The sequence below is a fragment of the Nycticebus coucang genome, chromosome 19 (genome assembly GCF_027406575.1).
Source record: "Nycticebus coucang isolate mNycCou1 chromosome 19, mNycCou1.pri, whole genome shotgun sequence".
NCBI classification, from domain to species: Eukaryota; Metazoa; Chordata; class Mammalia; order Primates; family Lorisidae; genus Nycticebus; species Nycticebus coucang.
In genome coordinates this window covers 71,950,556-72,072,451 of record NC_069798.1, presented here as the reverse complement: position 1 = coordinate 72,072,451, position 121,896 = coordinate 71,950,556, and the positions used below count along the sequence as shown (strand labels likewise).

At 49.0% G+C, this 121,896-nt stretch overlaps 1 protein-coding gene across 3 annotated transcripts; it reads right to left on the bottom strand.

Moving 5' to 3' along the window:
* Positions 1-10,609: 10,609 nt before the first annotated feature.
* CTDP1 (CTD phosphatase subunit 1) lies at positions 10,610-71,131 on the bottom strand. Of its 3 annotated transcripts, XM_053571461.1 has the most exons (13): positions 70,743-71,131; positions 59,209-59,292; positions 58,047-58,140; positions 56,603-56,731; positions 50,098-50,248; positions 47,334-47,424; positions 45,437-45,603; positions 43,310-44,293; positions 41,195-41,336; positions 40,189-40,398; positions 30,520-30,679; positions 20,492-20,664; positions 10,615-11,678 (listed from the first exon to the last, which is right to left on the bottom strand). In XM_053571461.1, the coding sequence occupies exons 1-13, from the start codon at positions 71,054-71,056 to the stop codon at positions 11,543-11,545; spliced, it is 2,835 nt and encodes a 944-aa protein (XP_053427436.1). In that variant the 5' UTR covers positions 71,057-71,131; the 3' UTR covers positions 10,615-11,542. The 3 variants fall into 3 exon arrangements, with proteins under 3 accessions (XP_053427437.1, XP_053427436.1, XP_053427438.1); XM_053571462.1 differs by lacking the exon at positions 30,520-30,679 and having other exon boundaries at positions 10,610-11,678; XM_053571463.1 differs by lacking the exon at positions 20,492-20,664 and having other exon boundaries at positions 11,537-11,678.
* Positions 71,132-121,896: the final 50,765 nt, after the last annotated feature.

Below are 121,896 nucleotides of genomic sequence, written 5' to 3'. Positions count from 1 at the left end.
GTGTTGCCCCTCCTGACAGTGGGTGTGGGCATCAGGCTGAGGGCAGGGGAAGCCAGGTCTTTTCTTCAGAGTGAGAAGTTGGCCCTTGGCACCCCTCCCACAGCCGGCTTTTTGTGGGGCACAGGCAGGAGTGCCCATCTGCAGCCCCTACGGGTGAGGCCTCCACACCTGGGTCCAAAGCACCGACCACGCTCCATGGATCAGCGGCCCCCAGCACAACTCTGGCATGTTGGGCTGTCCATACTGGGCTCTATCCTGACCCACCTGCCCCCTGCTCTCAGCACACTGTTCCCGTGGGCAGATTGACCTGAAGCTTGGACATGATGACCTGCATCCCGTGGACCCTCTGATGGCTCCATGGAGGCTGGACTTCTGCATCCTTGTTAGATTGACAAGGTTGTCAAATTATGCCCCAAACTGTGGCTGAGACACTCTTATTAAAGCAAAAGCAGGTGGTCATGGCAGGACGGGAGTTGTCACACACCATGTTCTTGGGAAATATTTTGGAAATGCCACAAACTAATCAGGTTAAACAGACATACACCACACCTGGAATCCCACCTGGGAGCCTAAAGGTCATCTGGTCAAGGCCTGTTGCTTGCGGCCCAGGCACCTCCCAGCCTTTATAACCAAACTCCCCATCCTGTCCCTCCATTGTGCTTCTGCACAGCTGGTGGTATTGGTCTTCTGTTCCCCCGATGGACATCCAGGGGGAGTGGTGTCCGCCATGGAGCCTTGGCAGTGCCATCCACCCGGCCACTCACGGGCATCTTGGACATGGGTGCAGTTGGGGAGAGTTGGTTGTTGCCGTGCATTGCTGGGTGCTCTCTGAAGGCATGTAGGCTCAGCCCACCCACAGTGAGATTCTGCAGAGTTAGAGGAATTTCCATTGAGAATTCAAAGTTAAGCCTCATGGAGACTCTTTGAGCTAGAAACCTGCCCAGCTGCTTGCATGGCCCAAAGGCTGGTAGGACAGCTGAGGATGTGTATTGATTATTGATATGCTCTTCAAAGCCACAGTACATGTAGATTGATTAGCAGATGCTGTATAAGGCTGGGACCAAGGATAATTTTTCTCCAAAATGCACTTATGTATTTATAGCATAATATATGCAAATAAAACTAAAGTTCATATGCATGTGGGTTTCATATCTGCTCCTCTTTCTGTTGCTAATATGGAAAACCACAGCTAAATGCACACATCTCTGTCCTTGGCATATACGCTTTTTAACACCTGAGCTGTTTAATATACTTGGTATAGCATGTTTTTTTTTAAGGGCACACAAAAGGGCATGGACCCCTTACTGCTGCTCTTGAGGATGGGGGCTGCCCAAGTTGGGTATTTTGGGCCACAGCCTGTGCATGAAGCCGCTCTGCCGCCTCCCTGGGAGTACACTGAGCCACCAAGGGGTGAGCACTAAAGGGAAGTGCCCATAGGGCCTCTTTAAATGAGACCAAGGAGCATAGGCTCAGCATCAGGGTTGTCAGCCGAATGTCCCCAACATTGTCCCTACAGAAAACAGAAACACTGACATGGCTTCTTGACATTAGTGAAGCTGGGACCCGGCTGTAACAGGGGAGCCAAGGCAGGCTAGGCACTTGGGCAGGACAGGGCTTCAGTCCCTCTGACCACATGGACTCAAATCGCCTTCCAAGGCAAAGAAACAAGAGACCTGACTGGGAGGAAGAGCTCAGCAGCACCCACTTGCCTGTGAGCGATCTGGAGCTGCCTACCTGCCTGTCAGGTCTTTATTTGCTTGGATCGTTTTTCTGTGGACCTCCTTGGGGAGGGGACTAAATGCTTCCTCTTGCCCTTGCCCAGCTGTGGCCTGATGACTTGTCCTTAGACCTCTCCCCCATGGCCCATCTGCCACTCTCCGAATCCACCATCTAGGTACAGAGGCCACCAGAGCATGGAGGCCACTATTATGGTGGAGTGGGAGGACCCCTCAAATCACTGCCTGATACCTTTCCCACTGCCCCAGCCCCTTCCCCCCTCCCTAAGCGGTCTCTTCTGTTTCTTCAAAGGACAAAAACTGAGCAGCTGTAAAGTACAGCACATCCGAACTCTCACCTTAGTCCATTTGCTTTAAGGAGCAGAAGGAGGTCCTGGGCCCCCAGGGAGGATCAGCCCTGCATGGCACACTTGGATCCAGGCACTAGAACCCTGGATTCACATAGCACATAGCACAGAGGAGACACAGGGCCCAGAGGGACATGCTCAGCCCAGGTTCTGTCCTGGGGACATCATTGCCCTGTAAATAAAAATGAAAGGACAAGAATCTAAGATACAAAGGCCTGGGGCACGCAGCAGCAGAACTCTCCCAGGGCCGGTGCTCATACCTATACATGCACTTTGGGAGGCCCCAATGGGGAGCTTGCTGGAACTGGGCTGATGTCACTGTATTCCAGCCTGGGTGACAGTGTGAGACCAGAAAAAAAAAAAAAAAGTACAGGGAAAAGAGTGTTAATTAAAACTGAAAATGGAGTTGCTTTCTGGATCAATTGCAGGCTGCCAGCAGGATGGCAGGAGAGTGCTTCACAGAAAGTGGGAGGGGCTGGTCTCTGTCCCATCCTGCCTCAGTTGCACACTTTCTTGTCACTACACAGGTTCTAACCCTAAGACTGGAAAAATCACTGAAAGGATGGAAACTACACAATTTTGAATCCAGCACTTTTCGCCCAGAGGAGAGAATGTGAATCTAGGAGGACACCCTGGAGGTGTGGGTATTGAGGGCAGCACTTGGGCAGGCAGGATGCACACGGTGTGGCAGGTGATGCCCCGGCCCTGCCTGGTCCACCACATGGGTTGTGCCCTGCAAGCTGGGAAGACTGACACCTAGCGCTGAAGGCCCTTTGCACGCTAGTCTCTCCCAGCTCTGTGAATGAGAGGCTGTTGTCTTTGCCTCGACAACACCCTCGGGAGCCACTGAGAACCACCTGGGTGGTCTGGAGGAAGGGTTGCTCCTCTGCCCTCAAGGACAGGCAGCAAGGGGGATCACTCTGGTGTGAGGAGAGTGGGTGATGATGGCTCCTTCCCTGGGGCACTGACTGTTCCTGCTGGTAGGACCTGTGAGGCGCCTTGCCCTCTGCCCCTGCACTCCATCTGGGCATAGTTCTGCAAACCTGGGTTAGCAGGTGCCCCTGCCTGGGCGAGTATAGGGTAGCTCAGCCTCTGGGAAGGGGAGCTCCTGCCTGGGGGTCTCTGGGACACCCCTCCTTACAACTTTCCACCTCCCTCCCAGCCAAACATGCTCCTGGATACTGGTCTGGCAGTGGCATCTCTATGCCCCACACAAATACGATAGGACAGGACCTGGGCTGAGCATGTCCCTCTAGGCCCTGTGCCTCCTCTGTGCTGTGTCTCCTCTGGAGCGTGTGCCTCCCTCTGGGTCCTGTGTCTCCTCTAGGCCGTGTGCATCCTCCAGGCTGTGTGCCTCCTCTGGGCTGTGTGTCTCCTCTGGGCCGAGTATCTCCTCTGGGCCCTGTGCTTCCCTCTGGGCCGTGTGTCTCCTCTGGCCCGTGTGCATCCTCTGGGCCATGTGCCTCCTCTGGGATGTGTGTCTCCCCTGGACCGTGTGTCTTCCTCTGGGCTGTGTGTCTCCCTCTGGGCCGTGTGCCTCCTCTGGGCCATGTGCCTCCTCTGGGCTGTGTGTCTCCTCTGGGCTGTGTGTCTCCTCTGGGATGTGTGTCTCTTCTAGGCCATGTGCCTCCTCTGGGCCATATGCCTCCTCAGGGCAGTGTCTCTCCTCTGGGCCGTGTGTCTCCCTCTGGGATGTGTGTCTCCCTTTGGGCCCTGTATCTCCTCTGGGCCGTGTGCGTCCTCTGGGCTATGTGCATCTGCTGGGCTGTGTGTCTCCTCTGGGCCATGTGCCTCCTCTGGGCAGTGTGTCTCCCTCTGGGATGTGTGTCTCCCTCTGGGCCGTGTCCCTCCTCTGGGATGTGTGTCTCCCTTTGGGCCATGTGCCTCCTCTGGGCCGTGTGTCTTCCTCTGGGATGTGTGTCTCCCTTTGGGCCGTGTGTGTCTGGGCCCTGTATCTCCTCTGGGCCGTGTGCATCTGCTGGGCTGTGTGTCTCCTCTGGGCAGCGTGTCTTCCTCTGGGATGTGTGTCTCCCTTTGGGCCTTGTGCCTCCTCTGGGCCGTGTGCCTCCCTCTGGGCCGTGTGCCTCCTCTGGGCCGTGTGCCTCCCTCTGGGCCGTGTGCCTCCTCTGGGCCGTGTGCCTCCTCTAGGATGTGTCTCCTCCTCTGGGCCTTGTGCCTCCTCTGGGATGTGTGTCTCCCTTTGGGCCGTGTGCCTCCTCTGGGCCGTGTATTTTCCTCTGGGCTGCAAGTTTTCCTCTGGGCCCTGTGCCTCCTCTGGGCTGTGTGTCTCCCTCTGGGATGTGTACCTCCTCTGGGCCATGTGCGTCCTCTAGGCAGTGTGTCTTCCTTTGGGATGTGTGTCTCCCTGTGTGCCTGGGCAGGGGGAGTATCCCCCATGCCCTGTGCCTGGTGCCTGGTGAACTAAGTAATGGTGGATCTGTCCTAACGGGCAGATTTGGGATTGAGACCATCTGCAGAGAAGATGAGGAGGCAGATGAGCTCTAGTGCTGAGAGGGCAGCAGCCCCAGCCCATGCCGGCTACATATGGCTGGTCCTGCCCCCACTCCCACTCACCCCCCATCTGCTGAGAGCAGGTGCCAGGTCAGAGCATACGCTAAACAATGGGTGCCTGGGCTTCCTGAGGGTAACAGATCTTCAAAACCTCCCTCTGTGCCTATCAGGCTTCAGTGTTGGGGGAGGAGACAGCTGCCTTGGTAGAGGTTCCCCTGAGCTCCCTGTCCAATGTGGCATGAGTAAGATCAGTCTGGACCTGAGCACCCGGTTACCTGCCCTATCTGCAGCACAAGCCAGAAGCTGCATCTTCCAATTTCTGAGTTTCCTGATTTCAAATCTGGACTTTTTCTGGAATACACGGTCATCTCTGGGGAGATAGGTCGCAGCTGTCCTAGAAAAATTTTCAGGAACTCATTCTAAACTTGTCCCAAGTGACATGTGCCTTTATGCCACTGACTTGGGAGCCTACGGCTTAAATTCACATCATGGGGTGTAGCTCAGAGCTAAAGGCCATGCCCTAGAGGACTTTTGTATCCACACAAATCATTCCACTCTGGGTTGGTGCAGATGAGTGCTTGGGGAGGGGAGAGGTTAGCAGCTTCAGGAAACCTCTCATGTGAGGTGAGGAAGCAGCCAGCTCCAGGATGTGTGTGTGTCTGTAAGGGTCACTCCAGCCATCTTCAGGCCTGAACAAATATTCACATCATGTCAGTATGGCCCATAAGACTAAAGGCCATCGGGGACCTGGCTCTGACCTCAGGTGTGGGCTTCTATGTGGGACTTGCCCAGTGAGCTGGGAGCACCTGCTTGGAACGGACGGGAAACTGAGAAACAGTAAGCTTGTCTTCCCCAAGCCTGCCACTAGGAGCTCAGGGACTTTGCATTTCTCCCTTTGGGGGGAGGACAGTTATAATTACTCTATTTTACATATTTCACGTCTATCCTTGGAAGTTCTAACCTAAGATGGAGAATACAACGTGACGAATCCAAGTGGTATGCTGCTGGGTTCCAGAAACAATATCCCACCAATGTTTTCCAGATGAGAAGTGTAGAGATGTTTGCATTTGAAGTCAAATGACCTCAGTGGGTAGGATTCGGGAAGCTGACAGGCAGACCCAGAGCGGCACCTGCTCACCCAGCAGCCCAGCTGCAACTCGAGGCAGAAGCGACCCTGGCTTATGTACTTCCCAGACCTAGCCTGCGCTCACCCTCCCTGCCCCATGCCTCCATGCTCTAGGCCAGCGTTCTTAACCTGTAGGTTGTGACCTACAAGAACTGTAGGGCCATGGCATAGGAAGGTTGAGAACAACTGCTCTAGGCTCATCCTGGCCAGGTGAGGGCAGACGTCCCAGACAGCTGCTGGGGCTCCCCAGAGGATGCTGCTGGGAGGACAGCCCCAGCTCCACGCTGCCAGGTGTGAAGGCAAGTCCAGGAGGGCTTTTGCCCTTGTGAGCCAAAATAAACTCAGCTATGGGCCCCACCCAACGCAGGAGACCCCAGAGAAACTATAAATGTTCCCAGCCATGAGGGGATGGGCTAGGGCACTATAACACGTGCGCATAGTTTCCCTTTCTTATGAGTATCCATGACACCACCTCCTACAGCCTGTTGAATGTATTTGCCCCCAACCCCTCGCCTGTGGTAAAATCCTCTTCCTTGGTTCCTTCCTGAGAGTGTGAGTGCCTGTGGGAACAGATGCCCAGCTCTAAGACAGAAGCCGTCCTGTTCCCAAGTATGTTCCCAAGTATCAGGCTCATTAGCACCCTTCTGTTTATTTTATTTTTTTGAGACAGTTTCACTTTGTCACCCTCCGTAGAGTGCCATGGTGTCATAGCTCATAGTAACCTCAAACTCTTGGGCCCAGTCTTCTGAGTAGGTAGGACTACAGGTGCCCGCCATAACATCTGCCTATTTTTAGAGATGGGGTCTCGATCTTGCTCAGGCTGGTCTTGAACTTGTGAGCTCAGGTGATCTGCCCGCCTCAGACTCCCAGAGTGCTGGGATTATAGGCGTGAACTTCTGCACCTAGCCAATACCCTTCTGTTTAGACAGTTTAGTGAGACAAAGAGTAGAGGGCAGCCTGGCGGACTAGGTGCTGCTGACCTGTGACCCAGTCACCAAAGCTGAAGATGGCATGTGAACAAAGAACAGATGTCACCCCACAGTGAAGGGTTTTCTCCCCCCATCTATGTGTGCAGGATCCCAGCCTGTGTTCTGGGTGGCCCAGGCTGCTAAGGAACTGATGAGGAGAGATTCTGCGGAAGCTGCGGTAGACTTGAAAGGCCCTCAGCTACTACAGCAGGTAGGAGGGACCTTGGTGCCCAAGCATGCCATCTCATGAGGGCCAGGAAATGTGGCTGGTCCTGAGGACACAGCTGGCTCAGGGCCTGGCTCGGTTCAGCAGTTCCCATTAGGATGGTGGCTGCATTCCTCCACTGTGCTTTGGGAGACAGTTTGATGGCTTCTCACCAAGCTCAAACCTGAGTGTGGTGCAGTTCACCACTTGCTCCTTGGCATTCACCCAGAGTTGAAAAGGTACGTCTCTACCAAAACCTGCCATGGATGTGGATACCAGCTTCTTCCGTAACCGCAAAAACTTGGAAATGGCCAACATGTCTTTCAGTAGGAAATGGATAAATGAACTGTGGTACATCTGGATAAGGGAATGGAGCCAGGAAGCCACAAAGAGACCTGGAGGAAACATAAACGCACTTGTTAAGGGGCAGAAGCCAGTCTATGCAGCTCCACTCTGCACGGTCCAACCACATGACATGTTGGGACAGGGGACGCTGTGGGAGGACACAGGGTGTAGCACAGAGGGTGCACAGGGCAGTGAGACCCTGGCAGCAATCGGACTGCCATCAGGCATTTTCAGAACCACGGAATGTCACACCCCTGGTCGAGTCCTGGATGTGCCCTGGGGAGCCCCCAGCCCTGACCTGCACGCTATTCCTGTATCCTGGTTGTCTTGAAAACACTATGAAAAACTCTCACTGGACATGAAACGCACTCATGATATTACATGAAATTGCAACATTCTGTTCCTCAAAAATTGAAAGGAGTAAAATTTTATTAAAATTCATTAGTTAACGGAGTTTTGAACATTTATAAAAAAAGTCTAAAATTTATTATTTACTTATGCAGAAGATTTCTTTTGGATGTCAGTAAGTTATCTCTTGGAATTCTCAATCATAGATTTCTCTATCATTTTGAGCATAAAGCCTGAAATAAAAATCTATGCTCAGGGAAGCAAGTTCAAGTTTCCTATTAAAAATTTATTAAAGAGGTTTTATTTGGAACAGCTGCATAAATTGTTGGCCACCAAGTCCCACAGAGATGTCCCTGCTTATTTTGTACAAATCACACACCACTGGTCTGTCCTGGCAGCCCTTCCTAGTACCATCTCCAAGGGGAGACCAGGAGCTGCTCCACCCAGGGCTCCCAGGACATAGGCTGGTTGGTAACCATGGAGTCCAGACCTGAGGCCAGGCCAGGTCCCTCAAGGGACCCACAGGGGCCCCTGGCTCCTGTGCAAAGGCGGCCAAGACAGTCAGGAGGGTCAAATTCTAAAGCCATCAGTATGATATGTCCTGGAGTGGGGATGTAGGGTCTCACTGCTCCACTAGGAGCTGGGGACCCCACTCCTCTGCCTCAGAGAGGAAGCCCCCACTGGTTCCTGACCTCCCTCAGGTGCTCTTCTCACTGAAGTTCCCTCAAAAGGTTCTGTAGGACACAAGAGGGTACTGTATTTTGACTTTACATTTAAGAGCCTCTGAATACAATTAAGTTTCCTGCCAAGTCAGAAGGGATTCAGCCAAGAGCGTAACAAGGGTCACCTACGTCTGCCTGGGACACGGCTTGTGGCTCACTGTAATGGCCAGACCTGCTAACTACAGATGTCTGTGGCTGGGGACACACTGCAAATGAGACAAAGCCCAAGCCCTCCAAGGAGGAAACCAGTGCTGAAAAGAAAACTGGAGATATTCCTCAGCCCTTCCCAGAAGACTTCACAAAAAATAAAACCCTTATGTGGCTCCCTCCTAAACAGCATACATTATGTCTCCTTGTATATTTTGTGTCCATATAAACTAAATTGCAGGGCACTTTTGTTATCTTCGGGATACCCACATGTGCATCTACTTTTATCATTCTGCCGAGTCTGGACGCAGCTCACATGCCTGCCTCCTTGCCCAGGCCTTGTCAGACTACGGATCTCAGGGGACCACGGGAGAGCAGGTGAGGAGACTGTCTGCTAACCGGCTCTGCAAATAACCTAGTGAGGACCAAGAATGGTATGTGGGGTGGGAGCTGCTGAATATCCACCTTCCAGTTTGTTCTTTCCAATCCCCTGGCTGTTGTTTTGCTGTAATTTGGCGGGAGCACCCAGGCCCTGAGGCTCCTGAATGAACCTGGTGGGGCCAAGCAGGAAGGGGCCCCATTCCACCAGAGCCTGAGCTTCGAGGCCTTGGTTGAGTTGTGCCCTGCTGAGCTCAGGGAAGGTCAAACTGGTATTAGAAGAGGACATGTCTGGTGGTGCTTGTGGCTCAAAGGAGGGCGCTAGCCTCATACGCCGGAGGTGGCGGGTTCAAAGCCAGCCCCGGCTAAAAACTGCAAAAAGAAAAAGAGGACATTTGCAGGACAAATGATTAAGGTGAGGAGGGTACAACCACATGTGCAGGACAAAGGATTAAGGTGGGGAGGGTACACGACCAGCAGCCAGACACCTGTGTTTCTTAGGGCCTCAGCAATCAGAAATAATCACTGAAAAAGAACTGAGAATAGCCTTGGTGCCTGTGGTTCAAGAGGCTAAGGCACCAGCCACATACACCTGAGTTGGCAGGTTCAAATCTAGCCCGGGCCCGCCAAACAATGATTGCTGCAACCAAAAAAATAGCTGGGCGTTGTGGTGGGCACCTGTAATCTCAGCTACTTGGGAGGTGGAGGCAGGAGAATCGCTTGAGCCCAGGAATTGGAGGTTGCTGTGAGCTGTGATACCATGGCATTCTACCCAGGGTGACAGCTTGAGGCTCTGTCTCAAAAAAAAAAAAAAAAACCAAAAAACCCTGAGAATAATAATGCAAGCAGATAATTCTTAACACTTACATGTTTTAAGAAGTATCAGCCTACAAGCGAGCCTGTTTCTTATGTTTGAAGCTGAAATCCTGAGATCATTTACATTCACGATTCGGCTGCTCCCATTTCTGCCTTTTTATGTAGACCCATCATTATGAATTTCTCCCCCTTTTGTTTCATAGAAAAAAATTGGGCTGGAAAACATGGATGTTAATTATTGCTGTTGTGGGCAATGTCCAGTTACTGGCCTCAGTGAGAAGGAGCCAAGGACTGATTGTGGCTCTAGGGTCCGTCTGCTTAAGCCCTGCTCTCTGGTCCACATAACTCAGGAGTGGGGTGGACTCTGACCATTTTAGCCACAATGTGGAAAAGGCTGACCTCAGGCTGAAGCCAATGGAGAAAGGCCAAATTACAGGAGGACTCACCCAGGACGTCTGAGCGTCTGGAGAGCACCTGGACCCCACAGGACCTGAAGCTCCATCCAGGACTTCTCAGAAGAGTCGAAACCTGGAGACAAGCCCACTGGGCTGATTCTGCCATTTACAGCTGAAAAGAGTGTAAATAATACATGCCTTAGCCTAACACTTAACTTTAATTTGGTAATTAGCCCAGAAAACAGAAGGTTTGCTGTGCTGATCTCAAGTTGGTTGGAGCAGGATTTCAGCAATGACATCTTCAAATCAAAACTTGCCCTGGCTCAAACCCAGGGGTCAGGTGCTCTCCACACAGCAGCACTGGGGCAGCAGCTGCCACACGCTGGACATGGCCTGACTCTGGGCTTCCCCCACCCACAGCCCATACTCAGTAGGGATCATGCTGTATAGGGCACATTCTGTCCAGAGACCTGAACACCAGACCAGGGGATGGGCTGAGACCTGGAACATCAGGTCTAGGGACAGGCTGAGACCTGAACACCAGACCAGGGGACGATGGGCTGAGACCTGGAACACCAGACAAGGGGATGGGCTGAAATCTGGAACATCTGGTCTAGGGACAGGCTGAGACCTACAACACCAGGCCTGGGGACAGGGTGCGCAGCTGCAGTGAGCTCTGGGGTTGGAGCTACCTCTGGGCCTTAGTGTCCCAGGTCTGATTTCATTATCTCATAATTAGAAACAGAGATCTTTTGTATTCTCAAAGTTTTGATTCAGTCTTTTAGAAAATGCCTCCCTGGTTATGACCGTCTTGGAGAATGAGCTGTCCGAGGAGGGGAGAGAAGGCTGAGCACTGGCGGCTATAGCACCCACAGAACTTACAAAAAGGACTTTTATTGAACGTTTGGTGGGTGGGATATAAAACAGACACACAGAAACTTTACATCAGATCCTCAAAGCAGTTAATGCTGCCCCAGAGACACCCCCTTTATGCCTGACACCCAGTGGGGGATGACCGATGGCAGCCAGGCTGCGTGTGTGGGCCCCACAGGTCATAGTCACTCTGAAACAGTGTGGCCCACCTGGCTGCATGTTCCGTGCACATGCGTGCTGCTCTGAGAGTACAAGAGTCATCTCAGACTCTGATGGCTTTGCTGTGACAGGCAGGACAAGAGCCCAGTTGTTGCCATAGGATGGTCTAGCCAGTCTTTGCCCACAGAAGATGCTGGTGCATAGGAGGCTCGCCTGCCGCCCACCCGCTCCAGGCCCTGTGGCACTGTGGCTCTTTGGCACAGCACCAACTCCCTGTGCACACTGTTGCTTACAAAAGTAGACTTTCCTGTAGTAAAACTTCTTAAAAACAACCCATTTCTCAGCAAAATAACGTGTTTCTGTATGTGGAGCTCTACAAAATATACACGTCTTTCTGGAGGAGAGGAAGCTGAGCAGAGGCTGGGCACGGCTGGTACATGGCTCCGGCCCAGCGGCTGGGATGGTGTCACATGAAATCATTCAGCTCCGCCTCAAGTGCGGCCGCCATCTCGTCTGCCTCTGAGCTGCTGGCCTCGTCCTCGTTGCTGGACTCCCTGCTGGACTCGCTGGCGTCATCCTCGTTCAGCTTCCTCTTATGGCCTCTGAGGAGAAGCAAACCTGGTGTGAGATGCGGGGGCTCAGACATGGGCGGGGGGGCTCAGACACGCCCTGAGAAATCCCCTTTAAAGGCAAACCCCAAGGTGAGAGCCGCCTATCAGGAACCAGCACGTGTTCCGCCAGTCACAGCAGCACACCCCGCAAAGCTAGCTAAGCACAGCCCCCCATCCCTCCCTCCCTCTGCATCTCTCCCCATGTGCTGGGACTCCCAGATCCGTGGGGTCATTTTATAAGAAGCTACGCATCCCACCAGTCCAAATTTTAAATGAATTCATCATTTTTATGCCAGCTGGAATAAATATTTTTCATAGAAGAAAAAGTTTACTTTTAATTGTTATACAAAAGTGAGGAGGTGGTTAGACTCAAAACTGATGAAAAAGCAGAATTTCTTAAATTAGTGTCTGAAAACAGACCGTAAAGGAATACAAGTAACAATGATGAAAATGGAGTTTAATTTCCCCACTAAGGCGACAGAGCAAAGAAGGCTCAGGGTTTTCCAGGAAATCACCAAACACTAGGATGAAGGGCCAGAGTCCACAGAATGAGCCTGTGAAGAGCTCAGGGGCACCTTCCCTTGGGCCATGTCTTGCCTATTTCTGACTGCACCCCAGAGGCAGTGAGTGCCAGGGACAGCGGCCAGGGCTCCAGTAGCCACCACTGTGTCCTGGTCTTCACCCTGGGAGGTCTGCAGTCAGCGTCTGCTCTCTGCCATGAGCCTCCAGCAGCTCACACACACAGACACACAAGTGAGCTGTAGATGGACCTTAACACAATATGGCTGCTGAACGAGGCTACTAAAGCCCTTCTGCTCCCCTTAGCACCTGTGGTGGGCTGGTTTGCCACGTATCTTCCTGGATCAAGGGTCTGTCGGAAATTTGGCCCACAGTTTTTAGGCTGTGACCTGCCCGTGCTCCCTTCAACAGCTCCGTTTCATCTCCTTTCAGAGATGTGCCGGGCACATTTCCTTCCAGCCTCTGGGTGTCTTTTCAAATTCTTTTAACAGTTTTCTTTTTGCAAAGCAGAAGTTGTTTTCTTTTATGGCTAGAATGTTTACGATTGTACTAAAAAATCATTGTGTCAAGCAGTCATGAAAATTCTATCTTCTGAAAGCTTCAGTTTTATACTTAGGTCTACAAAGAGATTTCAAAAAGTTTGTGGAAAATAGAATTAAAAGATAAAAATAAAAACAAACTTCATTTCTCAACATAAGCTCCATCAAAGTCAGGACACTCTGAAGTGATGACACCAGCCATTTACTCCCTCCCCGAACTGTGTGAGCTGAGCCAGGTGAGGCACTGAGGGTCTTGGCAACTTGATTGTGACTGCAGCCTCTTCCACGTTACTAACAGAAGAAAGATGCATCCTCTGCAGATGCACAGGAGGCGATGGTGTTGTAAGGCGCCAGGCAGTAAGAGGTATGGGTAATGAGTTTCGAGTCACAAGATTATTGATTAATAGTGTGTTATGTGCAGTATTGCCTACATAAGCTTTGGTAAAATAAAGAAATTTTGCTACATGCCTAAGAGAGCTGTAGTCTCCCTTATTCTCTGACATTACAGATGGCAGACTTAACCTCTGTGGCATTGCTTCATGCATACTTCACGCAACATGATGGCGTGTACCAGGTGACGCCTACGGACACTCACCAGCTGCCCTGTGATGGGAGGAGGGGCAGAGGGGCTGTGGGAGAGCAGGGCCCTCTGGTGAAGCTCTCCTGGCAATTCCTACCAGCACTTTGGCGAACTTTCCCAGACTCTCATGACCAGTAGATGCTACTGGCCCTCTGGACAGTCAACAGCAAAATGCCTCCAACATCCCCCAAATATCCTGCCATGACCTTGTTCTTGCTTGGCCCACTTTATTGCCAGACACGTCCATCTCTCAGCAGGTGCTGGCTCAAATGTCTTCAGGGTCCTTCTGGTAAAGCCACCTTCCATCTCCTGCTATGATTCCTCAGAGAAACGCTTCAGGCTACTGGTCCCACTTGTTCACAACTCCCACTCAAGCCCTGCTCTCACCTGACACCAAACTGTGTGAGCTGAGTCAGGTGAGCTGTCTGTGTTGACTCGAGAGTCTCTTCAATTAGAGCAGCACCAAGTGGACTGTCTCCTTGTACACTGGTGAGGATGGCCTGCAGTGGGCTTCCCCTCCACAGTGCTGTGGTGTTGGGACACATGCTGGTTTTCATCCACGGCCTCTAACTCCTAAGTCTCACAGTCAAAATGCTTGAGAGGTTTAGGCCTCAGGACACAGGTCTCCCTGATCTTCTCTTGTCCTCCCTTCACCTGCCCAAGGTAGGACTCTGGGACTGTGCCCCAAAGGCCCTTATCCCAGAGGGCTCTGACCACACCCAGAGGACACTGCAGAGTGGCCAGGGAGCGTGGTGCAGGTGGCGTTGCTGGCTCAGATCACACTGCTTTATATACCTGAGTCTACAGGGTGTCAGGCCTAGATAATTAAGTCTGCTGTACCCCTTTCCCAGACTGCTCCCCTCCCCCAATCTCTCTTTGTGATGCCTGTGGTAACACACTACAGAAGCCAGAGTGAGGTCTTTGAGCTCTGCCGCTCCAGCAAAAAAGTGGAGCCCAAAGAGAGTCACGGAAACCCCCATTTGAAGCCAGTTGGTCAGAAGCTCCAGAGGCCTGTAACCGAGACTGGTGGTAGGCAAGGGCATGTCTTGGGGACCCGACGCAGTCTCTGGGTAGACAGTGTCAGACCCAAAGCAGGGACGTCAGCTGCTTGTATGAGGAAGCCACATCTGGTCACGGGGTCTTCTGTGCTGGCTGCGGTGGTGTTCAGAGGAAAGCAGTTTCAAGAGTTTCCTAAAGCAGCCACCTTACCGAGTCGGCCTGTGAACTGCTCGCCTCTTCAGGGCTTTGACCTCTGTGCATGCCCATCTCAGACTGGTCAGATGGGCTGGCAGGAGTGCATGGACCTGGCATGGCTTCCACATGCTGGCTCCACTTGGGTCTTCTGTCAAGTGTCAACACCAACTTCCTGTCACTCAAATGCAGCAGTACCAGATTCTGATGACTATCCTGGAACTTTAAAATTCAGTCACAAACTGCCACTTAGTTTAGGAACCGACTCCCACGTTAATCTGAAACATCAACTGCAATGTGATGAGCTCCAACAGTCATCCCTCTCCATGATGGCACGCCATGCCCCTGCCACTCGAGTGCATGGCTGGAGCCTTGGCGGCCTCCCTCCCCAGTTGACAGCACAGCAGCTTGTCTCGGCTCCAAGTGTGGAGGCCTCCTGTTTTGTCAAGCATCCACTTTTACTAAAAACAGCTAAAGTGCCAGAAAAAGAGAAAGGAAAGTAAAAATACAGCATTTTTTGCTCCTATCCCTCACTTTGCTGAAGGTCGATCTGATTTTTTAACAGATAGTTCAGAGCTGTGTGGGCGGCATGAGGAATACTCAAACTTGGAATATTGTTTCATGCAGAAAACAGAGTCAGCTGAAAAACCACATTTCAAATAAACAAGAGAGCTGTTTCTTAAAACAGACACTTCAGTGATCTCAGGACATCTGAGACGTGGGTCCAACCTGCTGGTGCTGTGTGGCCCATGCTTGGGCAGGGCTCTGCCACAAGCAGGTCTCGCAGGAACCACAGTGGGGATGCTGTGCGAGGGCCAGAGGTGTGGAGTGCCCATTTCCTTCAGCATCCCTAAGAGACCTGTGAGGCGGGCGCTACCACTCCCATCTGACATCGAGGAGGCCAGTGTCTCACAACCAGGATCTGGACCCCATACAATCTGCTAATAGGCTCAGAAAAAGGGTTTTCACACATTTTAGAAATAAAGGGCCTTTGAGTCAGGCCCAGTGGCTCACACCTGTAGTCTCAGCACTCTGGGAGACTGAGGTGGGAGATCCCTTGAGTCCATGAGGGTGAGGCTACCGTGAGCTGTGATGTTGCCAAGGCACTCTACTCAGGGCAACAGATTGAGACTATCTCATGAAAAAAAAAATAGAAATAGAAATAAAGGACTTTTACTGAAATACAGGGGTGGACGTTTTGCATGAGGGCAAGGAGAAGCAGGGTTCTCCTTGCACTCCTCAGTCCTCCGAGGGCCCAGCCAGCCCTGTGGCCTAATGGCTCTGCAGTCAAGTGTGTTAAAGACAGTACTAGTGATGACTTGGACCCTTTACTCTTCATTAGACAGTGTTTAGAGCACGGTATTTTAAAACACAAATGAATAGTAGTAATTAAAAATTACCCCAAAAAATCAGAAGCAGCCACAAACCTTGGCTGGTAAATGTCAGCAAGTGACAGTGGCTTCACGCCCTCTTAGGATAACAGGACAGATATGTCTTTTGTCATTACAACCAGGTGTACAGCTCCTCAGATAAATATTAACACAATTAATTCTGGAAAAAGTTTTAGGCTCAACACCAGTAGCATAGTGGTTAAGAAGCCAACCATATACACTGAGGCTGACAGGTTCAAAATTGGCCCAGGCCAGCTAAACAATGACAACTGCAACAAAAAATAGCCGAGCATTCTGGCAGGTGCCTGTAGTCCCAGCTACTTGGGAGGCTGAGGCAAGAGAACCGCTTGAGCCCAAGAGTTTGAGGTTGCTGTGAGCTGGGACGCCACAACACTCTACTAAGGGTGAAAAAGTGAGACTGTGTCTCAAAAAAAAATTCTTTGTTTTAAGTTTAACGATGTATCTCAAACCCAACGTGGAATAAAGCAAGAACATGGATGTCACTAGTAGATATGTGAGCCCCAACTCCCTGTGCTGCACATACAGCAGTCATAGTGCGCAGCCTTTAGTCTGCTCCAGAAAGGCACACTCAGTATGCACAGCAGACACACAGACTAGTGTTCTATACCAGCACCAGCTTGAGGAGGATCAAACATTCCATGAAGGACACGTTTCAAGTTGTGGGTCACAACCGGGCTGGTCTGTCTGGTGAAAGGAGGGAACAGCAGGTATACACACAGCAAGGTCACTTGACTGAGTGACACTGCTAGGGTTGTGTGTGGCCTGTGTTGTAGGAAGAGCTGCAGGATGTGCTGTGCCAAGTGGCCTGCTTTTCAGACACGCTCCTGGGGTAAGGCGAGCGTGGGCACCGCGGGGCTCTCCCTGCTGTCGGCAGCAGGGAGAATCAATCGCAGGGGACCTGCTGGGTGCCACCTAAAATGTCCTTTACTTCTAGTGAAACTTTTGTTTTAAATTCTGTTTTCTCTGTTATTAGTTATCGATTTAGTTTTTCTGTGGTTGCTGTTTGATATATATATATATATATGTGTATACACATATATATATATATTTTGCAGTTTTTGGCCGGGGCTGGGTTTGAACCCACCACCTTGGTATATGGGGCCAGCACTCTACTCCTTTGAGCCACAGGCACCGCCCTGGTAAGTTTTTTAATCCCTTCAATCTATTTGTATCTTTGAATTGAAAGTGTGTTTCCTGTATATAGTACTTAGCTAGGTCGTGTTTCTTTAATCAGCCCACCGATTCCTACCTTTTGATGGGATTATTTAGCTGTTCACATTTAATATTGATGATATTTTTAACTTTATGTCTGCCATTTTACTTTTTGTTCTTTCTTTGTATTGTGCATTTTTTTTTTTTTTTTTTTTTTTTTTTTTTGTAGAGACAGAGTCTCACTGTACCGCCCTCGGGTAGAGTGCCGTGGCGTCACACGGCTCACAGCAACCTCTAACTCCTGGGCTTCCGCGATTCTCTTGCCTCAGCCTCCCTAGTAGCTGGGACTACAGGCGCCCGCCACAACGCCCGGCTATTTTTTTTTGTTGTTGCAGTTTGACCGGGGCTGGGTTTGAACCCGCCACCCTCGGCATGTGGGGCCGGCGCCCTACTCGCTGAGCCACAGGCGCCACCCTGTATTGTGCATTTTTTATTCACTGCTTTCTTTTTATACAGATGAATATCCCCTATGTAACATTTTAGTTTAGAGATTTTTTTTCCCACTACATATTTTTTGAGCTATTTCCTTAGTGGTTGCCCTAGGGCTTACCATAAATATCTTACGTGATCAGAATTACACTAGTTTAACTCCAGTTAGAGACAGAGCACCAGTTCTACAGAGCTCCATCTCGTCCCCAGTTCTGTGCTATTGCTGTTAGGATGTCACCTCTCTCCCTGCCACAGAGCCAGCACCACACTGCTGCAATCCTGAGTCTTCATCGTTCTCTGTCTACTAGAGAAGCTGAGGGAGGAAAGGGGAGCACACACTCAGCGCTGGTTACATCAACCTGCTCACTCACCCTTTCTGGCTCTCTTCATTCCTTCCTGCAGATTCATTCACCATCTGTTGTCATTCCCTTATCCAAGACAGCTCAATGCCCACCTACCTTCTCTGTGCTGTCATTGGCAAACATAACTGCATTTCTATACATTATGGGCCCAACAATGCAGCCGCACACAACCAGTTTTATGTCATAAAACCATATTTCTTTTTGTATCAGTCAAGAGAAGGGGAGAAACATGCATTCAAACTGTCCTGTGTAATTACACAATTACCAAGTACTCTTCATTTGTTCATGAGGACTCAGAGCTCCATCTGGGCCCCCATGTTTCAGCTTGACAAGGTTCCCCTACTGTTTTTGGTCAGGTAACTAGCAGTGAATTCTCAGTTTTTACCTGGGAAAGGCTTGCCTTCACTTTTGAGATAGTTTTGCTGGATACAGAAGTCTTTGTTGACAGTTTTTTCCAAGCCTTTGTATATGCATGTCCTCTCCTGCCAATGCCCACAGGTCCTGGTGAGCTCCACGGCACCTTCCTACACTGGCGGGGTCTCTCTTAGGCACACGGCCACTGGAGCCTGCTGGCCTCTTGATGTGATGAGTCTGTGTGTGGATCTTTATGCTCATCCTACCTGGAGTTTATTGAGCTTCTAGGACATACAAATTAATGTTCTCTATTCAACCTGATATGTTTTTAGCCATTATTTCTTCAAATATTTTTTCTGCTCCTTTTTCTCTCTCTGAAAGAGTACTTGCTTGGTTAATTACCAAAGATGAACAACTTCAATGTTAGCATCTGGAGCCTTACTGGGTAGTGTCAGTGTGTGCGTAAGCGTGGAAGCAGATTAATCTCCCAATTGAAAAGAGGCAGAACCCTGGGAAGAGCTGTGCTGTCCAAAGTCAGGGCAGGCTGACCATACATCTCATGAAGAGCTGGGTTCAGTAGCTGGGTGTTTGTGTCAGGAGGTTGAGCCTTTAAGGCCTAGTGTAACAGACAGGACAGGCTGTCTCTAATGTTCAGAGAATAGGCTTTGGCTGTCATCACTGTCAAAAAATGATGGACACTGCCACCTGCACCATCTTGACTCCAATGTGACAAGTCACCAGCAACCCTGTACTATGTCTTCTGGCAGTTAATTAAATGTTTCACTTCTCCACCAGCCTTACTTGACACGGAGAGTGGCCTTCTGTGAGCCACCTCAGCTCCAGTGTCACAGGTGAGAATAAGCCTTGCTGAGAAGCAGGTTGAGCACCAGACCTACATGGTGGTGACAGTGTGCTTATGGGTATCTTGAACATTTTGAAAAGATGTTGTTTGGGGAAACGCTTTTCAAATGCATACTTGATTTTTTATTTTAAAGATTTACCTTAAGGAATGGAAGTGCCCATAAAACTGCTGCACACATGCATACAGGATAAGATATAAGCAGACAGCCACACATCCCAAATACCTTGGTAAAGGAAGGAGTGAGGTCCCTAACCTTGAGTCACAGAAATTAACAGCTGACTAGAGTACATGAGCTGTGCACCCACACTGTCTACTACACACAGAAAAGTCCATATTAAAGCTCCTCTGAGAGTAGTGTGTGCCACAGGAAAGGAGTAGGGTCGGGTGGGCGGTTTATGGTGAGCCCCGACCAAAGATGCTGGTCCCGTGACCACAGAAGCCAGCTCTGTGCTGGGTCTTGGTAAAGCAAGGCTGAATCTGACAAAATCTTCTCATCTAAAATTCTAAAGCCACCAAGGTCAAACAAGCCCATAAAACACAGAATGACCAAAGTGAGGCTTCCTGGCCCTGACCCCAGAGTGGGTCAGCGCAGTGATGTGGTGCCCACCTGGGAAGGCCTGCTTCTGAGCTTCCTCCTGCCACCTGGGCAGCTATGAACACAATGGTTTGTAAGCGTTACATCATCTGTTATTTGATGAGAGTAAGCTTTGCCTTCTGCCTGTAGGCTTCTCTTCCCATTCTGTTTCCTATGAAAATGGTACATCCCAAATATTACTGGCACCAACCAAATGCAGAAGCCAGAACAAGAAGGCAGTGCCCATTTTGTTTATTGATGAGACCCAAGGCACACAGGTGGCCCTAAACATGCGTGTGAACTGCACGGGCACACCTACACATGGAATTTCTTCTGCGCCTGACCCCCAGATAGCAAGACCTAAAAGTAAACTACAAAACTAAAACATACCTTACCTACCCTGCTCCCCAGCCTACTGACACTGAGACCAGGATGGAGACTTTGTGAGGATCCACCTCCACATGATGACAGTAATCTTCCCTTCCTCATCTTAATGTTTTCTTATCCATTATTTTTCTTTTCTTTATTATACAACACACATAAAAGTATGTGTTAATTGACTATGTTACTGATGAGGCTTCTGGTCAACAACAGTGTATTGGTAATCAAGTTTTGGGGGCACTAAAAGTCACGCATTTCGACTACCAGGAAGTTGGTGCCCCCAACCTCTGCTTAAGTACTGAGAAATTCAGACCAGGCAGGGGTGCAGGCTGTCCGCCCCCACTCTTGGCCCCGCCCCACCCTCACCTGACCCTCTGGCCCTCTCTTACCTAGTCCCATGGGCTGAGTTCCTCTCGCTGGGGGAGGATGCCCCCGTTGCCAGCCCCTTTCGGGCCCCTGCTGTCCTGGCCTGCCGCCGGCCCTCCAGCTCCTCCTCCTGCTCTCCCGGCTGCTTCTTCTCACTGTCACTGTCGTCGCTGCCCTCGCCCAGGATGTCATCCACCTGCCAATGGGAGAACGGGGCTACAGACTCTGCTGACTTTCTGGGAACCCACCCATTGCACCTGCAGGCACCGGCCACAAGCTCAGTCCACGATCCTCAGACACGGAGAGGAATGAGGACACCAGGCTGGGGAACCACCTGGCCTGGCCCATCCCTCCAGCAGAGGCTGCTCTCCTGTACATAGTCGGGCTTTATGGTGAGTACCCAGGGTAGTCATTTAAAATTCACCTCAGTGAGGCTGGCAGGTTCCAGCCTGGCCCTGGCCTGCTAAACAACAATGACAATTGTGACCAAAAAACAAAACAAAACAAACAAACAAAAAACAAAGCCAGGCATTGTGGTGGGCACCTGTAGTCCCAGCTACAAGGGGGCTAAAGCAAGAAAATTGCTAAAGCCCAAGAGTTTGAGGTTGCTGTGACCTGCCATGGAGGGTGATATAGTGAGACTCTGTCTCAATAAATAAATAAATAAATAAAGTTCACTTCAGCGAGTCACCCCTTAACCTATTCACATGGATTTCCAGGAGGGAACCACAGTCCTCAGTCTCCTGGAACTTTGGAGGGGTGGAGGCCCCACAGAGCCCCAGGAGGGGCTGCACTGCTTGTTTTCCCCGGGGGAGGGAATGAGGACTAGACCACCACCCCCGCTCAAGGACCAGGACCCTGCCCTCAGGTGTGGGTGGAGCTTGAAAGCCCCCATAGCAGAGGCCAAGCCTGGCCCCAGCTGCTCCCTACTTGGTGCCCTGTGGATGGCTGTGAAGTCTCAGGGCTATCATGTGGCAGGCCAGCCAGTGGTCAGCCACACCCACTCAGGCAGGCGCTCTCTGGGGGTCCCCTCTCAGAGCACAGATGCAGGGAGGGCATGAGGGCCTGAGAAAGGCAGGACACCAGGGCCACTCTGGTCAGCCTCACAGTTAAAGCTGATGGCCACAGGGCAGCTGCAGTGACTTAACCACCCTGAAGGGGCCTCAACATGGTGGCCCCAGCATGGCCCCTGACCTGAAAATGGCCACAGATGTCCTTATCTGTGCACGCTCACCCTGCCGGAAGGTCTAGAGACGCACTTTGTACAGGCTGAGTCACAGGTATACGTCAAAATCTGAATGTATCTACACTGTGCTTACATTTTTTTCTCCCTCATTCTGCTTGACTCACAAAAACACAGTAAAAGCTCCACAGCTGAACAACTCTTTCACTGACCTGATTTTCATAGACTGAATGTGCGGCACACATGTATCAGTACAGTGGCCTCGCTCCTTCCAGAAACCACCTCTGTGAGTTGACAATTTGGTACAGTCCCTCAGGTGGTCAGCTTACAGAGGTTCTACCGTATTTCAGAATGACATGTATTTTTCCAGATGGTTCTTGTGTGAACAACGTCTACACTTTTTGAACAAGTTACCTGAACTACAGAAGCTCCTTTACTCATCACGGCTTGGTCCTGGGAGCTCATGGGCAAGGTGAAAATGCACCTCATGCAAGTGACCAACTGAACAGCACAGCCTTGCCTGCTTTGAATGTACTCAAAACATTTACATTACTCCACAGCTGGGCAAAATCATCTAGCACAAAGCCTATTATATAATGACATTACAAAAAGTTTTAAATTTGAAATACAGATACTACACTTTTACACCACTGTAGCATCACAACATTTTGGTGGCTCAGGCCTGTAATCCCAAGACTCTAGGATGAGGCAAGAGGACTGCTTGAGGTCAGGAGTTCTAGACACCATCTCTCCAAAAAACAAAAAAATTAGCCTGGCATTGTGGTGGGCACCTGTAGTTCTAGCCACTTGGGAGGCTGAGGCAGGAGGATCCCTTGAGCCAGAAGTTAGACGTCACTATGAGGTATGCTGATGCCATGGCATGCTAGCCTGGGATAGGGCGAGACCCTATCTCAAAACAAAACATAATAAAACACGGTCACCCCCCCGCCCCCCCCCCAAAAAAAAACTGCCCCAAAGAGCAACAAAAACCCTCTAAGCAGCACTTGACCTCTGTGTGAGAAAAAGGAGTTTGGGGCCGGGGATAAGAAGGGAGGAGAAGTGACTGAAGCAGCAAGGTTCAAAGGCCAAAATAAGTATGAAGAGCAAACGCAGCAGATGGTGACACTGATGGGGGCAGAGCAGACGCCAGCCCGAGAGGCTCTGGGAGCCAGACCACCTGGCCGGGGAGTGGCATGTCTGCAGGACCATAGCCCTGGTGGGATCCCAGCACTTTCTCCTCTTCACCTTCCCATTATCATGTGAAAACCTGGAAGAAGAGATCTGACAAACAGGGGTGCACAGTCCTGCCCTTGTAGAAATTAATGTTACAAAAATTAGTCACAATTAGAGATGGGTACACGTATGTATATGCAGAAATAGTCACGAATGAATTATTCTAAACCAGCTTCAGCAGATGGACAGATACGGACCCTCTACTGAAAAGCCATCATTCAAACCATCAATTACATGAATTAAGGTCTAGCCTCCAGGAACACATTTCTATTGAACCTAAATTACATCACATAAAAGGTATTTGGAGCCAACATAAATGTATTTCTCTCCTTGGCTCAAAGAACAAATGTCCCAGCCATTCTCTATGACATGCTCTATTTTTTGCTAATAAAATTGAAAGTATTTATAGGTACATTAAAATTAAATTTCTGCAAGGGTGTTTTCCAGTGATGTTGGAAACTGGGTCTACCCTCAGACTCAAGAGTGGGTGTCCCGGGTTCAGCTTGGTGGCTGGAACATGCACCTGGAGGTGGCAGGCAGTGCTCAGGCCTCCTGTGTGCTGCACACAGGACATTACTGGAGAGAGAAACTCTGGACACAGCTTGTGCTGGCCCTGGAGTCAGTCCGGGGGCACAGGAGAAAGCCAAGAGGGTGGGCATGCCAGTCCAGGAGAGGCCCCTATGTACCACGAAGGACCAGCTGCCTCCGTGCTTGGCCCAGGGTACAGCTCTCAGTAGGATGGGGGCAGCCTCAGTGTGAAGACCTGTGTCCTCCACTCACAGTGTGCCAGGAGGACTGAGCTCTGGGAAGGGACGGGACATGCTGGCCCAAGACCCTGTTCGGAAGACCCTGTTCCCTGTGCTCAGATTCCCAAAAACAGAAACAGTGAGCTGTTAAGTCTGTGGCAATGTGCTATGTGGCACTGAGGCTAATATGGTATTGTCTGAAAGGAATGATGTCAATTGAAAAGATATTTTTATGAACAGAACACTTCAAAGACTTTATAAAGAAAAATTTTAACGACATGTAAAGAAAAAAACCCCCAAAACTTGGAAAACAAACTTAAGACATTTAGAAATTACTTCTCACAGGAGCCAAACTTGAGTGGTGAGATCTAAAACACTTTACTCCAGACAAGGCTGCAGGCAGCACATATGTTCCAAAAATGACTTATGCAAATAACATGCTCTAGAATTTACCAAAAAAGTTCTCTATGTAGGAGAAAATCGTTACAAATCTTTTAGGAAACAGAAAATAAACATCTTCATAATTTGTGTTGATTTTCACATATAGTGAAACTTTAATTCACTAGCACTTGAATTACCAACACTTTCAAGAATATTTAGAGCACAAAGAGAAACAAGCACTCTTGCCGAACAGTTTTATCAGTTCAATAAAAGAAAGGTCAAACCAAGTCTAAATGCCCTATTGAAAAAGGAAGCTTTAACTATCTTAAGAATGACCTTATCTTTAGGCCTGGTTTTTTCTAAGGTTTTTTTCTTATTAATTATCAATAACTTTCATTGATTGCATAATAGAATTTACAAAAATAATTCATTTGCAAGGATTTTGGCCAACCAGGATATAAATTAAGATCAAGTAACAACTGAGGTTAAAAAGCACAAATCGGACACGGAGGAGAAAATTACTGCTGTTCAATAATAACAAAGTTCCTAAACATCCATCTGTGTATTTGGAACCTTCTAACTTAGAAGCCGCGAAGGTCATGTGTAGCCCTGGGGCTCCTGGGTTCTGACCAATCATCGCTTTTGCACAGAGGCCTTAACCATCAGCAGGTGCCCAGGCCCTACAGGGTCAATGTAAAACACAGTAATGAGCTTTGCTCTACCTTGTACGACTCACACTCATTCTGGAGGATCCTGGCTCCTGCCTGGCCTCCGGTCCGCCCTGTGCCATCTCCCTCCCTCAGGCAGGTGTTCAGATGAGCAGAGGTGACACAGGTAGGAGGGCAGGAATGCATGTTGCCTATGTGTCCCTATCTCACAACTACAGTAATAAAATACCATTTTCTGGAATTACCTTCAATTAAGTTATTTTTTAGGGCCAAAATTTGTTAATTACCTGAAAAGAACTAGAAAGTCCAGTCCAGGAATTCTAATCAGACTCCAAACAAAAGGCAGCATCATGTGAGGCACTCAGAACCCTCTGACTCGACTTTTCTTTGTAAACACAACTTGGGAGGGCTGCACACCCACTCGAGTCCGTGCTTCACTGACAATGCCCTCAGCTGAGCAGCAGCTGCAGCCCTGCCACTCAACCCTAACCTTAAATTGTAATTACAGAAGAAAGGTAGTTGCTGGCCACTTGACACGACGCAGGCCACATAGACAGAGCCACAATACAGAGAGTATGGCTGCCCGCAAACCGGCTGGAGACAGTGCACATGGAGAAGTTTCAAGTTGCCAGGAAAACAAAGTTAAAGTTTTGCAAATACTTACTGCTCACAAAATACTCAAAATACACCTAGCATTAGAAATTCCTATGCTCAGCTTCCAACGAGCACCTGGGTAACGTCCATGCTACCCCCCGCCCCCCACCCCCGTGCAGGCTACATACCAATGAGCACACATCCCCGTGACCGAGCCTCTGCCGTCTCTACACCAGAAATAAAGCCTCCACCCATCCCTCACGGCCCACTCAACTGAGGGACTTTACCTAACAAATGCAATCAGTGTAACTTGGTTTCTTGTACCCTCAATGAATCACCAATTAAAAAAAAAATGCACTACTAACAATCCCAACTATGTGAACATAAACTGAAATGCTGTCTGGCCATGCTGGAATTCCCACCTCCAACAGGTCCTCCAGCTTCTGAATCAACTTGCTTCCTTTCTCTCAGCAGTTTGAAGACCATGGAAAATGTGCTACATTATTCAGCATGTAATAATTACAGGGGGCTATTTGTCCCCTCCAAAGGGCACCCACTCTTAGCTTGTGTATGGCGATTTCCAAAGGAGCTGCCGCTGAGACTAGCTGCGAAACCCAGAGAGGAAAATCTGCAGAGGTGACAATATCATGTAAAGTTCTTCTGGGTTGCCAGGTGGTGTTGGAAGGTAAGATGCTAGAGACAGGCCCTCCCATGGGGTGGGCTGAGCCCACAGCTCCGAGGAGCCCAGGCCCAGCCTGGCTCCCAAACCAGTGTCAGACAGCCCAGAGTGCTCCAGCTACGTCCAGGCCCCTCGATTTAAGGAGTCAGCACAGCTCCATATGCGTTCAGCCTGCTCCTGGGATCCAGCATCATGCCTGCCCATCCTTGCTGCCCAGCGCCCCCACCCCCAGGCCTGAAGACCCAACACTAGGCCACTGGAAGTGTGGGAACCCCAGCGGCCCTCAGGACAGGCAGGTCCACAGCCACTCCAGCATCTTCACGGGAGGCCACAACTGCCCAAATGGCCTAACCACGGTTAATGGCATCAGCACAGGCATGATGTGAAAAGCCATAGGAGGATGCTTGGCCACAGCTGGGTTCCCCTTCTTCCACTGGGCTGTGCTGCTCCCATCCAGGGACGCTGGGAGCTGCAGCCTGGCTGCACCATCCTTTCTTTCCTCTCTCAGTATCCCAAGAAGTGAGGGTGGCTCCCGAGGGCTAGCTGGCACTGAATGAGGTTCTTGACCATGGCTGGATAGACACTGGCTTGCCTCTGGGAGGCACCACCAAGACAAGAGGGATGGCCTCGCATGTGGAGCCCACCAGTTTTGACAAATGCTCAAACATCAAGCTCATATTCTTTATAAGAGAGCTGAGAAGTTACTTTGCCTCAGAAGAAAGTCTTCACAGCTCTGCTGGCTGGACAGTCCAGCTGGTCAATGAGAAGTGCTGCTGGAGACAAGACTACCCCTCCAGGGCCCTGAGCCCCTGGTCCTGCGCAGAGCCAGGTCTGCAGGGCATGAGCCTTCCGTGGTGGCCTCTGTTCTTGTGGTATCTTACCAGTTCATCAAATTTGGTGATTTATATGAATATCCAAGGTGGAATTTAAAAATAGTTAAGATTAAAAAGTCCTCAACTTGCCCCTTGTGCCATGGTGATGTTGACAGGCTCTGGGGCTTTGGTGGATCTTTATTGAGATCTCCACTGCCCTGGATAGTTTTCTAGGCAGTGAGGAGCACTTGTGGTTCTTCAGCAGAGGACAACATCATTAGGATTGTGCCCTGGGGCCTTCCTCATTTACCTAGATGGCATCTTGGGCTTAGAGTAGGGGCAGGGGCAGGGTGGAGGGCAGAGAACCTGCCTAGGAAGGGACAATCTGTTGTTCTCCTGGCTGCTGCTGAGTGGAGGTGGCTGCAGAGGGCAAGGGGATTCCTGAGGCTGCTGGGCCCCACATGCCTGGGAGCAGGGTCAGGGTGGGGGGGTCTGTGGGGCTCTGCCTGTGGCCACCAATGTGGGCTGGGTGCCCCACAGAGTGAGGTGCTTGGCACACCTAGCACTAATACTGAGGTGACTGACTTTCTGCTAGCCTATTGGGGACATTGACTGTCTGTTCCAGGTGGCTTGGTGGCAAATACATTTACAAAGTAGAGACATTTCAAAGGAGGCTACAGAGAGTCTGGAGTTAATGAACTATTCTGAAGCTTCAAAACAGAAATGTTAGTATGACTAGTATATATTTACATTAAAATTGCCATCTGATGCAAAACAGACTGAAGTTTAGTTCTTTGAAGTACAACCTTTTTAATTCCACATACCTCAGATAACAAATGACAGCTATAATACATTTGTGTGTTTTCTGGGAAAAAAGAGAAACCTCTAAAGTTCTGAGTGAAGTCTGAACAGTGGGTTAAATGGTGGCCCCATCCCCTGGATGGCAGAAGTCCAGGCCTGTGGTACCTGCAGATGTAGCTTTATTTGGAAACATAGTCTCTGCAGATGTCATCAGTTCTGATGAGTAAAGTGACCCAGGTTGACCCTAATTCAATGCCTGGTGTCCTTGAAGACAGAGACGTGGCTGCCCAGGGCACTCAACGTGGATGTGAACAAGTAAGGTGCTCACTGGTTCTGGACTCACATGTCCTACATGGTTTGAAAGGTGAAGGCTGTGGGAATTCTTAGGTCTCGCAACACTGTTGCATCACCTGTCTCTGTGGCCTCCTCAAGTCAAGAGGCACACTCAGAGTCTACCCCCACCCGGTAGCTCTGTCTTACTGCATGCGGCCTTGCACCAAAGCCTCCACTGCGCCAGGCTGTGCAGAGAGATGACGGAGCCCCACAGAATGCTGCCTTCACATCAGGAAGGAGAATGAGGGTGGATATACCTGGCCCTAAGCACACAGTGGTCTTGGACCCACGGCGGAGGCCCCAATAGGCTCTCACATTATGTTTGGCAGGTTTGGGAAGCTCTGCTCAGGCCATCAGGTGCCACTGTTTTCTCTCCTGGACCAGGACTCCCTGGGAAACAGACTCTAAATATTCACTGTTCACAAAACACAGAACCCCCCCACTCTCACTGTCCCTTAGAAACCAGTGCCCCAGGAATCTGTGGAGTCCAAACGGGAAGGTTCTTTCTCTTCCTACACCATTTGTTCCTGAAGAGCCAAATTTGAGGTTTTAGGGTGAGTTTTTACTTTTGCAAGAAAGGACATGGTTTTATTGGAGAGATACAAGCACTGTGGACATTTGCCTTGTGTTAAGATTTCAATCCCCTTTGACAGAGAGTAAGAATGGAAGCTGTGGTCACTATCTGACAGACTGATGTGTGTCTGCGTGGAGGGGAGCAGCAGGGCCGGAACTGTCAGCGCCTGACCAGGAAACCAGGCCTGTCAGAAGCGGCCAGGTGGGAGAAGCAGGTGCTAACTAACCTTCTTCCTCCTACCCCAAGAATGGCAGACATTGTTTTTACAGAGAACCTTCTGTCATTCAAGTTAACAAGAGCCTGGGCTTAGGAGTAAAGAAGAAGTGGTTGAAAATTTGGTTGAAAATTTTTTAGAGAAAAGATTTTCATGAAACAAAAAATAGCTAATGTTTGAAAAGACAAAGATAGAAAATAGAAATTCAACACACCTGAAAAAGGGTTTAATTCTCATAAGATGAACTATTACCTTAGGAGGATAATTCGTGTTAGTAGAAGAGTCTGTCCTGAATACAACCACTTGCATTTTTCTGCTATTGCTAAAAATAAACAAAAACTGTTTTCTTTCTTAAACGCTCTCCACTGCACTTTTTTTTTTTTTTTTTTTTGAGACAGTCTCATTTTGTCATACTCAGCACAGTGCCGTGGTGTCACAGCTCACAGCAACCTACAACTCTTGCGCTTAAGTGATTCTCTTGCCTCTCCCGAGTAGTTGGGACTACAGGCACTTGCCATAAGGTCCTGCTATTTTTATTGTAATTCTTCTTGCTGTTTTAGCTGCCAGGGCTGCTATATGGGGCTGGCACCCTACCCACTGAGCCACAGGCGCTGCCCTCCACTGTACAGAATAGTTTCTCTCTTCCCAGGACAGCAGTAGCGCCTGAGGGATACATGGCTGGTGGCTGGCGGCTGGTACAGAAGGTGAAAACCAAGTGGACAGGGGTAGCCTCCTTCCGACTAACAAGGGGGTGGCTCCAGCAGGTGTGCTGGAAGGCCTGCAGAGGGACTGTTCTATGACAGTCCCTCTGAAAAGCTGAAGGGTGTTCACGTCATGAAGAGCAGTAATGGACACTGGAAACTAAAAAGGGGGAGGTGGAGAGGCATAAAACTTGCCTCCTGAGCACAGTGACACTATGCTAGTGGCTGGCACACTGCAAGTCCTGACTTCAACACGACACAATTTAGCCACATAATAAAAAAAAAACACTCGTACTCCCTAAATTTTCTAGGGGGCAGGGGAAGTCTGAATGCTGTGCTGCAGGGTGATGACTGAGTCACACCACACAATCCCAGTGGGGTCTGGCCTATGTATAAGCTCAGGGGCCCCAAGGGCTTAGGGGCCAGGCTGGGCTTACCACAAACACTGAAAACCAGGGTGGGTTCTGTCACATTTTAAAAGGTAAAACCAGGAAACAATAGTAACCCTGATTTATAAACTGACTTCTGGTTTGGTTCAGTCTAGGGTGCAAGGAGCCCCCACCATGTTCAATTCAAAATGGCTTTGGAGTCCTAGCAGCACTCCTATAATTAGGCATTTGAAAAAAACACAAACTCCACGGATGTTTCCTAAAACTACACAGCAGCATAATAATAAGACCCTACACAATCTGATGTGTTTCACAATCTTCTGGAATTGCAGCACCCAGTGTCCTCAGTGCACTGTGGCCTGGGAGGCAGGGACCTATGTTGTGTTGACTCAGCCCACTGGTGCCAGGAGCACCTTTGGGATGGCAGCCATAGTCATCTCAGGCACTCCCATGCCCATGGGCTGGAAGAGGGGACAGAGAGGGGATGTGGTGAGAACCACAGACATAACCCTAAAACCTGACTTTTAAAATACTCTTACTGTCAAAAACTGCGGATGCATCCATCCCTTCACGTACTAGAAATCTCATTTAGTAAGTTCTGGGGAAGCACGTGTGCCAACCCAAAGAGACACCACAGCTACACGAGTGCGTCTCCACCCAGGGATGCACTTCAGGAATCTACTCGCACACCAAGGCAACTGCTTGCAGGGGCATCTAGGTCGGCGGGGTGGGGAGTAGCTCACCTCTTTGTCCATACTCTCTAAATCCTCCTTACAAAGAGTGTACAGCGGCATTGTCTCTGACATACTGGGCTGTCGCTTCCTTCTAGAAGGGCCAGGCTGCTCTCCGTCCCGAGCATTGGGGAGCTCTTCACCAAACATCTGCTGCTGAGGCGGGACAGCTCTGAAATGAATTTTACAGGTCCCACATGAGGAAGGCAGTCGGCATTGCAGTTTTTAGAACGAATCAGATCCTGATTAGCACTAGGCAGATAAGCTACCCTACGCCCATAGGGAGTACGTATTTATGCGGAAACAACCATCCTGTCACTGCGGCTGCCACCTGGCTTTCTGCGAATGCTCAGTATGCAGCCTCTGCAGGATGGCACCTACCTTCGCTCTGTAGTCACCGCTGCTCCCGGAGCATATGCCCTGCTCTACTCCTCCCACAACACAGGACAAAATTCAGGGGACAATGCTTAGGAACCACCAGGAAGTGTTATTTACCCTCAAGATAAGTCTAGAGCCATAAAACAAACAAAAGCAACCTTCATACCCTATCCTGTTACAAAAGCACATGCACAAAATATAACGGTAAACTTATAAAACAGATTCAATGGACTGACATTGAAATAACTTGTTCACAAAGAACAGAAAAAGGAGATTTAGGACTCTGTATGGTTTTATTAAATTGTTAAGTATCAGTGTGATAAATCAACTACAAAGATCAAACTTCTGTTTCAAGGGCACGTGTCGTGTGACTGTTCTACTACACCAGAGTCACAGTTCCTGTACATCCCCATCTGTTTATGTGTGATCTAGGTACGTCGGCTCTTACAGAATGCATGTTTCTACCAGCTTGTGACTGTTGGGATTTGAGGCCAGCCTGAAATCTGGTGTGTCCTCCTCTAAGAGACGGCTGTGCCTGGGGCCGGCTCCTACCCTGGGGACCACAGCCAAAGGCTGGAAGCCTCTAGCATTGTGTGGCTAAAGTTGGACCACAGGTCCCCTCATGACAGACACTGAAGAAAGAAAACAAAAACCTTATTATTGTGAAGAAAAATGGGGTATTAAGCCAAAGTTGCAAAATTAACAAGAGGTAACTACTGAACTAACCAAGTTTTATCTAACAGAGGTAAGATTTCCTATACAAAAATCTAAACACTGAGAGCTTATTTGCAAGTTGAGACTTCATGGCCCCTCCTGGCCTTAGCCTACTCCTCACACAAGGCTCTGATCACAAATATGAAGAAATTTCAAGAATGGGAAGTACTTCTTCTCATCAAAACCAAATATATCACAGCCTCTTCAGAAAAGTTGTCTCCTAGTTTTAACCAAAAGTGAAAGGTAGTACCAAGAATATTCTATGAAAACTGACAGGAAGGGAGCCTGTCCTCTTCAACGGTGAGTGGGTGAGGTGACCACCAGACCCAGCATAGGCTCTCGAAGATGCCCCCCCGTGTCAACATGTCAATGGACTGTTTTGGGGCGCTGGCCACCAGGTGGGTATGTGCACACACACACAAATCTGTTTCTCTTTTGACTTATGAGATGTTATGGATCAGTCACCAAATCGAGGCTCTCTGAGACCGCTCCCCCACCCCACCCTGCCGCAGCAGGTGCTTCTTCCTCTGGAGACTCCTGGGGGAACCCAGGCCCTGAGTGAGTTTCTACCCAACACAGCACAGGGAACTGACTGCTCACTTGCAGAGAATTACAAACATGGAAAACATAGCCACTCTTCCCCAGATTTCTTTCCAACTTGGAAAATAGTTATTTTTATTTTAAAAAGGTTATTTATGTCAACATGTAATAGTCTGATACAGTTAGCCCTTGGGACCTGCAGGCGACAGGGTCTAGTAGCCCCTCAGGTGCCAAAGTCCACACAAGGGACCTGCACACGAGCAGATCCTACTTCCTGCCAAAACAGGAAGGAAGTGGTTGATTGAGTGGTTGAAAAAACTCTGTGGATAAGTGGCCTTCTACACTTTAAAACTGTGTTGTTAAACCTGCAATGCTATTTCAAGATGAATTAATAAATAAATATTCACAAATCTCTCAGACAGCAGCAACTCTGTTCCAGACAACTCATGCAATCCCAGAAAGATGGGGGGGTGCAGGGAGCCTGGCACCCACCCCCAGCAGCACTGAGGGGTAGTGGTGACCATGCAGGGAGCTGTCCAGAAGCACCAGGGATGATCCTGCCCCAATTCCAGGCATCTGGGCAACTGAGTGAGGACCAGACTGTCTACCTCTGCTGAGCAGTAAGGAGGTGGTGACTCCACCTCTGCCACCGCAGGGGTGTCAGAAAAAGTCAGGACAGGCTGTCATGGAATCATGTGAAAGTGCCAAGGTTTCAACCAAAAATCAGGTCTTAGCAAGACTGAGCTTTCCGACTGGATGAGCAAAGGACAGTGAACGGAGGCCAACCCAGTGGGCGCACAGACCCCACACACTCAGGCCACAGCTCCTGCTGGCAGTGGCACCTCAAGGAGCCCCAGAGTGGAGGAGTGGCCTCGCTGTGACTGGCTGAGACACTGAACCAGGGCAGTGAATGGACGCTGCCACCGACCACTAGTGTTCTCTGGCCTGCACACAGGTATCCAGGAGACCCCCCGCCACATCCACTGGGTCCTCCACATGAGCAGTACCCTGGCCCAGAACCACAAGTACCAAAGCAAGAGTGAGCAGAAACTCAGACCTCCAATGCCTCAGGTGAGAAGCAGCAGGTAGAGATGGAGACCTAACTGCCGCCGGCTGCCAGGTGCCCTGTCACAATGGGGTCAGCACAGGGTTCTGTGCACAGAACGGGTTGCACCACTGTTCCCAGGGGCGGGGGGGGGTCACCCTGTAGCATCTCAACAAGACGCAGGACCCTGGACAGACAGGGAAGAGGCCACACAGGTGCAGGAACCTTGACTGCTGTGCAGGGCCAGGAGAGAGCTGCCCTGCAGATGTGGGGAGTAGCTACTGGAGACCCCTCAGGATGACCCGCACCTGGCAGTGCCAGTGCCCACGTGTGCAGATGTGCACGGAAGACACGGATGTGGTTAGCATGTGAGATGGGCAGGCACAACATGACTCAAATAAATAGGGAAGGCTCTGGTTTAAATTAAAAGGAAACATTTCACACTCCGCCGCCAAGATAAAACTGTTGGTTTTCCTAATTCGACAAAGAGGAGGCAAAGAGCATGGCACCCCAAGTTATGGGCAGTAGCGGACCAGACACGTGACCAAATCCAGAGGCCCATCTCCTGTTGCAGCACAGAAAGCCCGCAGAGGACAGGACATGGTCCTAGGCCTCCAGTCCCTCACACATTAGTGCTATGTTTAGTTGGGAGAGGAGAAGATTAAAACAGGGATTCCTTTTTTCTTATATAAATTGGGTCATGTCATCAATTTTCAAAACAGAACTAGAACAAGTACCAACCCTTAGTAATCTCAGGTGAACACAGGTGTATAGTTTCCCAAATATACAGGCCAGGAGACAAACAAAATGTGATTTATTCAACACGACAAAGGTTGTCTCAAGGCCTCTGTGACAAACTAGACCCAACAACATGCTGATTGGATACGGCAGCACTACTCTCCACAACAGAACTCACGTGCTTCACACGTCATGCTGACACCCAGCTGTGTACCTACACAGGTCAGTAACAGCTAAAGACAGCTGATACAGCAGAACCTCCATAGCTGACCACCTCCTACAGGTGGCTTAACTTCCAGAGTGGACGTACAGCACGTGTGTGTGCCAGTACAGCAGCCTCGCTCCTTATGGTGACCAGTTTGTTACAGTCCCTTGGGGGGGGGTCAACTCAGAGGTTCTGCTGTATTTTGATGCAAACCACACTTCTAGATTAACCTTTTCCAGCCCAGTTTTTCTGCCACCTGCCTACTCCCCAGCTCTTTTTCAAAAAATAATTCAACCTTAATCTTATTTTTATTTCAGATTGATACAAGGGTACAGACAATACGGTTACGTCGTCTGCACTTGTCAAGTATAGCCCAAGTTGTAGCTGAGGGAGGTGTGCTGCATACCCTACACTGTGCTTGTCAGGTGGGAGCTTACCAGTCCCCCCGCCTCCTCCCTGACTATGGTTGTGTTTTTCTCTTGTGTGAGCATGTAGTTGTTAATCTCCAGCTGTTATTTATTTGGGGCAAGAAAGAGATTGGTAAATTACTTGTAATAATCCTATAGTTTTTAAAAGAGAAAACATAAATATGAACTCACCTGATGATTTTATTATTTATTTTAGGTTATGTCAGCGGTTCTCAACCTGTGGGTCACGACCCATAGGAACTATATTAAAGGGCCGTGGCATTAGGAAGGTTTTTGAAAACCACTGGGGTACGTAAATAAAAAAACTCATTGAAGAGGTTAAAGAGAAGAAAATTTCAACAAAAGTTAACTCGTTAGAATGAATTGCAGTCCAGGGTATGTATTTACCGCAGAAAATACAGGAATAGCTGCGACATTTGGTTCTTTACAGACTGTCACTTGAAACTTGCTGTTCACATACATAATACACGTTTCAGAACAAATACATTGTTATCTATTGCCGTATCATTAGTGTTACTCCAGTAAGTATTCAATTTCATTCAACCTCACTCCCCATCTGCATGGTCTGTTTTCAAATAACACTTAATTACTTCTTTTCCTCTACTTTGAAATTCCTAGTCTACAAGACACTACAAGCAAGTCTGAATAATTCAAAAACCAATTCTGTATCTAATTTTTAACTGTTCTATATAGTTTAAGACAATATGCTTTTGTTTTCTACATTTTAAGAAAAAAATAAGTCAAAGGTTTGTGATTTTATTTTCAATAGTATGAACAACAGATCCTAAAAAACAGGTATTGCTTATGTTAACTATAACCACAGTATTGATTTTGAGGCCACTTAATTTATGCAAGCATTATTGTAAAACTGCAATTCAGAAACTAAATCTCAGTATAGTATCATTTTAATGCACAGAGCTTTCTGACATGTCTCTACCATTTCATGTTTTAACACATCATAGAACACAACTTGCAGCAATAATTTGACCCACATAACCAGTAACACGTCTGTGAAATGCAGCCCCGTGAAAAGGGAAACTCCCAGTCACTGTCGACATCAGCTTGTTCTTTGTATTCCCTAGGTTGGAAGGCTACTGAGGTGTGTCCACTTGGCCAGAAGGCTGGCGTTGACTAAGTTGCATGAAGTCATATGCTAGCACTGACGGACCAGGCTCTGGCCTTCTAGAAAGACATCTGGTAGCTATTTCACACAGATCATACTGACAAACGTGACCTTCTCTCTGACCCATGAGCCTGTGCATTTGGGGCACAGTCTGGACCCAGTACATGAACAAAGCCAGCCCTATGCAGGGCTCGGAGAGAAAAGAACATCCTCCCTTACCTGTAACATCCTGCATCCAGCCATGCATTCTATATTCCAGGTGAGTAGAATGTGTCTGAACTTCCCTCTCTGGGAAGGGACAGTTAATGGGGCATGAGTCAGGTGGCAGCAGCATCCTCATCCCCTCAGGTGCATCAGAGGCCTGTTGAGCCTGACCCTCCTCATAGGACACCAGTGATCAAGCCAAATCCCCCCTGCTGGTGACATAACTCTCCTCCCCAACCCCTACTGTCTGGCAATGGCCTCTGTCCTGTCCTGGCACACTCTTGGCCTTTCTCTCTCCCGAGTGCAAAGTCCTCACCTCATACCTCTGCACTAAGCTTCCTGCCCTGTACCAGCACCTTGTGCCTGATATGCCATTCCCTATTGGTGGGGAGTCCCTCAGAGACCTAGTGACCCCAAGCCCGTGGCAGGTGCACAGGCACAGGAAGTGGCTCTCCCAGCACCAAAAGCCTGCTGCCTGCTCCCAACAGCTTCTGCAGGGGTTTTAGACATGGCCCTCCCCTCCTGGTCTTGGTCCTTCCAGACTCAGCCCACGTCCTCTCCCAGGCCCTCTGCTGTGCCTCTGACTCCCTCCAGGTGCATGCACCCCCAACCACTGGGCAGGCAACTTCTTATTGACTTATATGATCTCATTGTACATTAAGGATATTAGCCCCGCCACATTGTGGGAATAAAAAAAAAATCAAACTTGAGTTTTGCCATACAGAAACACTAACGATTTAAGAGGCACTGTCCCAGTGAGGGGGGAGGCTACTCACGACCAGCCAGGGAAATGCAGCATGACCCTGCCTCACACACACAGTGAACTCACCTAGTACACACTTACTTCTGCTGCTTGGAGGAGACTTACATTATTTAAAAGCAGTAACGTGGTCATTGTCAAGTTCACAGAGTACAGAGAAACCTGGTACCCACATGACCCTGCCAGGAGCTGCCCGGAGGCTCCCAGCTGGAAGAACACAACTGCACACAGGGTTAGGGTTAGGTCTGCTTCCCCATGGCCAACTATGGCCCCGTCATCGCCAGACAGACAACCTGTGCCCAGCCCAGGCTGCCTCGCTGGGGTGTGCCTCCCTCTCCCAACAATCTGCTCTTTAGCCTGAAGGGTCCTCCTTAAACTTCTAGTCCCGGTCACATCTCCTCAGGGTCCACCTGCGTGGTGCCCGGTCGACGGCCCCTCTCCCACCCTTCTCACGCGTCTGTGTCCTTCCTGTTTGAATACATGCTACTAACCCATCTCCCAGTTAATCTTAGGTTTCAGTACACTTTAGCTATAGGATGTCTACTTGTTTACAGGTTATAATTCTTCGTTGACATTTCCCATCTTCTCTATTTTACTCTTCTACTTCACTGAGCACATTACTCATTATCCTCTTTAAAGCCCTCCCCCACCCCACCCCCAGGTGTGAGTCTCACCACCCAGCAGGGTTCTGGAGCCACCAGGGCCTGCATGGCCTCCCTGCTGGCTCTGCTTTGGCCACGCGGTGGTCTGACAGCAGAAGCCCCCAAAGCCCTGGGCACCCTTCAACCCTGCCAGGCAGGATGCCCTCTTGCTTTCCGAGAATTCTGTGTATTATGTCCTCAGCTTTTGTGGTTATTTTCAGCAGAAAAGTAAATGCAAAAAGCTCCTCTACCAGGTCAGAGCCCAGAACCTCTAGGCAGTCGTGAACCCTCACAGGATGTTCCCAGATGCCCAGAGAGTGATGTGCGCCAAGGGTGCGTCCTCAGTAAGCGTTACCACAGCTTCCCCTAAGCAGTGTGCCCCTCAAGCAAAGTTAGTTTCCTTGGATTAAATGTCAACACTACAATGATCACTTTTTAAATTTTTGCCAGTTTAATGTGAGAAAATGGTTGACAGCAGGAGTCTGTACTCCCCTGGCTCCAAGGGGCCGAGTGTCCTCCCTGATCTGATGTCCCACCTGGTGCCTGTGGGGACTCTGTGCACCCTCCCAACCCCAGCTCAGTGCCTCAGCAGTCTTGGCTGTAGAATGCTGTAGGAAGTTTCTTTAAAACCTTCTACCCTGCTCCTGTCCTCCCGGGTCTGAGTGTGTGCCAGTGGCCCTGTGACACCACAGTGGACTTGGCTCCTGTGCTGCTTGGTCTACTGGAGTCACGTGAGCGCAGTGGCGAACCACTGAGGCATCTGTTCTCCTCGAGTGGTGGCGAGGCTGCCGAGAGCCCAGGACCAGTGCCCAATCTAGTGCCCCCCACCCCCAAACCTTGTCTGTGCTATGCACATCAGAATGTATGGAATTGGAGTGGGGTGGGGGGGGGGGCCATGCCTGAGGTGACCATGCCTACTCCCTTCAGGAGCTTGCCCCTAAATCCCTGCCCTAACACTGAAGGGATACCGCCATAAAGAACTTTCCAACAATAAAAGATGTTCAGATTCTACCCGGGAACGAGTGCACAGTCTACCAGGAACTTATACATAGTGCTACAAACCAAAGCTCCAAATGCCCCAAAGGAGCTCAACTGGGGTGACCTGAGGTTCAGAAGCGTTACACGTGTGGTCTAGATGTGCTGCTCACCTCAGCCCAACCTCCGAGGCACCAGCCTTTCACCCATGGGGTGCTTGACATGCTTTAAAACAGGCAGAACTGACTCAAAATAATATGAGATCACCACAGAATTTTAAAATGGCTGAGGGGTGTTCTGAATAAATCCACTGTGAGAAACATTCCAAGAAAAGTTTTATATTTGAGCCAAAGATGTTCACTGCAAAGAGAAATACTTAAGTCTCACACCATTCCAAAAGGGTAAAGTTCACTAGAACTTTGGAACAAGCCCATTTTAGTTGCTAATCTTAAGTTTAAACACTTCCCAGAGGGAGAATGCAAAAAATGTGAGGACTCAACAGAAGGGTGAACTAAGGCCACAAAGGAGCATTCGCTAGAGGGATGGCCAGAGGATGACCCAAGAGCTGAGGTCAAAGCCAAAATGAAGCAGCTGTGTGGCTAAGTGACAGATGTTCAGATGCATGTCCCAGGGACACTGGACCGTGAGCACCGTGTGTGCACGGCAGTATCCTATCCTCACAACAGGCAGTAAGGCAGACTGCGACAGACTGTGGGCAAAGTGATGGAGCTGTCCGTCAGTTATGGTGCACATGAGAGGAATGAGCAGCAGCACACAGGCACATCTAGCTGTGCACACAAAGAAATACTGTATGACTAGGAGAAAACATGTTTAACTAACAATGATGCTTTTAATTACAGATGACAAAATGCCAAATAATCTAAAGCCCACGTCAAACCACTGGAAATGAGGCATTTGTCAGCTCTCATCTGGAGATCCCTCTAACCTGGAAGGTGACACCTGCTGTCCCCTCTGCCTCCAGGGTCAGCTCCATTACAAGGCTGGCCAAGGGATGGTCCACGTCCAGGAGGGACCACCCTGCCAACCTCCAGCAAACGTCCTGGGCTCATCTGAAGACAGCAGAGGGAGCAGACTCAGGTATCACTGCCCTTCCCAAACCCAGTCTAGGAGAACCCTGCTGAGCAGCTGAGGCCTGGTAGGGCCCACTTGGTGGTAAGGGTGCGCCGAAGGCCACTCTGGCTTCTGCACTGCTCACTGTGGGGGAGTCAACTGCCTGGGGAGCCGGGGGCTCTCAGAAAGGAAAGGGGAGATGGACATGGGGTCACATGCTTGTCACAGGAACTTCAAAGCAATGGCCACAGTAGAAAAAACAGCCGAAGACTCCTCATTCAAACCTCCAGGAAAGTCCCACGGCCATTTACAAGGTGGTTTATAGGGTCCTTGACTTTGGGCTGCCTTCGAATTTACCCAAGCACAGAGAAACAGAGTAGCTCGCTCAGAAGTCCCTGTACAGCCAGAAACTCCCAATCTCCTCTAGGTGTGTGGACAGATCCAGAGGGCGGGGCAGGTAGGGTTAGAACTGACCCTTCATGGGCCTGTCCTCTGTGGACTACTGAGGATATAACCAACCACAGTGCATGTCCTTTCTATAAACAAAGCCAGCACGTGGCAGGCAGCACCAAGCAACCTGTGCAGGACATTCAGAAGCTAAATTGGGGGTTTGTTTCAGTTCTGGGTCCAAAGACAGAAAATAAACAAAAACGCCCAAGAATGCAGGAGGGAAGGTGCTCCCACAAGCTGGGAGCCAGTCTCCAGCCAGGCAGATGAGCAAAGCAGAGAGACAGCCTTTCCCATCACCTGTCTTCCCTGAGGTTGCCTGACCCCACCCTTAATGGAATTAAGCAACGGACTAAGAGAACCCCAGAGGCCAGCTCTTACTGGCAAAGCCGCTCTGACGGCTGCAATGTACCTGAAGGAGGAGGGCTCCTGGTGGACGGACAGGGCGCCAGGGGGCATGGGCCGCGGGCCCTGGGCACCCGTCCTGACCAGCTTCCCGGTGCTGGAGTCGTAGACCCGGACTTCCGGGCCTGGTGGGGCCTTGGGGTGCACAGGCGTTGGGTGAAACAGGGTAGCCTGGGGCACGCCCTCCCTGTCAGGAAAGGCTGCAGGGCCACTGTCCCTGTTGGGCAGAAAGAACAAAGGCCGTGAGCAGTGTTGCCACATGGTGTGTACAGGGTCGGGCACTCAGCTGGCCCTGCCCTTAGGTCCCGACTGAGTTGGTGCACGTGGAAGATGTGCCAGGCCTGCACAGTGCAGAGAAATCATGGGTTTCCCATCGCCAGCACCCACAAAGCCTTGGGCCTGTTGCAGGGCCGGAGCCCCCTTCCTGAGGAGCTGAAGAGCATGCACCCACCATGGGGCTCAGTCCTGCAACAAGATTCCCTGAGACCTATCAGAACTCTACTCCTAGCATAACACTTGGATTTCTGACACAGTGCAGAGCCTGTCTCAGCAGGGACACCATGCTCTGCCATGTCCCCCAGTGTCATTAGCTGGCCCTCTCTCTTACCCCAACCCACCACCTATAGGTGTTGCAGATAATTTTGCAAACTTGCCTCAAGACTCTGGACTGGCCGCTGCTTTTCTGTGGTCAACCCCTTTCCTGGGTCTGTCCTGAGATCCTGCCCATCTTTCCACATTCCTGTGCCTATTCCCCAGCCTTGAGGAAATGTGAACACCCCCAGCATGAGCACCATTAGACATCATATCACACTCAGGAAAGGCCAGGCCAGTCTTTCTTCAGTTGTTACTCGTTTCATGAGCAACTTAAGTTCACCTGAGTCTGCAGGTGGATCCGGGATGTGGACACAGGTCCCCGGAAACACTCAGCAGCATGCTCCTCCACTGCCATAAAGCCTCAGCCTTCCATAGTCAACCTGGGACGAGGGACCCTGCAGTGTGATGGGCATCCATACCTCTGTGAGCGGGCATCATCCTCCTTAAGTGGGAAGAGCTGCTCCTCCACTTTGTCCCAGCGCTCTAGGCAGCTCCACAGCCAGTCGGGGCTGACCACATGCAGGTGCCCACACCCCTGCGCCTGTAGGACCTTCTCTGTGCCTGTGGGGAACTACAAGGGTCAGGCAGGAAGTGCAGAGCAGCCAAGTAAGTGCCAGGGCTAGGACAGCCTCTGCACGAGTATGGTTGCCCCAACTCAGCAGGTTCTTCCAACAGGGCCTTGAGGCCTGGACCTCACCCAAGAATGTCTCCGACCCCACTCTGCAGCCACCACCCCACAGGGCCACCCTCTCCTGTGGGACCCCAGGAGGTTCCTGACTCCACTCCCACACCATGGAACCCAAGTCCTACTATATGTTGATTAAAGGCGGCCACTCAACCTGTCCCATACTCTTCCTCCCATCAGCTCCAGTCCCTCCTTCAGCCCGCCCCAAGCCTGGAACTCGCTCCCCACTGCCCAGCTCTGAGGGCAGCACTGCCCACTGACCCTGTGTGTCCGGTTGATGCTGGAGCTGTGACTACAATGCACAAAGACAGTGCAGGCTTCCCGGTGACCTGGCCGATGCCCAAGTCTAGAGGCCTCAATCCTGCCCAATACCACCCTACAGCACAAACCCAGGTGCTGTTCTGCCTGGTGGCTGCATCTCCAGCATCACCAGGAGTACTTCCGACCACCATCTTCCCTTAGAGGACTCTTACTCCCCCACTGGACCTTCAGGGTCCCAAATCCAGATCCATCCCTACGACTGTACCACCCCCACTCAGCTTGCAGTGGGGTCAAGGCCTTCCACCAAAGGCCAGAGTCCTGGAAGAAGTCAGGGTCCAGCAGGTGAGGGCACCAAACCCTGAGTGTAATGGGACCTGACTCAGCCTTCCTGCTGTGCTGTACCTCTGGGAGAGTTGCTTCTTCTCTGAGTTAGGAAAGCAAACAGGAAGGGTGAGCACAGGCTCCAGAGAAACAAGCTTCCGTGCTCAGGAGGTAGAACAAGGTGTCCGGGGCCGTGATGCTTGGGGGGGGCCTCACTGCTGCCAGGGGTGTGGCTTGATGTTCTTTTGGGAGAGAGGTTTCTTGGGGCCCTGCACAGCTGCCTCTGTGCCCCAGTGTCTCGGCAGCAAGTTGAACAGGTCCTGACCTGTCCTGCAGCTGCAAAGGTGAGTACAACCCCACCTAGCTCCAGATGGGCCAGGCCTCAGCTAAGGCCCTGGGCGCCTTGCACCCTAGAGGTGGCAGTGAGTATTTCAAAGTCCTGATTGAGTACTGAGGAGGAGAATCACGGAAGTTCCATCCTCTTCATATGGAAAAAAGCAAATGGCTTATGAGGAGCATTTCCAACAATTAGGTGTTTGCTTCTTTATGTAGCAGTGGCCTATGGCTGGCTATGCTTCTTTGTGGTGGGAGATACCATGAAAATAATGCATGGGTGGATTTTTTCTTGCTCATCAATTCTCATTAATTAGTGTATTTAGTGTGTGGCCCAAGATGGCCTTAGGTAAATCTTCAGAGCCTGCCGTGGCTGGTTGGATCCCTGACAGCTCCTTCAGCGCTGCCCAACCCCAGGGGTTCTGCTCATGTAGCCCAAGTCCCAGATCTGTCCTGGGTAGATGTTACCACAAGGACAGACCACCGACCATGGACACCCCACCTTTCCAACCACAGCAGCTTGCCCTGTGTACTATTTCAGATGAAATACTCATGCTGTTTTCCACTCACAGGGCTGGTCCGTCTCCTGCCCGACTCTGCTGTATCTGCCTGTAATTTCTCCTCTGCTCCTCTATTCTCGAATCTTCGCTCTCTACCACAGGCCCACCTGTACTCCCAGGAGAAGTTCCCAATTTTAACGGAGTACAAACAACTCAGGACACGTCTGATGTGTGTGCACGCAAGGGACACCCAGGCACTCGAATTGGGATGCCACCAAATACAGTTCTCACTCTGTTCGTAAAAGGTAACGGCTCTGGAAAACGGTCCCGAAGACGCGATGTGAAACAAAAAGCTACAGCAACTTAAATAGGCTGCCTCCCGCCTCTCAGGAACCCCATGTGTCCTGCCACCCCTCCCCGCCTGGCGCACTCACCGGCCCTCGCAGCAATCAGGTGGGTGGCTCTGCCAGGATCGTCCGGGTTCAGCACCAGCTGAGTAAGGATCTTCGCTCCAAGGGCTGTGGCGTGGTAATGCTCCCGGGTCTTCTCTATAGGGAAGTTGGTTGGGTGCAGCCCACTAAATATGATGGCCACGTCTGCCAACACTTTACTCTTGAGTTCGGGCACGATTTTCCGAATATCCGGAGCTTCCTCGATCTCCTTGTTGAGGTACCTGTCATACTTGGCATAATAGTCGGTGTGCACGCGCACCAGAATCTCCTCCAGATAGATGAGGTGGTCATCATCGTCCATGTCCTCCTCCTCCTCCTCCACGCTCTGGTCCAGGGACTCACCTGCGGTGATGCCCGACTGCTCGCTATTCTGCGACTCGGTTTCAGCCTCCTTCCTGTCTGCACAGCCATTGCCCAGGCCACACGGGCTATCACGCTCACTTTCCTCCGGCGTGCCCGGCTCAGGCCCTCTGTTCTGAGGATGGATGCTGGGCCCAGTCTCCCCGGGATGACTGGCCCCTGCAGGTCTCCCGCCGCCCGGGTCAGGGGGACCTCCCTGTGGCAGCACCTTTGGGCTGTTCTTTTCCTGGCTTTCTCCATCAGAGTTGGCAGAGGACTGTGACTTAGGTCCCTCTGACTCACTGGTGCTCTCGCTGTCGCTGGATAAGTCGAAATCCAAGTCCGTGCCCGGGGTGCCCTGTGCAGACTGCATCTTTGGGGAGGCCCGTACGCCCTGCCTGCAGGGCTCCTGGGGTTCCGGGGCTTGGGCCAGTGGCTGGACATCCCTCTCACCCACCTGCCCAGGCTGAGGTGAGTCCCCCTCGGGAGAAGCCTGGACGCCGTTGAGCTGCCTTGTGGGCGGCCCCAGGCCATCCCTCTGCTCAGGCCCAGGGGTCTGCTTTCCTTCCTCAGGGTCTCTGGCAGGTGGCGCCTGCTCTGCCGCGGCCCCTTTAGCAAAATGGTTCACTGAAAGTGCACAGAGGAAGGGTCAATGTCAGGGCACTAAGGGTCAGTCAAGCCATAGCAGCACAGCCCCCGACCACGAGCACATCCACCCTGCAGACCAGGCCTTGGCAAACTTCTTCTATAAAGAGCTAGATAAGGGCTGAGTGTCCCTTACCCAAAATGCTTGGGATAAAAATGCTTTGAATATTGATTCCCCCCCCCCAAATTTTGTAAAATATGCATTAAACTCATCAGTTCAACATCCTAAATCCAAAAATCCAAAACATTCCAACGAGCATGTCCCCTGAGCATCATGTGGGTGCTGTAAGGTTTCATATTTCAAGCACTTTGGCCTCTGGAATTAGGGCTACTCAGCCTGTAGTGATGAATGTTTGAGGTCTGTGGGCTGTATGTGCACAGTCCTTTTGTTTTTATAGCCCTTTAAAAATGTACAGCTTTGTATCGCTTCTCGGCCTTTTGGCTAAGATCAAGTGTAAAAACGTACAGCTTTGTGGTCGTTGAACCTGCACCAGTCTCCACTTGCTACAAGAAGGCCCTTCCTCTTCCTCTTGGCTCAATATTTAGGCTTTACTGCAGTGACCACAGCAGGGAATTATGACTCAAAATACTTCATTTAAAAATAAAGATCATCAGAAATACTGAAAACCAAAGTCATTTATATTTTCTTAGGACAGACTTTGGCTGCATGATCGCCAGACAGGTTCAGCTGCAGCGTCCTCTGAGATGCAGGCCAGGCCCAGTCTGAATCCATGCTGAGGATGGTTCTTGAAAGGGGACTACCACAGTCCAAGTTCTGCTTTTCCAAAGAAACCCCTGCCCAAACTTCCAGTGTCACATTTGAGGAAACAGAGATGAAAATCAGTATTCAAATGCATTAAGTTAAATAGCATCTCTGACCTTTTTTTCAACGGGGAAAATCTTTAGGTCAGTGCCCAAAATGAGATCACATAATATCCTGCTTTTCATTGCCACATTAATAAACCTCCAAACCTTTGTCACTGTATTGTGCACTGTATTGTATACTGAAATATACAAGAAAGTAAATCTTGAATTTATAGCTGCTAAAACAGAGATAAGAAATAAAGAGAAAAACAAGCAAATGCTAGTTTTTTTTCCTAAAGAACCAGGAAAGCAGACACCCACCTTTCTTTCTAGCTTGAGACTCCCGGGAGCCAGGGGGTGCATTCATGTCCCCTGTACCCGGGAAGTACACGTACTTCTTCACTGTGATCAGGTTGGGCGCGAACTTCCATACGTCTTCACGGTCATCAATGATGCACACCATTGAGTCTCCACAAGGAAAGAGGTTTCTACGTGTACAAATAGATAATTTATAAAAAATAACAATTAAGTTATTTGCTAAGTGTTAACAGCTTCAGACCCTGATCTCTAGTAAGCAGCAGACAGCAGATCAACCAGAGACTGAAACAGGCTCCGCTGAAGGGCTGAAGGATCACACTCCAGGGGAAGCAGTGTCACAGCAATTACACTTTGCCCTGTAGTTTCTCATTTTCCTTAAATCAGGAGTCAGCAAACTTCTTAAAGATCTTGAGCAACTGCTAGGCTTTGCGGACCACAGTTCTATGAAGAAGGTGTCTGCAGACCCACTGCCTGCTCAGACTTCTCTATGCCACCTACCACTGACTCTGTGCTGCCCCCACCTGTGCTGCCCCTCAACTGTGCTACCTCCACCTGTGTTGCCCCCCTGGTGCTGCCCTTACCACCTGTACTGGTCCTGGGAAAGGTCCTTGCTGATTTCGACATTTTCATTTGCAGGTAACTTTTGCCCCTCAAACCACTGACATCATCTCTCATTTTCTTTGACTCTGCCTGCTCACTCTAATGCTAGCAAAAGGGAGACCTGTTTTTGAAATTACTATCTTAGTATTCTCCTTAAATAATATTAACCTGTGCATGCCTCACAGTCTGTGTGAATCCCTAAGTCTAAAAAAGGAAATGCTTAGCTGAAGGTGGCCAGAAAGAGCCAAGAATACCGGCTGGAGCTGGTCTGTTTACTGCCCACGTCTTGTTAGGAACCGGGGACACAAACTGCACGTGACATAATGTTACAAAGGCAGGGAAAGCCCTTCTGGAAGAATGGGGAAATTTGTGGCACAAAGTGAGCAAGGAGAGTCAAAGAATGTAAAACAGGGAGGAGCCAGTCCTGCCGAGAAGGCCCAGAGATGACAGAAGCACAGCTGAAGGGACGGAAAGGGACAAATAACAATAGCAAAGGGTGCACTAAGGTGGTCTGACTCAGGGCTAAATGACGAGTAGGATTAACAACCTGGAAACTTAAATTTGGGATGCCGATGTCAAAAATCCCCTTTAGATAAGTGGCTCCCTACACAGAGGACCCTGCACGCCAGGTGACATGGTTTCCATCTGTGTCTCACCAGGAATACCCACAAATGCTCCTGTGCCCACAGACTGGTTTCTTGACTTTAATACCGGCTCAGCTATCTCCCATTTGCCTGCCCCTCCCTGTGCAGCTCCACCCTCCCGTGACCCTGGGTTCTCCAGCAGCTTCTACGCTGCCTTGTATATTCCAGGACAGAAAAGCAGTGACTTTGGAACTGGAATACTGTGGGGAATGTACATGTGCTTCCTGCCTCTGAAAAGGAAGGAAACCCTAGAGGTAGAGGGTTAGAACCCTCACACATGCCAGATTTGGTTAAGTAAAGAGACATAGAAAGCAGGAAAAAAAGAGTGAGTGGTGCATAGCTGAGACGCAGTATGCCGGCCAGTATGATGCCTGGCACAGGTGAGGGCTGCGCCTAGCTCCAGGGCATCTCCAGGTGGAGAGGAATACCTGGGCGGCCACACAAGGCCAGGGTCTACTAACCAAGATGATGGTGAGAGGATGGAGGGGTCTGGCTTGGAAAAGAACTTTGTAAGTACACTGAAAATTGTGGCAGGGAGAGGGTGGGGATTCCTAGAAAACTAATATAGAACCACCACTCCAATTCTCAGCACACAATTTTTAAACTGGAAACTGAATAGGAAGCTGTCTCTGTGAAGGACTTGGCCAAGTACATACCTAAGGTTTCCTGTTTTAGAAAACGGGTCAATACATTCATCCCTTGATAATATTCGATGAGAAAAAAGCTTCTTCTCAGGGTCTAAAAAGCCTTTAAAAAGAAAACAGGACAAAAATAGCACGTCTGAGATGCATTCACATCACATGTACCTCTGAATCAGCACCCAGCACCTCGCCCTTGTCAGGTAAGACTCTTCACTTAGGGCAACCTGTCTCTAATTGGAATTCTCAAAAACGATTCATGCTTCTAAGTGTCTACAGTTCTGTTAATTTGAAAAAAACTTGTACTGTAGTGGTGAGCTGCCAAATGACATCACAAGGACCTTCTCAAAAGCTGACTGCATCCTGATGGAGGCATCTCTACCTCCATTTCTTTCAGAAGCAGCAAAGGTTTCAAGCTCTTGTGATTGCTGACTTGTTAGCTGTTCATTAACAAAAAATACTTGCTCTTACAGAAGAAATTATGTATTTTTTTTACTGTATAAAGAATAGCCAGTTGCTAAACTTAAAATTTGTTAATACAATTATTAGAGTCTTTATAGGAAGATGAACAAAAAGCATTCCAAACTCTTAGCATGTGTATCCTCATCATGCTGACAGCACACATTGTGAAAATTCAAGGCTGATACAAAGAGGAAGCTAAGTGATGGCTTCTGTGAAGAACTGAGGCCAGGCTTCAGTCTGGGCCTCCATTTCTCACCAGTAATAACAAACTAGCCTACATTATCCCAGCTACAAAACGCTCTGATCTCCATGTTGGAGCGAAGTTCAAACTCCTTGAGGCCCAGCCGTCTGGGTTGGGAATGTGTGGCCTTCAGATTTCAAGATTGCTCTTTATTAAGCACCAAAAAAGGCACTTTTTGTGCTCTCCTTTGAGAGAAAAAGAAAAACTTCTCTTTTCTCTGCTGTACCTGATTTATTTATTTATTTATTTTTGGAGACAGAGTCTCATCATGTTACCCTCGGTAGAATGCTGTGACATCACAGCTCACAGCAACCTCAAATTCTTGGCTTAAGTGATTCTCTTGCCTCAGCTTCCCAATAGCTGGGACTACAGATGCCCGCCACAATGCCTGGCTATTTTTTTGTTGTAGTTGTCATTGTTGTTTAGCAGGCCTGGGCCGGTTTAGAACCCACCAGCCTCGATGTATGTGGCCAGCGCCCTAACCACTTAGCTATGGATGCCAAGACTGCTATACCCCTTTTAATAAAAGAATTTGTTTTGTAAAATTCAGATTCAGGCAAAAGGCCGCAGGCAAGGACCCAGGAGGCTGTGGCCCCCCACCGTTCCCTGGAAGGCTCACGTCCTCTCAGAGCCTTGACACCTGAGGTAGTGCTGGGGGTAGCCACCAGCCTCTGTGGGGCAACCCCTTCTGTGTGGATTTCTGCATCAACGTTCTGTAGTTTTACTGTGAGGTGTGTGTCTGGTTTTGACGAATATTCTTTGGACATATTGAAACACTGGGATTTTAAGTGGGAAGTACGGTCTGAAATGGAGAAGCCCCACATGGCCACCTGCTGCCTGGTCAAGCCCTCAGCAGTGGGCCTTACTCTTAGGAGGTTGGCCATGGCCCTGTAGCATGGGCACCGCCATGTGTAGGCTGTGGTGTACGCCACTGGCACAGGCATTCTGCTGAACCTTTCAACTACTGCCCTCCTAGCACTCGGGCTAGTGAAGACTCTCTCTAGCCTGCTCCATCTTCATTCCATTGGAGGTTTGTTGGTGTGAAATCAGTAAGAGTCCCACACATGCATGGCAGTGACTCATGGCAAGGGTACGGCCTGGATGAAACTTGGGGATCCTCCTCTGCTTTCAAACCCGACCTTCCCCAGCCCAGCATTTAGATACGCCTGAAAGCTTCCCAAAAGCTCATCCTCATGGGTCTATACGTACAGGCCAATAAACAACGGGACACCCACTAGCAAAGGATAATTCCAGGACATATCCTAAATGACCACAATTTTAAAAACGAGACCAAAAGAGTCCCCAAAGAAGAAACATGTGCCCTGCCACTAGATACAAGTACAAAAGACAAAAGAGTACAGGAAGAAAAACCACTGACAAACGTAATGGGACTACTCAGCCTCCCGAGGAACTAGATATGTGGGACCCCATGTGGGGCCAGATGCTCTCACGTCAGACCAAACCAGCCCTCACCAGATACGCAGCCAGTCTCTGGCTGACATGGCCTGAAGAGGACCAAGACCTGTGAATTTTAAAGTACTTAATTTAACAGTCTCTGCAAGGAACCCTGAGGAGCTGACTGTGCTCCCACACGGGATCCACATCCACTGCAGAGCAGGCGATCACCCTGCTGGTCTGGCCCCTCACTTAGTCCAGGCAGCACTGCCACCTGAGCACACAGAGGGGCCCACACAAGGACAGCAGAAGCAAACGTGGTGCGCTCAACCCTGAGGCTGCTCACTTCTCTGCAGGTGGAGCAGCAGCCTGCAAAGCCCTTTTAAATAATTAAAATAAAAGGATGTTAATTTCTACCTTTCTACTTTATCTGTGGTCCTAACAACCTTCCCAACCAGCCAGAGTGACAGAAGCTCCCCCTGCAGGCCCTGAGGCAGAATCCTCTTCCCTGACCCCTGCCCCACACTGCCAGCTTCTACCACTAAGCTGAGCTCCAGGAGAAGTCTTTTGCTTTTCTTTCTTTTTAAGAAAACATTATTGAAAATGGGAAAGAAACAAACTCACTGTGCACATATTAAAATGTTTATGATCACCACCCTGCCCAGTCCCGCTGTGCTGACTGACCTGCAATAGTGTGTGCGTACAGCCGGCTGCCGAAAGTGAAGACGTGCAGCTCGTACAGCTTGGCGATCTTCTCCAAGAAGTCCCTGCAGTGAGGACGCAGGCGGGTGTGCAGCATCGGCTCACCTCGGCCCAGCTGGAAGTGAAAGATGCCCTGGAAAGAGTGGCCAGATGGTCAGAGAAGGGCCTTAAAGGAGCTGCCTGGTCTGCAAGGATGCCGTCTAACCCATGTAACTTAATCTAACTCATGGATGGTTTTAAGGTACAGTATAATTAATTTACAAATACAACACAAAAGTTGAAATGGCATTCTAAATTATTCTTTAGTAGATAGATGAAATTAGTAACACCAACTGCTTACATATGATTAATGCACAAATAAGTTTGCTTTCCATAGCAAACTTTGATCCTTTTGATTCTATTATTTTCTCAGTAAAGACCATTTATTGTTTTTTTTTTTGCAGTTTTGGCGGGGCCAGGCTCGAACCCGCCACCCCTGGTATATGGGGCCGGCACCTTATTCTTAATAACTTAAAAAAAAAAAAAATGACTTACACCGGTTTAAATTTTTATTAGATCTAAAGTAATAACACCCCTCATGATGAAGCTGCTCTTTTAAAGGATGCAGAGTAGGCCTGGCGCCCACAGCACAGTGGTTATGGCATTGGCCACATGCACCAAGAGTGGTGGGTTTGAACCCGGCCCAGGCCAGCTAAACAACGACAACTGCAACAACAACAACGACAAAAAAAGCCGGGTATTGTGGTAGGCACCTGTAGTCCCAGCTATTTGGGAGGCTGAGGCAAGAGAATCACTTGAGCCCAAGATTTTGAGGTTGCTATGAGCTGTGACGCCACGGCACTCTACAAAGGGTGAAACAATGAGACTCTCTATTAAAAAAAAAAACAAACAAACAAGAAAGAAAGAAAAACCGAGGCAAGAGGATTGCTTAAGTCCAAGAGTTAGAGGTTTGTTGTGAGCTATGATGTCAAGGCACTCTACCCAGGACAACAGCTTGAGACTCTGTCTCCAAAAGAAAAAAGAGATGCAGAGTGACCCAAACCTGTGGAATACCTGCAAAAGCAGTCCCAAGAAGGAAATTCATTGCATTAGATGCCTATATCTGAAAAACAGAAAGACAGCACATCGAGAACCTAATGAATGGGGCAGTGCCTGTGGCTCAAGGAGTAGGGCACCAGCCCCATATCCGGAGGTGGCGGGTTCAAACTGGGCCCCAGCCAAAAAAACTGAAAAAAAAAAAAAAAAAAAAAAAAAAAAAAAAAAAATATATATATATATATATATATAATAACCTAATGAATCATCTCAAGGAAATGGAACAGTAATCCAATCTCTCTCTCTTTTTCCATGCTTCTCCATTCTTTATTTATTTATTTATTTATTTTTTATTAAATCATAGCTGTGTACATTGATATGATCATGGGGCATCATTCACTAGCTTTACAGACCATTTACCAAGTTTCACATATACCCTTGTAAGATGCACCACTGGTGTAATCCCACCAATCCCCTTCCCTCTACCCACGAGTAATCCAATCTCAAACCTAGCAGAAGAAAAGAAATAACCAAAATTAAATCAGAAATAAATGAATTGGAAACAAAAGAATCATCTAGAAAATTAATGAAACAAAAAGTTGGTTCTTTAAAAAGATAAATAAAACTGATAAACCATTGGCCAGATTAACCAGAAACAGAAAAGTAAAATTTCTAATAATGTTGATCAGAAACAAAAAAGGGGAAATGAGATTATTCCTAACTACTACAAGAAACTTTATGCCCAGAAATTTGACAGTGTGGAGGAAATAGACCAATACTTGGAATCACACCTTTTCTCTAGACTTAACCAGGAAGAAACAGATCTCTTGAACAGATCAACATCAAGCATGGAGATTGAAGAAACAATAAAAAAGCTTCCAACTTAAAAAAAAAATCCCTGGACCAAATGGCTTCACACAGAATTCTATCACATCTTCAAAGTTGAACTCATACCTATATTGCAGACACTATTCCAAAACATTGAGAAGGAAGGAACCTTCTCCAACATCTTCTATAAAGCAAACATCACCAACTAAAAAGAACCAAAGACCAATTTCACTAATGAATATTGATGCAAAAATGCTCAACAAAATCTTAACCAAAAGATCACAGCTATACATTAAAAAAATTATATATCATGATCAAGTAGGCTTCATCCCAGGGATGCGAGGCTGGTTTAACATATGCAAATCTATAAATATAATTCACCATATCAACAGAAGCGAAAAGAAAGACCATATGATTCTCTCAAAAGATGCAGAAAAACATTTGACAAAATTCAGCATCCTTTCTAACAAGAACACTTAAGAAAATAGGCATAGGGAGTACATTTTTTAAGCTGACTGAAGCCATCTGTGACAAACCCACAGCTAATCTCATACTGAACGGAGTAAAACTGAAAGCTTTACCACTTAGAACTGGAACAAGACAAGGTTGTCCACTATTGTCACATAGTTCTGCCAATGCAATCAGACAAGAGAAGGATATAAAGGGCATCAAAATGGGAGCAGAGGAAGTCAAACTCTCGTTCTTTGCTGATATGATTTTTTTGTTTTTTTAAGACAGAACCTCACTGTGTCACCCTCAGTAGAATACTGTGGTGTCACAGCTCACAGCAACATCAAACTTTTGGTCTTAAGCAATTCTCTTGCCTTAGCCTCCCAAGTAGCTGGAAGTACAGGTGTCCACCACAAAGCCTGGCTATTTTTGTTGTTGTTGTTACAGTTGTCATTGTTGTTTAGCTGGCTCAGGCTGAGTTCAAATCCATTAGCCTCAGTGTATGTGGCCAGCGCCCTAACCACTGAGGTAAGGGTGCTGAGTCTGATGATCTGATCTTATACTTAGAGAACCCCACAGACTCAACCACAAGATTCCTGGAAGTGATCAAGAAATACAGCAATGTCTCAGGATACAAAATCAGTGTCCACAAATCAATAGCCTTTGTATATGCCAGTAACAGCCGAGTTGAGAAGTTAATCAAGGACATAAATCCCTTCAGAGTAGCTTCAAGGAAAACGAAATACTTAAGAATATACCTAACAGAAAAGGTGAAGGATCTTTACAAAGAGAATTATGAAACCTTCAGAAAAGAAATAGCACACGACATTAACAAATGGATGAGCATACCATGCTCCTGGCAGGGAACAATCGACATTGTTAAAATGTCTATTTTACCCGAAGCAATCTACAGATTCAATGCAATTCTGTTAAAATACCAACATCATACTTTGAAGCACTGGACAAAATAGCACTTTGTTTTGTATGAAACTAGAAAAAAACCTGTATAGCTAAGGCTATTCTTAGCAATAGTAATGAAGCTGGAGACCATCACTCTACCTGACTTTAGGTTATATCACAAGTCCATAGTGATCAAAATAGCGTGGTACTGGCACAAAAATAGAGACATAGACATATGGAACAGAATAGAAAACCAAGAGTTGAAACCAGTCTCTTATGATTATCTGATCTTTGATAAACCAAACAAAAGCATACCGTGGGGAAAAGAATCCCTATTCAACAAATGGTTCTGAGAGAACTGGATAATCACATGTGAAAGACTGAAACTGGACATGCACATTTCACCACTTATAAAAACTGACTCAAGATGCATGAAAGACTGAAATCTAACACACAAAACAACAAAAATCCTAGAAGAAAGTGTGGAAAAATTCTTGATGATATTGGACTGGGGAAAGATTTTAAGAAGACTTTGGTTGCAACTGTAACAAACAAGAAAACAAACAAATGGGACTTATTTAAACTGAAAAGCTTCTGCATACCTAAGAACACAACAATCAGATAACCTTCAGAATGGGAAAATATTATTATGATATAATATTATGAATTGGACAAAGGCTTGATAAGTAAGATCTACAGAGAATGCAAATTAATCAACATAAAAAGAGCAAATGATCCCATCTATCACTGGGCAAGAGACATGAATAGAACCTTCTCTGAGGATGACAGACGAATGGCTAACGAACATATGAATAAATGCTCATGGTCCCTGATCATCAGAAAAATGCAAATCCAAATCACCCTGAGATTATCACCTAACCCCAGTGAGAATAGCCCACATCACCAAGTCCCAGAGTTGCAGATGCTGGCAAGGATGTGGAGAGACGGGAACACTTTCACACTGCTGGTGGGTGTAAACTAATACAACGTTTTTGGAAGAAGTATGGAGAACCCTCAAAGAACTCAAATTAGACCTTCCCTTTAACCTCACAATCCCACTACTAGGCATCTAGCTAGAAAAAAAAGAAAATAATTTTATCATAAAGACATTTGTACTTGCTTGTTTATCACAGCTCAATTTTTTTCTTTTTTAGAGACAGATTTTCACTTTGTCGCCCTCTTCTCTGCGCTGCACTGGAAGAAGAGCTGTCTCAGGCCACACATTAAATATGCAAACACTAACAAAAGCTGATTAGCAAAAAAAAAAGAAAGAAAAGAAAAAAAAGCATAATTTTCGTGATATCCACCACCACAGATAAGCAAAACAGTTTTCACACAATCTTTGTGTGGTCCAGGAGATGCAGGATGGACACCCCGACATGCACATGAGAAACACCCACATTACCACTAGTTCAAATTGTCTTGTACAAATTGTCTGAGCACAGGGCAGAAATAGGGGAGCAGCCATAGCACAAACAGTTTATAAAGGCTGCCATCTCATGTGGGTGTGGTTTGTGGGGGGGGCCTCAGAGTGACTGTCAGACCACCACAACAGACACCAATAAGGAAGGAGTCTGAAACACTGGGAGAATTATCGGAATATGACAGAGGCAGGAAGCAAGCATGTGATGCCTATGGCTCAGTCGGTAGGGCGCCGGCCCCATATACCTAGTGGTGGCGGGTTCAAACCCAGCCCCGGCCAAAGTGCAACCAAAAAATAGCCGGGCGTTGTGGCGGGCGCCTGTAGTTCCAGCTACTCCGGAGGCTGAGGCAAGAGAATCGCTTAAGCCCAGGAGTTGGAGGTTGCTGTAAGCTGTGTGAGGCCACAGCACTCTACCAAGGGCCATAAAGTGAGACTCTGTCTCTACAAAAAAAAAAGAAAAATGGCACAGAGAGACTTGCTTAATACAAGGTTGCCAGAAACATAATGAAACATAATGAAACATAAAAACCAGCACCTGCGGGGTGCAGCAAAGATGAACAAAACAGAGTCCACCATAAACTAACTTTTTAAGTCCCAGCTTCAAGGGACAGTGATGCAAGGACAACCAAGACAGTACAAACCCCGTTTATATTGCACAAAAGAATGTGACAAGTTTCCACAATATACAAAATGACTAAAAATACTAGAAATATTGACTGCGTTGCAAGTAACTGGACTGAATTCTGGTCATAAAAGAAACTCAGGTGCATCACAATTACTAAACTGCCACCACACCGTTGGTGTCTGTGCAGATGCATGTGTCCCTGACTGGCAAGCTCAGTTTAGACTGCCGGCCTGCCTTTAGATGAAGTCTGGACAAAGCTTCACCACGTACAGTTGTCAGGAAACTGTTCTCCCTAAGCCCCAACGTGCACTACTGCACCCTCCGGCCTCTGTGCTGGACCACCCAGCATGCATCTGGCCCTGTTGGAGAGCACTGAAGGCCCTGCTGGCACCTCCAGGTGCATCCAGCAGTTACCAGGAACCAGTAAGACCAGAAAGCACAAGCTCTGAACACCCAAGGTTTAAACCAAGAGCCGACATACATACACTTTATCTGCATGCAGCGAACACTTTTTAAAAAATACTAGCTCAGCTGGGCACGCTGGCTCAGGTCTATAGCTCCCTCACTCTGGAGGCTGAGGTGGGAGGATCCTTGAGCCTCGAGTTCGAGGCTGCTATGAGCTGTGATCAAGCCACTGCTCTCCAGCTTGGGTGACCCTGTCTCAAAATAAAATAAAATACAGTAAAATGCTATAGTATAGATAGTATAAGTTGATAGGAGCTTTGGGTGAGACACTTCTATGAGAACAGGCATGAAAAGTGTTCACATCCAGAAATCCACCTCCTCTGCTCCCTCCTAAAGGAAAAGCTGAACTACGGGCAGGTTCTATGTATGTGCATGTCGGGCCCTGGCCCTTCAATTCCCCTGACTCTCCCTGGAGAGTCCAGCCCAGGTTCTTGTGAGGACAGACCTGGACAGCCACCTACCCTTTAGACCCCCAAAGCAGCACCCTTCCGCACCCAGGCTGCTTACCCACTTATCCTCAGTCTGAACCCACATGCTGATTGCAGTTTAAGTGTGGGTCTGCACATAGGCCCCACACTCACAGGGGCAGCACACCAGACATGGAGGACATCTGCACCTCTCCTACAAGGCACAGCTAACAGCTCTATGACTGACTAGTCTGTTTCCCAAACCTATGCTGACCTATAAGAAAAAATAAACAGATGATGTACTTGTTAACTATAGTGACAGGAAGGTCATCCTGCACTGGTGCGGGCACTCACTTTGTTCGACATCTGTGGACAGTGCTGCTCTGTTGTGTGGATCAGTGTCTGGTCCAAGTCCACCATCAGCACCAGCTTCCTGTTCCGATGCAGTCGCTGCTGGTCTTCCCGTCCTAGCTCTTCAGCTTGCTACAGTTGAAAAGAAGAAATGAAAAATGACAAAGTGTACTGGGATCCAAAACAAGATACAGTTTTCTGAAGAAATACTGAAGGAAACAGATATGACCCTAACCAACCTCCATATAACCCAGAGCACTCAGGACACTAGCTGGCAACACACAGGTGTCCAGCACATACTGGCTCTCAAGGCCACACCCCAGCTGCCCTGTGTTCCATGTAACTGAGGCATCTCTGTGTGGTCCAAACCCATCCACAGCAGTCTGCCACATAACCGCAATTTAGTTAAATATGTAAACCAGCAAAAAGGAGAGTAAAAATTTCTATAAAAATTTATATGGGTGCTAAGAACTCATTCAAATTGAGCTACGGAATGGACAAGAAAAACAAGTCCTAAGAGAGTATGCAGAAGACAGCCATCCTGTCCTGGAGACAGCAAGTGGGGACACCACCATCTCCTCTATGCCAGGCTGCCTAGTTCTGTCTTTTACACACACATTTACACTTGTTAGAAGTTCACTAATTCAGAAAATCTAGATTGATGTTCTCTGACATTTTGTCTTTCCCACACACAAAAAAGAAAAAAGTTGGTACACATCATTTAAAAGCACATTATCTATAAAATCACAACACTGAAAATCTACTTTCAAATAGCCTTATGACTATGATAAAAAACTAGTTTTTCATGGTAAGTGTGGAAATGATCCCAGGGTCCCCACCCCAGGTGGTGAAGCCCAGTGGCGGAGGTTATCTGCCTCCTGTTCCTCACAGGGACCTCAACCTAGAAGAACATGAGGTGGGAAGCCTCTGACCAGCAGTGCCCTACATGGCTCTCGAAAATATGCAGACAAGACCTTCAGAGGTTGAGTCAGTTTCATTTTTAGCCCTGTGCACCGGTACCCACATCCCCTCGCTATTGTCGCTTGGGGTCCCTCCTTGGCCCCCCCCCGCCACAGCCTGAACACAGCTCCCCAGGCAGAAGCAGCAGTGGTGCCTGAATGCCACCCATGTGTCATCTCTGCCATACCCACCGTCCCATCTGAGTGCTTCCTTCCCACTTGCCTGGCCCATGCCTGTGGCAGTGCCATCACCTCTCAGCCCCATGGTCTTTAGTTGATCCTTTGCCCCCCCAGTTCAGAGGGCCCCAGTGTTCACATTGGCACTGGCAAGACTGGAGAGACCCAACACGCAGGTGTGGAGCCAAGGACTCCTCCTGAGAGACCCACACACCAGTTTTCTGTGCTCCTTGAAAGCAGCACTTGACTAACATCTGTGCCTGGTGATGACCACAGATGGGGTCCTCCCAGTGAGAGATGCCCCGACTCACCTCGGAGCTCACCATCAGCTCTGGCACGCTGTGCACCATCGACACAGTTGCTGTGGACAGAGGGACCTGTTGCTTCCCATTCTTACTCTGTAGCCTGGGGACACAAGGAAGGGCTCAAACACTCTCATCCCTATTAACTGTCAATTATGCATGACAGCATTTAATTTCTACTTTAATTGGCAAATTGACATCTCAATACAGAACTTCACCCTACTGGTAACTGTGAGAATGTCTTGCACTGTCTAAAGACAGGGAGATGGGTTAAAATGGATCTTGTGGTTATGGTCAGCTGCAGCTGTTCATGCACACTCACAAAGCATTCTGTGAAAATAACTGTAAGAGTCACATAGGAGGAAGCAGAAAAGATCCTCAAATGTGAAAATGCAAAGAAAAGAAAATCCAGTAACAACTCATGCCGCCCAGCAGGGAAATGAGAGTGAGCACTGTGTCAGAGGTAGGCAGACTGAGGGACAGGGCTCACAGGTGGGCAGACTGAGGGATGGGGCTCAGAAGTGGGCAGCCAAGGCACAGGGCTCAGAGGTGGGCAGCCCAGGCACAGGGCTCAGAGGTGGGCTTGAAGCATGGGGCTCAGAAGTGGGCAGCCCAGGCACAGGGCTAAGAGTTGGGCCTGAGGCATGGGGCTCAGAGGTGGGCCTGAGGCATGGGGCTTAAGAGGTGGGCAGCCCAGGCACAGGGCTCAGAGGTGGGTCTGAGGCACGGGGCTCAGAGGTGGGCAGCCCAGGCACGGGGCTCAGAGATGGGCAGCCTAGGCACAGGGCTCAGAGATGGGCAGCCCAGGCACAGGGCTCAGAGATGGGCAGCCCAGGCATAGGACTCAGAGGAAGACCTGAGGCATGGGGCTCAGAAGTGGGCAGCCTGAGGCACGGGGCTCAGAGGTGAGCCAGAAGAGCTTGGGATGGGGTTCTCCTGCAGAGGAAAGCTGCCTTCCAAGAGTGACCTGCATGTCCACAGCCCTCCAGCATATCCGCACCACACCTGAGAATGTGGCAGGCACAACTCGGTACCTCAGGAAGTAAGGAGTGAGTACACTAAGGACACAGCAGAGGGAGGTGGTGTCTACGCCTGCAGCTGACGCCCCACCCTGCACCCTAGAGGTCAGTTCACATCAAACACCAAGAGAACTCTCCCCCAAGGTACTTACTGGGTCAGGTCCTGGCCACACTCAGCACACAGGCCTTTCATGACAACAGGGTGGCTACATCCTTCCAATCTCACCAGAACCGTACTACAAAACACAAAAGGGACAGCATTTTACAATCTCTTAGTTTGTCACGATGTGCTGGAAAGAGTGCCTGCATAATAAAAGCGGGTGCTGTCTCTACACGGACCCTGCAGGCTGCAAGCGTCTGCATTACCCTCCACGGCCCCATTTTGTTCTTTCTGAATGAAGGGACTTCTCACCTGTGGGTCTTTCTCATGTAAAATAAAACCAAACCACCAACTCTTTGCTGTATAAAGGACAGTTGAAAACACTGAGGATGTCTAGTTGGGACAGAAGACTTAGGGATAACACAGAAATTGTCTCAAAATACATTAAATATTGATGTATGATCCTCTTACATTTGTGATAGAGAATTTATAAAAACTAAAACTTTGTAAATTAAATGCACTAAGCAATACATTGGTGTAATACCAAAAAACAATAAATTACCTCCCATATGTTATTCCAAGAATAGAAAATGTCCATGATTTGTCTTTATTTGTGACAGAACTATTATAATATTCCCAGCGTTCATGTAAACACGGACACTAACTATTTCTTTACACATCTGGACCCTGGTCAGTGGGTAGTAGTCTTGGAAGTGAGAGCCCAGCCAGTGTCCAGCAGGGAGGCCTGCCCAGGGCCTCTCTGCAGGAAACCAGCCTATGCAGCCAGCCCTCTGCCCTCAGCGAGGTCCTCGCCCTGAACACACACTCAACCCCGCCCCACTCATGCACCAACTATTCTGCTGACTCCCAGGACACAGCTGCCGACAGATGGAGCAGACGCCCAAAGCTGAGAAGGGATGAGGGCAGGGGGAAGCCAGGCCACAGGCGTCCCCGAGGACAGAGCAGGCCCATCTCCACACACCACACTGGGAGGCTGAGTGTAGACAGCACAGCTCCCCAGTCTGTATCCCTGAAACTGGGTGTGTTGGGCTGGGCAAAGCTCAGACCACCGCAGGAGGGTAGTACATGAGGGGCCTGCTCCTGGGGAAGAATGGTGGGCTCTTCCTGTAAGGAAACAGGATGGGCACTGATGGGTCACCCGGGGTGTGGAGGAAGGACAACGAGATTCCACAGGGTGCAGAGAGGGGCTGAGCTTCCCAACACCCCAGCAAGACCTCAGGAGCTCAGCAGCTGGGAGCAAGGGGAAGAAAAAGGGCTGCTGAAAAGTCAGTTTACAGGAAGCCTCTGTCCAAGACATGCTGGTCCCAAGCAGTTCAGATAAGGAATACACAACCTGCATCAAGTTTTTTATTGTTTTAAAAGCAGACAACACAGTAATGATATTGTTTGAATAAAACTGTTGAACTTTTTAAAGCAACAAGTATAATTTCTTTAATCTCATCAAATTACTTTACCATGAATGAGTATGGTTCTATAACTCATCTACCCATATGACCAGACTTAACACAAAAATCAGAGATTCTAGCAGAGGGTCAGAACTACCATATATTCTATGAACAAAAGGAGAAATATAAAAACACTCTGAAGACAAAACACAGAAACTTAACTAAGGGCACTAATGTCAGAATTCTAAAAAACATACTATCTACTGACTCTAGGGCACAGCAAACTCAAAGAGCCACTGCTGGTGCTGATGCCAGAGGGTTCTTTATGGCATTTCTCTGTGTCGCTACTCACCTCCTCACTTGCTTTCTAAGGTCAGCAGCAGCTGGACACAAAAACTAGAGACAGCACAACAGAGACAGAAAACCCCAGGGCTCTCTGTCTAGGACTCACAGTAATCCCGCAAATGGGGGAGCACCTTCTACGCTATGAAGGCATCTGTGAAAAGTCCCACAGCTGGCATCACATCCCCCAGACTGGGAGCAGGAGGAATGTCTGCTCCCAACACACTCACTCAACCATAGGTCCTAGCAGTGAGGGAGACAGACTGAGAAGAAGAAATGAAATCCCAAGGAATCTTCAAAATCAAAACTCTAATAAGAAGCTTGGCAAGGTTACAAGATCCAAAATCAACACACAAACTTAACAGCATTTCTGTATATGAACAATGAACATGTGAAAACCAAAATTTAAAAATAATATCACTTATCGTTCCACAGATAATGAAATACTTAGTTACGAGACCAGCAATCATATGCACATGCTGAGTATCTGAGACAGGATGCAAGAAATCAGGGGTCCCAGTAAGACATGGGCTGGGCATGGTGGCTAAAGCCTGCTATCCCAGCACCCCAGGAGGCCAAGGCAGGAGCATTGCTGGAGACCAGGAAGTCAAGATGAACCCAGGCAACATAACAAAACCTAACCCTACAAAAAATAAAGTAAAATAAATGAGACTTCATGTGTTCATGGACTAGAAGACTCAACACAGCGCAGATGTCAGTTCCCCAAACTGATTTGTGGGTTAACTATAGTTCCAATCAAAATCCCAGCAAGGCTTCTCCAGGCACAAACAAGCCTACTTGAAAACTTTCCCAACAGCTACAAAGGTGAAGAACGGAACAAAGGGAGTGGCTGTACCTGCCCTCAAGATGCACGATGGAGCTGCAGCGAGGGACATCCAAGGTCAGTGCCCCGAGTGCTCACCCAGTGACTTCTGATGTGAAATTGAACAGAGGAAGGACAGCCATCTTCTAAGTGGTGCTGGAGCACTAGACAGCATTTCACGCCTTACACTAAAAGTCAGACTTCAAAGTAAAGACATAAACCTTATTTAAAAAGGGGGAAGTCTTTGAGGTCTTTTTTTTTTCTTGGAGAAAGAGTCTCACCCTCGGTAGAGTGCCATGGCATCACAGCTCACAGCAACCTCAAACTCTCGGGCTTAAGCAATTCTTTTGCTTCAGCCTCCCAAGTAGCTGGGAATACAGGCGCCCGCCACGATGCCCGGCTATTTTTTGGTTGTAGTTGTTATTGTTGTTTGGCAGGCCTGGGCTGGATTTGAACCCGCCAGCTCTGGGGTATGTGGCTGGTACCCTAGCCGCTGAGCTACAGGCGCCGAGCCAGACTTTGAAGTCTAGAATGAGGCAGAGCTCTTAGCCTTGTCACCAAAGCCTGATCCAAAGTAGGTAACCGTGATGAAATACACCTCACCAATTAGAAACTAGTGTCCAGGAAATGCCCCGGGAGGACAAAGGATGAGCCACAGATGGGTGAGATCTCGGGCACTGACAGTGCCTGCCAAGGGGGCCACAGAGGCCTCCCCATCCCCATCTGTACTCAGCCTTTCACAGCCTGATTTTCAAAGAGCAATTTTAAAAATCTTGATGAAGTGTAATTTATCATGTTTGGGTTTTCTTATATCTTTATTAAGAAATCTTTGCCTTACCCAAGGTTAGTAAGATTTTCTTCTAAAGTTTAGCCAGTTTACAGGCCCGTGATCTATTTTGAGTCACTTTTTAATATGGTACAAGTAAAGGCCAAGGAATTTACATTTGCATAAATATTGTAACACAAGGTGTCACAATAAATTCACCTCTAAATTCACCATTCATAGGTAAAATGTGAAATTGTAGCTAAATGTACCTTTATGTACAAAATATTCTTTACAAATTTTTTTCCCAAGAAGCAAGACTTTTTGGAGAAATGGCTGATTACAAGTCTGCAGCCAGGAGAGCAGGAGCCTAAAACATCACACTATACCAAAAAAATAAGGCAGTGCCCTGAGACTCAGCCTGGCAGGGCTCCCACTGGCCAAATCTGGGATAATTTGAGCATCAAGACCAATAATTAACCCACTGAATGAAAGAACCTGTGAGCCCACACTGTTAAGTAGATACATTATTATTTGTTCTTCTAGTAGAATACCAACAGCAAATGGTAAAGGAATGCTGGAATGGAGAATGTCACCACTGCACAATCATCTCAGAAATAAAGAGATTTGGGCGGGAATCATAAACATGACAAAACAGTGTGTCAGAGGGTAGTTGGAATTTAAAGTGCTTACATAGTAATAAAGTACCTCTCATTAAATACTAAATACAACAGAGAAACTAGTAACTTTCTGCTACAGAAAGTTACCACCATAACCCACTGATCAACATTTAACATCACATGGCTGAGATCTCTGTCCTATGAGAAGGCTCCATTGCTGGGGACAGACCTACCCAAACGCTTAACCACAATCTAACCAAGCGCTGCTGTGCAGAACTCTGGCTAATAATGCCACGGGAAAGAGAAGACAGAACAGGCTCATGGTGGCCAGACATGCCACACAGGCCCATCTGCTTCCCTTAGGAAGGCATTGCTGGACTATCAGGAGACTCTGCAGAGCGGGACACAGGACTGCACTAACGCTAATTTCTCATTTTGAGAATGGTACCTTGGTTACCTAAGAGAAGGTCTTTGCTTTTAGAAAACTGAAGTATTTAGGATTGAAGTGACATCATATCTGCAACTTATTCTTCCAATCTTCAGAAAAACGTGTGCACCCTGGGAGAGAAAGATAAAGCAAGCATAACAAAAGTTAACAGTCAGGAGGTCTGGGTGAAGCTTCTGTGAGAGGTTTTGCACTTTTCTCTAACTCTGAAATTACACCCAAAGAGAGCCTTAAAGGAAACAGTGCTCGTTAGTGTCTCTGCAGGGACCGCTGCCGCTGCACCCACTCCTGGCTAGAGCGGGTTGGTGCCACAACGCACCAGGGGTAGTCCCTGGCTCAGGAGTCACCCAGGACCAAAACAGACCACCCTGCATACTGAGCTGGCCAGGCTCTGGTGACTCTGTGGCTGTAAAGGACAAAGTCTAGAGCACTCAGAGTAGTAGAAGTAAGTACAGGTTGCCCCAATTCCTGTCACCACTGTGCACTCTGCCCGGTGGTCCAGTGATTCATCTGAGAAAATGCTACTTTCCTACCATGTTCCAAAGGTGGAAGAATGGCAAACATCACACTGTCCAGACTCTCCTGCCCTCTCTGCGGGGGTGGGACAGACCTTCAGGAAAGCAGCTCACTGTCGTCCTCACAGAATTTCCACAGACCCCAGAGTGTCATACCTAAGTACTTCCAGCCTTTGAAAGCAATAATCATCCCCTTGTCTGCTCAAGACAAAAAGCCAAGGCTGTGGTGTGTACCAATTAGTCAAAGAAGAGTATTAACTGCCTCCATCATTCCCATCAATTTATAGCCAACACAAAAAACTCACCAAAATAGTATGAAACTAGCACTATTCACAATTTTATATGAAAACTGAAAATCTTTTAAAAGCTACTTCAAAAGATAATTATTTAATAAGTTAAATTTCAGTTCAATTCTGTCTTAAATATATACTGCTTAAAAATCCACTGAGATAGCTCTTCATAATCTTTGAAAACTGTATTTACCCTATAAAATACCACGTGAATACTTTGAAACTGGTTGTTTCCATTGCCTCTACATCAGTGCTTCTCAAAGGCCCTTTAATACAGTTCCTGTGGGTCGTGACCCACAGGTTGAGAACTGCTGCTTTAGATTCTCTCTCAGAAATACAAAAAGCACTTTTTCTGAGACAAACAACTTTCATTACTTGTTTTTAGCTTTGTTATCAACATTTGTGCATTGTTTTAAAGTACATTTAGAACTGAAGACTCATTCTACTCCTCTGTCCCCAGATACTTGATAATTTCACGATTTACTTTAAAATTAAAGAAAACATACAACTGAGATATGTCTAAAAACACAGAATTCTGAAAATGCTCACACTGCAAAGGCTTTTATCTAAAAAGTTAGACCAGACACCCAGTACCATGAGCGCACACAGAAGGAAAAAAAGGCCTAACAGTTTTATGGGTAAAAACAAAAATGGTCTTACGGGTAAAAAGCAAAGCAAAACCTCATCTGAAGTACAAATTAACCAAATGTTATGGGATGAATTAAACAAAGTGACAGCTTCCTAAGTTTCAGACACAAATGTCTTTTTAACAATCTTTTGAATAGTGCAGGTATCAATAGCAAATGATAAATTATTTAATTAAAAGAATCTACTAATTCATCAAGATTCTTGATATCAAGATGAAAAAGTTGTTTCTTTATTTCCAAGACAAGACTTCTGTAGACAAGCTATGTTGCATAATCGAGCTTGTTTAGAATTTTAAAACCCTCTCATCCGTAATTGTAGAACAATGAAATGAGGTACCAGTCTGAGGTTGTGTTCTAGTCTATTATAATTTTTCCAAGATTTTTGATTCTAAAATCTACAAAACAATACACACAGCAATCCTGCTGTTGTTGGGATAATTTCCACTTTATAGAAACTTCTTTCCTGCTTTTTAACAGCACTCTTGCTCCAAAGGCTGGTAATGCAAGTGTTCCTCCCGGGCACACACTGTCGAGGAGCAGGCGAGGTGTCACCCAGGATTAAATACCTGCACACAGGTCACCACACATTCCTGATATTTTATGTAGTTTCCCCTTTCTCTGGAGACTTCAATGCTTCCCTTTAAATGATGACAACAGACCAAAAGGAAAGCAAATCTTTAGGAAAAAAAGGAAATCGCCCTGTGGCTCAGTGAGTAGGGCGCCAGCCCCATATGCCGAGGGTGGCAGGTTCAAACCCAGCCCCGGCCAAACTGCAACCAAAAAATAGCCGGGCATTGTGGCGGGCACCTTGTAGTCCCAGCTGCTCGGGAGGCTGAGGCAAGAGAATTGCGTAAGCCCAAGAGTTAAGAGGTTGCTGTGAGCCATGTGACGCCACGGCACTCTACCTGAGGGCAGTACAGTGAGACTCTGTCTCTACAAAAAAAAAAAAAAAAAAAAAGATAAACTAATAATTCTAAGATTTAGTTTCAGAATGTTCAATTAAAATAATTTTAACCCACGCAAATATTATAAAAATAGATATTAAACTATCATTCTATCTACTTCCCCACACTGGGAACCTCTATGGACCTCTACCCAGACAGCAGCACAGGAGAGGCCACCTACATGCCCCTGAGCCACCGGACATCTCACAGCTCCCAAAGCCGTGCACATGCCGTAAGAGGTAGTCAAACCTTTTGGAACTTCAGTTTCAACTTCTCTACCTGATAGAACGCAATCCTGTTACAGACAAAATGACAATCTAGTGGTTATTTCGACTCCATCAAATGCAGTATTTTTAAGTCCCTAGAACTGTTCCTCTTCTGGGAATAACCATTGACGTGGCCAGGATGAACACTGCTGATGACAAGAGTGACAGCTACAGCCGCAGTGCCTGGCTTTGGTTAGTAATTTTCACATATTCAGTGACACCTGCTGTTTATGTTTGGAGGCTCTAGGGGCCCCAAGCTCCACCACCTCATTCTGAGGTGCTCTGCTTCACCACACTGCCCGAGGCTCACTCACACACTCCCAGATGGGATTCTCTGCTTTATCAACATGCCATGATACCAAGAATATTCCAGACTTAAGTTCTAAGCACCAGAAAAATAGGATCAGAGCTTATTCTCTGCTCCTCAGGCCCTGGTGAAAGTGTGCTGGCTGCACCAATCTGCTTCTCAGATTCTCACAGCTAAAAAGTCACCATCAAGTAGACTGTGTCCAGCAGGGTCAAGGGCTCCTCAGCCAGAGGGAGCACCTCAAAGTCAGAGCCTCAGGGTTAACAACATCACACTGTCACACAGGCCACTGCCTGTGTCTGTTCTTCAAAGGCTCCAGTAATGAGTTTAATGATATTTCTTCAAAGATACTTTGCTTCATTCCTTAAAAATAAGGATTTTTTACAAGCCCATGAAAAGATCAAGATGCAGGGCAACAACAGATAGGAAAGCCTCAGACACGAAGATGTCCTAGGCCAGGAGCCAGCACACAGCACCCCAGGACAGAAACAGCAAAGAGTCTGAGAGACACGGCCAGTCCTCTCTAGAAATTCTGTGCGATGTCACCAACAGTCTCCTGAACACCTGAGAAAATCTGAGCTCTGTTTCTCAAGACTTTCTCCAAAGGTCCATCAAGGAGTCAGTAATCACAGAAAGCAGAGTTCGATGAAGCCCTGAGGTACCAAGACCATGTGGTTCACAGGCCCAGAGCTTGGGGGTTTGGCTTCTGCCCCTGCTGGTCGGGTTACCTGCTTGTCCCGCAGGCAGCCTTCCAAGAATCCCATTTTTGACCAGCCAGTAGGGCAAGTGTCATGCTGTGATGGGAGCCTTAGCTCGCATTGGCATCAGGAGGGGTGGGTGTGGGGCGCTTCAGGACAGGCCCACGAACAGATCCCTCCCTATGTGTCCAGAGGAGCCAGAGGTAGGGCCAGATTCTTCTCCAAAACAGCTGTGATTTCACACCAACACTGGTCTACAGAAGCGCTATGCCATTTAAATAATCTAATTCTAAGCCTACAAGCATTTAAAGCAAATGGCAACCAAATGCTTGCTCTCCTATATAAAGATCTCAAGAACCTGTAACTTCAAGCAGATTTCTGGAGGTTGTCAAAATAAATTAGTTATAAAACAGCTTTAACTGGGACTTGCTGAGGAAAGTCAAATGCCTGGGCCGTCAGTGGGCAGAAGTACCAAGTCCCCAGCACAGCTCCACTTCCCTGCCAGCCTCCTCTTCCAGCCCAGCTGCTCTGAAGCCACTGACTAGACCTGTGGGGAGGCTGCAGGAAATGGCCACACCTACAGAAAAACACAGGAGAAACCTGTGTAAGGAAAGTCCTGTGGCTTAGGCTATTTGGAGGGGCTAAGACATTGTTTCACCAGCCCATGTCCAGAGTGTCACAGAGACAAGGGCTGAGGCTGGCAACAATCACCTTCCCACATCAGGATGGGACTAGAGCCAACATTCCCTCCTTGAAGGGCACACACAGCCCACCCATCTTAGGAAGCTTCCACACATGACCACCATTGTCCCTCAATAGCCACAGGTCCTGGGTTCCAGGACCCCTGTGGATATCTAAATGTGATACTCTCATACTCAAGCCCTACAACAGGCAACGTAGAACCCAGAGATGCCAAAAGGTGGCCTCTGTATAGGCAGGTTTTACATCCAGCAAATGCTGCTGGACATGGAACCCATGGGTGTGGAGAGCAGACTGTACTTACTGAGAAAAGGCTATGTGAAAGCAGCCCCCCAGTGCTGTTTGGGGTCATGTTTCAGAGGAAACCACTGCTGACGGGTTGTGAATAAAAACTATGGCAGGCTCCACCTGCAGCTCTTTGTGGAGAAATGCCAGGAAAGCCAGCAGGACACCGCAGCAACACACTAGTAAACTCTGTTTACAAAACCTGTCAATAAGTGACATAATCTAGTGATTTCCAAACTGTGTTCACAAAGGTGCAGCAGCCACTCTGGAGGAGGCCATCACCTGTGCACTCCAGACTGTGGCCCCCAAGAGGCAGGATAGTTCCAGCCGGACTGAACTGCAACAGCACCGTCAGCCACTCTGAATCCAATTCCAAGTACATCTGCAGAATTCAACTAGGCACAAAACTGATTCCAAACAAATGAGGACTGCCACACCAAACACAAACAGAGCTTTACACTAACATTTCTGCTGATGACTCCCTTCTATACCTGTCACACCCACGTCCCCACATGCATGCTCAGGGTATGCAGGAATACCCCTGGAAAGGTTAACTGTACGTTAACACAGCAGCACTCCCTGGAACATTCATAAAATGGAAGAGAAATGGAGAAGGAAGCATTTTCAAGTCAACATCCTATTGTTGTGACTTTCTTTAAAGCAGGGATTCAGCTGCCACCCATGGATTGGTGGCACAACAATCAGTGACCCTCTTGGAATTACAGGAATGCCTTTGGTGCCACCTAGATGCTTCATCAGAGGAGAAACGAAAACACATCAGTTTCTCAAAGAGCCCTGTGATGACGAACCATTGTTGTAAGGCACCCCAAGATCTAAAAAAAAAAAAAAAAGATGATGGTGAAGAACAAGGCTACAAACTTCTGGAAACTTGTCATCAAATTACCTGGCTGACTGATCCATGCACCAGGGTTGGTTGGATTCACTAGGTTAACTTACGTGAATATGGAATTTCTATACTGTAAGTAGCTATATAACCAAGTAACATACCTCTTTGACCCCAGTGGCTCTTTCTGTACAATCAGAGGCCCAGAATGAAAGCCCTGAAGAGCTCTTCCATTGAGTGAACACACCGACTCTGGGATTCACCTCTAAGACTATGGACTGACAGATTGAGCTCAAATCAGGGCCCAAGTGAAGGTCAGATAACCCCTTTGATTTCCAGCCACAGTGCCCACTGAGACCACAGCCCTGTCTGTCTGAAGAATCCATGCAGACAGCTCCTGCTTAGCATGCAGCCTGAACCTCTCATGCCCACTCATTAGCAATCAGTGGGCAGCATCAGGACCCAGGCTCCATCTCCAAACAATGTGCTGGGGCCACTTCTCCAGCTGGTGAGTGGAGCCAGGACATTGTGTGCTGCCATGAAAATACAGTCCTCACTTCTATGGAATCAGGCATCTAGCAGATACTCAACAAAGACAGGCTGGTATAAGCCACAGGGTGAGGGAGTGGGGCCCTGCAGAGAAGGCCAAGAGTGGCGCCCACAGGAAAGGTGATTTTTCTCTCCAGAGGGAAGCTCTGGCACCCAACCCATTCCAAGGAGGAGTGCTCACTTTTCACTGGAGTTTCTGTTCCTTAGAATCAGAACAGCCACAGCAACACACAGTGTGCTCATGTGTCAATCCAATCTCAGAACGTAACATAGGTAAATTTAGACATAATTTGGACACATATTCAAGCACTTCATGAAAGGAAGCATAGCCCCTTGTGAGACTGGAACATAGGTACTGACAGCCTCAGAGCCCTGCCACCTGGACCCAGCCTGTGAAGTCACCTGCTGTGTGGCCAACACTGCCTTGGCTGCAGGGTCTGGGTTCATGCGCTTTCCTTAACTATAAAGCACAACTACACCAAGTTTTATAATTGCGTTTCATAAAATTTACAGGAATGTGAAGACGTACACACACCAAGAGTTAATACTTCAATCACAAGTCTAAAGCCTGCCTAATAAGACCTGTACTCATAGTCGCCTGAGTTTTCCTGACTTGTAAAAGGGGAAGGAGGACCATTATTGCAGGACAAAAGGAATGAATGCATGTCCTTCCCCCAAAAGAGCAATTCCAGATCCCTAAGAAATTTTGTTGTAACTCAAAATGCCCCTTGGTTAGTAAAATCACAGCTGGCGCCTGTCCATCTGTTAAGTGCTTGGGTCCTCTTCCCCATGTTCTCATGGAGCGCAGCCCCTTGGGGCGCCCCTGCCCACCCCAATGCAGCTGTAGTGGAAGGTGGCCTGGAAGCACTTTCTAGTCAAGTGCCTGTCCTGGACACGCTTCTCGGGACCTGCTCCTGCTCCAGACCCAAGCCTGCTCCAGGACCCTCCCAGCACAGAACCTCCCTATCTCAAGACTCGTCTCCTTTCCCGGTGGCCCAAGACCCGGAAGCCCTCCTCCCCGGTCCAGGACCCAGGAGACCCATCCCTAGCCCAGGAGGCCTTCGCCCTGATATCCAAGACTCACCACCGCCATCCTCCCCTCCTAAGCCCTGGGACGTCGGCCTCCCAGCGCAGCGCACTCACCCAGGGGCCAACACCTGACCCGGCTGCACACACAGTTCCCGCACTACGCCGGCGTGCTCCGACCGGAGCCTGCGTTCGGCCCGTGCGGCGCGCACGCTGCCCCCAGAGGCGGCGCGGGACGGGGTGGGCCCGGAGGGCTGCGCGGAGGCGACGGCTTCGTACACAGCTAGCACGGAACCTATGCGTACTGCCGCGCCCGCCGCCACCTTCCACTCAAGCAGGCGCAGTGGCGCGGGGCCCGGGCAGCGCAACTCGGCCACGGCCACCTGAAGGGCGCCCTCGGAGGGAACGCGGCCCGTGGCCGGCGCCTCCATCGGGAACGCAGAGCAGGCGGCGGAGTTGTTTTGGCAGCTCCGCTCCAGCACCGGCTTCCACCCGCCGTCGGCCCGCGCCGGCTTCCTGGAGCGTGCTGACGTCACGACGGCCCGACGTGCGTCGCGTGCGTGCGTTGGTACGCTCAGGGCCGCTAGTAAATGAGGCGCTTACACGGGGCCAGAGGAACTGCTCCAGCGACGGGCCCGGAGTTGTTTTGGGACCAAGACTGTGCCATACACGGGAGCACGTTACTGCGGGCCGTAGACTGCGGCATTTCAGCCTTCAATGCGGGCTTTCCGAACCATCACATGCCGGCCCGACTTCTTACTACGAGTTCCGGCATGCAGCGCGAGCCCGCTCCTCGCCTCCCGTCGCGCACTGCGAGTCCCGATGTCGCGAGATTACGGATCCTGGCGTGATGCGCGTGAACCCTGATCGCCTAGTTATCGCGAAACTATGCTGTGTGCGCCGCGGTTCTGCTCAGCCGCGTGCTGCCCGGTGATGGGGCGCTGGTCATGATTTCCGCGGCAGGAGTTTCCAGGAATATCGCGGAGCGCTCCGAGCGGGGCGTGGAGTGGGGAGCAGTTAGCTCGTCAGCCTCGGGTGTATGGCAGGAGCCGGCCGTCAGCAGAGCCGGTGCGGCCCCGAGCGAGGCGGGCGCAGCGGAGGCTGTTGTTAGAAGGTCGTGAGCAGAGGCGGGGCGCTGTAACGGCGCAGGTAGTGGGCTGAGTGGTGTCGGTCTTTGGTCTCAAATCCCGGCTCTGGAAGGTGAAGGGCGGGGCGGCCCCCACTGCAGCCGGTCCGTGGGGGCCCTCTTGAATGTCCAGGCGCACCCCGAACCCGGTAAACTTTACTTTCCACCTAGCAGCTCAGACCACACGTTTCTTTTTCTCCATCGTGGTGAGCGTTGTAGGCCGAAAGTCCCATTCTAACACCATCCCCAGCTGCACCGGCCCCTGCTGGCTGGGAAAACCTTAAAACTGAGTTCCCAGCCAGGAAGTGGGGGATGCGCCTTCCTTTGGAGGTTAAACGCTGCCGCTACCGGGCGTCGCTGTTAAGGTGGAAATTGCCGCCCGGCGAGGGCTCACGCCTGTAACCTTCGTACTGGGAGGCCGGGTCTGGAAACCCCTGGAATTTAGACGTTGAGGCTGCTGTGAACTAGGCTAATGCCACTGCACTTGGTTGTTAAGCCGACAAAACACGCTGTAGAAATAAGGCACTAAATTATCAACACAAATAGGACCTAAGGCCTGCAGGGCCAGGAGTGAGTCAGCCTGCGAGCCTGAGCCTTCGGTTTGCTTATCGAGTCTGTGTGTTGTGGGTTGTCTGTGATGAGCAGACTTCTTATCTCAACTTAAAACATTCCTTTTTTACTGAAGCCAAGTCTCAAAGCTTTACTTCTTTAACCAATTACCATGAAAGAGTCTCTAAAACTACCTATAACCTGCAAGCCTCTCCTGCACACCTTTTTAGGCCAAACCAAGGTGCCTTCTATGTATTTATGATTTCATCTGCAGTTCCTGGTTTCCTGCAGTGTTTAAGACCAGACTGTGACCTAGATGCCTTGGGTGGCTTTCTTGGGAGCCCTAAAGATGTATAGCCCTGGGCATTAGTCACTCGCTGGTTCAGAATAAACCTCTTAAAATTATTTTAGAGTTGTTTTTTTCCCCATTAACAGTGGCCCTGTTATCTCTTTTTCTTTATATATCTGTTCTTACATGTATACATTTTGTATGCAATTGAGATTGTCCTGTATTTGCTTCATTCTCACACACTCAGCGTTATACGGTAGCTTTTCTCATGTTAGTAAACATGTCGGAAACTGCATTAATCTTTATAACAGCAGCAGAATGAGTGTAGTATCTTTTAGCCATTGCCACCTTTTGCTATTACAAGGGCATTTTGTAGCTGCACGATTTTGTCTGTCCCTGTGTCTTGGCATCAGACTACAACTTTTATGTAACAAAATTGTGGGTTTTTCATTTAGCAGGGCCCTCCAGGTTGATGGTCATATAACATGAGCATGCTCAGATGAGACAAGTGTGTAATCACAGGGAACCCAAGTTCTGGGACAGAGGTGTGGGGATTGGCTTGGGAACTGGATAAGAAGTGGTTGCTGCATGGCAGGATCCAGTCAGATCCTGTCTCATGACCATCTTGACTATAAAACCTGCTTCAATTCACAGCTTGGGAAGACAGATTTGAGTCCAGCTACTGTGCCTTTGTTTTGGTCACCTGACAATAAACCTTTCTGGTTTATTTTATTTCAAAAATCTGGCGAGTTTGTGTTTGGCTTTGTGTTGAACGTGGTCAGAACAGACCCAGTTTGGTTCAGTTACACCTCCCTGCTTTCCCTGCCCCTGTGTCTACAAGGGCAAACGTGGTGCTGGCTAGAGACCTTTCCTGAAACTTTTTTAAAATGGAGGTTGCAGGAATATTGTGCAGCAGTGACGTAATTTTTCAGTCGTTTGGAATCCATTAAAAACAGCAACCAGACAACAAAACTAAATATTTACAACACAAATAGATGGTGAGGAATCCCTGTGAACCCCAAATACAGTGAGGAGAAACTCCACATTGCAAGCCTTGGGTAGTGTGGGATGAGAGAAGTTGGGTGATGTAGAGGTCTCCATGCTCAGCATCTATGGATTTATCTTAAAGAGCATTGACATATGCTTCTATTCCCCTCTACAAGGGTTAGGCTGGTGTTTATTATTGCAGGCAGTGTATGAACTTTAGTTTTAAAAAAAAATCAGGGTGTGCTGGCTCCTGCCTGTGATCCAAGGTGGGAGGATCACTTGAACTCAGGAGTTCCTGACCAGCCTGAGCAAGAGCAAGACCCTTGTTTACTAAAAACAAAAACTAGCTGGGTGTTGTGGCTGGCCCCTGTAGTCCCAGCTACTTGGCAGGCTGAGGCAGGAAAATAGCTTGAGCCCAAGAGTTTGAGGTTGCTCGGAGCTAAGCTGACACCAGGGCACTCTACCCATATGACAGAGTGAGACTGTCTCAAAATAATAATTCTATAAAATGGGAAGGATCATATGTTATTTGATATACATATGTCATTGATTGAATTGATGGATGGATGGATACAGCTAGCCATAGATGATCATAACTAACCTGAGTAGATGCTTATGTTCTTGAAGTCAGTTCAAAGTAGAGATGATAGCATGTGAAGCTTAGATTAATTGGTTAGCTTTCATTAATTTTTGTTTCATTAATCCTTTAATTAATTTCATTAATTGGCTTTCATTAAAAATCAGTCAGCCTGGGGCAGTGGCTCATGCCTGTAATCTCAGCGTCTTGGGAGGCTAAGGCAGGAGGATAGCTTTAGCTCAGGAGTTGGAAGCTGAAGCAGGAGGGTCTCTTTAGCCTAGGAGTTCAAGGTTGCAGGGAACTATGATGATGGCACTGCATTGCAGCCCAGGTGACAGAGATTGTCAGACCAGAAGTTTTAAAAGATCCAACTCTGCTATTTACAGAAAACACTTTAGATTCGAAGGCACAAATTGGGGGTGGTGCCTGTGGCTCAAAGGAGTAGGGTGCTGGCACCATATACTGGAGGTGAAGGGTTTAAACCTGGCCCTGGCCAAAAACTGCAAAAAAAGAAAAAGAAAAAAGATACAAATAGGCTAAAAATAAAAGAATGTGAAAAGATTCATCTGTGTGAGGTTACTGGGGGTGGGGGTAGCTATACTAATACCAGACAAAACAGACTGCAAGGCAATTTGTGAAAGAGAGAGACTTTCATAATGATAACAATCTGTAAAAAGGTAGATTAATTATAAACGTGCGCCTAACAACAGAGCCTCAAAATACATGAAATAAAAACTGACAAAATTAAAGGGAGATAGGCACCATACTCCCACTTCAGCAATGGATAGAACAACTGGGCCTAAGACAAGGACAGGAGGCAGAGGCAGTGCTGTGGTCAGTGAGCCCTGCCCCGAGTCTGTAGAGCTCCCTGGCGATGTACACCTGTGCCATTTCAGTGTGGGGCTTCCACCAACAGCTACATGCCACAGTGCCTGAAACAAGACTCAAGAAATGTAAGAGGATTGAAATCATACCAAGTTTGTCCTCTCCCCATGACAGAAAAAATTGGAAATCAACAACCAAAAGAAATTGGGTGAATTCAATTCACAGTTGTGTCGAAATTAAATGACATACTTCCAAATAACTAGTGGGTAAGAGAACTATAAAATGCTTCGAGATGAATGAAAATACAAACAAACATACCAAAACTATGGAGATAAAGCAGTGCTTAGTGGGAAGTTAGGACTAAATTACGTTAAAAAATAAGAAATGGGGCGGTGCCTGTGGCTCAGTGAGTAGGGCAGGCCTTCTATACCAAGGGTGGCAGGTTCGAACCTGGCCCCAGCCAAACTGCAACAAAAAAATAGCCAGGCATTGTGGCGGGCGCCTGTAGTCCCAGCTACTCCGGAGGCTGAGACAAGAGAATCGCCTAGTCCAAGAGCTGGAGGTTGCTGTGAGCTGTGACAGCACAGCACTCTACCGAGGGCAACAAAGTGAGACTCTGTCTCTAAAAAAATAAAAATAAAGGGTGGTGCCTGTGGCTCAAGGGGGTAGGGTGCTGGCCCCATATGCCGGAGGTGGTGGGTTCAGAGCCAGCCCTCGCGAAAAAGCTGCAAAATAAGAAATGAATCAATCATCTAGCTGTTGAGCATAAGAAATCAGAAAAAACAAGCAAATTGAACCCAAAACAAACAGAGGAAAGAAATGATTAGAAATAAATGAAAGAATATAAAAATTGTAGAGAAAAAATAAAACCAGAAGGTAGTTCTTTGAAAAGAAGCTTGAGCTGAATTGACCATGAAAAAAAAAAAGGAACAGAATCCGATGAACAGTTGTATGCCAACAAATTAGATAATTTAGATTAAGTGGACAAATTCCTAGAAAACACATACACAGAAATTGAAGAAGGTGTAGAAAATATGAATAACCCTATAACAAGTAAGTAGATTGAATTAGTAATTTTATTTTGTTTTATCATTTTAGAGATAGGGCCTTGGCTCTGTCAGGGAGGCTGGAGTACAGTAGTATCATCTCAAATCACAGAAACCTCCCAATGCCTGGTCTCAATGACCCGCTTGGCTCAGCCTCCTGAGTAGCAGGACCGCAGGAGCATGCTTCCATGCCAGGCTAATTTTTTTTTTATTTATTTTTGTGGATTCATGGCCTTGCTATGTTACTCATGCTGACCTCAAACTCTTGTCCTCAAGAGATCTTCTCACCTTGGCCTCCCAAAGTGCAGGTGTGAACAACCACACTGAGCTGAATCAGTAGTTTTAAAACTTTCCTTAAGGAAAACTAGCCTTAGGTGGCTTCACTGGTTAGCATATCAAACATTTAGAGAACAATAAGTTAAGACAATATTCGAAAACCTTCCAAAAATAGGAGAGGATACTCTTCTCAACTCATTCTAAAAGACCAGATTATTCTGATACCCAAACCAAAGACATTGCAAGAAAACTACAGACCAATATCTTTTGTTAATATAGGCTCAAAAACATCAATAAAATGCCAGCAAATTGAATACAATGACAATCAAAAGATATTATATGCTATGACAAAGTGGGATTTATTTGAGAAAAGCAAAATTAACAAAAAATGGAATGTTATGAATACTATATTAATAAAGGATATAATCATCACAGTAAATAGGAAAAAGAGTGTGAAAATACCCAACACCCTTTCCCGATTTGAAAGAACCCAACTCTTTAGCTTCTTTAGATAAACAGCATCTACAAAAAATCTATAGTTAACATCAAACTGAATGGTTAAAGACTGAATGCGCCCCTCAAATCAGCAGCAAAACAAGGACGGCCCTCTTGCCACTTCCTCTTAAAAACACAGATTAGACAAGAGAAAAACAAAGCATCCAATTGGAACAGAAGAAATAAAATTCTATTTGAGATGATTTGGTCCTTTATATAGAAGAAATCCTATGGAATCCACTTAAGAAACTTAGAAATAACCATGTTCAGCAATGTTACAGAATATCAAGTGTATTTCTACATACCAGCAATGAATAATCCAAAATAAAATTAAACAAACACTTCCTTTTATAATAGCATTGAATACAGTAAAATACTTAGAAATAAATTTGATAAAATAAGTTAAAGAGGGTGGCGCCTGTGGCTCAAAGGGGTAGGGCGCCGGCCCCATATGCCAGAGGTGGCAGGTTCAAACCCAGCCCAGGCCAAAAACTGCAAAAAAAAAAAAAAGTTAAAGACACGAACACTGCAAAATAGAGCACATTGTTGAAAGAAAGCAAAGAAAAATCTAAATATATTGAAAGATACTTCACATCTGTGGATCGGAAGACTTAACATTAGTAAGATGAACTACAAATTCAACACAATCCTTCTCAAAAATCTCAGCTTGCTTTTATGCAGATATTGACAAGCTGGTAAAATTCATAGAAATGGAAGGGACCCAGAATAACAAAAAAAACTTGCAAAAAATTTGAGCAGTCACACTTCTCCACAAAGCTGTAGTAATCAAGATTGCGTGGATGTGGCGTGAAGGGCAGACATGCCCATCCAGGTGAGGGAGCTCACAGTCTAGAAACAAAACCTCACACTGTGGTCAAAAGATTCTCGAGAGTGTGAAGACGTTTTGGGAGTTGGGGGAGGAGGAAAGGATGATCTTTTCAATAAATGGTGCTAGAACAACTGAACTCCACATGAAAAAGGATGCATTTGGACCCCTACCTCAGATTGTTCACAAAAAATTAGCTGAAAATGGATCAAAGACCCACATGTATTCTGAAACTCTGAGATTTAGAAGAAAACACAGGAGGAACTCTTTAAGAATTTGTACTGATTTCTTGAACTCAACATCAAAAGCTCAAATGACAAAAGAAAAAAGTAAATAAATTGGACTTCACACAAAATACCAGATACTGGCATGGATGTGGAGAGAAGGAAACACTTCTACACTGCTTGTGGGATTGCAAAGTAATACAGCCCTTTTGGAGAGAAGTATGGAGAATCCTCAGAGATCTAAAAAGTAGATCTTCCTGGCTCGGCGCCTGTAGTACAGTGGTTACAGTGCCAGCCACATACACCAAAGGTGGAAGGTTCAAACCCGACCCGGGCCAGGTAAACAACTGCAACAACAACAACAACAAAAACAGCTGGGCATTGTGGCAGGTGCCTGTAGTCCCAGTTACTTGGAAGGCTGAGGCAGGAGAATCTCTTAAGCCCAAAGGTTAGAGGTTACTATGAGCTGTGATGCCACAGCACTCTACTGAGGATGACATAGTGAGACTCTGTCTCAGAAAAAAAAAAAAAAAAGTAGACCTTCCATTGATCCTGCAATCCCATTACTAGGTATCTACCCAGAACAAAAATCATTTTACTACAAAGACATTTGCACCAGAATGTTTATTGTGGCTCAATGCACAATTGCCCAGTCATGGAAGCAACCTAAGTGCCCATCAACCTATGAATAGATCAACAAACTGTTGTATATATATACCATGGAATACTATTCAGCCATTTAAAAAGATGGAGACTTTATCTCTTACATTTACCTGGATGGAGTTGAAATACATTCTTCTTAGCAAAGTATTGCAAGAATGGAAAAATAGGCTTGGAGCCTGTAGCTCAGAAGCTAGGGTGCTGGCCACATACCCTGCAGCTGGTGGATTTGAACCGGGCCAGGCCCTGCCAAACAACAATGACAACTACAACAAAAAAATAGCCAGGCACCGGTAGTCCCAGCTTCTTGGGAGGCTGAGGCAAGAGAATCGCTTAAGCCCAAGAGTTTGAGGTTGCTGTGAGCTATAATGCCACAGCACTCTACTGAGGACAATATAGTGAGACTCTGTCTCAAAAAAAAAAAAGAAAGAAAGAAAAAGGAAAAATAAATATCCAATGTACTTCATACTAATATGAAATCAATATGTAAACAATTACATGCTCATAAGAACAATAAAACCCTAACGTAGTCTAATTTGAGGGTGGAGGGAAGTGGAACGGGGGAGGATGATTGGCAGGAGGGAGGGCATGAGGCCAGATCTCACCTGCTGTGCACATTGTGAGGGTGGATAACACGCCCCTGTGTGAGGAGCTCTTTTACAAATGGAACTTTATCCCAGAAGTGAGAACAATGTAATCTAAAAATTCATATCCTCATATTAATTTGAAATAAAAAAATTGGAATTCAATCAAAAATTTTAAAAAAGCCTTGTATTTCAAATGACTCCATCTAGAGAGTGGAAAGACAGCCCACAGAATGGGGACACACTTGCAAGTCAAGTACCTGACAAGGTGTGTCTCCAGAGTATGTAAAGAACACCTAAGACTCAAAGATAAAGATACCCCGGGCGGCGCCTGTGGCTCAGTGAGTAGGGCGCTGGCCCCATATGCCGAGGGTGGCGGGTTCAAACCCAGCCCCGGCCAAACTGCAACAAAAAAATAGCCAGGCGTTGTTGCGAGCGCCTGTAGTCCCAGCTACTCGGGAGGCTGAGGCAGGAGAATCGCATAAGCCCAAGAGTTAGAGGTTGCTGTGAGCCTTGTGACGCCATGGCACTCTACCAAGGGCGGTACAGTAAGACTCTGTCTCTACAAAAAAAAAAAAAAAAAAGATAAAGATACCCCAATTTTACAATGGGCAAAGGGTGTGAGCAGACATTTCTTGAGAAGACATATTACATGACCAACGAGCACACGACAGATGCCTACCATACGAGCGTGCTGCTACAATACGTAAATGTTTATTGGGCCCCAATAACTAGACAGAAACCAGAAGATGTAACACCTCTGCCAATCTAAGTAATGAAGAAGAGAGGCTCCCTAAATGAGAAACATACCTGGGGACCGGCATTCTGCTGGGGCCACATGTGCCACAGCAGACCACGAGTGTTCAGGGAGACTGAGGAAGACACAGCTGAGGAGCCTCACATCACTCCTGAAATGATGGTCCTGGGCTGCAAGATCTGTGCTGAGGTAATGGCCATCTGAGACTGGACAGCCGGCTGCTGGGAGCATGTCCTTGCAGAGTGACTCTCTGTGCAAGGTGCCACTTTTGGCATCTTCTGCAACAGTTTTTGTTATCAGCACACCAGCATGAGCCTCTCCTTGGCCTTCCCTGCCTCTATTTGTGAAGTTTCTTTCTTTTCCTTCCTTCCTTCCTTCTTCTTCTTTTTTTTTTTTAAACACTCGTGCTACTGTTTTGGTTCTGATAACTTTCTCACCTCCATCAGGATTAACCTGTGGAAAACAGGGCTACGTGGTAATGCTATAAGTAACTTCAATTTGACATTTGCAACTAGGTACTTCATCAGTGCCAATTTTGCCATTTATCAAATGTGAAATATCTTTAGGTGATAATCACAAAGTGTTCCCTGCTTAGGCACATCTCTACAAAGCTCTGTCTTTGCCCGAGGGGGAGTGGAGGAGACCAGCTGTCCATCAGGACACACGTGCCCTCTTGTAGGGCTACCTAGAAACCCAAGCTCCAGGAGCAGAAGTGAGCAGTGAGTGACAACGTTCAGGCTGTGTGAGCCAGGCTGTGTCACAGCACTCAAGGTCCACTAGCCCCAGCTGGGTGAGGGACACTGCTGAGAGGGTCCAGAGGTACATAAGATCTGACCAGACAGCTTCTGTACTTCCCAATCCCAGAGCCTGTGGTTCCCCCACAGTGAACCTCCCATTCTCTGCAAGGTGATGGCTCAAACCTTCCCACCCTCCAATTCTAAGAGGTGCCAACAAGCAAAAAGTATGGCCAATTTGTCCAAATTTTTAGTCTTCTGTTTGTTCGTTTTGTTTTCTGATGTAGGGTTTTGCTCGTCATCTGGGCTAGAGTGCAGTGGCATCATCATAGCTCACTGCAGCCTCCAATTCCTGGGCTCAAGGACTCCTCCTGCCTCCTGGGTGTCTGAGAGTACAGGAGCCCACCACTATAGCTGACCAGTCTTTTCAGTGTTATAATAGAAAGGAATATTTTAAATACTTTGATGTAGCATTAAATATAAACTCATTATTGGCTATATATTGATGACAGTAAGGATTTATTATACTATTTGTGCTTGAAAATATCTGTAATAAGAATATTCTTAAAATAACTTTACTGGGCCAGGCACAATGGCTCATGCTTGTAATCCCAGCACTCTGGGAGGCTGAGGTGGGAGGATCCCTTGATCTCAGAAGTTTGAGACCAGTCTGAGCAAGTGTGAGACCCTGTCTCTATTAAAAATGGAAAAATTAGCTGAGCTTGGTACCTGGCACCTGTAGTTCCAGCTACTTAGGAGGCTGAAGCAGGAGGAGTTGAGCCCAGGAGTTGCTGTGAGCTAGGCTAACCCTGCAGCCCTCTATCCTGGGTGACAGAGGGAGTCTGTGTCTCAAACAAAACACAAAACAAAACAAAACTGTATTAAATGATGATATAAGGGCATCAAAGGAAAGATTGAAACATGAAAAAAGGCTCATGCCCTCATGGCATGGCACTGTTGCTTTCATTTGTATGTATTATTTCCCATTCTATAACCACATGCATGTCGTTTTTCAAAGGATAATAATTTTGTATTTCCAGTTTTATATCCGAAATATATATTGACAGAATAATTTTTGCATGTAAATCCCAGTATCTACTTCTGATTGAATTTTTTTGTTTATAAATAGGGTCTGGTTCTGTTGCCTAGGTAGGAGTGCAGTAGTATGATCACAGCTCACTGTAGTCTTAGCTTCTGGAGCAGCTGAGACTACAGGTGGGCACCACGATGTCTAGGTGGTTTTCCTATTTTGTGTGGAGAAGGGGTCTTGCTATGTTGCCCAGGCTGGCCTTGAGCTCCTGGCCTCAGGGGATCTTCCTGTCTTGACCTCCCACAGTACTGGGATGACAGGTGTGAGCCACAGCATTTGGCTTTGCTAGAATTTTGAATACTTTACTGCTTAACTGCAATGGTTAATGTTTATAATTTACCTCAAATCAAGCTCTAGTATATATACAGAAAGCGAGAAAGGGATACAACCATTTTACTACAAACCATTAACTAAACACAAAAGAAGGCAATTCATGTAGGAAGTGAAGGATGAGCCCGTAAGGCCCACAGAAAACAAACAGCAAAATGACAGAGGTCCCTCTTTATCAGTAATCACTCCAAATGCAAACAGGTTAAACTCTGTACTTAAAAGACAGTGGTGGGCAGAATGGATAAAAACACCCATTGACCTGCACATCTGTAAAAGAATCACTTTAGATCCAAAGTCACAAACAGACTACAAATGAAAGTGTGGAATAAGACATTCCAAGCAGATAGTAACCCCAAGGGGGCAGGTGTGGCCATGATGATTCGGGGCTGTCCTGCTCTGGGCAGTGTTTCCTGGCAGGTATGGCACTCATGGCTGTGACCTTGTATTTTGATGGTGTTAACCTGCCAGAGGACTCAAGGGAGCACTTCGGTGTCCTGGCAGGCTGGGACTCTGGAGCTGACCTCTGTCCTGTCCACCTCAGCAAGCCTGGGGCAGCTCTGATCCACCTCACTTTTATGTCTTATTACTGGGGTATCCTCTCCTGGATTCGGGTCATAAGGATTTTCTCTGTTTGGGAGCCTTGAAGATGTCCCTCAAGCCCAGTGCTGTCAGGGATGTGACCTCCCTGGTGGGAGCTGATGGCCTTGCAGCACCAGGCCCTCCAGAGAGCTGGGCATCTGGCTGGAAGTGGAAATTCCTTGGATCAAATAGACCAAAGAGGAAAACGACTCCTCTTTCTCCACCTGGTCTTCCTTTGGGGGCGGCTTTCCAGCTGCAGCGCGATCCCCGGGCTCAAGGCGCCTTTCACACAACTTTGATGGGTCGGGGGGTGCGGAAGGCCAGGGCAGGGCAGAGGTGTCCTGCTTCCGGAGCACTGCGGGCATGTCTGGGAGAGGGAGATGCTTCTGACACAAGAGTTTTAAGTCACTTGCGGGAGGCAAAATGTCTGCAAGCAGTGAGCACACGTGAGTGTGAGATGACCAAGTTCAGAGCCATCGCCCCGCACAGCGTCCTGCTCCGACCCATCAAATCTAGGCCATGCGCGCCGGGACTGGGCCTTTCTGCTTCATCGTCTCTTTCCTGACTCTTTACCACTTCCACGGGCTTGGCTACACAGCGCTTCGCTCTTAGTAAAACCACTTTGAGACGAGAGGAATAATGAAAACAAATGTACTGTGTGTTGGTGAAAAGGAACACATGTCCTTATGTTTTGTTTTCGTGTTTTGAAGGAGGCGGTAGTACACACTGTGAATTTGGAACGAAAAAGACAACTGGGAAAGCTGTAACGGCTCAAACGTGCCCTAGGAGAAGGCAGAGTCCCGAGGGATGAAGGTAGCATCTGTGATTCGGAGAGAGGCGTAGGGTGCTCTGCGCAAAGGCGACACCTGCTCCGAAATGCCCTGGAGCCCAGCACCAAGGGTACTTGAGCCGAGCGCGGCAGGCGGGCTTCCAGGACTGAGCCTTGAGTCAGAAGGATTCAATGTTGTCTTAGCATTTCCCCCAGGAATATTGTTAATTATGGCAGGTAGATGTGGCATTGGGATGTTTGCTATTTGAGCCTTCCCACATGGCGTGGGTTTAATTTTTTATTATTATTGTAAGTCACCTGTTAAGAAAATAAAATATATTTTAGAGTGAATTTGGTTCACATTCCCAAGCTAAGTTTTCATTTAATAATTTTCCTTATCCGGGTAGAAGCAGACGGTGAACGTTTCTGCTAACCCAGGAGTTTCCGTGCACCTTTCAGGTTTTCTGTGACTAGTTGTCACCAAAGGTATACACAGTACCTTGTAAGGGAGTGATACATTAGCAAATGCTTGGGTGTTTATTTTTTCTAACATATTTATTCTGGCACAGTAACAGTAACAGTCTATTAACTATTGCATATTATAATGAGTTCTTTGCACCTGGAAAAAGTATGTATTTTGGAAAAATGAGCATAGGAATCATTTGACTTTACATCTTCAGATGGGTCTAAAAAAGGCTGTTGAAGGAGACCCTAGGTTCAACAGGCTGAGTGCAGGTGGTCCATGCAGCTCATGGGAGGGGCTCTTCTGTTTATTTTAAACATCCAATAGGATATTATTGATGATCTATTTAGTTATGGGTTTAGGAAGAATCCTTATAATTTAGAGATATATACTGAAATATTTACAAGTGAAGTAATGTGACACCTGGGACTTCTTTCAGGACACTCAGGTTCTGGGGGTAGCAGGTATGCCTAAAACAGGACAGTTCTGAACTGATAAACTGTTGGACAGGGGCAATAGGAATGAGTTGGCATTTTTGCATATATTTGAAAATTTTCATAATGAACAATTTTTTTTTTTTTTTGGTAGAGACAGAGTCTCACTTTATGGCCCTCTGTAGAGTGCCGTGGCCTCACACAGCTCACAGCAACCTCCAACTCCTGGGCTTAAGCGATTCTCTTGCCTCAGCCTCCCGAGCAGCTGGGACTACAGGCACCCGCCACAACGCCCGGCTATTTTTTGGTTGCAGTTTGGCCAGGGCTGGGTTTGAACCTGCCACCCTCAGTATATGGGGCCGGCGCCTTACCGACTGAGCCACAGGTGCTGCCCCCATAATGAACAATTTTAAACGTGTTAGAGGAGATGATCTTCTGTACAGATTTTACTTGCTATTTGTATACAAATTAGCTTCTAATGTGCTTCCCGTCTAATCACTGCTAAATTTCCATTACAGCCACTGGAGAGAGTTTATAAAAAGCAGGTCCCAGGATGAATGTCTTAGTGTAATTCAGAGCAGAGGGTGGATGGGAACCATGGCAGCAGCATGAGGCAGACGTGAGTACAGACTGCAGGGTTGAGAGAGCCCTTAGTAGAAAGAAATCTCTCTCCAGTGGTTCTTCACAAAGTCGATGGCACAGACCGCAAACGTCCTGGAATTTCAGGTTCTATTTCATTGGTCTTTATGTCTGTCCTTATGTCAATACCAGATGATCTTGAGTAACATAGCTTTGTAGAAAGTTCGAAATTTAGCAGTTCAAGTCTCAAACTTTGTTCTTCTTTTTCCAAATTGTGTTGGATATCCTAGATCCCCTTTAGTGCTGTCTAAATAAAAGTTCAGTTTGCCAATTTCCACAAAAACATGCTGATATTTTGATAGTGAGCGCATTGAATCTATAGCAGCTTGTGGAGACTTGACATATAAACAATATTGAACCTTTCAATCTGTGAGCAAAGAGTGTCTTCCCATCTATTTAGGTCTTTTGTATTTGTGGTTTTCAGTGGTGAAAACTCAGAGATGTTTTGTAGTGTTCAGTGAACAAACATTACACGTCTTCTGTTACACTTAATACTAAGCATTTTGTTCTGTTCAATGCCATTGTAAATGGAATTGTTTTAACTCAATTTTCAGGTTGTTTGTTGATAGTAGATAAAAAATAATTGATTCTTTTTTTGAAAAATCAATTATTTTTTATCTACTATCAGGCGCCAGCCCCATATGCCGAGGGTGGCCGGTTCAAACCCAGCCCCGGCCAAACTGCAACCAAAAAATAGCCGGGCATTGTGGTGGGCACCTGTAGTCCCAGCTCCTAGGGAGGCTGAGGCAAGAGAATCATGTAAGCCGGAGAGTTAGAGGTTGCTGTGAGCTGTGTAACATCATGGCACTCTACCCGAGGGCGGTACAGTGAGACTCTTGTCTCTACAAAAAAAAAAAAAAAAAAAAGAAAGAAAAAAGAATTGATTTTTTCTGTAATGGATCTTTATACTGCAATCTTTTTAAAAAATTCTTTTTGTTTTTTTTTTATTAAGTCATTTGTACATAGACCATAGATACATTTATGCCATTATGGGATTCGATGTGTTGATTATTTGTACAAACTGGAATGCTTACATCCTACTAATCAACATAGCTTTTACCTCATTTACCCAATTACAGCATTAAGACATTTGTGTTCTATCCCTGATTGATCCAACTTGTACTTGCAATGTGCTCCATAGGTGTGGTCCCCCTACTGACCCTCCCTCCATCAACCCACCCCACCTCCTGTATACTGCAATCTTGATAAGTCTTTTAGTTCTAGTAGGTTTTTGCGGGGGTGTAAATTTCTTAGTTTTTTTTTTTTTTACATAGAGGATCAGGTCATCTTCAATGAATACTTTTATTTCTTTTCAAGATTTATGGTCCTCCCTTCCTTCCTCCCTCCCTCCCTTCCTTCCTCTCTCCCTTCCTCCCTCTCTCCCTTCCTTCCATTATTGCCCTGATTAGAACCTTCAGCATAATGTTGAATTGCCATAGTGAGAACAGACATCCTGTCTTGTTTAAAGTCTTATGAGGGAAGCATTCAGTCTTTTGTGATTAACTATGATGTCAGCCGTAGGATTTTCGTACATGTTCACTAGCAGATTGAGAACGTTCCTTTCTTTCTATTCCTTGGTTTTTGTTGTTGTTCTTGGGGTTTTTCTTGAGGCAGGGTCTTAATCTCTTTCCCAGGATGGAGTGCAGTGGGATTTTCATCATAGCTTACTGCACTTCAAATTCCTAGGCACAAGGATCCTCCTGCCTCAGCCTCCCAAGTAGCTGGGACTAAAGGCACCTGCCACAACACCTGGCTAATTTGTCTAGTTTTTGTAGAGGCAAGGTCTTGCTCTTGCTCAGGCTGGTCTCAAACTCCTGAGAGATCTTCTCACCTTGGCCTCCCAGAGTACTGGGATTGCAGATTATTGCCCAGCCTATTCCTAGTTTGCAGATAGTTTTTACCATGAATAGGTGTTGGATTTTGTCAATGACTTTTCACATCTGTTGGTTAATTGATTTTTAGATGTTAGACTAACCTTGCAATTCTGGTATAAATTTTGGTTGGTCAGGGTTTATAATCCCTGTTATATACTATAGGATTTGGTTTGCTAATCTTTTGCTAAAGGTATTTGTGTCTATATTAATAAAAGATACTGGTTTTATCTCAAGTTTTGTTGTGATGTTTTGTCTGGCTTTGGTGTCAGGGTGTTATTGGCCTTAGAATGAATTGGGAAGTGTTATCTCCTTTTGTTTGAAATAGTTGTAGAGGATTGGCATTATTTTTTTCTTTACATATTTGATAGAATTTATCAGTAAAGCTAGCTGGAACTGGGCTTTACTTTGTGGGAAGAATTTTAATCACCAATTAAAATTCTTAATTTGTTATAGGTCTATTCAGGTTTTATATTTCTTCTTGAGTCAGTTTTGATGATTTATGTCTTTCTAGGACTTTTTCATTTTATCTTCCTTGGCATAAAATAGTTTGAAATATTCCCTTATAATCCTTTTGCTTTCATTATGGTTGGCATTGAGTCTCCTGTCTCAGGAGTGAAGGTGCCTTAGAGGTGTCCTGAAATGTTGCCCAGGCTTACCCTGCTGTCCTGCTGCCCATGGGGCCTGAGGCTGGACATCACTGCTGCTGTTAGACAGTAAGGTCTTCCTTCTGGGGGCAGCTGGGGACAGTCCCTGAAGGCACTTTGTTTCTGAAATTTACAGCTGCTTGGGGTTATGAAAACGTGCACCACGACTGATCAATCGAGACACCCCAGGGCCAGGGGTGGGGGAAGTGGGAGATGTGCATGGATCTTGAGGGCTGGGCAGCAGCCCTTGCACCCAGCCTTTGTGGAGAGCATGCTTTTGCAGAGCAGTGAGGAAAATGCACTGAGGTTTCCCTCCCCGGAGACACCCTAGGCAAGAACAACTTCACATCCCACTCAGTCCACACCTGTGGCTGTGTGAGGCTGAGCCTGCATCTCAGCTGGGGAATTAGCATTTGAGTCCTAAATAATAATAATTATTGTTTCTGGTTATTTTGAATCCACTGACAAAGACCTTTACAAAATAATTGCACTGATCAATCCCATATGAGGTACAGGGGAAGATGCTCAAGTTGGTGTGTGAGAACGTTGGTGGGAATTCAGCAAGGGTATTCTGTTTAGCGAGTGTAATTGTAAGGAGTATCTTGTGTTAGGGCACTTGATGTAGTGTCTTGTAATAACACACGGTTTCCATCAAGGCCCAGATGTTTCTTAGCCTCCCCTCAGAATAAACATCATAATTTATTTTTTCTTTTTTTAATTTTTTTGAGACAGAGTCTCCAGCTGTCACCCTGGGTAGGGTGCCATGGCGTCACAGCTCACAGCAACCTCAAACTCTTAGGCTTAAGCCATTTTTTGCCTCAGCCTCCCAAGTAGCTGGTTCTACAAGTGCCCACCACAACGCCCGGCTATTTTTTTGTTGTTGCAGTTGTCATTGTTGTTTCAGCTGGCCCCAGTAGGGTTCGAACTCGCCAGCCTGTATGTATGTGGCTGACGTCCTACCCACTGAGCTAGGGGCTCCACCAACATCATAATTTAACCACACCCACAAACTCCGCTGCAGAGCACCAGCGAGGCAGTGTGCCACACACTTCAGATCCTGTAATTGAAGCTTGAAAGCACTTTTAGAGAGACAAGTGGCCTTAAAAAGAAACAGAATTGTGTTTAATAGGAAGTATAGTTGTGGTTTACAAAAATGCACAAATGAAACAATAGGTCTTTAATGTTAAGACTTGTGGCCCTGGATGTTTCAAACTTCAGGCCCCCAGGACAAAGCAAAGGTGTCTCACAATGCTACAGGTGATACAATTTCACCGCTCAAAGACAGGGATGTTTTTTCTTTCTGTTCATGTTGAATAAACAAGAGTTCTACTTAACAATAGATATGTTATATCTATTGAATGATTTAATTCCATCCTTCAAAATGCCCAATGTGGTGCCTTTTTCATATAGTCAACAAAGTTGTGTAACCGTCACCACCATGTAATTCCGGAAGGTTCCCATCACCCGAAGGAAACTCCGCGGGCGGGAATCGCGCTGGCTTCCCAGTGCAGTGGGGCAGGCGGCCACTAGATGGCGAAATGCCCCCACAGCTTCGACAGGTGAACGACGAGGCGCGGGGGAACCACAGCGCTGTAAGTTCAGGAGTCTTCCGCTTTGCCCCAAACGGCCTGTGTCCAACCTTGTCAGTTCCCCAAACAGCCTGCTTCCAACCTTGTCAGTACCAGAGACCACTTTGGGTCCCATGAGCACGTTTTTTCAGTTTACTGTTTGTTACATAGATGATATGATGAGCACATTAAGTCCAGGATGTTACTCCTTTCATTTAGGAAGGGGCTACATTTTAAAAAAGAGGTTATGCTTAAAATTAAAAAATAGCACAGGTGAGGTGTGGCTGTTGCTGGGTGTTCTTCTGGCTGAGGTTTAAGGGCAGTGCTGGAAGAATCCCTCAGCCTCCATAAGACAGCCACTGTCTTCCTCCTGTTGTGAGCCTTGCACCTGCCCCCCAGTAGCTACAGGGAACGCGGCCCCAGTGTTTCTCAGTGTCCCCAGCCTCTCCCCGCTGTAGACTGGCTGCCAGGCTGGGGGCTGTGTGCCCTGAGGAGCATCAGCTGCACAGGCTTCTCCTGCTCGGGGTGTGATCTGATTTAGTGACAATCCCGCCAGGTGAGATCTTACAGAGCCCATTTTCTAGGTGAGGAAACCCACATTCATGGCCGTGAAGAAACTTGGCTGGTTACTGAAGAGATGTGTTTGAATTTTGGTAACCCCAGATTTTCTTTTGTGTGTTGTTCTTCATGTTATTTTCACCACAGGAGGGTCAGGCACTTGCCGCCTTCCAGGTGTGTCTTGGAGGAAAAGTACAATGAAGAAACCCAAGACATCATAGATTCTCCACAGCATAAAATGTTGCAATATTTTTGGAGGAGGTGGCAATCCATGTGCTAATTGCCTTTATGAGGATAGATTGTGGTGTTGCATAATGCTATTGCATAAAGGGAGTGTTAGTTCTTATTATTAAGCATCTGCTTTAAAAGCTTGGGGGGAACATAAAAGGCATTTAAGAAATTTTTGTTGAGGAAAGAAATGAATGAATAAATTAGATAAGCCCAGCACCTGGTCTGAAAGAATCACCAGGCTAATTGAATCCCTGTCAAGCATGGTAAAAACCAAAGTTCTACCAAGAAGCTGATAGGCCAATGTTGTTGTCTCTAATTATTTCCAAATCTTGGAACTATAGTCCACCCTTGGTTTCCCTGTTTTCTGCACCCAAGGATTCAACCAATCTTGGGTGGAAAATATTTAGGAAAAAAGCAATAAAAATAAAATACAATAAAAATTCACATAGCATTTACATTGTTTGGGTATTTTATAAGTAATCTAGAGATGATTTAAAGTACACAGGAGGATGTGCAAATTTATATGCAAATGCCATGCTGTTTCCTATGAGGGATGGAGCATCTGTGGGAATCCTGGAGCCCAAACCACTCAGACACTGAAGGGGAAGCCCTGTGTGATGTCCCAGAGGCTGCCTCAGGCCTGCACCAGCAGGAGGCTGTCTGGTTTGCATTCTTCACTGTTACCACACTGGGGCAAAGCTGGACCTTCAAAAAGATGTGTGCAAGATGAAATGTGTCTTTCCAAATTTACAGCATCCTCCAAACAAAGCTTGCAAAACCTAGTTCAGTAAACAGTGAAAGGAATCAGGCTGGCGCCTCACCCCTGGGGAGCGGCGGAGCCCAGGCCTGCAGCAGGGCAGCCCTGGTGCCATTACTGCTGTGCCCCTTTCACTTTCCATCATGTGATTACAAGAATGCTTGGGGGGTCTCAGGTACAGCCTGGCAGAGGGCAAGGTTGGGGTAACTGCAGGTGTGAGGGTAGCCTTGCTGGATTCTGGCTGGGGACTGGGAAACATGTCAGACTCAGGAAATCCCTAGGGGTTGGAGGCCAGTGGGACTGACAGACTCCTGAGTTATGCCCTTATAAATCCCAAAATGTTTAAATCTGGAGAGGAACTTGGAGGTGGTACTTTGTCATCACTGATGAAAACCCTGGATCTCAAGGTTAGGTGGACCTTAGAAATTGAGAAGGAGCTGATTGCTAGGAATGAGGACAAGGTACCCTGGGGGAGAGTCACTGGGCCCTGCCCAGGAGGCCACCCGAAGCTAGGTTCAGGCAAGGCTGCTGTGCACTAGAGCTCTTCCTTGGCTTTCTTTATTGTTTCATTCTTCCCTCTTGATCTCCAAACTCCCTTTCTAACAATCATGGGTACTTACTAGCAGAAAACCTCTATTTTATTTACAAATGCTACTGGTGGTAAATGTCCAAGTAGTACATTCATCCCTCAGGGACTCAGGAGATGGGTTCCAGGCCCCCAGGAACACTCAAACCCATGAACATAGCCGCATAAAAAGTCAGCCTCTGTATTCAAGTGTTTTGCATCCTGAGACTACTGTATTTTCTCCTCCTCCCCCCTTTTTTTTGAGACAGAGTCTCAGTCTTTTGGCCTGGCTAGAGTGCTGTGGCGTCATGGCTCACAACAACCTCAAACTCTTAGGCTCAAGTGATCCTCCTTCCTCAACCTCCCAGGTACGTGGGACTACAGGTGCCCACCATTATGTCTGGATAATTAAAAAAATTGTTTTATAGAGATGAAGTTTGACCATGTTGCTCAGGCTGGTCTCCAACTCCTGAGCTGAAGAGATCCTCCTGCCTTAGCCATCCAGAGTGCTGGGATCACGGGCATGAGCCACCACGCCTGCCCCAGAGTGTTGTATTTTTCAATTCATGTTTGGTCAAACAACCCCTGAGTATAAGTTGACCGGAGCAGTTCAACCAAGTTGTTCAAGTAACAGCTGTAATTGCAAGTGTATCTCAATGAAATACATGAGTTAAATTTTATAAACTTATGTAAAAAGCAGCTTGAAGAAAAAATCATGTATTAAAATTCACCGAAGGCTGAGTGTAGACTCAAAGGAACTGAAAATCCAAGACCTGCAGTCCCATGTTCATAAGACGTTATCACCAACATCAAAAGGCAGGCGCAGCCTGAATGTCCAGCCCGGATGACAGACAAACGAAACGTGTAGGTACTTAACTGACAGGCAGTCAGCCTATGGACCTTGAGGACACCACGCTCAGTGAACTCCAGTACCAGAGAACAAGCACTGAGTCCATGCTCACGAGGGCCCAGAGTCATTGGATTCACGGAAAGCAGCCAGCGTCTCATGGAGACCGAGCTTCAGTTTGGGAGGACAAGGGAGTCCTGGAGGTGATGGTGGAGATGGTCACACCACAAGATAGATGTGCTGAAATATGTGTGGAAATAACCACAGGGAGTACCTTATGCTGTGTCTGTCTGTGGCGCTCACCACTGTAGGCAGGACCCCCACGCAGCCCTTCACCCAGGAATTTCAGGTTGGGGACCTCCTAGAGCACCCCTACTTCCTCCTGAGGAGCTCGGATGGTTCATAAAAGACACAACATGGGTTGGAGAATGATAAAGACAAAACTGGACAGACTTCTAAGTACCCTTCCTCTCAGCTGACTGAACTGGCAGGCAGTGCCAAACAAGGGCCAGCCTTCCTAAAGGCAAAATAAATGCCTTTGACACCAAACTTCTGAAGAAATGTTACTATGCAAGTATTTTCACTGAAAATTTTCAGCTTAACAATGTTTGTGGAAAAGCCCTGTGTAGACAGTCTAAATGCTGGCATAGGCGCTAGACTGTGAGGTTGGAGCCAAGGCTCTTTTTCACTTTGAAGCCAGGCTAGCATTTCAGCCCTCTTGGGTCAACCCTGAGGAGCACTGTGCCCTGGTCTGGGGAGTGGAGGGACACACAGGCCCGTGGCCTCCCAGGATGCCTGGTTCCATTTACATCTTGGCCTGGAAGTTCGGCTTCTCCTGATCGTTGCTGTGAGCTCCAGGCTGAGATCAGTGCCGTCTGCCCTGGTTCTGGGCTGGAGCCGAGGGTCCTGCGTTCAGGTTCCCAGGCAAGTGTGGCCACAGTCTGCACAGATGGTCATCTGTGCCAGGATACCAGGTGCCTGCAGCTTGTCCCCAGAGCCTTGTCCCCAGGCTGGGCCAGCATCTTCTCCCTGCAGCGCCAGCTGACAGACTCCTAGGCTGTACCCTCAGGGCCAGTCCTGAGAGGACCACATCTCCCAGCAGGGGCGAGCCCCTACGCCAGCCTCTGCTGACCCTTGGCTCAGTCAGGGCTGCCCTGGCTTCCCTGCACGCCTTGCCCCTGGCCCATATGGCAGCTATGAGGTTCATTTGCATACACAGGGCACTCAGAACATATTTGTTCAAAGATTGGCTGTATGAATGAATGAATAAATAAAGGGATGAAAAAATGATACCTGTATGTAATTCAGTGTCTATAGGGAAGGAAATTCATCCTCAACACTGAGGGGGAGGGAGGGAGAGTTTTAAATGCAGCATTTAAGAAATGATAAACATTATTAAGGCCACTTCACCTTTTATAGATACTCACAATTCTCTCCACTCCACTTTCTCGCTCCTCCTCCCCCCACCCAGCCCTCACTCACCGATAAATCTGAGTTTGGATTTGGATGTGGCCAGGGTTTGAGAGGAGAGCAAAACCTGCCAGGGCCACCTGGGGTATCTCTCTCAGGCCCTGACAAGCATGGTCACCCGGCGCCAGCCATAAGGGCATATCAGGGTGTGACTGTGAAGGGCTGATAAGACAATGTGCAGGAAGGAAAGTGCTACTGCCTGATCAGCAGGGGGAGACTGCCCTGAGTGGGCAGCCAAGGCTGGGGGAGACTGCCCTGAGTGGACCGCAAGGGCGGAGGAGACTGCCCTGAGTGGACCGCAAAGGCAGGGGAGATGGCCCTCAGTGGACTGCCAGGGCAGGGGGAGACCGCCCTGAGTGGACCACAAAGGCAGGGGAGATGGCCCTGAGTGGGCTGCCAAGGCAGGGGGAGACCGCCCTGAGTGGTCCATAGAGGTGGGGGGAGACCTGCCCTGAGTGGGGCACAGAGGGCTTGACAAACAGTGGATGCAGGGAAATGGGGTCTGGGACCCCACTGGAGGCCAGAAGGGCACGGCCGGGCAGCCCAGGTGAGGAAGCCATGTCCAGGCCTGTTCAGGAGCTGCGGGCACATGAGAGATGGGACAGAGCAAAGGAACCTATAAAACAGGGCCTGGGCTGTAGAGGACGCTGGCCAGGAATTGGAGTGCCAGGGCCAGCCGGCGGAGCCACTCACTGAGAAGGTGACTTTGAGGGGAGGTCCATGCAAAGGCTAAAGTGCCAGGTACATTCAGAGTAGCAGGCCCAGAAGCTGGGGAGGGGCCAGGGGAGCATCAGGGTGCAGTGGGAATGCTAGTCACATGAGGAGAGGGCCAGAGCTGCTGCCATGCTGCCTGCAGCCCTGTAGACCCTAGAGTGGCATGAGGGTGCCATCTGGCCTGGGGATGGCGGTGGCTGTACTGATTTTCTGCTCAGAGCTGCCTGGGAAAATGCCTTGTCATCACCCTTCTCTGTCAGCCAGTAAGGAGTCCTCAGGGGTACATGGTGTCAGGAGACACTGCTTCGTCCCTGGGGCCCTGGGGTGGCCTGGAAATCGAAGGTGCATTGAGTCTCAGGCTATACGGTGGGGTATTGCCTGGAAGGCAGGTGGTTCCCTTGGAGACTCTGGGGAAACCATGTAGGATCCTTTCTGAGGAGGATGCATGGGAGGGGGGCCTAGGCCCACCACCTGCCCCTCTGGCTAGAACATACACAGCCTGATGACGCCCAGGGCAGCTGCATGGTGGCCCATCTCCTGGTGGTGTGAGGGGCCCTGAGACCACACATACCAGTAGGTGCTAACCACAAGGGGGCTGAAAGTCCTAAGTGTATGAATGACCAATTCACAGAGATGGTGACTGGGTGTTCCGTGCTCTTAACGATAGAGGAGGCAGGATAGGCTTAGTATTATGTTGGCACTTTAGGCTGAACACATGGAAGGTTTTCTAAGTGCGTCCTTCACTAACAGAATGGGTTTGGAGAAGCTGTGGAGTCCAGTTCTATGGCTGTCTCAGGAAACAAACTGCATACTTCTCAGGGGTCCAGAGAGGGGATGTTCTAGAGCTTGCCTCATGGCAAGGATGAGTTTAAAATTTTGCCATAATGTTGCTGAAGAAACTGCGATTATTTAACCCAGAAAGACACTTAGAGTCTTCTAGCATGTGCAGTATTTGCTACTAAAAAGATATTGAAGAACTGTTGTAGTTTTCCACCACTATCACCACCACCACCATGGCCACCACCATCACTGTTACTGCCATCACCACCACCACCATCACCACCACTATCACCACCACCATCACCACAACCACCATCATGACCACAATCACCACCACCACCATCACCACAACCACTGCCACCACTACATCACCACTACCACCACTATCACCATCACCACCAACATCACCACTACCACTATCACCACTAACATCACCACTACCACCATCACCATCACTAACAACAATAATTTAAAATAAACCAGAGACAGGTGGTTTAAATTGTTTTATATAATTTAAGGCATGTACCAACTTAGATGACAGATGAATTAAAAACTAAAAAATTTAAGTTGAACTATAAAACAACTAGAAGAAAATAAAGTGAATATTTTTCTGACATTAGGATGGAGAAAAACTTTTTATATAAAAGAAATAAAAAGCAAAAAAAAAGAAAAAGGCAGGTAGTAAGAAATAGCACAAACAAAATTTAAAACTTCAACAAGCTGCAAAATAGTTTATAAAATGCATTAAATAAATGTTTACTAGTGTTAATATATCAAGAAGAAAAAAATCTCACTAATAAATATGGACAAAAGAAATAGAAATTTTATTTAAAAGAGCCCTATGTGTTAAAGTTTTGTTTTCTTTTGTTAGTGAATTCCTGCAACTATTTGTTCACCTTCAACAACAGTCCCAGAACTGCAAGTTAGAGCAATAGAAATCTTATTCTGGCCCTTGAGGAAGAGGTCACAGCCTCTGTTATGGGATCCTAGTGTGCAGTTCCTTCAGCCAGGCACCCAGCTGTGTGCCTCACACCCTCCGGCGCCTGCATCCTTCTGTCTTCCTACTTCAAGGACTGATCCCAAGGGTATGGTAAAAAACGATCACACAGACTCTTGCCTAAGGTTTTCACTGGGGTGTAGTAAAAGCAACCTTCACACCCAGCGAGTAGAAGTGGTACATGGATTGTAGTGCAGCTGAATCACAGAAAGCACAGCCATTAAAAATCATACTCTCAGAGAATGTGTAACGCCAAGGAACAGCACAATGTGAGTGAAAAGGCAAGATATTAATAACAAGATATTAATTAACATCTGTTAATATCTGCTCTGAGCACATCACAACTAGTCCCTGGGGCAGGTCTGCATGGGGGACTGTACGGAGAGTCAGCTCGCTTACTCAAGTCTGCATGGCTGGGCTGGATTCTGGCCTCGGCAGTCTGACTTAGTTTTCAATACTATGCATCCTTCCTCTCACCCTCAACGTGCCCCACAACGCAGAGCCAGGAGGAAACGCAGGGCGGTGTCTACAGCAGCTGCCTCTGGGTGGTTATGTTGGGAAGGACTTCCAGTTTCTTTCTTTGTTTTTCTATACTTTCCAAAATTTGTATAATGAGCAAATCTTATTTTGTATAAGAAATAAACGCATTTCAACACAGATGTGAATGAGAGAGCTTTTGGTTGTAAATGGAAAAGGGTCTCTAGTCTTTCTCACAGTGGCTTTTGGCTTCCAAGACCCAGGCCAGTGGGTTCCTTTGTTTTACCTTGAGTTTTTATCAGTCAGCACTTAGGTTTAAACTTTCTGTGGGCCACCAAAGGGCTTCCTGAGAGGGAGCATAAGACCCAACTTGGAGATAAGAGTCTCGGGCTCCCCTCTCTGCCTCCCGGCTGCATCCTGTGGCCCAGCACCCACCCTCACACAGCTGGCAAAGCCCCTTGGCCCCAGACCAGGACCCGGGGGCCGGCAGGCCACATCCGATGCTGCCCTGGGCCCTGCGAGCACCAGCCCCTCCGATGTTGGAGAACAGCTCAGCCAGAACCTATAGGGCACCAGGCCGTGTGGTTTGCAGTCAACCTTGTTCCCAACCTGTGGCAGGCTGAGGCTCTGAGCACACCGTTATTCTTAATTTTGTGTTCAAGTTTTAAGGGCATGGACACGTAAAAGAAGTTTTATTTTATCTTTTTTCAAAATGCCTTTAACTCAATGTTTTCTTGCGTGAAAAGTCACAGGGGGAGCTTTACTTGGGGGGAATTCTTAAACGGAAGACCCTGAGAAGAGGCTTGGTGAGACTGGCTGCAGCCATGGGTGTAAACAGCACGCAGAAGCGCCAGTGTGCTATCATTCTAGCACACAAAACACGCCACACACAGGCACACATGCGCACTTGTGTGTGTGCTCACAGAGACGCACACACAGCAAAGCTCTGTGACCAGCTGTCCTTACTCCCAGTGAGTTTAATGGATACATGTCTCCCTGAAAAGTCACATGCGAAAAATAAAAGACAAGTCTCATCTGGCTGGAGCTCCTAGACTGCCTGGAATAAAGTGAATGATGCACAGATGGAGCTGGGGGTGCTACGGGCCTTTGTCAGAGAGAACCTTAGCTTCTTGCCATGTGTTTGATAGGATTATAAACCTTAGTACCTCCTATTTCCACGGCACTTCTTGTTCTGTTAGCAAAAGCATTTGCTCTCATATTTTACGAGGGGGAAACGGAGGCACAGCTCCCTGCGGTCCCCGAGAAGCTGTTGACAGGATGCGGTGGCCCACCCTGGGGTTTACACATGGGCCACCCGCTTCTGGTGCTAGTGCCACAGGGCGAGGCCTCTGGTGATTGGCTCCACATCATGCGTGCATCTCCTGTGTGGCGAGGACCTCAGGTGAGGACTGCTCTGCTCAGGTGTGTGCGGTGGTCTGGACAGCAACAGACTTCCCTCTGACACCTGTGTCCCGTCTGTGCCTCCTAGCGAACCTCGGCAGCAGTGGGAGGAGGCTCTTCAGAGTCTGAGAAACTTGTAGGGACAAAATCCACATGGTATTTTCTCTAAACAAGACCTCTAGGGCTGAAGAAGACTTGAAGCTAATTGGTTAATTTTCCACAGCCTGACCAACATCTTCCCATCTTGGAGACGCCAATCCTGAGCGGACACTACTTGAGGATGGAAGCTGGTACCACTGAGTGACCACACTCTGGGCACTGCAGGTGCTGTGGTAATGAACCCAGGTCAGATTTGGGCTACAATGTGGGTGTGTCCTGTGAACAGGGGCCCTCACCCTGTGCCCACAGCTCTTTGTCCAGAGTGTTCCTCCCCCAGGCTCCGAGCTGGCTCTTTTGCACCCACCTCCAGACTCCACATGGCCAGACACCATCGCTGCTTCTGCCTATACCAGGGTTGGCCTCATCTGTTACTTCCCTGTGTAGAGATGAGGCTGCAAGCTGCGTGCTGGCTCATGCCTTCACCCCCTGCACTCTGGAAGCCAACTCAGGGGATTGTGAGGCCAGGAATTCAAGACCAGCCTGGACAACATAGCTAGACCCTGCCTCTATGAAAACTAAGAAAAAGTAAAAAGGAGAAAATATAGCCCTCTCCTACCCTCCCTGTCACCACCACACAGGTGTGCCCTCTTCACTGATGATGGAAACAGCGATTATTGATCAGACAGAATTATTACGACCATATAAGCACTGTTCACATCTGGTCTGTAGCAAACTGTGATCACTTCTTGCAGTTTTCCATTTTCCTTGCAATTAATAATTATCTTTTCCCATTTATATTATTTTCTACATATGTACTAATTGAACCCCAAATGTCTCACTGCCTCTTGGGTTGTTGGCATTGAGATGCTTTACTAATGTCAGTGCCCAGAGATGCCTCGCCACGCATGGCCTGGCCCTGACAGGTGTCTGGGTGCACGGCAATGCTGGGAGTGTCCCCTGCTTGGGGCTTCCCCTGGCTGTGCTGAGCCCTCCACTCTGGCTGCCTTCTTGTACCGGAGGGGACATCACCTGGTGGCTCCCTGAACGCCCACCCTGGAGGGCAGCCAGTTGGAGTTGTGCCCTTGCTGAAGCCCTGCCTCGCACTCTCTGCAGGACCCTCCTCCCAAGAGGGGCTCGAGCTCTGGGAGGTGTGTGGTGTGGCTGCCTGTGCTGGGCCCCTGAAGGCTGCTTACCTTTGGAAGTGCGCCCTTCACCCTGTGGAACTGTCCTGGAATGGTGGTTGAGGACATCTCCCTTCCGCCTGTCTATGCCCTTCCAGGGCTCCTGCTGCCCACAGATTAGCCTATGGCCTGGCGCCTAGCCTCCTCCTTCCCACCCCACCGTGGACATCTCTGTCCTTCAGCTCTGCTCCCTGTCACCTCCCTTCTCACTTCAGTGTCTGTTGATTGTTCTTTCCTGTGGTCATTTGGTTTCAGGGGCTGTTTGTATGTCTTGTGTTCTTTGTTGTGTGGAGCGTTTTGCTTGTGGCTCATGGCCACAGGACTTTCTGGGTGACGTGTCCCACTGTGCTCCCTGTGGTTTCTGTGCACTTTAGGATGCTTCTGCTTTGAGTTTGCTTTCCTGTTAGAGACTTTCTCAGGTGTTTTAAGGTCTACGCTTGTCTACTTATGTTTCTGAGCTTTCTTATAAGCTAGTCAGATTCCTTAGAGATGAGGATGTGGGGGACTTGCGGATACACACAAGCTCTGTCCAGCTGTGGGGCCCCAGGCCCAGAGCCCAGAAAGGGGGAGGAGGCCTGGCATACAGGGAAGGGGAGGGGGCCTGGCCTGCAGGGAAGGAGGAGGGGCCTAGGCAGCAGGCTGACCCTACTTGTTCCCTAAGGCTGGACTGGTTCATTTCAAGCAGAAGCTTGACTGACTTAGGCGTCTGGCAGGGAGACGGACACCTGCTTATTTGGGTGACAGATGAGTGTCTTAAAAGGATGGTCACTGCCTCACAAATTGAGCGTCCTGAGTTCTGCAGCTGTGGCTACACAGCCAGCTGGGTGCACATTGAGCCAGTGACGTGTCCGGCTGGCCACCCTGCACAGGCAGGACATTAGTCGCTGGCTGTATTGAGAGCCTGTTAAACACAGTGGTTCTCCCAAGTACAGATTCCGGAAGAGGGTGGAAAACTCCAGAGATTTTCTGACTGCTACGGCCACGAAATGAGACGCAGCTGCACTTAGCTCTCAGCTGGCAGCCCTGTCTGAGGATAGCAGCGTGGGCGCTAATGGGCACCAGCTGCCACCTCTCACCCTCTGGCCCAGCTGACATGAAGGCTTTGACCGGGGTCCTGTTGATCTATTTCAGACTTTGTGATGTCCTTCTGTCAATAACAAAACAGAAATTTTTATAAAAAGAATCACTTCTAATGAACTTCAGAGAATCTCCCTAAACCTTGCTGCATGTAGAGGCTTTACGAACCACAAATGACTTTATTACAGGGGACGACTAGGCTTATAGCAGCTGATTTGTTACCCAACCTAAATCTGGCTAATTCCAGAGATCAGAGATAGATCATGTGAAGTAAAATGCATGAAATAAATTCAGAACAATCAGTTGTGCCAACAGAAAGCAGAAAGTTGAACCATAGGGCGCAGACCTGCAGTACATGCATGAGGGATGTGGGTGTGATAAGCCGAACCCCATCTGGAGACTGAGAGAGGGCGCATCACAGCTGCCATGGCCCACAGGGAGGGCCGGGGCCACTGTAGCAGGAATTGCTCATGTGGGCTATCATGGGGGAAGGCACCCTGGTGCAGGGCTCAGGACTCCCTGGAGTAGCCCTTCTTGGCAGGAGCCCCCCCAGACATGGAGTGGACCCAAGACTGATCCACCGTGCACCCAAGGCACCACCACATTTGGAGCAGGTCCCCATGTACTTATGGGGCTGTCTGCAGCACAGCCTGCAACCCCTCCAGGAGTTGGCTGGCTTGATTCTGGCACCCGATGAAAGCCTGGGGGCTCTCAGTGTGCAGCCTGGGGCTTGGATCAGGGACAAAACATGAGGTGCCCACTAACCACTGAATGTCTGGAAACAGGTTTGTCTAAGGAAATCTTCACCCCAACTTTACTGTTTGCAGCAATGCCACTTACAGGCTCTAGGTTAACTTTGTGAGATGGTCTGTCCCTGGCTTAAGAGGCTGCTCCTTGCCGCAAGCTGCCTTGTGCAGGCTGAGCTGCCCCGGGCTGGCAGCCTTTGTTCTCAGCCTGCCCCAGCTGGCCCTCCACTCCTTCATGGCTGTGTCTTTGTAAATCTTTAAATGCAGTGGTAGCCCAAAGCCTCCCTCCCAACTGGGTTTTTCATTTGTTTGTTTTGTTTTACTTTCCTTGTTGCTTATCCAAGAAAAAAGATTGGATTTTTCAAGTTCCAGCACAAAGGAACGAGCATACGCATGGTTTAGTCACAGCCTTCCAGCCACAAATGTGACTCTGGAAACTCTTTCTTGGAAGGGCCCAGGCTGACCAGCCAGCAACAGGAGGGCCTGCTCCCTAGGCTCCCTGCCCTCGTGTCCACCACCTGTGAGGGTTGCCACAAGAACACGGAAGGAGAAATTTCCGGATTTTCTTTGAAAGAGGAAGCTTGGATCAATCATGGGCATTTTCAGTGAGTTTATTGCTTCTGCTTTCCCAGAAATAGCTTTCTGGGGTGAGGCATGTCAGTGTGGCAGGCAGACACTCACTGGAGGAAAGTCCCCGCTAGGCCCCCTTCTCAGTCCTATATTTTTGGTTAGATTTTCAAGACTAGTTATTGTCGGCCTCTTGCCTTAGAGCTGGGACTGTTGCTTGCTCTCCAAATCATTAGCTCATTGTTATTATTAAACTATTATCTTTACCACAGAGAGTTAGGCTTTAAAAAGAAACCAGTCTCATAGAAAGGGGCTTTCTGTGGGGTGTATGTTCCTGAAGTCATGATCTTGACAGCAATAGGCCACCGCACAAGATCCTGTAAGTGAGAAAATCCTTGCAGACACATGGCAGATGCCCTCAGATTACTCTGCTTGGTGTTTCATTTATCCTCACAAGATTTTCAAGGAGATCTGAAATTGAAATATAACTTTAACTCACACCCAGCAGTATCAGTTGGGTTGCTGCCAATTCAAACTCATATAATCATATAACGAAGGGGACTGATTGGCTTTGGTAGCTGTTGGCACAGAAGCACAGCCTTCAGGGATGGTTTGATCCAGCAGCTTGGCACCACTAACCACATCGTCTTGTTTTCCATATTTCTGTGCATCATTCCTTTGCACCACCAAGTGGTTTCTGGCAGCACCTGGGGCCATGACAGCAAGGGTCTCCCTTTCTCCATACCAGAAGCTGGAACCCAGAGGGGCAGTCTCATTGGCCAGGTGTATGGCCACCTCTTCAGCCCTAAGTGACTGGTGGAGGCAGGAAACAAGATCTGGTGGTGCCCTGGGGCTGGGGCTGGGTTGGGTCCTGAGAGGCCCAGGCGGGGGCTGGGTAGGTGGGTAGCCAAGCAACTTGGACATTTGTTAGGAGAAAGGGACACTGAGCAGGCAGCCATCAAATGTCTACTCTGCAGCCAGGTCGGTGGAATACTGTGTCCCATAGTTTTACATTGTGCTATGTAATTATAAAAATTCAAACATGCAAAAAAGTTGAAACTTCCCTCAGTGACACTCATGGACTCACACTGGGCTCTGTCATTAACATCTGTGCGCACGTCTTCCTGATTCCCTCTCTGTCCTTCCCTGTCTCCCAGTCAGGTGCTGACAGCTGTGCTGCCCTCCAACACTTGTGCATGGGAATCATTGACGAGGGCTCAGACTCCTTGTGTCTGAGACTGTTTTTAGTAGTAAAATGCACAATGTCTCAGGTACCCCATTTAACAAGCTTCTCATACCTGTGTAACCCCTGCTAAGTACAGGACATTCCAGTCTCTCTGAAAGGCCCTGCCTGGCCCTGCCTGGCCAGTCCCCTCCTCCTAGCTGCCCTAAGGCACTGTGGCTTTCTTTGCATCGTGAGAGGCCAGTTTGCCTGCTCCTGATTTCACGTGGATGGAATCGTAAGCACAAGTCCCCCTGTCACAGGACAAGTGCTCTGAGGCCGGTCCTTGTGGGCTGGTGGCTTGTCCTTTCTGCTGCTGAGTGATGAGCTCTCCTACGATGGGCCACTGAGTGTTTCCAGGTTTTTGCTATTTGGATGAAGCTGCACAGATGTTGTTTCTTGTGTAGGAGTGGAACAGCGAGCCTGTCTGGTGCAACATTTAGTTTTATAAGAAATGTTTGACTTTCCCAATGGCAGCAGGAGTCGCTCCATCAGTAGGATGTTGATGTCCCACCAACGCTGGGTGGTGTTGGGGTTTTTAATTTCATCACTGCCTACTGAAATGGGGCTTGAAGTGCTGATGGTGACATTGTTTAAAGGTATTGACGTTTGTCCTGGGGTGGCTGGGAGAGATACCCTGCACTCACCCAGGTGACTGGGTTTCTCGCCTCAGAGAACTCCCACCCTGCACTTACGTTCCAGGGCGACCATCCATGGGAGCTCAGTACAGTGACAGGCTCCTGCCCGTCCTTGTGGGTAGAGTGGCAGTGTGAAGGCACAGTCACCTGTTTGCCTCCAGAGCAAACAAACTCCCATGGAGATGCAGGAAGGGCCCGGGATATCACTTTCTCCTCTGTCTTTAGGCTCAGTATCCTGTTCTCCTGGGCCTTATGGTCCTTCAGTCCCTGGTTCACTGGTCCTTGCATTTTGGACACGATGTTTATTGAATTCAGGAGGAAGTTTGGGGAGAGCAGCACAGACATGTGGGCCCCTGGTGCCGCCTCCTTTTCCCTGTTCCTAGGGGACTTCACAGGTCCGCAAGTGGTGGGTTCCTGTTGGCCCCACACACAACTCTATTTGACTGTCAGGGACAGTTCTGGGGCAAACAGCCCAGCACAGTGCCCAGTGCCAGGGGCTCCCAGAGAGCCATAGTCTTGGGGTCAGAGGCACAGGGGCATGCTAGGTGGGGAAAGGTGGGTAGAGTGCAGCGGGCAGCAGGAGCTGAGTCTGGAAGCTCAGACTGAGGAATCTGAGCAGATTTTATGGGCAAGATGCAAAAAAGATAAATTCTCAAGATCAGTGACCAGGGCAGGTGAAACAAGGCAGGGGGAGCAGCTGTGCCATCGAGGAACAGTCCACAGGCCTGGGAGGCAGGTCGCACAGGACAGATGGTGGCTGTGGGGCCAGGCGGGTACAGAAACACCTCTGTCGGGCTCCAAGAGTCACCCTCTTCCTGGTCCCAACGGCTAATCTGGTGTCAGGGCACAATGCTGTGTTTAGGCAGCCTGTGTGTGTTAAAATGTCAATTTAGTATCACGAGGATGGAAAAGCAGACACCATGTGGACTCAGCTCTAGGTTGGAGCTAGTGAACTGATCCATCTGCTCATGGAGAGAAGGCTCAGTGAGACTTGAGCAGGACGGGGATGGACAGAGGGAGGCATATGGCAGGGCATATGGCGGGTGAAGGACTCACCTACAACTCTGGCTTTAACTACAAAACCAAACTATGCAACTGATTATACCCCCCATATTAATCGGAAATTAAAACATGTCAAATTACCTTTTTGCTTTCAAATCAAATTAAATCTGACTCCCAGAGCTTATCCTTTGGAGGGGATTTGGGGTTGTCTTTCTGGCAGTCTCTCTCCTTTCCTCCAGAACCCCCAAAGCCAGCTCAGAGCTGGTGCCTGCAACCTCTATGATGCCTCATGGTCCTCGTGTGGGGGTGGGAGCCACACATGGCCTCCCCTGGTCATGGTGATTCCTCCCCAGCCAGCGCCTCTGTTTCTGGGATGCTGAATGTGACTCCAAAGGGCCAGTGATAGCCCCATGCACAGGCCCTCCCAGAATAGGGCGCCATGTGCCAATGGCTGGGACCCTGGGGGGCTGCTCGGCCTCCTCTCTTCCCACTGGTCCTGGAAGTCAGCCATAGCGGTATCCAAATCTTTCAGACCCTAGAGTCAATCTCTGGCCAGCCATAGCCCCGACAACAGAGCTGGGAGCTGATCCACTTCTCCTAAATGAAGACGCAGGCCGCATAGGGGCCTGGAGGTACAGGCACAGAGGCCGAGGGCACTGGGTGGCCAGTGGCTTCCTGGGGCTCTTAGAAAGACATGGCTCAGAGACAGCTTGTCTGTGTCCAAGGAGGCCCCACCACCCTTTCTGGAAGCTGCTCTGGAGCTGCCAGGGGGTAGGGGGGTGGGGAGGCAGCTGCAATATCAACAGGCCTGAAACTTCTGGTCCTGAGACACCTGCATGTGAATGTGGCCAAGGGCCTGTGTCTCAGTGATGGGAACGTACCATACGGGTAACAAGAACCAGGAAGTTTCCGAAAATACACAAATGAATTCATCTAAAAATAACCATAACAAACCCATTGCATGTTAACGTGAATAGTGACATCTGTGGCATTAGTTTACACTTTTGCAAATCTCTTTCACTTGACCCAGCACGGTGTTCTCTGCATTCAAACTGCAACAGGTTCTGGTTGAAACAGAAGAAAATCTGGCCACAAGAGGCTTAGTGGGAAATGGGATCAGTGTCTTTTCAACCTTTTTGGATAACTTGGAAGAGTCTTTTCTGATGTTGCACAAAACTCGATAATAATGGTAGCTTCTTAAAGGTTGGCTGAGTGTGGAACCCGAGACCACAGCAATGAACTCTGTCCTCTGTGACGTTAAAATCTGCTGCACTGCCTTGCACTTTGAAGGGACCTTTGGCCCTTGGTCATTTGGAAGAAGTTAGTTCATGAGTAATGTGGCTCTTCCAAATACTGATGCATTAATATCACCATCAACTTCCTGGGAACAGTCTTGAAGTATCATGTTAGGAAGTGCACAGTGGCAGATACAAATTTTCCAAAGCTCTAATGTTTGCTTGAAAGCCCATATTTTAGTATTGGCAACAAATGCAGTGAGTTTACTTTAAAGCGATAGGCTCACTTGATTAATTTTCAAGGAAGCGTCTTCCTGATACTTGCAGCTGAACCACCCCAGTCTGTCCACTGTTCCAGGGTAGGTGGGGTCAGCCCAGCTCAAGACTATGCACATGCAGTCCTCCTCAGCCTTGCTCTGTAACTGGGGTACTCTGGGCATTTCCCGTCTGCTCACACAGAATATCAAAAAGACACATACGCAAAGGTTTGTGTCATAGAATCAGCATTTTTCTTTTGCTTCCTTGAGGACACTTTGGAGTGGCCCATGTCATTTCTCTCACCTGCAAGTTCCTGAGGGGCAGCCCCAACCCCACCTCCTGCTCTGCACTATCTGGCAAACATCTGCATGGTGGGCAGCATGCACTTTGGAGTCTACAAAGCAGTTATGGGCTTTCAGACCCTGTCAGGGTCTCTGCCCCTCCAGGGGTCCAGGGCCCAGGGAGGGAGGTGGCAAGCAGGGTGGGGTACTAAGTCTAACCCTAACCCAAGGGCAATGTGGGAGAACCTGGCATTGCTGGGGTCCTGGTTGTCTCTTTCCTGGTTGATGCGCCCTGGGGGAATTTCACGGGCTCTGAGCTTCCTTTCTGTAGGGAAGCACCTCTGTGGTCTGATCACAAAATGCCCTCTGCCCCCAAACACTCTCCTAAGCACTTACAGATGCCTGTTTCTCACTGCAGGACCACACCCCAACTCTCAGTACAGGCGTGGAAAATGTAACCGGTCTTTTCTATTTGTTTCCATTTGATTTTGGTGTTGAATTTCCACACAGAAAATTCCCATTAGTCTCTGCTCTAGAGGTTCTCAGATTCAGGCCCCGGCCCATAGCACCACAGGAGGAGTGTCCTTAGGGTTGTGGGCTGGGCACCTGCCAGAGCCACGCGTCCCTTTGTCCAGGGCACCACGCCAGCCACTGTTTGTTTTCCACTGCAAGCATCTCTGTCAACCTGCCACTCAGCCAGCACCTGTCACTCACAGACACTTGGTACACCCATTGCTGCCTCAGGTACCCCCACTGCCTCCCAGGTGTGATCGGCAGTGATCTGTGGGTCCACACCACCAGCCACTCAGGGTGGTAGCAGCACAGGCAGTGAGAAGCTGGGCCTACTACAGCCCAGCGCCACACATCCCCCAGCTTATCTTTGGAGCCATGGCCCAGGGCCCTCTCAGGTTGGCACCAGAACCAACGATGGGCCTGACCTCGGTCAGCCTGTGTTGTTGTCAGAAGCAGGCTGGCCCTCTCTCTTTCCTCCCTATGAAGAAAATAATACTTTTTTAAAAGGGAAAAAGACAGCAGCTGCGACCACTGCTTAGAGCTCCTGGGAGCCTCCTGCTCTTCTGTGCCAGACGGTGCAGCACTTTCCTGCTCAAGAGCACCAGGTCCTCCTGCCTCAGGCTTCAGATCATGTGAAATGGAGACAGCGGAAAAGAACTAGTACTCACAAAGCAAGTTGGCCAGGCAGCTGCTTCTGCCAGATATTGTGTGTGTGACAGGCACACACAGATTGCTCAGCACACATCTGGGCCATACTGCACACCAGCACGGCCAAACATGTCTGGGACAGGCAGCAGATAGCTGTGTGTTAACACATGTGCCTTGTGGGCACAAGTGTGCTTGTGTGTACAAGGCAGGGGAAACATGCACACTTGCCCCGGGTGCTGAGCCCTCAATGAGGACATGCCCAGCCTTGGGAAGAATGCAGTGCTGGTGACTTGGGCTGGACAGTGTGTATGCTTCTGGCCAGTGTGACCACCAGCCTTGGGCGTCCCAGTGGTGCCAGCTCCTGCAGAACCTCCTGAAGACATGCAGAGGACTGCATGGTCCTGGCTCTGTCCTGGTGTGAGAAGGAAGGGATTCCAGGTATCCACTTTACAGAGTGTGTGTTACATGGGGGGGGGGGGGGGTGTGGGTGGAGTCAGGCCAGGCTCCAGGTCTGCACGGGCTATGCACACCTCAGCAGTCTCTGCCCTGTCCTGTCTGGTGTGGCCATGCATCTCTGGGGGTTGACAGTAGCCCTGGGGATTGGGGACCTGCTCGACAGAGAGTCTCAGGCCAGTTTCCTTCCATGTGGCAGCTGGAAGTGATGAAAGCTCAGAGCAGGGAGGCCGGCCTGGGCCTCTTCACCCATCTGGCACTCATCTGACACCTGGCACACTGACCACTTCAGCCAACCCATAGAATGCATCAGATGGTTCAATCATCTCCATTGTCCTGTGGACACTGCCTTGTTCTTGGTACCCCCTTGGCTGCTGGATAGCTGCCAAGCAGGACCAAGAAAGTGGCCGTCGCTGGCCTCTGGGCCCTTCCTGAGTGTCTTCACTTTGGCATCACAGGGTTGTGTGGAGCCCAACCCCTCCCCTCAGGGAGCTGAGAGGCTCTGCCTATTGCCCCCTGCCTCCGGGAGGGCTGGGCTACTGCAAACCTCTGCATGGCACACAGGGAAGACTGCCTGGCCTGTTCTCCCGCCAGCTTCACTCTTGTGTATGGACAGGGAGTGTCGGATGGAGAGGAACACCCCCAGCAGCAAAGAAAACAAACGAACTCCGCCCACACAGGCCTCTCAGGCTGTGACTCATGCACTGTCCTGGGGTGGGGGGTGCCTCATTCCAGCGTGTCCGATTGTTCCTGTTGGGTCTTGTTCTCCTGATAATGACTTAGAGCTTTGGGGCTGCGTCCTGCTGGGCAGCTGCCTCTGCTCACCTGACTGAGTGAGTCCTCCCTGCTGGGCACAGAGGCCGGGGTCATGGTCCAGCTGGCTGTGAGCAAAAAACCCAGCAGAAACAGCCGGCAGAGCTACAGGCCAAAGGCAGAGGTGGGGGTTGGGGGAGCTGGGTCCTGGGGCTACTCAACCCAGACTTGTGGCCTTCCTAGCAGGTGAAGAAGGGCCAGTGAGGGCCTGGGACCCACAGATGGCCGGCAGAGCAGACATCACTCACGGGTTCCCTGCAGCATCCCATGGGCACACTGTGAGGGTCCCCTCATTCCCAGTGGGGAGGGGTCCTGTTGCCCATACCAGGGGTCCCTTCCCTTCCCTTCTTGTCTCATGGATCTTGCCTCCCCCTTTTGGGGGCACCTGTGGTGGGACCTGGGCCACTTCCACAGCAGGTCCACAGCATAGTGGCTGGCATTATTTTTTTATGCATGTTTAGATTTCCAGCAGAGCAGTGTTACGTGTATATGTTAGTCATGGATGCAGGGGCCATTTCTCTGAGCAGCCACCATGGCTGTCCACGTTTCTGGTGGCCCAGCCCTGGCCATGCACAGAGTCCCAGGGATTACAGGACTGAACCCTGCTAGTTCTGCTCTTGGATTCTGGGTCCCTCTATCATTTTCAACATTTAAGAATGACTGCCAGCTGGGAGCCCAGGGCAGCCGTGTGTCCTGGCTGCTAAGGAAGGAGGGGGCTCGGGGATGCTATCCCTGTCCTGTCTACAGAGCCCCATGGGCTTCCTCCCCTCCAGGCCCTTCCTCAGCCTCCTCGGCCCTCTGTTCCCGAAAGCTGGCCTGAAAAACAGCATTCTTTTGCTCTTCCTTCCCTTTTGGGCATGTGAGGAAATTTATGACACTAGAATTTCAGAAAGTGAGTGCAGCATCTTTGCTTCTACTAGAACGGCCACTTATAAAGTTAACTCTGAGTTTTCTTTCAAAGCAGAAAGTGCCTATTACCAGGTGACTTGGAGTCACCCCATGGCCTTGCTCTGCTCCTGAAGTTTGTCATTCACCAGACATGCTTAGGGCCAATGAGTTGAGGGCCCTGCAGGCCAAGTCTTCAGGGGGACATGGGGCTCCCCTCAGGAGGGAGATGCCCATCATTCTCCAATGGCCTGATTTACTGGATCCCTCTACTCTCCAGAAACAGAGACCCCCCCTCCCCCTGGTCTGGACGTCAGCCTGTGACTGGCCAGGAAACCCATGTGTCCTGGCCTCACTCCTGGTGGCTGCGCATACAGTGTCCTTGCCACAGGGGCCAAGATCATAACTGGGGTTCACTTATTGAGCCCTGATAAATCATACAGGCTTGATTTTCACAGAAAGAGCCCAATTTCCTTTCTTTAAAAAATTCTAATCTTTGAAAAAGATTTTCTCCTGGCTTTTTCAATCAGAAGCACATGTTCCAGGCAGACTCTGCTTACCAGGTTAACAAATGCCGAGGGCTGGTATGAGGGAGACAGAGACGGCGGGGAAGGCAGACACACCTGAGATGGAACCCCAGCTCCATGGCTGGGCTGGGGCAGGAACCCTCGGGGATCTGTGCAGGTGGTGGTGATGCCTGCATTGAGGCCACAGTGCCTGGAACATCCTCTCAGCTTAATAAATGTTGGCTTCCTATGAAGCAAATGTAACTGGCAAATGAGTTCTGTAGCTGACTGTAAGTTAATTAGTACAACTTGGGCTCTCTTATTATTCCTAGATACAAAGCTAATTTGGAAAGATACATGTTTATTCTAAAGTTGCATGGTTGGAGGATCTGGGGGCTGAGCTTAATCAGGAGAGAGCAGCTCCTAGCGTGCGATCCTGCGGCCAGAAGGAACACTTCATTTGATTACAGCCTTCGCTTGCGGCCCGAATTGGCCGCCCTTGAGCCGATGGCCCCTTGATAGTGGTCGGTGGACTGATCTGGTGTGAACTCCTCCTGGCTCCCTGTGGGGCCTGAGGCCCCGAGGTGAATGTCCACTTGGCACGGAGGAGGGTCCCACTGCCACATGGCTCAGTGTCACAGGGCATAACATATGGAGAGGAGACCCAGAGTCTGGAAGGACAACAGCGTCTCCATGGGGGTCCCTCCAGGATGGGTCTTGTGCACCCTCATAGCACTTGGTCACATGAGGCAGCGGGCCCAGCACACACCCCGAATCCTCCGTGATGGGATGCCGTGTGAGTGGCTCTCTGCTGGGACAGGCTCTTGGGGCTGTGTCTTCCCACAGCCCAGGATGTGCATGTTTGGGCTATGTGTGTTCTTGCCGTGGGCTTTGGTGAAGGAGGGTCAGGATGGAGACAGAGGCAGGACATGGAGCCTGTGAGGGTGGCTTCTGGGAAGACAGAGAACAGCCCTGGCACCCTAGCAGCTGGACATGGAAGACCCCCGCGAGAGGTCCAGGCTGCCATGGGACTGGCATGCTGAGTTGGGCAAACGCAGAGGGATGGGCATTTGAGGAAGATGAGTACAAGTGGCGTCTGGCACAGAGGGGCTGAGTGAGGGCAGTTCCAGTGTCCAGAGGAAAGGTAAGGGAAATCCCTGAGGAGTGAAGCCTGCCTCACCACAATTTCCAACAGGGGAATTGATAAATTATGTGTCTGCTGCTAACAGGACTAACCAAGGACTTTCTGAGAAGCTTAAGAATCATTATGCTGAAAAATAACTTTAGGGGGAGAAGAGAAAAATCTCTGCAGAAAAACTCAGATAATGTACATGATACTCCGTCTTCAAGGAGATAATGTACATGGATGCCCTGTCTTGGTGGGGGTGGCCCCAGCCCTGTGGTGTGGGCCGTGAGAAGCAGCCTCCTTCCAGGGATCCCCGTGGGGGGAGGCTTCCCACAGAGACACCAGACAGACACAATCCCAGCCAGGGGGTCTTGGCCAATGTCACCAGCCATGCTGACCTCGTGGAACTCTTGACATGATGTGCTGGGAGGGGTGATTCACCACTGGGGGCTTCCTCCCCAAATCTATAAGCACCCCAGTGTACTCACAAGAAAAATGTCAGACAAACTCAAACTGAGGGGCTCGCTACAAACACCTGATGAAGTCCTCCCCCAAACTGTCCAGGTCACCAAAAGCAAGAGAATTCTGAGACAGGGTCACAGTCAGGATAAACCGAGAAGACGGGATGACATGACGTGACAGAGTCTTGATGGGGCCTGGGCAGGAGCAGGACGTTGAGGGAAACAGGAGATTAAATAATGTGCAGCAGGGCCCCGTCCTCAGGACTCACCCAGCGAGGTGTCCACAGTGACCTGGCAGCTCACAGATGGGCACACGGGAACTCTTTGCACTACTTTCAAAATTTTTATGTAAACCTAAAGCTATTCTAAAATAAAAAGCTTATTTTAAAATACATTTAAATAAGAATGATATATTGGAGGGAATAAAATCTTTTCCTTCAGTTAGATTCTAAAAAGTTCCCTCCTTGCCGGCTTTGCTTGGGCTGGCACTGTGGTTCTGATATTGCTCTGATGGGGTCCTCATGATCCTTATCAGAGGGCTCAGGTGATGGGGCTTTCAGGGTAAAGGGGTTCAGATAAGGGGGCTCTCAGGTGAGGGGGCTCAGGTGTGGGGACTCTCGTGTGGGGGGCTCAGGTGAGGGAGCTCTCAGGTGAGGGGCTCAGATGATAGGGCTCAGGTGAGGGTGCTCAGTTGGGGGTGGTTCTCAGGTGAGAGGGATCAGGTGAGGGGCTTTCAGGTAAGGGTGCTGATGTAAGGGGCTCAGGTGATGGGCTCTCTAGTGAGGGGGCTCAGGTGAAGGGGCTCTCAGGTAACAGGACTGCAGCAGCACCTCTCTAGACATGGTTTGGGCAGGCAGTGTTCCCACATCAGTCTAAACCACAGGAGTGAGTCCTTGTGGCTGAGAGTGAGCAGCACGTGGCAGCTGGCTCAGGTGCTACCTGGGGATCCCAGGCTGCTTCTCGGGGGACAGGGCGCAGCAGGGCTGGCTGGAGCTCATGGCTGGTGATGAGCAGCTGGCAGAGGGGTCTGGGAAGACTGACCATCCTGGACACACTGACCACCCCCAGACAGAATATCGTTCTAGCAGCAGTGTGGCTGCCATGGCAGGGCATGCCTGGAGCTGCCTGACACTTGACACTTGCTCCTGGGAGTTAATTACGTCTTTAATCACACAAAGGCCCTCAACCCACACCGTAAGTCATAGCCCACAAGCTACCTCTTGGCATCTCCTTCTGTTTACCTAATGTGATCTCACAGAGCGGCTTTGTGGGGAGTGCTTGCCTGTGGCCGCTGTTTAGAGGAAGATCAATAGGCTGTTTGTACGTCCTATAATGAAAACGCCGAGTGGCTCAGTGATGGCTGGGCCCTGCTTCTTTTTCGGCTGCTAATTGCCACAGCACACTGGTTCTCTTACGCAACAAGGCACCATCTGTAATCTCAGCCACGTTTATTAAAATATAATTGCTTTAATGAAATTCTTTCAGAATAAGGCATAGTTCAAACAAAACATTGCTTCATGAGGCCTATTTTCCTGCCAATTACAGAAGTGACATGGACACTCTGGCTTAATTCAGATGGTTCTTCATGTGAATGCATGGCAGGGCATCCCCAGAGCCACTTGGCTCTCACAGGGCTGTTGGAGCCATCCGCTTGCTCTTGACACACTGGATAGCTAAAAGACCCAGAAAACAGCACCTCAGCTCTGTGGGCCACCCCACTGGATAAGGAGCAGGGAAGGGCCCCCAGGGTAATGACACACAATGCCAGGCTGATCCCCCGAGATCTTTGCCCTGGGCAGCTGGCCGTGGGCCTTGTTCCTTTAATGTGCTGTATCCCTGTGGTTTGTGGTGGCTGGGGGAGGCCAGGCATGTGCCCAACCCCAAGTGGTGCACGCTTATGAAGAAACAGACCTGATGGTTGGGCAGTGTTAGGAAATAGACCTCTCACCCAGGACAAATCTCTGCCTTCTGGGTCTCACACGAGGTACTCGGCTTTCTGGGGACTCAGTTTCCTCTTCTGTCCGGAGGGTCCCACTGAGCAATGCTAAAGTGGCTTCCGGTGTTGACACCATCTGAATGGACATTGAGTTCAACTGTTATCCCTTTCTTCCTTTCCAGAACAAATTGATTGCCTTTGCTGTGGGGTTATTGCTTGTAAAACATCTGTCGTAACTGACTGGTGGGCTGGCTCTTCATTCATCTGGGGCTCAAGCACCTCCCTGGTGGCGGCACCAGCTCCCCTGTACCCCTCACTCTGGCAGTGCTGGATGGCTCTTGGGGCTGGACACCAGCTGTGACAGGTGTGGCTCTTGTTCTCAGGGAGATGGGCAAGTGTGGAGACATCACAGGTGGGCACAGAGCATGTGAGAAGTGCTGCCCAACTCCACACAAGCCATGACTTGAGGATCTGTCCAGTGCAGGTTCTTGGCCTGGTCTGATGGGGCAGGCTCTGGCCACCTGTGGCCATAGGCATGGCCATGGTCCTGCACTGAGAGGCACTGTCCTTCTCTTACTGGTTGTGGCCTGCTAAGCTGGATAGACATGGGTGGAGAGGGACACGCCTATTCCTCACTGGGAGATCCCTGCCCATCCCTGCGGCCTATCTCAGAGGCCTGCCTGGCACACACTGTGAGGAGCTCCCAGCCCAGTTCTCACAGAGACCCCTCTCCCTGCTCCTCTGCAGGTTGGCCTGGAGGGGAGCAGGGAGGTACCATGGCCAGGTTCCTGCATGTAGGACTGCTCAGCCGAGGAGCCTGGAGCAGATGTGAATGCAGGGCACCTGCCTTTCAGGAGAGGCTGGCTTGGGAGGTGATGTGACTCACTCGTGGTGGAATCTCACTGCCTTGGAGCCCAGGCATCCAACCAACCATCTTGTCCTCACCTGTGAAGTCCTACGGCTAGAAAAGAGGTCTTGGTGCCCCCGAGTCTGGTGCACTCTCCAGAAGGAATGATAAGCCTCCAAGGGGTCAGGTCCTCAGCTCCCTGGCAGCTGTGCTGCTGTAGACCCTGGGAGGGCTCAGCCAGAGGGCAGTCATCTTTAGCACAGCCCTGGCCTCTGAAGGTCTCGGCTCCCCCAGTGACAGAGAATGGGGTTCCCCAAACTGCCTGGGCTCAGTGTTGGCTTTTCCTCTGTAGACGGTCTGACATTTTTGTGAGGCCACAAAATCTACTTTGTATAAAACTGTGCAGCTCGATAGTATGGAAGTTCTATCAGCAGAATTCCTCAGGCCCTTCTGTCCCACAGTGAGATCCCTGCGGGGAGCTGGACAGAGCCCCAGGAACCATGTGATTCTGGGGGCTCAATCTTTGCTTTTTCCAAAAACAGGTAATATCTCTGATGGGTCACTGGCGCTGCTTCTCCTGAGTAACTGATTTTAAATGCCTGTGCCTGTATCATGTGAAATCTTATGAAGATGTGTGACCATTTGTCTTGGGCATAGCGGGTGCTTCCCCAGAGACCTGGTGACTATCCGGCTGCCTGGTCATGTGCCCAGAACTGGGCGGGTGACCTCTTAGACCCAAGCCCTGACCCAGCTTCACGTCCTAGCTCAGACACTTAAAAAGACGCTACTAGTTTCTCTTCTTAAAATTTTCAATTAAAAAAAAATCCTTATTTTTGGGGGGGCAGTTTTATGTTCACAGGAAAATTGAATGGAAGACACACAGAAGAACAGAAAGTGACCACCTACATGACAGTCTGGGAGCCAGGGCAGGCTGGGTTCCCACTCTGTAATCGGCCTCCATGACATAAGCCTGGGGCCCATAGGGTGGGGCACAGGGACTGGGGACACAGGGACCGGGAACACAGAGACCAGGGACAGGGACACAGAAACACAGAGCCTGGGGACACAGAGACCAGAGACACAGGGACCAGGGACAGAGACACAGAAACACAGGGACCGGGGACACAGAAACACAAGGACCAGGGACACAGAGAACAGGGACATAGAGACTGGGGACACAGGGACAGGGACACAGAAACACAGGGACTGGGGACACAGGGACCGGGGACACAGGGATACAGGGACACAGGGACTGGGGCACAGAGACCAGGTAACAGTGATCATAGACACAGAAACCAGGACACAGGGACCAGGGACACTTAGACTGGTGACACAGGGACCAGGGACACAAAGACTGGGGACACAGGGCCTGGGGACACAGGGACCGGGGACACAGGGACACAGAAACATAGGGACCGGGGGCACGGGAACTGGGGCACAGAGACCAGGGACACAGAGACTGGGGACACAGGGACTGTGACACAGGGACCAGGGACACAGGGACCAGGACATAAGGACCGGGGACACAGGGACACAGAGACTAAATAACAGTGATCATAGACACAGAAACCAGGGCACAGGGATAGGGGCACAGAGACCATAGGGACTAGGACACAGGGACACATGGACAAAGGGACTGGGACACAGGGTCCAGGGGCACAGGGACCAGGGAGGGGCACAGGGACTGGGACATAGAGACCACAGACACAGGGACTGGGGCCACAAAGGCTCGGGGCACAGGGACAGGGACACAGGGACGGGGGCACAGGGATCGTGGACACAGGGATAGTACACAAGGATTGGGGACAAAGAGACTGGGGCACAGGGACTAGGGCAAAGGGACTCTGGCAAGGCTCACAGAGCGCCCACCTCTGCACTGGCCCTGCAGGAACCTAGGAGTGGCACTTTTCTTTTAGAGGATAGTCCCCTCCTTACAAGCCCACATTTCTGGACTTAATATTTTTTTTTGAGTTAGGGTCTTGCTCTGTCACCCAGGCTGGATGCAGAGGTGAGATCGCAGCTCATTGCAGCCCCAGACTCCTGGGCTCCAGTGATCCTCCCACCACAGCCTCCCACACTGCTGGGACTGCAGACGCAAGGCACTGGGCCTGGCCTACTGGGCTTCACTTTAAAGCCAGGAGAATTCTTGGTGAAGCTGGGGGACCTGATGGGCTCTGCAGACATCCCTGAGCGTGGCAGAGCATGTGGTGCTTGGCCCGCTCACCTGGGCTTTGCCTTGTGGTTTCAGCACAGGCATGTGCTGGGTGAGTGACCCAGAGCCTCTGAGTCAGCCAGGGGACCTTGCAGCCCCTCCGAAACTGGAGTGTTGGGGAGTGAGGTGCTCAGGTAGGGTGGATTCTGTCTGGCCTGGGGGCTAGGGGTGCCTCCTCACAAGCCCTCAGGGAGCTGTCGCTGCCCAGACCTGCTCAGGATGCTGTGTGCCTGTGCCCACGCTTCCCTTAGATGTCCACTCTCTGGGTGGACAGCTGGGTAATGGGGCCAGTGTGAGGCTTGCGTCTCTGCTGGGCAGCCACTTCACAGTTCTCCCTTCAAGATGAGGAAACTGAGGTCCAGGGAGGCTGCCTCAGGTCACCAGCTAGTCAGAAGCAGAGGACCCGCAGCAGGCCCCATACACCCCATGAGGCCAGACAGCGGAGTAACTGTGTGAGTGTTCCAGGGTGTATGCTAGCCTGACAGATCGGACGCCACTCAGGCACCCCCTTCCTCGAAGGGCTCTGGCCTGGCCTCCATAACAAGCAAGTCGGTTGGGCTGTCATGGGGCCGAGCGCTTCCCCCTCATCCCTTCCCTGTGGGCTACAGCTGCGCCCTGAGGCCTGCTGACTCCACGTATGCCTCTCAGCTCCCATATGGCATCTGGAGCTGCCAGCTTTCTCCTGCCAAGGCCAACTTTGGGCCAGGCACTCTCGGGCTGTAGGCCTCTGCTCTGGCTCCAACACAGCCGCCTCTGTGCTTCAGCACTGCCCAGAGCCCAGGGCAGGCAGGGCCCTGGCTACTCTTCAAGGATGGGAAACCCAAACCACTGTGTTCTGGGAGGCCCAGGACAAGCGATCTGGTCCTATAGCCTCAGGAAGAGGAGGGAACCATGTGCTGGACTGTGCCGCACACCACCATGCATGAAAACCTGGCCCCCTTGTGCGGGGTGAGTGTCTCAAGCTCTCTGGGGATCACAAAGCCCTCAGGAGTGGACATGCGGCTAGGGAGCCCAGGCTGGGCACGTCCTCCCTCCGCCCTCATCCCCAGGGCCCTGGGCCCCCCTGCACTCAGCTCCAGCTCCACCTGCCAAGGCCCCACCACAGCACGACCCAATGTGCCTAGAGACACAGCAGCCACCTTCTAACCCAAGCTGCTCACCAGGGCCCACCCACCCTCTGCTGGGATAGACCCACTTCCCTATTCTGACTGGCAGAAAGTACTGGGTTTCAGGTGCTTGGGAGGAAGGCTGAGGCAGGGCTGGACTCAGGACCCCTATTCTGTTAGGGGAACCCCTGTGGGCTCACACAGTGGGGTGTCTGAGGGAAGGGAGCAGGCACTGAGGCTGTGGCCCTCTAGGGAAGGAGGCCCAGTTGGCCTCACTGAGCAACTCCAGGCCAGCAGGGGCTCTGGGTGGGGCCTCCACAGTTGGAGGCTGAGCAAGTATGTCCCACAGGTCCCGATCCAGCTGTTTGCCCACCCGAGTTTACTTGCAGACTGTTCAAATGGGATTAAAATGACTCTCAATGTGCCCAACTTCCAGTCCAGACAAATGACCCAAACACACTTCTCCCTGTCCCTCTGCAAGCCTAAGAAGAAGAAAGCCAGAGGTGGCCACAGCAGGAAGACAGACAGGCCAGGGACCCCAGGCCTGGAGGGACTGGCAGCTCAGAGCCTGCTTCAGTGAGATAAGATGGCAGAGGGGGGACTCAGGTCTGGCTCCGACCAGGCAGGAGGTGGTCAGGGCTCATCCCTCCTTCGGTATAGCTATGTCCCCTGCAGCATGGGGCCAGAAGGAGCTCTGCTAGCAACAAGCAGCCAGTAAAACTCTCTACTCCCCATGAAGAGATGGAGGCGGTTGTAGCCCCAAGCGCTACCCCTGAGAACCAGGCACCGGTAGCAACAGAGGCCCCAGTCCAGGGAGCACTGGCGGGAGCCAAGTGGCCTCAGGTTTACAGAGCAAATGGATGGCCCTGTGAGGCTCTGGAGCATAACAGGCATGGGAGCTGCAGCCCCCAGCAAGGAGCCTGTGGGACTGACATTTATGAAGGACCTGGGATCTCCTACCTGCACAAAGTGTCCAGAATAACATTACCAAGAGTCAGGAAAATCACAAATGGAACAAGGAAAGAGCAAATTGTTGCTGACCCTGAGATGAGCCCGATGTTGGATTGTCTGATAAAGCTCTGGAAGTGCATGTCCTAACAATGATTCCACGAACATCTGTGGGTGGTCTTGACACAAATGAAGGAAATAGAAACGGTCTTCAAAGGGCAGAAGCGATCAAAACGAACTGAGTGGGAATTAGAGTTGAAAAATTCCATACAGAGGCAGACACCAGCTGGTGAGCTCCATGGCAGAGGCAGTGACTCAGGGACAGAGTGAGAGACAGAGCTGGAACAGCAGAGAGAAGGTGAGTCCTCGGACCAGAAGGAAAGATTTATGCCACATCTGGAGACCCAGAAGGAGAGCAGAGAGAGAGTTAGGGAGGATAACCGATGGCTGAGAATTCCCTAAATTGGCAAAATTTGAGAATCTGAGCAAATACCACACAAATGGGAAAAATCCCTGCCAAGGTACACCTTGATTAAACCTCTGAAAACCAAAGACAAAGTAAAATCTTGAAGGCACCCAGCCAAAGCAGAGAGCTCGCCAGCTGGCGTCTGCCCTGTGTGGCAGGGGAACAGGATGACAGTTTTCCAGGAAGCTGATCCACTAGCAGGCCCCACTTGGGGGGTTGCTCTGGGGTCCCACCTCCTCTAGGACAAATTCTACTTTGTGAGCATACTCTCTCAGGGGAGCAAGTGTGGCTGGGCCAGCATGTTTCCAGTGAGCACTGGAGGGAGGCTGTCTCCTGTCTCTCCAGAGGAGTAGCACAGGAGACCGCAGGGTGTTAAGGGACACCACTGTAGAGCTGTCTGGAGGAGGTTCAGCTAAGGAAGCCATGCAGCAGGAGGCCCACGGAACAGGTGTGTGAAGGAAACCCCACTCCCTCTGAGATGATGGTTGCAGTACTGTCTTCTGGAGATTAAGGTCAATCCCACAGACATCCAGGGCATGAGTCAAGTGATGACCAAGGAATGTGGTTTAAAAGAAAACACAGAAACCAAACACAACCCTCATGGGGTCTGGCTTCTGTGTCCTGTTGGGGCTCCTCAGTCAGCTCTATGGTGTCCCTTAACACCCTGCTGTTTCCTATGCTGCTCCTCTGGGGAGACAGGAGAAGGTCTCAAAATAGAGGAGGAGCTGCTAGATGCCTCCCTGCACCTCGCTCACCAGAGGGATGCTGGCCCGGCCACACTCGCTCCCTTGACACGTGCTCGCAAAGCAGAATGTGTCCTGAAGCAGGTGGGACCCCAGTGCGACCCCCCCAGGCAGGGGCCTGCTGGAGGAGCCCAAGGATGCAAAGGCTGCCCTTCGCCAGTGCCCCATCCCATGATGGGAGTGACACTCTGCCTCCTTGCCAGAACCTGGCTTTAGGCTTTGCCCAGCAGTCCTGCACAGCTGTCCCTCACGGAGACTTGTTCCAATTTTCAACAAATGTAAGAAACTTGGAACTCTCCCAGGAGATAGCAGATCCCCCCTCGCTCTGGGAGATGTCCTCATGATCCCCAGATGTACCGCCTTGCTCCCTTTATGCACACAGATGTGTCTTCACCTGGGGCTCCTGACTGGCTTCCAGCTTCACCGACAGACCCCTCCTGTGTCCTAGGAATCTGCAAAGTGTCCTGGGAGAAACCAGCACAGAACCACTGCATGTGCATGGGTATGCACATCCACACAAGCAAATCATAGACACCGCATAACAGGAGACCTGTGTCACTGTCAACCCAGCCACCTGAGGCAGTTTTCATCCTGGCTGCTGTTTTTCTGCAGGAAGAAAGCTTGAGTCATCACCAGGACTCTTCATCCCTCTACCCTCCCTTGTGCCTTCTCTGGATCTTGTGTCTGTTTTGAGTTCTTGTTTAGAGGTAGGCAACTGCCCTCCATCTCTCCATATGAGGGGCTACATTCAGTGCAGCCTCATCCTGGGGTAGCTTTTGATGTATTCTTTGTGTGATGTTTGGTTTTCCTATTCTTTTTTTTTTTTTTGCAATATTTTGGCCAGGGCTGGGTTTGAGTTTGAACCTACCACCTCCAGCATATGGGTTGGTGCCCTACTGCTCTGAGCCACAGGTGCTGCCCAAAATCTGAATGTCCTCTTTTATTTTTATCTCAGTCACCCTGGGTGGCATCATAGCTCACAGGAACCTCAAACTCCTGGGCTCAAGAGATCCTCCTGTTTTAGCTTCCTGAGTAGCTGGGACTATACGTACCTGCCACAACACCTGGCTAATTTTTCTGTTTTTAGTAGAGCTGCAGTCTTGCTCTTGCTCAGGCTGGTCTCAAACTCCTGAGCTCAAGGGATCCTCTTGCCTCAGCCTCCCAGAGTGCTGAAATTACAGGTATGAGCCACAGCACTGGCCTCTTGTATCTTTGTACAGATACTTTTTTATTTTAATTATCTTTGAATATGGTAAATTCTCTCCATACTTTTCCTTTTTAAAGTTTCACATGGGGGATGGGTCAAAGCCATGCCTGGGATTGCTGAACTTCCACAGTTCTCAGCAAGGACCCTCACCCACGAGTCTGTGGACAGGCGGTGGTGCTGTAGGGCTGCTCTGCATGGAGGAGGAGGTTGTGTCTGAGGACTCCCTGCCCAGCTCCACTTTCCTGTTGCTCTGTGGTGCCAGGTGGGTCCAAGGATAATCCTTGAAGGATCTCAGAAAATTTCACCCCAAAATTTGACTCCTCAGTACAAAGAGTATTTTGAATTAAAGGCCCTTAAAGTCAACAGACCTTGGAAGGGGCTTTCCCTCTGCATAAACTGACAGGCCCAACTAAAGGGCAGCGGGCTTCTCTTTCCTCTCCTTCCTTCCCCTTCCCACCCTGTGCTATAGGAAAGAAGATCAAGAAGCAGCCCAACCGGCCCAGGCCACTTGAAATATCAGACCTGTCTCTCACTTTAGTGTACAAGTCAGTGTCTTTCCCCATCCAGACATCCCCCTGAGTGTCTATTCATCCTCCCTAGCACCCACTTACTACCCCTAAACAGGGTCCCCTATGTTCCTCATCTCCCCTCCTCTCTAAAGGGAGGGTATGTATAGACCAAACTTCTAGGGTGAAGAGCAAGTTTCTCCATAGCCACCTCGTACCCTGACCTCATATTTTCATACCCAGAGATAGGGACCTCTGATGTCAGGAGTTTGCCCTGCCTCTGATACCAAGTTTCCTCTGCCACAGATACTAGAGCCATGTCTACATGAGTAGTTCTCATGTCCTAAAGTGATCATCTCTGTGCTCTGGCCACTTCATATGGGGCATCAGACCTTGGACCCTTCTTCATGTGGGCGTCAGACTGTGGACCCTCCTTCATGTGGGCAT

Excerpts from the sequence above, each read along its gene's own strand:
- CTDP1 (XM_053571461.1), bottom strand. The coding sequence starts at position 71,056 with ATGGAGGCGCCGGCCACGGGCCGCGTTCCCTCCGAGGGCGCCCTTCAG. Across the intron at positions 47,425-50,097 it reads GTACGCACACACTATTGCAG|GCTTTTTAGACCCTGAGAAG; the intron begins GTCAGTCAGCAC and ends TTCTTTTTAAAG. Across the intron at positions 20,665-30,519 it reads TAGAGAGTATGGACAAAGAG|GTGGATGACATCCTGGGCGA; the intron begins GTGAGCTACTCC and ends TCCCATTGGCAG.